The sequence below is a fragment of the Chionomys nivalis genome, chromosome 9, assembly GCF_950005125.1.
Source record: "Chionomys nivalis chromosome 9, mChiNiv1.1, whole genome shotgun sequence".
Classification (NCBI taxonomy): domain Eukaryota; kingdom Metazoa; phylum Chordata; class Mammalia; order Rodentia; family Cricetidae; genus Chionomys; species Chionomys nivalis.
In genome coordinates this window covers 23,634,493-23,777,987 of record NC_080094.1, presented here as the reverse complement: position 1 = coordinate 23,777,987, position 143,495 = coordinate 23,634,493, and the positions used below count along the sequence as shown (strand labels likewise).

The 143,495-nt window shown below is 45.5% G+C and overlaps 4 protein-coding genes and 3 pseudogenes across 7 annotated transcripts in view; 3 read left to right on the top strand and 4 right to left on the bottom strand.

Moving 5' to 3' along the window:
• Positions 1 to 7,107, top strand: part of LOC130882035 (vomeromodulin-like) — a 12,088-nt gene extending 4,981 nt beyond the window's left edge. Inside the window, exons 6-14 of the mRNA XM_057781916.1 lie at positions 364 to 421; positions 1,314 to 1,384; positions 2,512 to 2,658; positions 3,709 to 3,831; positions 3,991 to 4,058; positions 4,323 to 4,353; positions 5,594 to 5,654; positions 6,340 to 6,419; positions 7,084 to 7,107. Of these exons, the coding sequence (XP_057637899.1) occupies positions 364 to 421; positions 1,314 to 1,384; positions 2,512 to 2,658; positions 3,709 to 3,831; positions 3,991 to 4,058; positions 4,323 to 4,353; positions 5,594 to 5,654; positions 6,340 to 6,419; positions 7,084 to 7,107 (663 nt within the window). The remainder of the gene's footprint in view (positions 1 to 363; positions 422 to 1,313; positions 1,385 to 2,511; positions 2,659 to 3,708; positions 3,832 to 3,990; positions 4,059 to 4,322; positions 4,354 to 5,593; positions 5,655 to 6,339; positions 6,420 to 7,083) is intronic.
• A 19,477-nt stretch (positions 7,108 to 26,584) lies between these two features.
• Positions 26,585 to 38,969, top strand: LOC130882036 (vomeromodulin-like). Its single transcript, XM_057781917.1, has 14 exons — positions 26,585 to 26,849; positions 28,949 to 29,438; positions 29,742 to 29,843; positions 30,412 to 30,567; positions 31,321 to 31,405; positions 32,120 to 32,177; positions 33,062 to 33,132; positions 34,262 to 34,408; positions 35,459 to 35,581; positions 35,741 to 35,808; positions 36,074 to 36,104; positions 37,342 to 37,402; positions 38,086 to 38,165; positions 38,946 to 38,969. The coding sequence occupies exons 1-14, from the start codon at positions 26,585 to 26,587 to the stop codon at positions 38,967 to 38,969; spliced, it is 1,761 nt and encodes a 586-aa protein (XP_057637900.1).
• A 10,047-nt stretch (positions 38,970 to 49,016) lies between these two features.
• Cdk5rap1 (CDK5 regulatory subunit associated protein 1) lies at positions 49,017 to 73,593 on the bottom strand. 3 transcript variants are annotated; one of them, XM_057781897.1, is made up of 14 exons: positions 73,522 to 73,593; positions 70,895 to 71,217; positions 70,426 to 70,529; positions 69,792 to 69,826; positions 67,659 to 67,759; positions 65,735 to 65,945; positions 64,238 to 64,358; positions 63,358 to 63,588; positions 60,126 to 60,223; positions 58,973 to 59,028; positions 57,399 to 57,529; positions 56,039 to 56,188; positions 52,202 to 52,342; positions 49,017 to 49,253 (listed from the first exon to the last, which is right to left on the bottom strand). In XM_057781897.1, exons 2-14 carry the CDS (start codon positions 71,196 to 71,198, stop codon positions 49,167 to 49,169), a joined length of 1,770 nt encoding a protein of 589 aa, XP_057637880.1. In that variant the 5' UTR covers positions 71,199 to 71,217; positions 73,522 to 73,593; the 3' UTR covers positions 49,017 to 49,166. The 3 variants fall into 3 exon arrangements, with proteins under 3 accessions (XP_057637880.1, XP_057637882.1, XP_057637881.1); XM_057781899.1 differs by having other exon boundaries at positions 73,531 to 73,579; XM_057781898.1 differs by having other exon boundaries at positions 73,430 to 73,541.
• Positions 60,816 to 61,700, top strand: LOC130882020 (craniofacial development protein 1-like; annotated as a pseudogene).
• Positions 73,594 to 77,697: 4,104 nt separating the features above from the next.
• Snta1 (syntrophin alpha 1) lies at positions 77,698 to 111,660 on the bottom strand. Of its 2 annotated transcripts, none has more exons than XM_057781686.1 (8): positions 111,248 to 111,660; positions 107,104 to 107,289; positions 84,937 to 85,141; positions 82,331 to 82,538; positions 82,110 to 82,240; positions 79,789 to 79,985; positions 78,394 to 78,581; positions 77,698 to 78,296 (listed from the first exon to the last, which is right to left on the bottom strand). In XM_057781686.1, the coding sequence occupies exons 1-8, from the start codon at positions 111,537 to 111,539 to the stop codon at positions 78,204 to 78,206; spliced, it is 1,500 nt and encodes a 499-aa protein (XP_057637669.1). In that variant the 5' UTR covers positions 111,540 to 111,660; the 3' UTR covers positions 77,698 to 78,203. The 2 variants fall into 2 exon arrangements, with proteins under 2 accessions (XP_057637669.1, XP_057637670.1); XM_057781687.1 differs by having other exon boundaries at positions 79,810 to 79,985.
• Positions 94,397 to 94,737, bottom strand: LOC130881429 (adenosine 5'-monophosphoramidase HINT1-like; annotated as a pseudogene).
• Positions 111,661 to 117,474: 5,814 nt separating the features above from the next.
• Positions 117,475 to 118,816, bottom strand: LOC130881979 (ornithine decarboxylase-like; annotated as a pseudogene).
• Between the last annotated feature and the right edge of the window lie 24,679 nt (positions 118,817 to 143,495).

Genomic DNA, 143,495 nt, shown 5'->3' with positions numbered 1-143,495 from the left:
CTCTAGTGCTGGCATTAAAGATGTGCATACGACTGCCCGGTTTCTGTGGCAATAAGTGTGGCTACTGGGAATAAGGGTGTGTGTCAGCACTGCCTGGTCTTTAAGGCTGACCAGGGAAGCAGTTTCACTCTCTGATCTCCAGACGAGCTTTACTTATTAAAATACAAATGAAATATCACTACATATACCAAGCAGCAGAACTAAAGAACACAAGATTTGAGAATAGTGGATAACTTCGGTCCAGTAGAGGTCAGGGAAATGGCACAGGAAAGTGGGAAGCCAAGGGGAGACGGGGAGGAGGTAGGATGATAAGACAGGCGACTGGTGTTCCCTCAGCTAAGCTAACCTGTGGTGACTTCACAGCTGGAGAATTCCAACTCCTGTGCCGTCGTTCTCACGAACTTTAATGAGTGCAAGAACGGTGAGTACTTCCTTGGTGGTATATTGCCAGTACACTGAGGTGCCCCAGGGACCTTGGTGGATTTCACAGGGTGGCATACTACAGAGGATGGGCTCCAGGATACCAGACTCCAAAACTACAAGGGCTCACACAGCCTACTCAGCACACCTAGGAAGGAGAATGGCCCAGCAGACCTTTCTCTTAAAGTACTTTCCTTCTGACACACGGAAGACAAAGGACACAGTGCCTCTGGGGCATCTGCACAGAGCTCCCAACCCAAACAGTTTTCAAAGCAATACTGCAAAGAGTCCAATCAGGAGCAGTCCCAGGTCCTCATCTCTGGAGTCCTGGGATCAGGAAATCTCACAATATCCCTATAAACATGCCAACAGCCAAGTTGGAAAGACATGTTTAGTTGAACCACACAGAGAGGTGAAGTAGGAAAATTAGCTTATTTCTCAAGGCTCAGGGTAGACAAAATGCATGGCCTAGATAGATAGTATTTCCTTCTCCAAGAAGATTTTGATACATCAGGTTAAAAAAAAATCTAAATCCTTGGCCGGGCGGTGGTGGTGCACGCCTTTAATCCCAGCGCTCGGGAGGCAGAGGCAGGTGGATCTCTGTGAGTTTGAGGACAGCCTGGTACAAGAGCTAGTTGCAGGACAGGAACCAAAAGCTACAGAGAAACCCTGTCTCAAAAATCAAAAAAAAAAAAAATTTAAATCCTTTTGGGTAACCACAAGCTAACAGCATCCTTTGGGATGTAGAAGGCATCCAAGACAGCACCTTGTGCATGGAAGGCAGACAGAATCAAATGTCCATCTATGGGGGAGACCAGAGCTGCATTTGAGGTACAGCAGTCGTCAATGGCCGTCTAAACTCTCTCCATTCCTCCCCCTCCTCTCCTCCACAGCTACCGGCTTATTCAAGTACAAGACTCAAAGTGCCAGGATATCTCCCAAAGGACTTTCCATCTTCTACTGTGTAAGTATTTGCTGTCATTGCAATAACTGGAAGAAGGCTGAAAGCCTACCTGAGCCCACAAAAGAGATCAAAAAGTCAGGCTCTTTTCTCAACCCAATGCTTTCCTGGGATCAGTCTCCTGAGTACTCATCAGGGCACGGGCAGGCTAGCGTTCTTCTCCGTTCAAACCCACAGCACATGGCCCGTGAGAACCCCATCAGAGAAAACCAAAACTTCGCCCAGCTCAGGTCTCCATTCTCGGGGGATTATAACACAACAAAACATATGGGCAAGCTCCTTCCAACCACCTGCTAAGCAACTAGGAAGGCAAAAGCAGAACATGGCAAGTGATGAAAAAGGAGACAGAGTTGGCTCAGCTTCTCTTCTGCAAATCCATCAACAACCTTGCTCTCAGATGCTGAAACAAAAATCCATGCACATTCAAGAGGACATTCATCAATGACCTACAACACACAAAGGACACAGCCAACCTGAGGGTCAGATTCCTCTGCACATGTCACGTGGAAACAGAGCCATGGTTTATGAATATAAATAGTATAAAGAGATAGTATGATTCACCATAAAGTCAAAAAAACTAACGGACATATGCACAGGACAATGATGTTAGGTAAAACCCTCTCTTCTCTATGTTCACCTCTGAATGTTTCAATATCCCTTCCAGAAAAAGATTATAGCTCAGAAATAGGAGGGGAGAATGCATACAAAAAGAGAATGAAACAGACAGAAAGACAGAGAAAATACTCAGGAATGGCCTTAATCTAAGAACTTATTCCTCCATATGGGTTTATGCCACATGGGAGGGAGGGAAATGGGGAGGAAAGAAAGGAAGGAGGGAGACATGGAGGGGGATATGGAGGGAGACCAGCCTTCAGTTCTGTAGACTGTGACAAGGACAGGAAGCAACTAGTCAACACACATGTCATCATGAAGTCCATCATAAAAGGGCGACTTGCCCTCAGGTGAGGATTCATGGCCTCTCAGGAAAGCCTGGCCACCCTGAGCCCTGCTGCCCTGTCACTGGAGCAAAGGCCTCTTCACCCTGCCCTGTCAGAGCCGAGTCACAGGCCTTCCCTCTCCTTCTAATCCCCTGAACTCACACAGATAGTTCTCTAATTTCCTCTCCCTAGGTTGAAGCCAACATTGGCAAAAGAACAGTGCCTGTGCCTGGAAGTCGAATGCCTCCAGATCCCAGAAACGCCACCATTTCTGTAACCATGTCCACCTCAATGCTGAAGACACTTCTAGTTTATGTGGCCAAGCAGAGCTCTGTCAAGGTGGGTGTCTTTCATCAGCCACTCTGGACATGAGCTGAGACTGTCACTTCTGAGGGAGAAAGTAGAGATGGGAATGAGATCTAAAGGGGTGTTTCATTTTGTTTTGTTTTAGGGAGGCTGGTTTGGGGGCTTTTTTGTTTCGTTTTGTTTTGGGGGGTTTTTTGTTGTTGTTGTTTCCAAGATAAGGTTTCTTATGTAGCCCTGGCTGTCCTGGAACTAGTTCTGTACACCAGGCTGGCCTCTAACTTACAGAGATCTGACTGCCTCTGCCTCTGAAGTGCTAGGATTAAAAGAATGTGCCACCACTACATGGCAGAGATTTAAAGGCTCTCGCCAAGATGGGTAAGACCAATGCCACAGGACACACATCATCCTTAGTGTACAGAAAGGACCCTTGAAGTCTTCAGTAGGGCATCAAAAGCAGAAAAGGGGGTGGGAAGTTAGCATTATGAATGTGCCATCCACATGCCAAGTACACAGCCAGGTATCTTTAAATGATCAATGGCAAGTAATCCTAAATACAGCTCTATGTAAGTACTCTTCTTTATTTTATTGATACACTCCCAGACTCAGAGACAGCCAAGTCACAGTAGCAGCAAGGGCACCAGGCTTATCTACAGAGGGGTTATTTAAAATAACCCAAACCCTTTTAAAGATGAAGGAAAGTAACCTTAGTTAGAGGAGCTCACAGCTGTATAAACCATGATCAGGTGAAGCAATATACAGGAATCTTCACCACACAGTCCATAAGCCTTCAGCAGAGAGATTCCAGGACACAAGGGCAGAGAAGCACACTGCTACTTTGAAAGACTTGATAGAAAGCACATTTCTCAAGGGTTCCACCTCAACATCCATCCACTGAACTAAACAGAGCAAGGGCTGGGAATGTCTCTGTCATTTCTTCTTCTCAGTTGCACCAGCCCCCAGCAAGGAGACCAAGCTTAGAGGACCAAACTCAGTATCTCAACCAAGACTGAAGAGCACATGCTAGCTCATGATACAGCACCTCCATCCTCTTCCCCAAACTAACTGAAGTCTTCTTCACAACAGATGAATGACCTGGAAGCCAACATCACCAAAATAGCTTACACCTTCCAGAAAGACAAACTCCTCAGAGTCTTTTATGAGGTGAAAATAACAAAGGATGGCGAGGACTTTGCCACTGGGAAAACGGTGAGTGCTGAGAAATGAGGGTTCGTGAGTTGGAAGAAGGCCTGGGACATGGAATGAACGCTTCCCAAAACCCTGAGGCCCATTTAGCCTTGGTGTCCCCACAGAGGAGGGAAAGGGTACGGACTCATGTCTCACTCACGCTCCCTTGTGTCATTTCAGCAATTAATCGTCAGCCATAACAGCAAGATTTCAAAAACCAAACTGGTACCAGACATCAAACTCACAAGGTACTATAAGGTGCAACTGCGCAGACTTCAGAGAATGTAAAGACCCTGTAAACACAGAGACATGATGGGTTCTGGGCAGATATTTGAATCATTACAGGGACTCAGGAATTGTGGCTTCTGTGCTCTTTGTCATCTGTCTGTTCTGCTCAGTTCTCCTGCCTACAGATGACTCATTCCAAACCAACAGAGACAAGACTCAAACTCTAAACATGAGCAGTACTGTTCCCATGAGCCTAACATTTCTCTGTTCTTTGTGGCTGACAGGTCTGATCACAGAGTGGAGCCCCCTGAGGCTGTAAGTTGATGTGTCCTTTTATACTGACCCATGATCGCTGGGAAATCATGTCAATGCCAGACCAGTGACTGAGGAGTGGGGGAAAGAGAGGCCATGGGGATTAGAGCACAAACATACTGTGGAACCGAAACATAGGCTCCCAACTGGCTCTCTGGAGAACTCTTAAACCACAACTGCCCATGCTCACACTGACATGTGTGTGTGGGGCCTGCAAGGAGCATATATGTAAACACATACAACGGAAACAAGATACTGAAAGTCTGGTGCCACATTCAGGATAGAGGCTCACAGTGGGTGCCCAGAGATAGAAATGGAAAATGTGTCCTTTTAACAGACCGAGGTATGGGGAGTCAGTGAAGCAGCAGACTCAGGGAACATTCCAAGGCTAGCAATCCCTACATCTCTACTTAGCAGGGAAGCGACAGGATATTCCTGGCTGTGGGCTCAGTGAAAAACACTGAGTAGGATTGACCCCCAACAAAATAGAGACACCCAAATGCAGTCATTAATGCTAAGAGTTGCCCCCTGGATATGAGAGGGCAGAGTTTAAGGAGTGTTCTCTGAGTGCACACAGTGGGGAACTGTTACAGTGGCACCCCAACCCACTTCTTCAGAAGCCTGACTTCCCACAGAGAAGGGTGAGCAATGAGAAGGAAGCAGAGGTGCAGAGCAATGCATATGATCTCAGAGGAGGGTCACGAGAGAGAGAGAAGGGAGCACCATGACGTAGATGGACCCCATATGATCTAAAAGGAGAGTCACGAGAGAGAGAAGGGAGCACCATGACACAGATGAACGGCATATGATCTCAGAGGAGGGTCACGAGAGAGAGAGAGAAGGGAGCATCATGACAGGGATGGACCTAGAGCTATACATCCTTGAACCACATCACCACAGATGCAGTGGCCAACAACTGCGAGGCCTCCCACCTTTGGCCTCCAAGTTGTTCCTGAAGTTCCAAACCCACCTGCGGTAACAGTAGCAAGGTGGCATTGCACAGGACAACACCTCTGCTCATGGAACCACAAGGGCAACAAACAAAAAAGGGGCCCCCGAACTCCCAAACACAGGAGCCCTAAGGATACCTTGAGATCTATCTCTACACTCAACTTTGACACATGGCAAACCCATGAAATAGAAAAATCCCACAGGAATCTGCAGCCTGAGCTGAGGTCCTAGGCCCTAAGGACAAGCAGAGGCCTGCAAGGCTCTACTGAAAATGTCTTCCCGTGTTTTGCAGAAGGAACAGGCGGAAGGCATTTTGTCTGAAGTCATGAAGAAGTCCTGGTCTGTCTTCAATGGTATGTGGAATTAATAACTCTGTCAGCTGCCATAGATGATACATGTTTGACACTAAATCACCCAGCACAGGGCCATCCTGTCCTCTGCCAGGCTACACATCACCTTCTCTGTCTTACATGACAGCAGCTAACACTATAAAGGGGAAAGAGATCAAATTGCCTCCTCTGCAGCTCCCAGGAAGTCTTGTCCATAGGAGCCTTTGGTCCAAGACCACCAGGGCATACAAATGAACAGTGAACCTGGGTCACCCACCACTATAGACATTAGGGTTCTGACTCTTGAAAGTTATATCATAACCGCTTTGGACAACAATGATGGTGGTGCCACGTGCCAGGTATGCACATTCCTGGTTAGCTCTACTGTGGTTTAAATAGTATACTGGTCATCAAATGCACATACAACCTCCAGCCAGGTCCTGCAGTGAGGCAGAGCATCGCTTCTCATCAGTGTTAGACCACCAGGTCCCCACCTGCTTTGGGGGCCTTCTTCCACTACACCATACCTTGCCTCCATACTACAGGCTGGGGTGGACAGTATCCATGACACCATGCTGAATGTGTGTGGCAGTGACTTTCCTAGGGCCACAAACACGTCAGAGATCCCACGCGTGACTGTGGTCAGAAGAGCCACCCCGGTTACTGTTTCCCTTAACTCTTGTCACAAGGTGATTCTTCCCTATTTCAGAACTATATAAACAAATGAATGTTCCAGAAGGAGTGTCTTCATTTGCCTTATCGAATGCCGATGTCAAACCGCTGAAATCGGTAAGAAACTGAAATACAATTCTTTTCCTTGCTTCTCTGCTTTGCTTTACTTGATTTTGCCTCAAATACAGGACCTTACCTATTTTCTTCCTCTGCCTGTGAAATTTGACCCAAAAAAAATCAGCTTCTCTCATATGACTCAAACTTTAAGCTGCACCTGACCCCATCTCTCCCTGTATCTGGGCCCAAAGCAATTCCTAGAGGGTCCAAATGGCAGAAAGTCAGCCTTTTCTCAGGGTGGTTCTTCATGCTCTCAGTTTTTCGTACTGACTATATCAGGTGTCAGAGAACCTTACACAGTCCAGCCTTGATCAGGCAAACAGATCAGATGGATGTCATCTGAGCCTTAACTACAGGGACAAGAAACACAGCCCACCCCAGGTTATATGTTAACAGTGAAAGTCTAGTTACTGACAGCCAGCATTGTGCCAGGGTCAGTAGGTGCTTCACTCAGAAGCATGTGACCCCAGAGTCTGTACTTTACATCTCGGTGAACCCTGACTACACCTACATGGACCAGCCCCCTTTCCAGGGGCTTCCCCTCCAAATTCCTTCTCTGAAGCAGTGCTATGGGATCTGGTAGGGTGTGGGTCAGCACTCACCATGCTGCAGTCAACTTCTGGGTTAAAGGCTGTCTTTAACTGCTGTCTTTCTCTCCCCTTAGAGTGACCTTCAGGCAGCAAACTGAACCCAGCACTGCTGAAGCCAGGCAAAGTACTGAATGACAGCCAACCCCTCTGTGAATTTTTCCATGCAACTCTGAAGCCCCATCCTTATGATTAAGGACAGTAGCAGTAGTCCCTCAGCCTGCTCAGATCCCCTGCCCTGACTAACAAGGGAAAGAAGAAGAACAGTTCAAGGACCTGGGCGCTTTGTAATCAGCTCCTTAATAAACAGTCTCTTCATGCAAAAGGAAAAGATGACTCATGTCTCAGTCCTGGTACATGTTCACGAGTGTGCAAAGATGTTCTTCCTTGGGGCTGAACAATAATATGAGACCACAAAATCCACCGTTCTCCAGCACTCTGGGGACAATCGCGACAAAGATCAAACCTTTTCCCATCACTTTCGTGTTTTATTTATGATCTGGAGTGTTTCACAAAGGCTCAGGTGATTAAACCTTGCTCCCACCTGGTGCTACTGGGAGGTGGTACCTTTAAAAAGTGGTGGCTAGAAGAAGTTCTTTAAGTCACTATGGGCACACCATTCAAGCCATTGGGGATCCCTGTCTCTTTCTCCCCTTGCTTTTTCTTCCTAGCCATCTCGTGGACGTTTGGCTACTCATGGCCATGTGCTGCTCACCATAGACCTAAAAACCAGTAGAGAAATTAGGTCAGAGCCTGGATCCTCTATGACAGAGCTGACATTAACCTCTTCTCCACTTAAGACGCTTACCTTGTTACATTAGTGAAAGCTAACACTCTCCAACTCTGCATGCTTTCTTATGACTAAAATGAAACAGAGGCTGGAACCCAAATCATCCAAGTTGAAAATGGAGGAACACATTTCAATATAAACAGTGAGATGGATCAAAGCAGGTAAAAGTCAGATATCACTACAAATCTGTCCAGTGTTGGGGAATAATCTTTTTGTATGCTGCAAATATGCATTGCTCTCCTTGTTAATTCAAAGTTGAGTGCCCAAGAGCTAGGCAGTAAGAGATTGGGCAAGACAGCCTGAGACAGACGGACTGCTGGAATGAGGAAGGGTGGAGTCAGAGGACTCACAAGTCAGATGCAGAAAAAGTCAGACACTCAAAACGGGACAGAGATAAAAGCTATGATCCTTGGGGCAGCGCATACATTAATAGAAATCGGTTAAGTTGTAAAAGCTAGTTAGTAATAAGCCTGAGTTTAGTAGAACATTTACAATTAACATTAAGTTTCTGAGTCACTTATTTGAGAAGCAGCTGCTGGGGCAAGAAGACTTTCTCCTACAGTTGGGAGCATAGCAGTAGGTCCTTGTGCCACAGATCTTCAGACAAACCACGAATGTTAAACATACAAGATTGTCTTTCCAATAGGAAAGATGAAAAACCCATTCTTCCATCCATAAGCTGAGAATAGAAATGATTAACAGCCTGATGATCTGTGTTCTGTGTTGGGTCAGGCCATATCAAGTTCTTACAACCAACTCTGGGAGGTGACTAGTAATCTAAATGACCCTGACAGCCAGAGGCTCCCCCAATCTCCTATAACCTGGACCAGAGGTGGCTAACAACCCAAATGACCTCAACATTACCTGTATGACCAAGACCAGGACAGACCCATAGGCCCTTAAGCTGGTACAGGTAGTATATCTCTAGAACCCATCTTCCTGGAAGAAATGACATTGTACCCTGAGTTGGATTTCAATGTAATTCTGCTTCCTCGTGCAACAGGGGTTGCATTACACAAGGACACTTTCTTTTTGAGATTGTCCTAGGCTTAACTCCATCGGGAATGAATGGCCTGTTATTACACCCCTCGAAGTCTGACCCAGGTTGAAGTCAGTCAGTCTGCACTGGTTTCATCCTTCTCTCTTCCTGAGGTTCACTTCTCTGTATGACCTCACAAACCATGCAGAGAGGGTCTCCTATGTCCTAGATCAGTAAGTGTAGTCCTAGCCACGCGACCCTGAGTGAAAAGTCAAGACTGTAGTGGCTACAGCGATTCCTGTTTGTAGCAGTCTGACTTATAGCACACATACTAAAAGAGACCTGGACTTCTTAGTGAAAACTTCTTGGTCCTGGAGAAGCAGTGACAGCTGGATTCCTAGGGATCGTTGGTCAACAATCTAGCTCAATTTCTGAGTGCCAAGCCAGTGAGGAACTATTAAAAAAATAAATAGTGGGAACAACAACCCCCAGATGCCCTTTGACCTACACACACACACATACTCACTCACTCATACAAAGTTGTACCTGGCATACACAGACCCACAATTATATGTACAAGAACATATAAAAACATACACATATATACAAGTCAAAAAAATTAAGAAACTGAATCAATAAAGGTAAACTGAATAAATAAATAATAAAAAATAAATGCTGAAAACCTAGAAGCATAAACAAATTAGTTTCCTAGCTTTGTGTGGTGGTGCGTGCTTTAATCCCAGCAGACAGGGGAGGGAGTGGGTAGGGTTTGTCTCTTAAAGGGACAGGACAGACCATTACATTCCCATCTCTTTTTTATAATAAAAAGGCAGGAGGTTAGGCACAACAGGTTAAAGAAATTGGGGCAGCGTATTCTCAAGACTGCTTCCTGCTTATTTGTCAGTGTTGTCTTTGGGGGGAACCTGAGAAGGCTGAGTGCAGGTCACATTCTGGCATAGCTGGTCTCTTTGCTCCTGTCTGGTGTTTGTGGCATGAAAATGTCTCATGTCTCTTACACCTGTTTAAGGTACTGGCAGAATAGAAGACAAAGTTAAGTTTAGGAGAAAAAAATTTAGGACCAGAGATTTGAGAGGAGTGTATCTGACCTGTTTAAGGTAGATCCTTTAATTCAGCTCCCTGGAACTCACAAGAATTTTTGGGGTTTGTGAAAACATAAGTTTTTGTTTTGGTTTGGTTTGGTTTTGGTTTTTCAAGACAGGGTTTCTCTGTAGTTTTGGTGCCTGTCCTGGAACTAGCTCTTGTAGACCAGGCTGGCCTCAAACTCATAGAGATCCGCCTGCCTCTGCCTCCCGAGTGTTGGGATTAAAGGCGTGTGCCACCACCGCCCAGCTGAAAACATTTATTTTTAAACAGCAGCATATTTATATCAGAATGACTGTCACAGTTATTTTTGCATAATGAAAAGTATCTTTAAGACTATGAAAGGCAGCATGAGAGAGAATTTTGTTAACTTGTATTTGTCCTTACACCTTTATAACTTGCAGGTACACACCTTAATGACTAGTATATGTATTACACTGAAATTTGTTTAGTGAGTTGTCCTTTTAAATTGACAAAGTCTTTCAGCTGTCAAACTGCATCAGAGATCTTTGAGAGGGATAAAATTTTATTTGAGGAGTTATTGACTAAAAAACAACAGAGAACTTACTTGGTTGGCACCTAGAGTTACTCCTCAAAGCCCTCCAAGGTTGCTGAGGGTCGTATTTTGCTGTAAACAGCAAAAGCGCAAGGCCTGCCAGGCTCCAGAAGATCCTGTGGGCTAAGAAATCTGTAGGAAGACAAGCCTACCTTGACCTGAAGAGCAAGGATCATGATTCCAGTAATTCTGTCCACTCCACTGTCTGGTGACAGGGGCTTGTCTCCTAAAAGGACAGGACAGACCGTTACAACATTCCCTGAATCAGAACCTTGAAGGAATAAACAGATAAGCAGATCAGATATATATTACCCAACACCAGCCTATAGCATCTTCACCAAGAGGGATTAAAGAGAATTTTGGTACCCAGATTTTGGCATCATTTTTTATAAAACCCTAGTATGAGCAAGATGCTATTTGAGGCATTCAGGGGATAAAATATTTTTTATGACTTGGAATCTGTGTACATAAACTTGTGGAAATCTGCATGTCTTTCCCGTGTTAGACAGAGGCCTCTCAGCCAGGTGATAGACACACAACTTCAGAGCTATCTCTCTCCTGTGGGGTCTACCTGGTGTCAGCTGCCAGGGAGATCAGAAGTTCATTAGAAAGCAAAGAAGCACAAGAAAGGGGCTCTCTTGGTGGCCCTGAAATGAACAGCACTTGTTCTTGGGTGTCTTAGGACAGGCCTTCAAGCTGACTCCTGAGCAATCCATCACTCCCTCTAGGACAGGCCTTCAAGCTGACTCCTGAGCAATCCATCACTCCCTCTCACCAGCCCTTCCCTCTCTTCCCCAGGCCCATGGTGGCATCCTCTTATACCTATTTCTCATTTTCTTTTTTCCGTTTTGTATGTGTGATACATATGTATACATGCAGAGACCAAAGGAGGTCATTTGGTATCCTCCTCTGTAGGAAGCCCTGACTGAAGAAAGTCCTGAATGAATGTGTACTGTGGGCATCGGCACAGCCATGTTAAGGACTGATGTCTTATTTCCATATGAGTGGGAAAAAAAAAGTCTTCCCTGGGTGACTTAGAGAGATGGTAGAGTCTTCCTCTAGTCTGCATGCAATGTTGATAGTGTAAGAAGAAAATGTCACTATAACACACACACACACACACACCACAAACGGTTATAATCTGAAGACTGCTTTCCTACAGAGACTACCAGGGGTTAGCCTAACCTGTCTCCTTGTTCAGATGTATATAATAACCCACCTCCTTCCTCTGCTGGGTGCAATACCCTGGCTCCTGTGCAACTGTATATAATAAATACACCGAGCTCCAGAGTGCTACAGCTTCTCCACTTGAGAGCCCAAAGACCACCTGATCCCCACTTTTCCGTACATGTGTCTGTCATTTTCTCAGTACCTCTCAGCCCATTAGGTCCTCTCTCACCTGTGGTTCCTAGTTCCAAATCCTCGGATGTGAATAGGCAACATGAGATAACCACAAAAACCAGGCAATTATAAAGAGATCATAGGCCACAACAGTGGTTATATGGGGGGAACAGCAAAGAGAGAAAGTGTCACAATTACAAAAATATTTAAAAATCCATATTGACTTTGACTCCTGGGAAGACAGTGGAGGCTAACAGGGCTGTACTGATGCCCAGCAACTGAAGGCTGCTTTTTACTGGGAAAGATAGCGATTGCACTTTTTGTTTTGTTTTGTCTTGTTTTAATTCTTTTTTTATCTGCTCTGTTACATGATTTAGTTTCTTAAAATAACCAAATCCGAATTACATATTAGGTGCTGCATAGATACAAGTCTTTCTGAACCACCAGAAAAATCAGAGCTACTCTCTAGCGGAGGCTTTCTGCTAAAGAACAAAGGCTCACGTTGTCCCGCCCTTTCAAAGTTCATTCAAATGGGTCTGCCAATCTCAACAGGAAACATTCTTATGGACAGCTATTATGTTCTGGAGACTCTAAGAACTATTTCTACATGTAGGTCAGCACAATGGTCTCTCTGCCCATTGTCTGCTCTCAACTCTCAAGAATATTTTCCTCCACAATGGTCCCTTCAACCATTGCGCGCTCTCTCGCGCTCTCTCTCTCTCTCTCTCTCTCTCTCTCTCTCTCTCACACACACACACACACACACACACACACCCCACCACCACCACCACACCCTTGAGAAAGCCTCATCCTATTCTATAATAAATTCTGCATGTCTTGACATTATGTTCCGCAGGCCTCATTTAAAACAGATGGAAGACCAAGGAGTCAAGAAAGACCGGACGAGATTCGAGGAGCACACTCTCCACAGTAAGCAGGGCAAGAGCACAGAAGAGAAGGAAGGAAACTGAATGGCCTCCTTGACTACCTCAAGAAGACAACGAGATCAGACAGGTTTGACTCAAAGACAAAAGAACAGGTGTTCCTCCAGAAGAATGGGGGACTTCTTCCAGGAGAAGCTATTGCTAAGCCCACAAATGAAGGACCAATTAAATGACAGGCATCAAACAAATGTTCTTCTCAGGCCATCATGGAACAAATTCAGAAAAAAAATCAAAGGAAAAGAGCAAACACCTCTAATCCCAGCACTCAGGAAGCAGAGGTAAGGGGAGCTCTATGAGTTTGGGGCCATCCTGATATACATACTGAGTGAGATCAGGCCATCTATAAGCTACATACTGAGACACCCGTCTGGGAAAGAACTCAGTAAAATAATTCCATAGTCGCTGAAACTACATCATACAGCAAAATAACATCAATGACCTATCACAAGAGAGTTCATGTGGGGTAGAATCCTGACCCACTATACAGAATCCACAGTGCATTGGAAGGAAGCTGGTGCCAGACAGTTCAGTGTGCTGAATAAGACTTGGATACCTAAGTCAACATATAGATGCCCCAGAGAGTGCTCGGCAGAGTCAGGCCTGGAGACCATGGTCCACACTTTTCCTCCCCTAATGTGTGGACAGTACGCAACAAAATTCCTGCACGATAAAACCAAAACATTCACAGCACCAAGCACAATGCAGAGCCTGTTCCCAGAAGTTTACTTAAAAACTGTCTCCCAAGTCAACCTAAATGCTGCACCCCAGGACAGGTCCTTTACCCAGTAGGCTACCTGAACATCAGTATCAGTTCAGGCATAGTACCCAGGGTACCACAAGGAGTCTGCTACTCCAATGGCAGACTCAGTAACTAAGGGGCTGCCAAATCAATACCCACAGGGAAGACTGTTGAACAAAGGGAACAAACCACACACTGATTTCAAGAAAAGCCCAGTACTCAGGAGACAATCCACAAGTGCCCACAGGGCAGGCCCTGTTCCTAAAGGGCAGACGCAGTGCTGAGGGGACCACCCACATAGTTCCCACAAGGTCAACCCAGTATCCTTTGAGCTCACAGCCTTCTATTCTCCAACACTGGGTTGGTACCCAGGAAGTCAACTGCAAGGCAACCTCATGGCAAGGGCAGCATCCCAGATCCAACTTCAACCCTGATACCCATGCAGCACTGGAAAGAAATGAAACCCACAGTGCCCCAGGGTAGGCTTAGTGGCATCTATACACTTTACTCAGTACAGACCCAGTACTAGGGGGCTGTCCCCATGTTGACCTCAGAGAAGAAGCAATATCTTTTAGCCTCGTCACATGGAACCCCAAAAGGTTCAATACCCATGGGAATGCTTACAGGATAAAGTCACTGCAGACTCAGTGCTCAGGATCCCAAATGTAGGCTGTCCCTAGGAACAGTAAGTACCCAGGGGACCATTGCATGCTGACATCAGCGAACACCCAGTACCCATGTGACCACACTCAAGCTAATCAGAGTGAAGGGCGAGTACTCAGGCAATCTTCCACACGATGCTCCCAGGTATCCAGTGTACAGGAGGCTGCCAGGAACTGTTTTCAAGGGCATCCAGTGCCCACAGCGCCACTCCTGTACTTCCGCCAGAAGAAAATCTCCATGGGGCTGCCCGGATGCTGCCCTCCAGTGCAGGCCCAATACCCAGAGGGTCTTCCCTGATGCCAGCATGTAGTTGACTCCTTTTGGCACACTCTTGTCCAGTGTCCCACAGTATCCAGGAGGACACCGCTTGCTGATCTGGATGCAGGAGCTGCCTCTTGGTAGGCGGTAGGGGAAAATGACTTCTGGGGAAGCCGACAAGATGCTCACATACAGTGCAGTGAGGCTGATGTTAAGAGAGAGACTACAAGGTAAGGCAGCAAAGCCTGGAACACTGGGGGAGGTGGAAATGGAGGCTAGTACATGTGTGAGACAAGCAGACTGGCCAGATAAGAGGAGAGACAGGGCTGTGGACCAGGAAAGGTAGGCCGGCCGCCCCTCCCAAACCCTGGAGAAGCATATATAAGGCACTGCTGTCTTTTCCTTGCTTTAAATGCTGCTAATCCTAACAGACTACGTAAGACAGCTTCTACAAAACCTCCACCCAATTTAAGACAGAGTGCCCGTCAGTGCCATAGAGTAACTAAAGCAGTCACCACTACCTTGGTGGACATGAAGCAAAGAGTGCTTACTATAAAGTTAGCCCAAGAGACATGACTAGAGCATGTGCGTCCTCTGCTGGCTTGGCCCATGATAGCAGGGAGAACTAAACAATAAAGTAATTAGCACACTCAGTCTTGGTCCAGTTTCTGCTGTGCAGCATCTGCACAAGCATGCATGAACAATCACATACGCCTGCACGCGTGTGCACACACACACAAGAAGCCTGTCGAGAACAAAGTTCAATAACCTTTTGCCCTTCTCAAAAACCCAAACCCCTCCCACTCTCTGGAGTTTCTCACTTTTCTGTGATTCTGCTTTAATAAAGCTTGCTTCCACTTTGCTTATTCCCACATTAATCTTGACTAGCATGAGATATAAACTTGAAGCCCCTGTCCAAGGACTGTATTTAAGGGTCCTTGGACCAAGCACAACCGGACTAAGAAAAGTCCCTGACATTCAAACCGTCTGTCAGACTCAGAGACGGATCTGTCCACCGAGGACCATGTGCAGCTCTTGAGGCACAGGGCTCAGAAGACCACCTGCACACTGACCTAAGTGCAGCGCTTGACCCAGAGAGACCCACTCTCAAAGCCTTCAGAGCTGTCCCAGGACCTAGAAGACAACACACCCTATAAACTCAGGGCAAGTCCAATGTCCAAAGTGTCACGTCTCTACCACCATCAGAGAAGGCTTAGCACTGAGGGCACACACCATTCTGACCACATGGAGTCCTAGTATTTAAGGGCTAACTGAACTCTTCCCTCAGTGGATTCCTACTATCCAGGATGCAGCTGTAACATGATCCCCATGACAAACCCAGTACTGAAGGAGACAGCCTCTTACCACCTAAAGGACAGACTCGGCTCTAATAGAGCAGTGTGCTGAAAACAAGGTAGGTCCAGGACTCTTGGGAAACCCACATATTGACTCAGTGTAGACCTGGAACCCAGGAGGTTGACTTCCAACTAATCTCAGGGAAGACCTAGCACCAAGGAGACTGTCTAAACCCCAGAGAGCATCCAGAAGATAACCCCACAGTTAGCCTGGGATGAGACCATAACTCAGAGGACCACTTGCACTCTGTACAGGCCCAGTAACTAAGGAGCCAAAATCACACTGCCCCTACATCAGGTCCAGTACTCAGGGACACCCTTACACTGACCAGAGAGTTAAACCCAGATTTGAATAGGTGACCACACGCAAAAAGCAGAGTTTATACAAGGCCATGGAGATGTCCAAACACTGTCTTCAGTATAAACCCAGGACCCAAGTGACCCGTCATGCTGTCCCTAGTGCAGGTCTGATACACAGGCTCTTGTTGCGACTATGCTCCCAGGACATTCTCAGTATCCGGTGGCAGCCTGAGCGCTGACCCCTACGATGAGGCTCACCAATGAGGCAGCCTGCCACATGCCCTCAATTAAGGTGAAATACCGAGGGTCTGCTGGAATGATGACCCAGTACCTAGGGAAACAACTGAATACTACTCCTTGTCCTGTCCATGCCCTATACCCAAGGGAGTGTATACATGTTGACACTGTTGACAGTTCTATTACCCTGTGGTCCAACCACTTGCTGATCTCAAAGCAGGCAAATATTGGGAGTACTTTCTCCTACACTACAAGGCAGGCCAAATTCCTAAGGCCAGACTACACATAGTAGATACAGTAAGCCAAGTACTTCAAAGGCCTCACAATCCCTTAGGGTAGCCCCAGTTCCTAGAGACGCATAGAGAGTCTACTTTGCACCCCTCAGAAGCACTGTTATGTTGACCTGGACCAGCATATTGTTCTTCAGTGACAGGCCCTGAGAGAGGAGACCAGAGGATGACAAAATGTTAAAAATTGGAAAGCTGGGGTCAGAGGATCTTGAACAAGCTATCTCTTAGAACAAGCAAGTTCATTAAGAAGTATAGCATCTTGCTCATGTTCTCACTACTTCTGCTCCTCATTTGGACCTTAAGAGCTCAGTCCGTTGCTCCAAATTGGGTCTCTGTCTCTATCTCGATCCATTGCCAGATGATGGTTCTAAGATGATATGCAAGATATTCAACAGTATAGGATAGGGTCATTTCAGGTTCCCTCTCCTCAGTTGCCCAAGGTACCAGCTGGGGACATCTCCCTGGACACTTGCGAGCCCCTCTAGAGTCAAGTCATTGCCAACCCTAAGATGGCTCCCTTAATTAGGATATATATTTCGCTGCTCCCATATCGAGGGGTGCACCCACCCACTGTGACAGTGGAACCGATCTATTGGGATCCCACCAAGGCCAGCTGAACTGGGACTGAATAAGCATGGGTTGAAACCGGACTCTCTAAACATGGTGGACAATGAAGGCTGATGAGAAGCCAAGGACAATGGCACTAGGTTTCGATCCTAATACATGAACTGGCTTTGTGGGAGCTTAGCCTGTTTGGATGCTCACCTTCCTGGACCTAGATAGAAGTGGGAGGACCTTGGTCTTCCCACAGGGCAGGGAATTTGGACTGCTCTTCAGTATCGAGAGGGAGGGGGAATGGAGTGGGGGGAGGAGAAGAGGAGTGGGGATAGGGGGAGGGGAGTGGGGGGAGGGGGCACTATGTGGGAGGAGGGGGAAGGAAATGGGAAACGGGGAGGAGGCGGAAATTTTAATTTAAAAAGCAAAAAATATAAAAATTAAAAAAAAAGAAGCATAGCATCTTAAGTACAATTTGTAGAGGGAAAATGGGACAGATTCAGCAAAAAGTGATATACAATGGAGCAAAGTCAGTAGGAAGCTAATCTAGCACACAACAGTCTTGGAATTGATAACCACAACCCCTCGGGGAAAAACAGTTGAGTTGCTTGGGGACATCCCTGGCCTAGCCGAGAATGTTCCTGGGTTTAGCCAAGGACTTGCATTCCTTCACCATACACCAGGACCTCAGGAAAAGCTTTGCATTGTCTTGACTCCCAACACCTCATCAAGAGAATGTCACCTCTGCATCAAAACCACACTTTACCTACGAATTAAGGAGGTTCAAAGACACAAAGAACCCGGGAGAGGGACCTGTGGCCTGTGACTCCCAAAGGTCAGAACTGATCAGACCACAGAAGCAATGGCACAAAAGGCCCAACTCAGCCCCTACTTAGAGAAGAGCAGACACAGACAAGCTCAGGAGAAAAGAGAAGTGGAAGTCTGTACACCAGTGTGCACATTGTGTGTGAGCTGAAGGACACAGCTATCAAAGGGGGAATAAAATCTTGATGGCTGTGTCCACGGGGCACCTTTGGCTCAAGCTGGCCCATTGTGATCTCTTCACACTGAGGCCATTAAGAGTTGGCACCGACCTTGCTTTATCACAGGCAATTGTGATCTCAAGCCGGCCCTGGACAGCCTTGAAAGGCTCTCCCTTCGAAGGTACATCAGAAGGTCAAATCACTTAGTGTCTGAGACAAGCTGCTCTTTGTCAGCCCTTTGTCCCCAGTTGGGAAACCTGCCCTGCATAACATATTCCCTGCATCCTGGATTGGCAGAATTCAATGGCTGCCCCACCTCCTAAGAACCAGGAGGCCACCACAGACTGCCTCCTGATGTACTTACTCTCCGGCTCTTCCATAAGTTGTTTGACTCCAAAGGGACATTAAATCAAGAGGTCTAATCACTGAGACGTGGCAAAACTGTCGTCAAAAACATGGCTCAATTTCCCTCAAATGTCCAGAAAAAATAAGACCCAGAACACTTAGGTTCTGTCTTCTACTGAGCATCATGGGTAACGCTCTGAGTTCTGCCATGTGAGAAAAGGTGTCAACTGTTCTTTGCATCTGACATTTCACCAAGACCACACTGGGACCTGGAGGGGGAGCAGCTGCTGAGATTCAGAGCAAGGACCAGTGTGGCTGGGGAGAGCCCTGCAATGAATGGACATGCTGAGGCTGCTGGAAGGGCCATGCAGGCGAGTGCTCTAGTCCAGCATGTGTGCAGTCAGAGCAGGCATTGAATAACCCCATCCTGCTTTGGGTCTCAGATTGTACCAGACCCTGTGATAGAATGTACAGGGGAAACGGCAAACCCTTCAGGGATGGGAGCCCCACAGCTTTCTTTGGAAGTGGAAGGGAAGCCTCACACCAGAAAACAGGCATGGAAGCTTGAGAACCCAAGATGAGAAAAGAGGCAGAAAGGAGTCGGGCTCCGAGCAGAAACTCAGTACAACCAGAACCATCACAGACCACTAACACCATTCATGCCTCATTCTGTTACTGAGCTTAGGGTCACACGCGGTGCCCCATCCAACAAGCCAGGTTTGCACACCCCTCTCAAGGAGACAACTAAAAGCCAAATGAATGTGAAAAGCACAAGAAGGAGACTTAATCAGCATGTCTCCATGGGAAGCAGGACAAAGAGACCAGTGACACACTGTCTCCCTCACTGAGACCCTTTTTAGGGTCCTGACATGAGGTTCAGGCTAAATAGAGACCAGTGTTATGCCATCTCAGCAGTTCCAGTCAGGATGTGCTTGCTCCCATCACTATCCTCCTGCAGGCTCTGCTGCTGGTGGTCTGATGAGCCCCTAGCTGTGAAATCCCTTCCAGGACACACCCCTCCTCTGGCTGGCACTGAGTTCCAGCCTTTCTGTTCCCAAAGTGGGGTACCAGGGGTCATTTCCCATCTACAAGAGTACCGTATTTCCGTCTAAGCAAAGGAACAAATCAGCACCTCTTTAAAACATCCTCATCCTTCTCCTTTCCATTCCATCAGTCAAACGGGCCCAGTTCTTCGCTGCCCCATAGGCTGCAGGGTCCACCAGGATCTCAACTCCCTGTGCTGCCAATAACATCAAGCTTCTCCAGAATCCCACTTTCCTGCCCTGTTGCCCCGCTCCTCCGGTGTCCGGCGTCCCTGTGCTCATTGGTAGACCCATTCCTTCCTACCCATAGGCCACCCAGCTCCTGTGGAAATCACACTAGACTGTACCACCAGGTCAGCCCCACAGTTGTAACCCTCAAAGCCAGTGCCACAAAGGGAGAAAGTGTCTTGACCCTCTCTGTACACTAAACATCCTCCACTGAAAGTAAAACAGTTACTTAAAGAAAAAAAATAAGCCTGGGCGGTGGTGGCACACGCCTTTAATCCCAGCACTCGGGAGGCAGAGGCAAGTGGATCTCTGTGTGTTTGAGGCCAGCCTGGTCTACAAGAGCTGGTTCCAGGACAGCTAGGACTGTTACACAGGGAAACCCTGTCTCTAAAAAACCAAAAAAAAAAAGAAAAGAAAAAGAAAATGACTAAATCAACAAACTACTTCAGATGTGCAAGTCCCATCCAAGAAACACACACACACACATACTCACACAAAAGAGAAAAAATAAAAATAGGAACACCCCCTTCCCAAAAATATTGAACTGTATGGTAATGATCTCAAGTGAGAAAAACATGAAAGAACTTCCAAACAGAGAACTCACAATAATGAATACAGTTGTGTTGATGCACATCACAGAAGCTATGAGTATGCCCAACAAGAAAGGAAACAAAGATCTGAATCAAAGGAGGAAGTCATCCAAGACATGAAAGCAGAATTCACAAAGAAAACCCAAATAAAAACATCAGTGGAAATCCACAACAGAATAGATTATGTAGAAAACAGAGTATCACAAGTGAAAGACGAAATAGAGGAAGTGGATTATTCATTAAAGGTCAATAATCAGCTTCTGAAAGTCTACAAATGGAGCATGGGAAAGCTTTGAGACACCACAGAAGATAGAACCTTTACTTTATAGACATGGGAAAGGAAAAATAACATAGTGAAGGCGTGAATAATATTATTAAATTTTGTTAAAATATTTTGTGGGTTTTTTGCATTTGAGGATGCCTGAGGAGGCCAGAAGAGGGTATCAGATCCCCTGGAACTAACTTACGGATGGCTGTAAGCTGCCTGATGTGGGTGCTCGTGTCTTCTGCAAAAGCAGCAGGTGCTCTTTAACAGCCATCTCTCCAGCCCCAGTGTGGAACATATTTTCAGTAAAAACCTTGAAGAATATGTCCCAAGTCTAGAAAAAAAGAGATGCCCTGCCAGGTAGAAGAGGCTCATTGGACACCAAATAGACAGGACCAGAAAAGAAGCTCCCTCAACATACTGTAATTAAGACACTAAAAAGAGAATTTTTTTTAAAAAAAAAAACATTTAAAGATGTAAAGAAGGTCAACTGACATGTAAAAGCAGGTGGTTCATCAACATAGCAACCAATAATCTTGTAGACACTTTAAGGCAGGAGTGCCTAGGAAGATATATTCAATTTCTGAAAGACCCAGCTGCCTAACCAGACTATTGTACCCAGCAAAATTACCTATTAAACGAAGGAGAAATAAAAACTTTCTACATTAAAAACAGATTGAAGGAATTTATGACCAGTAAGCCAGCTCTACAGAGGATATTGGAGGGAGCTGCTCATATTAAAGAGGAGGATAAGCACATTCAAGGAGCCACACGGTCTACACACTATCAAGCAAGCATGAATGGGGTGAGCAGGGAGAAACTGAGGGAGCGTCACAAGGTTTGGCAAAATGAAAAGTACATGAAAAAAGCTATATGAAAATCTATGATCTTCCAACTCAAGGAAGAAAATGTTACTTAAAGGGGATATAACACAGAACACAGGTGACATGAAAGGAGATTGAAGCGGGGAGGGGAGAAGAGAGGGTGGGGTAAATTAGTCAAAACCAAGAATATATGAAGATATCTTATGGAAATCCACTAGTTGTGAGCTAACCAGAAAACTCTTTTTCTGTTGTTGCTGTCATTTAGTTTTCAAGACAGGGTTTCTCTGTGTTGCCCTGGCTGTCATGGAACTCACTCTGTAGAACAGGCTGTCGTTGAACTCAGAGATCTGCCTGTCTCTGCCTCCCAAGTGCAGGGTTAAAAGCATGTGACACCATGCCCAGCTAGAAAATACATTTTAAAATGACTTTGAAACAGAACTACCCTGCACGGTTAGACAATGCTACTCCCAAAATACGTAAGTTATTACATGAAAAAATCTCAGTGCCAGGCACAGGACACCAACTTACAAGTTATCGGGTGGGGAGAAGTACCCAAAGCAGCACAGGCTGTTGCTCTTAGGGGCTGTATTAGTTGGAGTCTCCATTGCTGTGACAAAAACCATGACCAAAGCATTTTGGGGAGGAAAAGCTTTATTTCAGCTTACATTTCCAGGTGAGAGTCCATCACAGAGGGAAGTCAAGGCAGGAATTCAAACAGGGCAGATACCTGAAGGCAGGAGCTGACTAAGAGGCCAAGGAGGGGCACTGATTACTGGTTTGCTTCCCCATGGCCTTCTCAACCTGCTTTCCTGAGGAACCCAGAACCCTGCCTAGGGATGGCACCACACACAACGAACTGAGCTCTCCCCCATCCCTCACTAATTAAGAAAATGCCTTACAGCCAGATCTTATGGAGGCATTTTCACAATTAAGACTCCCTCCTCTCTGAGGACTAGCCTAGCCTGTGTCAAGTTGACATTAAATTAGACTGTACAGGTGCCTACCCTAACTAAATGATAAGACCCTATTACAAAGTCAGCACTCTAACAAAGATGCAGGATGCAAAGAAATCAAATTCCATTGACCAGGAAAATCTATCCCTGCTGGGTAGCTATTAAAGTGCCAGAAGGTGCTACTCAAGCTTCCTGAGGTCAGGAGAGACATCAATAGTCTCATACTACACTGGATGCTGTATGTAGCACACAGCACACAAGATGTACCCACTGGCACAATCGTGGAATGATGAGCATGGGGATAACCAAGGGCTTTCTGACTGAATATGAGTCCTGCTTCATGTCTGCTGCTGTAAACTGCTGAGAAGCAAATGACTAAGGAGATGGTAGACCGAGGAAGGGGATCTCCTCTTGTTTCACTGCCAGTACATGCTGTCAAACCGCTTTCCAACGTTTATGTATGCACATATAGGTTTTTAGCACTTTGACTTTAGCCAGACACTTCTTTCTGCAGTGGGTAGTAGTTAATACAGCCTCATATCTGGCCCAAGTGTGAAGTATAAGTAACTGTGAGTTCACTGTGAACAAGTAATATACGACAACCTCCCTACACACAAGGCTCAGGAAACATCATGAGAGAGAGAGGGCAGAAAAGATGTTCAGGAGTTGGAAGAACTGTGAACTGCTGACATCTGGACATGGCAACACTATTGCACACATCAACTCCTACCAGCTGTAATCACCTGCAAAGTCGTCTAGGAGATCAAACCAGTCGTGATTCCAGTATGGATGGAGCAGGACCAAGCAAAGACCTACACTTAGTGGATGAGCTATTGGCAGTTGTTGATGGTGGAGGGGGGTTGCTCTCCTCTGTGGATACTACAGGTATGCTGTCCACACAAAGGTAGAGAGCCCTGATTGGACTCAGGGTATAGAAACAACCAAAAGAAGGAAAATGGGAAGCTATGAGGGAGAGGAAGCAAGGGTACCATGGAGAGTTAGGAGGCAGTGGTAGATGAATATCATCAAAATACATTGCATAAATGTGCAACATTTTCAAAGAATAAATAAATATTACTGAAAATATAAATGACACATAGCATCCACATCCCTGACAGGTCTGTTCTACTTTCACAAGAAGAAGAAATAGTAGGGGTCTCACAATTACATAAACAAATATTACTGAAAATATAAATGTACACACATCCCTGCTAGCCCTGTTATACTTTCACAAGAAGACTTAATAGGAGCCTCACACAAAAGTATATAACTCCTCTGCTTAACACACCCAAGATCACTACTATGCTCAGATAGGTTCATTTTGTCACTAGAAATATTCCATCCCTGCACACCCCATTACTCGTGAGTAGGTACAATATTGCAGGATGTTTCATGTCAGTCATACATGAGACAAACGACTTGACAGGAAGCCATCACTGAAATCAATGACCAAAGGGACATCATAGCTGAATCATGGATACCTGCCCTTCTGCTGATCATTAGGTGCTGAGTTTATACATGGGGACATTGTGACACCATAAAAGCTCTTTCAGAGACTTATACTGTCTGCCTTGGGCTCTGTCCATCTGGACATTGCACAAAGTCACCCAACACCCCAAGGACTAAAACAGCAAGACACAAGAGAGCTTGAGAGGATGTACAAAAAGAAAGGGACAGATAAACCACCTTCTAATACACTCCATAAAAATATTGATGAAAGCAATTTATTGGCTGCAACCCATCCCAAAGATAAATACAGAACACAAAGAAACACCAGGCCCCTAGAGCCTTTGCACTCTCTCTGTGACATGCCTGCCTCTGCCATCTCAAAACCAGCTCTGATAGGCTGAGGAACATGCCAACAAAAGCAAGAAGAGCCGCTGCTGATTTTGGAAAGCAGACTGCATCACACCTGTCTTATCAGCACATCTAGATCATACCCTTTCCTCTATGATGACCTTTCTAGGAGACAGTGGATGTCTATAAAAGTGAAGTGCAGCCTTGGGGTGGAAAGTCAGAGGCAGGAGCAGCAGGAGAAGCAGCTTCTGAAGACATTGACACTTCAGAGGGACAAGGTAAGGACTGCCCAGAGGGATGCACTAAGAATGGCAGACTACGTGGGAACGACCATGGGACGGGTCACCTCTGGACAGATGACTAGAGCTTATTCACTGACGATCTAGAATGTTCCTCTGCTGCAGAACTGCGGGACACTGGGCCTAAAATGGGACGGTGGATATCAAGGGCTGATAAGGGGAGTATTTTTAAAAAAACAGGAAACCAACCACTAGAACTCTCAGAGAGGTTCGCCAAGGTAGCATACCCATGAACTCATTAAGAGGCACACATGCCCACTTGTCCTAACAGTGTGTTTAGATGGACGTAATACTGTTTAGATTTCCCAGAGGTCAGAAAAGAAAGGGAGAAGTCTGGTGGAAATGTGGTAAGATTTATTTTCCAAAAATGCAATTTATTCCAGGTAAGGAATTGTCACTGGCTTGAATTACTGGAACCCTTTCTGATGGCAATGGCAATAGAGGGCTTACTTTGGTTAGTGTGTGTGTACACAATGCCAACCTAAACCATCACAACCACTTTCTAAGGTTCATCAGCTTCTCAGACTAAGGCCCCTCGGCTCTGGGAAGACACGGGTACTGGAGACTACTGGAGTATGAAAAGAGGACGGGGCATGGAAAGATTGGAAGGATGAAAGGAGAGGGATTATACATGATATTTTAAATCAACATCAAGTAATTACCAGAGTGGTACCAGTCACAGGTGGAGGAGGCACTTGCTGGGCAGGTATGCCGCAAGAGCCTCCACTGTGCCAGGCAGCAGCAGTGTTTCTGTAAAGCAGGGGCTATACCTGAGGTCTGAGGAATGATCCTTGTTATTATGAACACATGGGCAGGGTCTCCTCTGTCATATACCAAATTGCACTGACTTCTCTTGGGGTCATGATTTGACAGAAGTGACCCAATGATGATCCGGACAACTTTTCCAGAGGTCAAAGCAAAGACCCACACCCACAACTTTACAATCCCTGGCAGATGGAGGAGGGCAAAAGAGAAAAATTGCTATGGCAACTCCTTTCTTAGGGGAAAATAACATGACACATGCCTCAGTCCCATTTTAAATGCTAGAGGGAACCAGGGAAACCACTCAGCTGGTACAGGGACCTGCCACCAAGCCTGATGAGCGCGGTTTGATCCCTGCAGCCCACAAAAGGAAAGAACCAATGCCATCAGTTGTCCTGGGACTTACACACACATGACTTACAACAAACATCACGGCTAACTAAAAACAATGACTAAAAGTAATTCAAAGATTTACAGACAGGCCAGGCATGGAGGGGCACAGCTTTAATCCCAGCACTGGAGGGACAGAGGCAACAGCTCTCGGTGATGTCACGGCCAGGCAGAACCAGAAAGCAAGCTTCAGGAAAGCTGGGACTGTAGATTGAGACCCTGTCTCAAAATGAATAATCAGCTGAATCAAGTAAATGTCAGAGACAAAGCACTTAGAGAATAAGCATAAGAGAGGAATCTGAGAAGGGGAGATGGGAAATAATCTCCAGGAATGACCAGCACAGCTCAGATCCACCATGAATGAGGAAAACCACCCAAGACAGGGAAACCAGGATAAGAATGGGGCCTAATGCCCAGCTTTGCTGGCACAGTTCTATAAGATGTCTCAGGGAAAGTCTAGTACTAGCTACTCACTAAGAAGACACTTGGGGAAGAAACATGAGATTAGAGCTAAGGTCTTGACATAGTCACAGACAGGGACTAGGACACAACCAGGGGCTAGGACATAACTCAGCGTTAGAGCAGTTGTATAACATGGGCAAGTCCTGTGTACAAACTCAGCACTGAGAAACAAAAGAGGGGAGAAATTCATATTGGGGATAATACAAAGATATGTAACTGTACAGTATAGGGGGATGATATATATGAGCCCAGGAAGTCAGAGCTCAGGACAGGGCTCAGACAACATTGACATGATGTAGCCAATCCTGATAGTACAGTTACCCATAGAGGAAGGAGTTGCTTCCACAGGGTGGTAACATGTATCAGACCATATTCCCATGAACATAGGATAACCTGAGGTGTCGATAATGTGAAAAACACACTCTAACAAAGACAGGGAATCCTCTACACAAAGTTGCATGACAGCTCAAAGGCCCATTGTGACTGATATATGTGACCCATTTCTCTTCTTCAGGATTCAGTCACCATGATGTGGGTTCTCTGGGCCTTGGCCATCATGTTGAGCATCCACGCAGGAACACTTGACCTGGTGGAAGCACCCCCAGGGCTGAATACTCTCCCTGCCATTGTGCCCAATGTGAGCACCCTCCCTCTTAACCTGCCAACACCACCACGCCTCAGAGATCCCCCCAACAAGCAAGGCTCAGCTCCCAAAATTAATCCAGCTCTCTCCAAAGGCGGCAAGTGTGCACCTGCAGCCAGATACTTCCTCTCCAGTGGCAAACTCCAAGACTGTAAGTAAGACAAACCTCAGCTGTCATCTTGGCTCCTGTCCACACCTCCCATACCCAGAACATTTCTGAGCTCAGAGCAGGGTGGGTCAACCTTCTGAACAAGTGGTTTTCAAACACGAGGATCCTGGGACATCTTCTTGGTGCCAAGAGAGAGAAGGGAATGTGGTTCAAACCTAGAAATTCTGGAACAGCAAGGGGCTGAATCCAGTTCATGTAAGAGCTCAGGGAGATGGTGAAGCTTCATGTAAGGTTTCAGTACTAGTTTGGAACAGGTCAGCCCTACCCTGGACAAAAATAATATCTGACCCCAAAGGCTGTCTCTCTATTTGCGTTCCACTGGATTCTTACCAACTAGAGATTCGGTCACACCACAAGGTTCCTCCTTACTGTGTCCTAAGCTAGCCTAGACTCCCACAGATGATTAAAACTCAGCCTGGTTTCCAAAAAAAAAGAAACAGAAAATTAAGAATTTTCCGGGAAGTCCTTTACCACATATGCTCTCATGAAACTTCCACTCCATTCTCTATCTGAGATACACATTGGTCCATAAGATGAGGAATTATACTCACTGAGAATCTCAAAGGCTGAGAGTACGGAAACCTGGGTAGTTAAAACCACGACAAAGAAGTGACTCAGTTTGACAAATAGGAAAGGGATAGATTTGAAAGCTAAAGTAACACAAGAAACCCTTGTAGATATTGGAAGTTCCCTGCAGCAATGGTCTAACAAAGGCCTGCATCAGAGCATGACAGGATGGAGATGAAGGCCATTAGCCACTGAACTGTCACAGTGGCCAACTACCACCCCCATAAGTCCAATGTCCTAGGCACAGAACTCAACAAAGAAGGACCAGCAAGGCTGTAAGAGATACTTCAAGGGACTGCTTCAACTGCAGTTCTGCTGAGGCAGATGCCCTTTGTTTCAATCAGTCTCAGCTCTGAAGTTAGCAAGTCTGAACACATTCAACACTTCACCGACATTTATTTCTATACACTTCCTACAAGAGCTAGCAAGACAGGATGTGGAGATAGCACTCTAGCAATTAGACTATTTTGCAGCCTGTTTTCTACTACCCAGAATTCCTTGTCTCCCTTTCTATTTATACCAAATGGAGGGAAGCATATGATAGGCCCCTGACTATCAGTGCCCAAGCCTCGGGCAAATGCAAAGGTTACCCAACATAGCACATCCCAGAAACAATACTCTGCAAAGACTACTGAGGTGGTGAGGTGAATCAAACACCAGAGGCGAATGAGGCAAAATGGCCTAGAAAGAAAGAGTAACTGTGCTTGTCCCTTAACTACATGCCTAACTCTGTAGTCCGTCATATATACAAGATATCAGCAACCATAACCTTTATCCCTCATCTGGAAGCCATGCACCACATCCGAACATAAACCTCGAACAAACACTGAGACTGGGGATCAGGGGACCACGAAGACTCTAAAGAGCAGAGCTGATACTGAGGAGTAGACACAAAGGGAAAAAATAGAGCAGGTCTGATGGCTCAGGCCCTAACAGGACAAGTCCAGGAGGCATCACGTGTGTGTGCATGTGTGAATGTTTGACATATTTTTAAATAAAAGAAGAGAAAGAAACAAGACATATGACAAGTAATATAACAAACATATATGAGGTTCCACCTTGACTCCACACTCAAGTATCTTTGAGGCAAATGATCCCATCAAAATTTAGCTCCATGAGGACTAACAGGAGCTGTGGACAACAGGGAAGGGGGACCTATCTGACAGACAACTATTCTTTTTTTTTTTTTTTTTTTTTTTTTTTTGGTTTTTCGAGACAGGGTTTCTCTGTGGTTATGGAGCCTGTCCTGGAACTAGCTCTTGTAGACCAGGCTGGTCTCGAATTCACAGAGATCCGCCTGCCTCTGCCTCCCGAGTGCTGGGATTAAAGGCGTGCACCACCACCGCCCGGCCAGACAACTATTCTTAACTAGGGCAGGGGAAGCACTCGAATTGGAAGGCAGAATTCAAGTTCCTATGTGCCCCATATTCCAATATGCCATCTTCTAAAAGGAGGTTGCTAGGGATGATCTGAACAGAAATCACACAGCAGGGCTGTATCTTCATCTTTTTCAGATCTCATGGACGCTCTGCCCCCACAGATCGAGGGCATTGTCAAGTGTGATGACGTTAACATAGCAGGTATACTTGGGAGACTGCTAGCCACGGTGGACAATGCTGACCTGCTCTCACTCTTAGATCCCACCTCCCTCCTACAAGGGGCAGGCGGTCTCGGCCTAGATGGTATCCTAGGCAAAGCAGGGAATGAGGATCCCTCAAAGCCCTCTTCAGGGTCCAAGGCTGCTGGAGGCCTCAGCCAGCTACTCCCAGGGGGCGGTGGTGGCCTGGGCAGCTTACTAAACCTCGGTGGAGACAAGGGCCCTGGGAAAGGACTTCTGAATGGAGACGTGCTCTCCGGTATCAAGAAGCCTTTGGATGACATGATTGGAAACGTAGACAACCTGAAAGACTCTGTAGAGGCCAAGGTGAATGAAATACTCCCAGAAAGCGTCAAAGACCCACTTTCAGATCTGCTCAAGGTCAAGGTCCAAGACCTTCTGCTCGAGTAAGTGCTTCCTTCACAATTCTCTGGGTTTCTGGACAAACTACTGCTCACTGGGAACGCTGACACTCACCCTACAGCAACCCCGGGGACAGCCACCCTTTCATACAGGGACATACTTATTCCTGCTGGAATAGCTGCAAAATGTGACCAGGATGTCTTGAGCTTGAACCACTGGGTGGGAAGAGGAGCTCGGCAGACATAAGCACAGCTCAGGTGGTGGTGAACTGGCAGCCTCACAGGGATTTCTCATGAGGGCCAGGCGGTATCCAGGAAAAGAACTGAGTCTGTGTTGTCGTTCTGCAGCTTAAAGGTTGATGACGTAACTGTGGACAGCATGGACATAACCATGGCAGCAGATGAGATCCAAGTCCACTCGGCAGTCACTGCCAACATAGGTGGAAAAGGGTGAGCCTGTTCCCAAGATGATTAAAGTTCACAAAATGATTGCCAGGTCGCCAGGAATTAAGATATGAGGTCCCTATCCTAGAGCCAGATGACAGGGACACAGACAGAAAAAGGACGGTTACCTATTTTCCAGCAAGCCTGGGTTACTGAGTGAGAGCCTGCCTCTGAAAAATACACACACACACACACACACACACACAATTTGCCTTGTCTGGACCTTCTTATGTTAAGAAGCCCAAGCTGTCTCCTGTTAGGCTTTTCTTGTGTATTTCGACACAACTAGAAGACAAAAGTACGACACTCGTGGGTTCTGAAACCAAAAACAGGTGACCTCCTCAAGGCTACATGAGGAAATTATTTGTCAAATATTAACTAACTACTGAAAATGGCCAACCTCTTCATTCTGTGGCATGGGACTGAGGATCTAGGAGCACGTAGACTGGGAACACAGTCCTCCCCTATAGACGACAAGCTTCCCCAAACCGTGAGGCTGATTCCCAAATGCCCGTCCCTCTGCTGGAGCCTCACCTCAGGCAGTATGTCATTCGCCTGCACATCCTCTCCACAGCGTACTTGGACCTGTCATCAGCTTACTGCAGTTTCAATCGGCAATGGAAGTGACGACGAAAGCTGCTATTTCCTCCAACAACACCCAGTGCGTCAACCTTGACATTAAGGACACCCATTTCCAGGTCAACGAAGTCAACATTCAGTTAATAGAGACGTACGTAAAACCTGCTTTCTTTCCACTCAATCAATGCAGAAAGGTACCAGAGGGGCCCAGCTGCTGTCTCAGAGGAGACTGGTCCACCATAGTACACTAGACAGTCAGGAAATGCCAGGAGAGCTGACGACCAGCGTTCCTCTGTTGCTAAGAACAACCTTCTCACACCTATCTTATATCTTTCCTGCTGGCTCTATTTAAGTGACTCATCCTATATATTCCCTAAACAGTACATGGACCTGAGTCAAAATGAAAAAAGGAACCACGAGGCCACACAGTAAAAATCTCTCTACCACTTCTGTGGGACAGCTGCCAATGGCTCTTCTCCTGGAACAGCTACAGGCTCCAGGCCCTTCTGACTAGGCACACACTAGAAAAATAGAAATGCTTCTCACCTGCCCAGACCCTCCTTTGACATTCCTTCCTTCCCTCTGCTATGGCCTAGGCAGGAGTCATTATAGTTTCCTTAACTAGAACATAGAAAGCTGTGAATTCAGATCTACAGCTACACCAAGACAACGGAAAGGTCTGCGGACAAATGTGCTCCAGTGTCTGAAGGGTGAACCCATCCCAGGTGTCCTGTGATTTGCCCAGGTATCTTTGCATTCTCCTTAAACGCTAAAGACCAAGAAAAGAGCTCAGGACTCACGCGTTCATTTAGAAGCCAGACATCATTCATCAGTGAGTCCGTTTGTCTAAGACACAGAAAAACACAGAAACAAAGATCACTTATTTCAGCATTGTATCTTTCAGAGTCACAGGAACTGTGCCTCTCCCTGTGCCTCTGCCCTTGAACGATATCGTCCCAGTACTGCTGACAGCAGAAATGAATGAGAATGTAAGTCCAGGGAAGGGGTGGGGCTTCCGCACAGACATGATCCTTGGGAAGGAGAGGAGAAACTTGCAGCTTTGTAAATGCCCTGCTGCTAGGACAGATTGAGGAACAGTGCCAGGGACCTCTGGAGCACAAGGGCCACCATGGACAAGCAGCTCCTCTGGAACATAAGCCTGAAGTATAATTAATAAAATTCAGAGATAGATACTGGGGTTCAACCTGAACACTAGAAAAAGTAAAACAGCCAGTAACCGGCGCTTACCTCTATCTACATCACACTGCAATAGAGATCCTGCCTCCAGCAGTCTCAGAATGAGACTGACCTGGAGCGGTCTCCTCCTGTTTCATATTCCTCTCTAGTGCTGGCATTAAAGGTGTGCATACGACTGCCCGGTTTCTGTGGCAATAAGTGTGGCTACTGGGAATAAGGGTGTGTGTCAGCACTGCCTGGTCTTTAAGGCTGACCAGGGAAGCAGTTTCACTCTCTGATCTCCAGACGAGCTTTACTTATTAAAATACAAATGAAATATCACTACATATACCAAGCAGCAGAACTAAAGAACACAAGATTTGAGAATAGTGGATAACTTCGGTCCAGTAGAGGTCAGGGAAATGGCACAGGAAAGTGGGAAGCCAAGGGGAGACGGGGAGGAGGTAGGATGATAAGACAGGCGACTGGTGTTCCCTCAGCTAAGCTAACCTGTGGTGACTTCACAGCTGGAGAATTCCAACTCCTGTGCCGTCGTTCTCACGAACTTTAATGAGTGCAAGAACGGTGAGTACTTCCTTGGTGGTATATTGCCAGTACACTGAGGTGCCCCAGGGACCTTGGTGGATTTCACAGGGTGGCATACTACAGAGGATGGGCTCCAGGATACCAGACTCCAAAACTACAAGGGCTCACACAGCCTACTCAGCACACCTAGGAAGGAGAATGGCCCAGCAGACCTTTCTCTTAAAGTACTTTCCTTCTGACACACGGAAGACAAAGGACACAGTGCCTCTGGGGCATCTGCACAGAGCTCCCAACCCAAACAGTTTTCAAAGCAATACTGCAAAGAGTCCAATCAGGAGCAGTCCCAGGTCCTCATCTCTGGAGTCCTGGGATCAGGAAATCTCACAATATCCCTATAAACATGCCAACAGCCAAGTTGGAAAGACATGTTTAGTTGAACCACACAGAGAGGTGAAGTAGGAAAATTAGCTTATTTCTCAAGGCTCAGGGTAGACAAAATGCATGGCCTAGATAGATAGTATTTCCTTCTCCAAGAAGATTTTGATACATCAGGTTAAAAAAAATCTAAATCCTTGGCCGGGCGGTGGTGGTGCACGCCTTTAATCCCAGCCCTCGGGAGGCAGAGGCAGGTGGATCTCTGTGAGTTTGAGGACAGCCTGGTACAAGAGCTAGTTGCAGGACAGGAACCAAAAGCTACAGAGAAACCCTGTCTCAAAAATTAAAAAAAAAAAAAATCTAAATCCTTTTGGGTAACCACAAGCTACCTTTGGGATGTAGAAGGCATCCAAGACAGCACCTTGTGCATGGAAGGCAGACAGAATCAAATGTCCATCTATGGGGGAGACCAGAGCTGCATTTGAGGTACAGCAGTCGTCAATGGCCGTCTAAACTCTCTCCATTCCTCCCCCTCCTCTCCTCCACAGCTACCGGCTTATTCAAGTACAAGACTCAAAGTGCCAGGATATCTCCCAAAGGACTTTCCATCTTCTACTGTGTAAGTATTTGCTGTCATTGCAATAACTGGAAGAAGGCTGAAAGCCTACCTGAGCCCACAAAAGAGATCAAAAAGTCAGGCTCTTTTCTCAACCCAATGCTTTCCTGGGATCAGTCTCCTGAGTACTCATCAGGGCACGGGCAGGCTAGCGTTCTTCTCCGTTCAAACCCACAGCACATGGCCCGTGAGAACCCCATCAGAGAAAACCAAAACTTCGCCCAGCTCAGGTCTCCATTCTCGGCGGATTATAACACAACAAAACATATGGGCAAGCTCCTTCCAACCACCTGCTAAGCAACTAGGAAGGCAAAAGCAGAACATGGCAAGTGATGAAAAAGGAGACAGAGTTGGCTCAGCTTCTCTTCTGCAAATCCATCAACAACCTTGCTCTCAGATGCTGAAACAAAAATCCATGCACATTCAAGAGGACATTCATCAATGACCTACAACACACAAAGGACACAGCCAACCTGAGGGTCAGATTCCTCTGCACATGTCACATGTGGAAACAGAGCCATGGTTTATGAATATAAATAGTATAAAGAGATAGTATGATTCACCATAAAGTCAAAAAAACTAACGGACATATGCACAGGACAATGATGTTAGGTAAAACCCTCTCTTCTCTATGTTCACCTCTGAATGTTTCAATATCCCTTCCAGAAAAAGATTATAGCTCAGAAATAGGAGGGGAGAATGCATACAAAAAGAGAATGAAACAGACAGAAAGACAGAGAAAATACTCAGGAATGGCCTTAATCTAAGAACTTATTCCTCCATATGGGTTTATGCCACATGGGAGGGAGGGAAATGGGGAGGAAAGATAGGAAGGAGGGAGACATGGAGGGAGATATGGAGGGAGACCAGCCTTCAGTTCTGTAGACTGTGACAAGGACAGGAAGCAACTAGTCAACACACATGTCATCATGAAGTCCATCATAAAAGGGCGACTTGCCCTCAGGTGAGGATTCATGGCCTCTCAGGAAAGCCTGGCCACCCTGAGCCCTGCTGCCCTGTCACTGGAGCAAAGGCCTCTTCACCCTGCCCTGTCAGAGCCGAGTCACAGGCCTTCCCTCTCCTTCTAATCCCCTGAACTCACACAGATAGTTCTCTAATTTCCTCTCCCTAGGTTGAAGCCAACATTGGCAAAAGAACAGTGCCTGTGCCTGGAAGTCGAATGCCTCCAGATCCCAGAAACGCCACCATTTCTGTAACCATGTCCACCTCAATGCTGAAGACACTTCTAGTTTATGTGGCCAAGCAGAGCTCTGTCAAGGTGGGTGTCTTTCATCAGCCACTCTGGACATGAGCTGAGACTGTCACTTCTGAGGGAGAAAGTAGAGATGGGAATGAGATCTAAAGGGGTGTTTCATTTTGTTTTGTTTTAGGGAGGCTGGTTTGGGGGCTTTTTTGTTTCGTTTTGTTTTGGGGGGTTTTTTGTTGTTGTTGTTTCCAAGATAAGGTTTCTTATGTAGCCCTGGCTGTCCTGGAACTAGTTCTGTACACCAGGCTGGCCTCTAACTTACAGAGATCTGACTGCCTCTGCCTCTGAAGTGCTAGGATTAAAAGAATGTGCCACCACTACATGGCAGAGATTTAAAGGCTCTCGCCAAGATGGGTAAGACCAATGCCACAGGACACACATCATCCTTAGTGTACAGAAAGGACCCTTGAAGTCTTCAGTAGGGCATCAAAAGCAGAAAGGGGGGTGGGAAGTTAGCATTATGAATGTGCCATCCACATGCCAAGTACACAGCCAGGTATCTTTAAATGATCAATGGCAAGTAATCCTAAATACAGCTCTATGTAAGTACTCTTCTTTATTTTATTGATACACTCCCAGACTCAGAGACAGCCAAGTCACAGTAGCAGCAAGGGCACCAGGCTTATCTACAGAGGGGTTATTTAAAATAACCCAAACCCTTTTAAAGATGAAGGAAAGTAACCTTAGTTAGAGGAGCTCACAGCTGTATAAACCATGATCAGGTGAAGCAATATACAGGAATCTTCACCACACAGTCCATAAGCCTTCAGCAGAGAGATTCCAGGACACAAGGGCAGAGAAGCACACTGCTACTTTGAAAGACTTGATAGAAAGCACATTTCTCAAGGGTTCCACCTCAACATCCATCCACTGAACTAAACAGAGCAAGGGCTGGGAATGTCTCTGTCATTTCTTCTTCTCAGTTGCACCAGCCCCCAGCAAGGAGACCAAGCTTAGAGGACCAAACTCAGTATCTCAACCAAGACTGAAGAGCACATGCTAGCTCATGATACAGCACCTCCATCCTCTTCCCCAAACTAACTGAAGTCTTCTTCACAACAGATGAATGACCTGGAAGCCAACATCACCAAAATAGCCTACACCTTCCAGAAAGACAAACTCCTCAGAGTCTTTTATGAGGTGAAAATAACAAAGGATGGCGAGGACTTTGCCACTGGGAAAACGGTGAGTGCTGAGAAATGAGGGTTCGTGAGTTGGAAGAAGGCCTGGGACATGGAATGAACGCTTCCCAAAACCCTGAGGCCCATTTAGCCTTGGTGTCCCCACAGAGGAGGGAAAGGCTACGGACTCATGTCTCACTCACGCTCCCTTGTGTCATTTCAGCAATTAATCGTCAGCCATAACAGCAAGATTTCAAAAACCAAACTGGTACCAGACATCAAACTCACAAGGTACTATAAGGTGCAACTGCGCAGACTTCAGAGAATGTAAAGACCCTGTAAACACAGAGACATGATGGGTTCTGGGCAGATATTTGAATCATTACAGGGACTCAGGAATTGTGGCTTCTGTGCTCTTTGTCATCTGTCTGTTCTGCTCAGTAGCTCCTGCCTACAGATGACTCAATCCAAACCAACAGAGACAAGACTCAAACTCTAAACATGAGCAGTACTGTTCCCATGAGCCTAACATTTCTCTGTTCTTTGTGGCTGACAGGTCTGATCACAGAGTGGAGCCCCCTGAGGCTGTAAGTTGATGTGTCCTTTTATACTGACCCATGATCGCTGGGAAATCATGTCAATGCCAGACCAGTGACTGAGGAGTGGGGAAAGAGAGGCCATGGGGATTAGAGCACAAACATACTGTGGAACTGAAACATAGGCTCCTAACTGGCTCTCTGGAGAACTCTTAAACCACAACTCCCCATGCTCACACTGACATGTGTGTGGGGCCTGCAAGGAGCATATATGTAAACACATACAACGGAAACAAGATACTGAAAGTCTGGTGCCACATTCAGGATAGAGGCTCACAGTGGGTGCCCAGAGATGGAAATGGAAAATGTGTCCTTTTAGCAGCCGAAGGTATGGGGAGTCAGTGAAGAAGCAGACTCAGGGAACATTCCAAGGCTAGCAATCCCTACGTCTCTACTTAGCAGGGAAGCGACAGGATATTCCTGGCTGTGGGCTCAGTGAAAAACACTGAGTAGGATTGACCCCCAACAAAATAGAGACACCCAAATGCAGTCATTAATGCTAAGAGTTGCCCCCTGGATATGAGAGGACAGAGTTTAAGGAGTGTTCTCTGAGTGCACACAGTGGGGAACTGTTACAGTGGCATCCCAATCCAGTTCTGCAGAAGCCTGACTTCCCACAGAGAAGGGTGAGCAATGAGAAGGAAGCAGAGGTGCAGAGCAATGCATATGATCTCAGAGGAGGGTCACGAGAGAGAGAGAAGGGAGCACCATGACGTAGATGGACCCCATATGATCTAAAAGGAGAGTCACGAGAGAGAGAAGGGAGCACCATGACACATATGAACGGCATATGATCTCAGAGGAGGGTCACGAGAGAGAGAGAGAAGGGAGCATCATGACAGGGATGGACCTAGAGCTATACATCCTTGAACCACATCACCACAGATGCAGTGGCCAACAACTGCCAGGCCTCCCACCTTTGGCCTCCAAGTTGTTCCTGAAGTTCCAAACCCACCTGCGGTAACAGTAGCAAGGTGGCATTGCACAGGACAACACCTCTGCTCATGGAACCACAAGGGCAACAAACAAAAAAGGGGCCCCTGAACTCTCAAACACAGGAGCCCTAAGGATACCTTGAGATCCATCTCTACACTCCACCCTGACACATGGCAAACCCATGAAATAGAGAAATCCCACAGGAATCTGCAGCCTGAGCTGAGGTCCTAGGCCCTAAGGACAAGCAGAGGCCTGCAAGGCTCTACTGAAAATGTCTTCCCGTGTCTTGCAGAAGGAACAGGTGGAAGCCATTTTGTCTGAAGTCATGAAGAAGTCCTGGTCTGTCTTCAATGGTATGTGGAATTAATAACTCTGACAGCTGCCATAGATGACACGTTTGACACTAAATCACCCAGCACAGGGCCATCCTGTCCTCTGCCAGGCACACATCACCTTCTCTGTCTTACATGACAGCAGCTAACACTATAAAGGGGAAAGAGATCAAATTGCCTCCTCTGCAGCTCCCAGGAAGTCTTGTCCACAGGTTCCTTGGAACCAAGACCACCAGGGCATACAAATGAACAGTGAACCTGGGTCACCCACCACTATAGGCATTAGGGTTCTGACTCTTGAAGGTTATATCATAACCGCTTTGGACAACAATGATGGTGGTGCCACGTGCCAGGTATGCACATTCCTGGTTAGCTCTACTGTGGTTTAAATAGTATACTGGTCATCAAATGCACATACAACCTCCAGCCAGGTCCTGCAGTGAGGCAGAGCATCGCTTCTCATCAGTGTTAGACCACCAGGTCCTCACCTGCTTTGGGGGCCTTCTTCCCCCTACACCATACCTTGCCTCCATCCTACAGGCTGGGGTGGACAGTATCCATGACACCATGCTGAATGTGTGTGGCAGTGACTTTCCTAGGGCCACAAACACGTCAGAGATCCCACGCGTGACTGTGGTCAGAAGAGCCACCCCGGTTACTGCTTCCCTTAACTCTTGTCACAAGGTGATTCTTCCCTATTTCAGAACTGTATAAACAAATGAATGTTCCAGAAGGAGTGTCTTCATTTGCCTTATCGAATGCCGATGTCAAACCGCTGAAATCGGTAAGAAACTGAAATACAATTCTTTTCCTTGCTTCTCTGCTTTGCTTTACTTGATTTTGCCTCAAATACAGGACCTTATATATTTTCTTCCTCTGCCTGTGCAATCAGTATGAAATTTGACCCAGAAAACATCAGCAAAAAAAAAAAAAGAAAAGAAAAGAAAACATCAGTTTCTCTCATATGACTCAAACTTTAAGCTGCACCTGACCCCATCCTTCCCTGCATCTGGTCCCAAAGCAATTCCTAGAGGATCCAAAGGACAGAAAGTCAGCATTTTCTCAGGGTGGTTGTTTCATGCCCTCAGTTTTTCGTACTGACTCTATCAGGGGTCAGAGAACCTTCCACAATCCAGTCTTGATCAGGCAAACAGATCAGATGGATGACATCTGAGCCTTAACTACAAGGACAAGAAACACAGCCCACCCCAGGTTATACGTTAACAGTGAAAGTCTAGTTACTGACAGCCAGCATTGTGCCAGGGTCAGCAAGTGCTTCACTCAGAAAACTGTGACCCCAGAATCTGTATCTTACACCTGTTTTCTTGGGTGAACCCCAAATGCATCTGTATGGATTTCCTCATGACACCCTTCCCTCCAGAGGCTTCACCTCCAAATTCCTTCTCTCATAGTCTGAACTCTCTAGGGTGCTCACTCCAGGTGTCTTATCCCATCCCTGAAGCAGTGCTATGGGATCTGGTGGGGTGTGGGTCAGCACTCACCATGCTGCAGTCAACTTCTGGGTTAAAGGCTGTCTTTAACTGCTGTCTTTCTCTCCCCTTAGAGTGACCTTCAGGCAGCAAACTGAACCCAGCACTGCTGAAGCCAGGCAAAGTACTGAATGACAGCCAACCCCTCTGTGAATTTTTCCATGCAACTCTGAAGCCCCATCCTTATGATTAAGGACAGTAGCAGTAGTCCCTCAGCCTGCTCAGATCCCCTGCCCTGACTGACAAGGGAAAGAAGAAGAACAGTTCAAGGACCTGGGCGCTTTGTAATCAGCTCCTTAATAAACAGTCTCTTCATGCAAAAGGAAAAGATGACTCATGTCTCAGTCCTGGTACATGTTCATGAGTGTGCAAAGAAGTTCTTCCTTGGGGCTGAACAATAATATGAGACCGCAAAATCCTCCGTTCTCCAGCACTCTGGAGACAATCGTGACAATGATCAAACTTCTCTCCCCTCACTTTCCTGTTTTACTTTAGATCTGGCGCGCTTCACAAAGACTCAGGTGGGAAAGCCTTGTTCCCACCTACTTCTATTGGGAAGTGGCTGCAATTGGTAAATCTTCCTTCTCCCAGTCGGCATAAATGCTTCCCTGTACCCATGGGAATGACCACTGATCATCCAGCACCCCACTGGTGTCCTTGGAAGTGGAGGAAACCCAGCCACTATCTTCAAGCTACATCTGGCCCCCTTTGCCGACCAGCACCTCTGGCTATTATCCCTGAGGGAGCCCTCATTTCTCCTCAGCCCTCTCTGTCTGATATCAGACAACCCATGCGTCTCTCGGACCCACATGTCCCTAGGGCTCAGAGCCCTGGTGCCTGACCTGTGTTTGATGAATAATTGAGCAACTTGTGCCTTCTCAATTGATTCTCACTTAACTGGAACACTAGAAATTCCAAGCCATGGAATCTTATTTCTCTGCCTCACTCATGGGTAAGCCACCTACCAAAATAAGCTCAACATCTCCTCTGGGGTGTCTTTTAGAAAACCTCAAACCTCCACGTTTAACATCTGATTTAAAGGCTTCTAAATTCATCTGCTTTGTATGCAGACATGGCCCTAATACCCCTTAGATGGCCAGTCAAAATGGCCACCTAATGACAGTTTGAACCCAATATTTTGTGGGCTCGTTCCAACTTCTGTCAGTAGATGGGAAGAAGTGACTTATGTACAAGGCTTCTTCCACCTCAGCCCCAAACCCTCTTCCTGCACTTCCTGTCCACCCACTCACTTCTTCCTAGCTATGCAATCTGAACCAAAAGAACCCTCCACTAATCTGAACCCAGCTAACGAACCCCCACTATTCTGTCCTCAACATGCATCTGCTCCTTCAGCTCCTCTAGCCTCTTCCTCCTCTCCAGCAATGGGCCATTCTAGCCATCTGACTCTCATGCCCACTTTCACTCCTCCTGTTACTCATCCTCATGCCGCCATGGGACCCCATCTACCCCTCTCCACCCATTCCAACCTGCTACCATTCTCCCTTTGTGGGAGGTTGCCGGAGTGGATGAACTGGTTAAGGTCCCCTTCTCATTAAGTAAACTCTCTCAGAGAAAAATCCAGGATCCTATGCATCTAATCCTACATCTTTCATTAAAGAATTTCAATATATAACTCAATTGTATAAGGTCACATCCCATCAGATATATATACACTTCCTGATGAATGCAGGCAAGTTTGGATACAGGCCAGAGAATGTGCAGACGAGATTCATCAAACTAATGTAGGGAGCCCCCGACTGTGGCCCTTGATAGGTCTATAATACCCCAGGGGACACTCTAGCTAGAGATCAGTTTACAACCTGCCTCCTCCTAGCAGGTCTCCATAAGGCTGTACTCAAACCAGTTAACTATGAAAAACTCCAAGAAATCATCCAGGAAAGACAGGAAAATCTGTCTCAGTTCTTAGAACACCTCACAGAGTCCATCTTACAGTATGCAAATCTAGACCCTGAAAACCCAGAAGGCAGACCACTCCTTATGACCTATTTCATCTCTCAGAGCTTCCCTGACATGAGGGCCAAGCTTAAGCATCTGGAGAGAGGGCCCCTACCCCACAGGCAGAAGTCTTAGTGCCAGCTTTCAAAGTGTAACATGGGAGAGATGAGAAAATCCATAAACAAAATTACCAAATGCTGGCCAAGGCCATCCAATTGACCTCGGCAACTGCCAGGGCTCCCTTGCCCCTTGGGGCTAAAGTATCACTGGGTCCCTGCTTCAAAGATGGTCAGGAGAGTCACTGGGCCCGAGCTTGCCCTAATCCCTGCAGGTCACCCAGACCAAAGTGCTACCAAGAGGGGCATTGGTATGTTGACTGTCCCCGTGCACCTTGTGACATAGGAACATCAAACACAGACCACCCTCAAGCCAAACTTTTAGGCCTAGTCATGGACGGCTGAGGTGACCTGGGCTCTCTCGACCCAACCACTCTCATCTCTGACAGGGAGCCTGGGTAATCAGCATGGTATCAAGGTGGTCCATCTCCTTTCTCTTGGACACTGGGGTCACTTACTCTGTCCTGAGGGAATTTTGAGGACCTACCTCTCCTCGTGTCCCTATTTTCAGGGAATAGGGACAGCCTTACCCACCTCATCAGACTCTAGCACTCAATTGTATTTTAGGGGCTTTCTCCTCACTCATTCATTTTTGGTTGTGCCCTTACTGGGAAGGGATCTTTTAGTCCAAGTGGGAGCTTCTATTTCTTTGCTCCCCACATCTGCCTGATCCCAGACTCACCAGCAGCCCCTCTCTGGTTCCAACATGTCATTTTCTCTATCAGCCTCCTAGGTGGACCCCCATGTCTGGGACACCCAAAACCCCTCTATTGCTAGACACCATTTCCCCATTGTCATCCAATTACAGAATCCTGCCCAGTTCATTACCCAAGCCCAGTGCCCCCTCTCACTCCAGAGCCTTAGGGGACTTAAACCTATCATCTCTGACCTTCTAAGAAAAAAACTACTTTGTCCTACCCTTCTTTTAACACCCCTATACTTGCAGTTAAGAAACCTAACAGGACCTACTGCCTGGTTCAAGAGTTCCAGCTTATCAACTCTGCAGTGGTCCCCCTCCATCCTGTGGTGCCTAATCCCTACACCCTTCTTTCCACTATCACTTCAGGGACTCCCCATCTCTCAGTTCTGAATCTCAAATACACTTTCTTCTCTATACCTCTCATACTCAGTCTCAAAATATCTTTGCTTTCACCTGGACTGACTCTGACACTCACCGCTCCATATAGATCACGGGACTGTGTTGTAATCTGCTGGCCTGGTCTGTCACCTGGGTATCCTGTCCCTTTAAGAGACAAGCTCCACCCACTCCCAACTCCCCACTCCCCTTCTGCTGAGGCCTCCTCTCCAGTCCTCTCTCTCTCTCTCTCTCTCTCTCTCTCTCTCTCTCTCTCTCTCTCTCTCCCTCTCCCTCTCCCTCTCCCTCTCCCTCTCCCTCTCCCTCTCTCTGCCCATCTTCTGGAGAGGCAGTTTCTGCCTCTCTCTCTCCTCATCCACTTCTCTCCCTTTCCTTCCCCCTCCATAACCCACTAAATAAACTCTATACCCCATCTATCTGTCTGTCTCCTGTGGGGCTTCAGGCTACCCACCAGAGGACCCACCAAGGTGACCCACCACTGTCCCTCGAGGGACCAGTCTCAGGTCACCAGCATTGATGAATGATAACATTTGATGCTGCGAACTCATCAGGCTATCCCTTTCAGCTGAGGACTGCTATGGATCCTGTAATCTTCTAACTCTTCTTCTATGTGGTCGCTTTTCCAACTTAAAATCACTGGAACATCAAATGGCAGGTTCTTCCCACACATCTGGCCATGCCTCCATGAGTGTGCAATTGCTCGGTAGGATTACTCCACATAAAAAAAGGCCCAGTACTGGTCAAACACTAACCCATTGGGCTTAAAGCCCTCACTTGGGCCTCCGACTCCACGTGACAATGTAGGGGTTTGGTTTGTGCCCATCCATTTTCATGGCCCCCTAGACTTTGAGTGACAGCCCAAAGTCAGCTTGAGTTATGTATGGTCCATTCTCTTTCTTAGTAATGTCTTTCTATGATTTGGGTATCAGGGTAATTGTAGCCTCATAAAGAGTTTGGTGATGTTCCTTCTGTTATTATTGTATGAAATAATTTGAGGAGTATTGGTATTAGTTCTTCTTTGAAAATCTTTTTTTTAAATATTTATTATGTATACAATATTCTGTCTGTGTCTATGCCTGCAGGCCAGAAAAGGGCACCAGACCCCATTACAGATGGTTGTGAGCCATGTGGTTGCTGGGAATTAAACTCAGGACCTTTGGTAGAGCAGGCGATGCTCTTAACCTCTGAGCCATCTCTCCAGCCCCTTCTTTGAAAATCTTGTAGAATTCTGAGCTGAAACCATCTGGTCCTGGGCTTTTTTTTGGTTGGGAGACTTTTTTTTTTAATTTATTTATTAAGCATACAATGTACTGCTGGCAAGGAAGGCACCAGGTCTCATTACAGATGGTTGTGAGCCACCATGTGGTTGCTGGGAATTTCTCCCAGCATTCAGTTTAGTTTTCCCCGCCTAACTCTATTCTGCCCTGCCAGGCCCAAGACAGATTCTTTATTAACCAATGGTAGTCACAGCATACAGAGGGGAATCCCACATCACTGTGCCAATGTGTTCAAGAGTACTTCCCTCTTTGTCTTCTATGAGGTTCAGTGTGGTTGGTTTTATGTTGAGGTCTTTGATCTATTTAGAATTGAGTTTTGTGCATGTCAATAGATATGGATCTATTTTCATTCTTCTACATGTTGATATCCAGTTATGCCAGCACCATTTGTTGAATATGCTTTCTCTTTTCCATTTTATATTTTTAGCTTCTTTGTCAAAAATCAGGTGTTTATAGGTGTGTGGATTGATATCTGGGTCTTCAATGAGGTTCCATTGGTCCTCCTATCTGTTTTTATGCCAATACCAAGCTTTTTTCATTATTGTAGCTCTGTAGTAGAATTTGAAGTCAGGGGTTCTTTTATTGTACAGGATTGTTTTGTCTATCCTGGGATTTTTGTTTTTCCGTATGAAGTTGAGGGGTTTTTTTTGTTTGTTTGTTTGTTTGTTTGTTTTGAGATCTGTGAAGGATTTTGCTGGCATTTTGATGATCATTTCATTGAATATGTAGATTGCTTTTAGCAAGATTGCCATTTTTACTATCTTAATTCTACCTACCCAAGAGCATGAGAGATCTTTCCATTTTCTGGTGTCTTCTTCAATTTCTTTCTTCAAAGACTTAAAGTTCTTGTCATACAGGTCTTCCACATGTTTGGCTAGAGTTACACCAAGATATTTTACCTCTTAGGGTCCTCCTTGTTACCCAGTTTCTCTAGAGCTGTGAATTGTGGTCTTGTTATCCTTTACTTTACATCGAGTACTGACTTATGAGCGAGTACATACCATGTTTGTCTTTCTGGGTCTGGGTTACCTCACTCAGGATGATTTTTTCCAGTTCCATCAATCTGTCGGCAAATTTCATGATGTCACTTTTTTTAACCGCTGAGTAATACTCTATTCTGTAACTATACCACATTTTCTTTATCTTCAGTTGAAAGGCATCTAGGTTGTTTCCAGGTTCTGGCTATTAAAAATAATGCTGCTCTGAACATTGTTGAGCAGGTGTCCTTGTGGTATGATTGAGCATCTTTTGAGTATATGCCCAGAGGGGTATCACTGGGTCTTGAGGTAGATTGATTCCCTACTTTCTGAGAAACCACCATACTTATTCTCAAAGTGGCTGTACCAGCTTGCATTCCCACCAGCAATACAGAAGTGTTCCCTTTTCCCCACAACCACTCCAGCATAAGTTGTCATCAGTGTTTATCTTAGCCATACTGACAGGTGTAAGATGGTATCTCAGAGTAATTTTGATTTGCATTTCCCTGAGGCTAAGGATGTTGAGCAATTCCTTAAATGTCTTCCAGCCATTTGAGATTCTTCCTTTGAGAATTCTGTTTAGATCTGCACCCCATTTTAATTGGATTATTTGGTATTTTGATGTCTAATTTCTTGAGTTCTTTATATATTTTGGAGATCGGCCCTCTGTCAAGTGAGGTTGGTGAAGATCTTTTCCCATTCTGTAGGCTGCCATTTTGTCTTATTGACAGTGTCCTTTGCCTTACAGAGAAGCTTTTCAGTTTCAGAAGGTCCCATTTATTTTCAATCTCAGTGTCTGTGTTATTGGTGTTATATTCATGAAGTGGTCTCCTGTGCCAATGTATTCAAGGCTATTTTCCCCTTTCTCTTCTGTCAGGTTCAATGTAACTGGATTTATGTTGAGGTCTTTGATCCACTTGGACTTGATTTTGTGCAGGGTGATAGATATGGATCTATTTGCATTCTTCTACATGAGGACATCCAGTTATGCCAGCATCATTTGTTATAGATTCATTTTCTCCATTGTACAATTTTGGCTTCTTTGTCAAAAATCAAGTGTTTAGAGGTGTATGGATTTATAAATCTCTATTATATTATATTATTATATTAGGGCCTTCAACTTGATTCCATTGATCTGCATGTTTGTTTTTATGTCAATACCAAGCTGGTTTTATTACTATAGCTCTATAATAGAGCTTGAGGTCAGGAATGGTGATGCCTCCAGAAGGTCCTTTATTGGACAAGATTATTCTGACTATCCTGGGGTGTTTTGTTTTGTTTTTCCATATGAAGTTGAGTATTGTTCTTTTGAGGTCTGTGAAGAGTTATGTTGGGATCTTAACGGGGATTGCACTGAATTTGTAGATTGCTTTTGGTAAGATTGCCATTTTTACTATGTTAATCCTCTCTATCCAAAAGCATGGGACATCTTTCCATTTTCTGATATCTTCTTCCATTTCTTTCTTCCAAGACTTAAAGGTCTTGTCATACATGTCTTTTACTTGTATAAGTTGCCCTGAGATTTTATATTATTTGTTGCTATTGTAAAGGGTGTTGTTCCTCTGATTTCTTTCTCAGCCCATTTATCATTTATGTATAAGGAGGGCAGTTGATTTTTTTTTTGTTAATCTTGTATCCTGCTATATTACTGAAGGTGCTTATCAGCTATAAGAGTTCCCTCAGAACTTTTTGGGTCACTTATGTAAACTATCATATCATCTGAAAATAGCAAAAGTTTAACTTATTCCTTTTCAATTTGTATCCCCTTGATCTCCTTTTGTTGTCTTATTGCTCTAGCTAGAACTTCAAGTACTATATTGAATAGATATGGAGAGAGCTGCAGCCTTGTCTTGTTCCTGATTTTAATGGAATCGCTTTAAGTTTCTCTCCATTCAATTTGATGTTGTCAGCCTACTTTCTTTCAGAACTCAGGACCACCAGCCCAGAGATGGCCCCACCCACAATGGGCTGAGCTGTACCCCATCAATTACTAATTAAGAAAATGCCCTGCAGACTTGCTTACAGCTGGATCTTATGGAGGCCTTTTCTTAATTAAGGTTCCCTCCTCTCAAACTTTAGCTTGCATCAAGCTGACAAGAAACTATCCATCACACTTATTAAGTAGGAGGCAACAAGATGGCTCAGCAAGTTAAGTCACTCGTCACTAAGACTGACAGTTTGAGTTCTATCCCTATGACCTACCTACACCATGGAAGGAGAAAACCAACTCCTGCAAGTTGTTTTCTGGTCTCCTCATGCTCATGCACACACACACACACACACACACACACAGATAAGCAAATGCAAAAAAAAAAAAACTTAAGGTCTAGTGTCACTGGGGCTTTGAGGTTTCATACTAAGCCCAGAGTGTGTGTGTCTGTCTGTCTGTCTCTCTCTGCACCTATAGATCAGAATGTAGTTCTCTGCTACCACTCCAGAATCTGCCTGAATACTGTCATACTTCCTGCCATGGTAATGGACTAACTCTCAGAAACTGTAAGCAAACCTCCAACTAAATGCTTTCTCTTATTACAGCTAGCTGCCTTATTCATGGTGTCTCTTCACAGCAATACAACAGTAACTAAGACAGAGTGCATACTGCTCTTGCAGAGGACCTAAGTTCAGTTCCAAGCACACACATCAGGCAGCTCACAACAACCTGTAACTTCACCTTCGGGAAACCTGTACACACGTGTATATACTCAAACACAGACACACACATGCACATAAAAATCTTTTTTTGAAATATGAAGCAAGAGATAGCAATGTTATATACTAAGTTAATTTTAATTATGAAAGTAAAATACAGAAGTAAAAATTTCCTTAGATTTAAACATACATATAGCAAAAGCCTTAAAGAGAAAGTACTAATAGAGCAAATCTCCCAAACAGCTATTTACTGATGCCTGAAACTGAGCTGTGGACGCAAAATGCCTTCCACTTACACAGCAGTAAATTCCTAAGGGACAGGGAATCATCTTTTAAATTGCAGGGGCTTAAAAGATAGAAAAGAATGCCATCATATCCACACTTAGGCAGAAAGAATACTGTCATATCCACTTTTTTTTTTTTTTTTTGGTTTTTCGAGACAGGGTTTCTCTGTGGTTTTGGAGCCTGTCCTGGAACTAGCTCTTGTAGACCAGGCTGGTCTCGAACTCACAGAGATCCGCCTGCCTCTGCCTCCCAAGTGCTGGGATTAAAGGCGTGCGCCACCACCGCCCAGCATATCCACATTATTTAAACAATGGATGAAACACAATTTTGGGATACTGATACTAAGCAACCAACACTCCTATATAAAGCTGTCAATAGTTTCCTGAGTTGGAGATATCCTTGGGTCATCTTTGAGTTATTCACATTTGTCTGTAGAAGAATCATTTATAGGTTCACATTTGTGCTATAAATTTAGGGTGAAGAAGTCTGTTGTTCTTTCCTTGTAAAACTGCATTCATTATTTCTTTGGCAGAAAAGAAACAAAGTCACTTTGATAGCTGGGGTATAAATCAGGGACAAGAACGATGGAAGGTAGAGAGAGCTGGTCCAGCACTACATCTGACCAAGAGTACATACCACTTCTGATCGGACGTCCCTTGCAGAGTACAATTTCATCTGTGTCTTCTTGTCATTTTCCTTCCGGTAACTATTGTAATGCTTGAATAATTTAAAGAACTGGGAAAAGATCCATAACAGATGTTCTCTTCAGGATAAGATGAACACAAAAGGGCTAGAGAGATGGCTCAGTGGTTAAGAGCACTGACTACTCTTCCAGAAGACCTGGGTTCAATTCCCAGCACATACATGGCAGCTCACAACTGTCTGTAATGTGAGCTTTGACACCGTCACACAGACATACATGCAGGAAACACCAATGCTCATTAAAGTTAAAAAGTAAATAAAAAAGTTGGACACTGAAAATAGAAACCAAGTATCCAGGACTGAACCACACTGAAGAAGGCTCTCATAGGTTGTCATGCTAGTCAGCAGGGTGTCTGAAGAGGATCACAGCCAGACACAATTAACAGCTAGCATGCTCAAATATGCAGTCTGTTTCAGAAGCAAATCTTTCAAGGACTGTTTCCACTTGGTAAGAGCTTACAGTGGGAGAGTGGGTATAGCTCAGTTGGTGGGGAGTACTTGCTAGCATGAAGCTCTAGATTTGATCCCCAGATAGTCACACCTGGTGTGGTGGCTCATGCCTTTAATTCTAGCATTCAGGAGGAGAGAGGACAGCCTCAATTACAAAAGAGGTGGGTTGGAGCACTATAAACACTATTTTTCTTTTTCCACCTATGGCACTGTGAATCTAACCCAGGGCTTTGCTTATTCTAAGCAAACATTATACCACTGAGTTACTCCCACAGTCCTCATATAACAACCACTAAAGGAGTAAGGATCTGATCTGAAATCTAGTCCTAATTATCCTATGTTACCATCTTGGATTTTGATTTTCGTGGTTTTTTGTTTTGTTTTGTTTTTACTTCATGAAGATAACTGCAATGGTAAATAACCCACTTCCTACAGCTAAAGGAAAAGCTGAAAAAGATGGCCATGATGAAAACCCTCAGGCCAAAATAACTAAGTGAGTGAATGAACAAGGAGAGGTGGCTAGCAGCTGAGTCAATGGCAGTAAACAGCAAACACTGCGCTGAGAAGCACTTCCCCATAGAGAGAGGCAAGAACCACACAAATGGCCTAGATGAAAATGAAAAGTAGAGACAAAGGAGTCATTTAATTTATGAAATTTATTGTTGTAAAATCTGTTCAAGTGACAAGGAAATGCACTCTTCCATTTGGTACAAAGGCGCTTCATGACTATTGTCTTGTCTCCAAAGCATGAGGAAAAACTGTCCAAGTCAACCCTTGAGCCACCCACTCATGTCAAGCAATACACTGATGAGTCTTTCATGGTGGTCCTGCGGAGAACGTGTCCTTTGAGAGTCTGAGAACTGGCAGAGGTGATCTGAAAGAAAACCCACCAAAAGAAGACAACATAACCTGACGTAACATGGGCACAGGACATGGCTAGAGATGACAGGAAGCTCACAGTACTTGTGAAAGGAAGACACAGACAGAACAGTAATGCACATGAGGTAAGAAGGCACACAATCCATCAGGCCTGGGAGGTCTGGGAGGGACTGATGGGGAACCTCCTTCAGCCAATGACCTTTGGGAGGCTGGACCAGACTAGAGTGTGCCGTTCCCAACCACAGTGATCAGTATTCTGACAGGGCATACAGTTGCACACCTGATTGGCTAGAGCCATCAGCTCAATGTGAGCTGACCTCCGGTGTGCCCAGCATGGAAGGAAGGGACTAGCCTTCTGCAGGAAGGGAGGACAGAGTCACAGGCCCTGAGGCAGACTGGGCACAGCAGGACACACCTGATTGGAGGTCAGAGAACCTTCAGGAAATGGAGCCTGCAGCAAGCCCTCATTGCCAGGATGGACTGAACCCCTGAGACCATGAGCCAAAACTACTCTCTCCTGTCTAAGTGGTTTCTGACATGTATTTTGGTCACAGTGACAAAAAGAAAAGAAATCCTGATGCACACACTTGCTCGCCATCGCTGAAAGGAGAGAGGCTGCGGTACACCAGACACATCCACGACACATCCACTCTGAGTGGGATATTCTGCAAGTGTCACTCACAGAAGGAGCACAGGGGGGTGGAGGGATAGTGTGGGGTGGGTGGATGGGGTGCGGGGGAGAAGGGGGTGTGGAGGATGGAGGGGATGGAGAGGTGGGAGTGGACAATCCAGCAGTTTTCTGCTAGGAAGCTCTTCCCACCAGAACGACTGTGACCTTGAGACTAACAGAGGTCAGAAGACACTGAGTGGCCAAAACTGCTTTAGCCACAGGGGTCCACATCTCCCTCCCCGCGCTTGGCAGCTGAGGCTAGAGGATTCCAAGTTCCAGGCCAGCCTCTGCGACACAGTGAGACACTGATGCAAAGCAACAAGCAAACCCATTAATCAATCTAATAACAACAAAAACAAACAATTTAGAAGGAAAACCACCTCTTAGCAAGCTGTCACCTGAGGTCACCTGAGGTCACAGCCCTCTACTCCTGGGGTTGCACTGGGAGACCAGGGGGCTGTGGACTCACACATACATTTATTTCTATTTTCATGTGTCACTACATGAAAAAAATCAGTCTTTCATCTGATTGTTGTTTTGTTTGGTTCCAGACAGTTTCTCTGTGTAGCCCTGGCTATTGTGGAACTTACCAGGCTTGACCTTGAACTCAGAGACCCACCGGTACCGCCTCCCTGAGTGCTGGGAAATGTGAACTATAAACTTGCAATGTGTCTGATGAAGCTTGTCCAGAGACTTAACACACACAGTCATACCACCGCTGCCCTAAGTCCACGGAGGAGGTGAACTGCTTCAGACCACATTTTGTTATTTTGTTACTTAAGGCCACTAATAAAGAAGAATATTGTATAAATTTGAGTTTTAATAGCATTTTGATGATTGTTTCAATATTATAAGCCCTGTGTTTTTATGTCTTTTACTTATTTTTATGTGTTCTGATTTGTTTCTTAAGACAGGGTCTCATGTAGCGATGACTGGCCTTGACCTCTCGATCCCCTGGCCTCACACAGCACCATCCAGCGGTCTCTCCACACCTTTTAAACAGTCTCCAAGAAGGTTCATGACAAGAACCAAGCATTGTATTTCCTCCAGTCCGGGCTACAATAACTGGTACCTGTTGCCAGGATGTCCTGGCAACAGTCAACCAGGGCCCTGACCTCCCCCTAGCCAGCCCAAACTCCAGTCCTAGCACAGGCTAGTCAGCGGGGTGGGCAGCCTTAAACCCTCTCCTCTGGGGAGGAGAAAAACACAGACTGTCTCTACAGGCCACTGTTCACTTAAATTATTTACTGCGCCTCTCAGGTCAGAACTGTCTTTAGCCAACACTTAATGGATTCATCATACGGAGACGGAAGGCGGAACATGAAGAACAGAAACGGGAAGAGAACGGGATTCTTGGGCCAAAGTGAGAGACCCCACCCCTTTAATGCATCCCACAGCACTGAAGCTGTGCTTCGCTCTAAGAACGAAGATACCACACTGCAAGGGGCAGGCACGCAGCAGTCCCCAACGTGGAAGGCTGGTTCAAAAGCGGCCTCCCTCTCTCAACAGCTTTGTGCACCTAGATCCTGGAAGGTGTCTCCCAGTCTTGCCACTAAACAGATGAGGGAAACTGAGTCCAGTGAGTAGAAAGTGAAAGAAATCTCTAAATTAGGAACTAGGCTCAGTGGTTAAACACAGGCTTGAGGATCCAAGTTCAGATCAAGTATGCACAGAAAATGCCCCGGGGACTGTAATCCCTGCCTTCTCCAGGGGCCCAGCCTGGGTTTGATTGAGAGACCCTGCCTCACTGCATAAAATGGAAGCGAAAAGTTTGGGTCCCCTGCGCACAAGGACGCACATGCACACATGGTGCAAAGATAAATGCAGGCAAAACATCCATACACATAAAATAAATGAATAAATTTAGAGGGGAAAAAGAAGGGTGCCTATTGCTCTTCCTGAGGACTTGAATTCACTTCCGAGCACCACATTAGGTGGCTCCAGCTTGTATCTCTAGCTCCAGGGAGATCTGAAAGAAACTTCTGGCCTCTGCAAGTACCTACATTCATATGCACATATACACACGTATACACACAACTAAAAATAGTGAGACAAGGTCTGAGAGGTGGCACGCTGGTTAAAAGAACTTTCTGCTCTTCCAGAGGGCCTAAACTTGTTTCCCAGCACCCACACTGGAAAGTCCCAACTTAATTTAAGAGCATTTCTTGGTCCAATGTCAGGGAAGGGAAAGAGGACTAGGAGGCCTGCCAGTAAACTGGTTGTGTTCTGGGTTTTGTCAGACAGACAGAACAAGGAAACTCAAGACGCCTTACCTTCACCAGCACATAGTCCCCAGGCTGAGCTCTGACCTTCTTCCCAGAATTAGTGACATCCTCCACCTCCACATCAGGGAAGACCACCTTAAGGTTTGCATCATTCCGGCCACACAAGTCTGTGGAAGAACGTTTGCTGAACTGCAGAAAACAAAGACAAGAATGTATGCATCTGTCAGTAGTAAGTTTTAGGAGGCAGACATTGCTCCTGTTGTCCGAGGCTCTCCAGGGTCTATCACAGAGCATTTCTTAACCAAGAAATCCAAAGGCTCCGTGTGTATGGCTGCTTCCACAATAGGACAACATGCAGTGCACAACAGAAACAAAGTTCTGCTGACTATTTTAATGAATCGATGAATCTTTACAGACTCGGCTTCTGCAATAATGAACTTTCAACAAGCATGAGATCCAGGTACTCGTGAGTGAGTGGATGTGCTTAACAAATCAATGTTCACGACTCCTGACCTCACACTAAGCACTTAGGATTGGCCCAGAGTTTTTGGCCCGAGTTACTTGCTCCTCTTGAACATGCTAATTTGAACTGGAGACTCCACCAGAGCCTGGGACCAGAAAGAAAGATAAACTTCAATGAGAAGATTAAGTTCTAGAAAAGACACAAGTCTTTCTATTCCTGCCAAGATTCAGTAACAGGAACCAAATTTACCCTCTTCTCTAAAATCAGAAAATAAGACAAAATACAAAAAACAACTGTATTTAGAAATCAGAAAACAAGCCGAGTGGTGGTGGCGCACACCTTTAATCCCAGCAGTCAGGAGGCAGAGGCAGGCGGATCTCTGTGAGTTCGAGGCCAGCCTGGTCTAGAAGAGCTAGTTCCAGGACAGGAACCAAAAGCCATGGAGAAACCCTGTCTCAAAATATCAAAAAAAAAAAAAAAAAAAAAAAAAAATCAGAAAACAAATCACACAAGACCTCAGCCTGACTGAAATGGAAAGCAAATGAAGTGAGTCCTCCCTCCACCCCTGCTTTCAAACAGAAAGGCACCTGTCACTAGAACACGGAAAGCAAGGGAGATCAAAAAGAACAACATCAGGTTCTCTTCCATAACAAGAGAGATGAACCTGAATTCAGGCTGATGGATATCATAGGAAATTAAAGAGCAAATTCTGGAAAGGAGAAGGGTAAGCAGAAAGAAGAGCTCTAGAATTCTCTCTGGGTTTCCTGATTCTTTACTAAGCAGATGTGTGTAAAGGAAAAACTCCAGAGACTCAGGTCAACAAAGTAACCTGGCTGTTGCGGGAGGGCCTTCTGCTCCTCCAGCCAATAGCCGCTGAGATACCAGCCCATTGGGGGGCGTGGTCTCTCTCCCTTTAAAAAAGCAGCCATTTCCCTCCTCGCTCTCTCTTACTTCCTGCTCCGCTTCCGGCGACTAGACTCCCTTCCTGATTGCGCAGAGGGCTGTTGTCTGGGACGGTGATCTGTAAGGTTTTTCCCCTTTAAATAAATAACCATTATATTAATCATAATTCCAAACTAGCGTGGGATTGTTTGTGACTTACGCCTTCGCCTTCACCTGGCAACTATCAGCTAGATGGTTCGGCATTTCATATCTGTTCTTAGAACATATTATAACTTTGCTATCAGGATGATTAGTATGGGAGTGGGGGAGATGACTCGGTGTCTAAGAAGCCCTTGCTCTGCGAGCATGAGGACTTGAGTTTGAGTCCTCAGCGCCCACATAAAAGCCAGGCATGGAAGCATAAGTCTAAAGCCCCAGTGATGGGGAGCAGAGACAAGCAGATCCCAAGAGCTTGAAAGCTAGTCAGTCTAGCAGAGATGAAAGAAGAAACAAGCCCTTCTTATTTGTCCTCCTCTTCCCTAGCTGAGCTGTGGCAAGCATCCTCATACTTACCTTGTGCCATCTGTGAGAACTCTAGGTCCCTACACTTAGCCAAGAAGTCTCCAGAAACAAGCTTTCTAAGAGATTATGACCAAAATAGTACTGAACAAACATAACCAATAAATCTAGTTCTAAAATTACACATCTGTCTTTGCTTCCAGGAAGATAAAGCAGAAATATTTCTCCTAGTCCTCTTGTTAAGAGCAACTAAAAATCACATATATAGTTTGATATGGATATGTATTTTTAATTTTAATAAATTAAAAATATATATAATTTAAATAATTTTTAAAAATCAGTAACAAATAGAAATTTCATAATCTCAAATTTCAAAATCAAAATAGATAAATTCAAGAAAAATAAACAGAGCCTCAGACACTTGTGGGACAATTCAAAAATCTATTACTTGTGTTGCTATTGCATCATGATTGCAGAAAAGTGTTCAATCTAGCAGCAAATATACTAAAATTTTAATAACACAGAATTGAAGAAGAGGAGGAAAGGGAATGAAGAAGTATTCAAAGTTGTGACTAAACACTTCTCAAATGTGGCAGATAACATAAAATCCTAACAGAGGAAATCCACACCAAGATACATCACAGCCAAACTTCTACGAAAAAAACCTTGGAACCAACAGTTGTCTGTCATTTGAGGAGCATGAGGACAGCCACCTGCAAGCAGGAAGTAGACTCTCACGAGAACTGGACTGTGCTCATCTCTGACTTCCAGACACAAAATTAGAAAAAATAATTTCTATTACTTAAGTCAAAAAAAAGAGGAAAGGGAAGAAAACAGGAAAGAAATGGAAGTTAAAAAGAATGGAGAGGAGAGGAAAGGAGAGGAAGTGCAGGAGGAAGGAAGAGGAAGGGGAAACGGAGAAGGGGAAAGAGAAAGGAAAACAGAAAGATCAATTTAAAAAAAGGAAATTCCCAATAAAAACATCCATGATTTCTCATCAGGAACAGGAAGCCAGCAGGAAATGGCACGTTTTTCAAGACCTGAAAGGAAAGCGTTACCAACCCAGAATACAAGGTCCAGCAAAAATATCCCACGGGGGCTGGAGAGACAGCTTAGCAGGTTGGAGCAGTCGCTGCTCTATTACAAGACCAGTCCAGACCCCATCGCATACTCAGAAGGACACCATGGCTCTCACTCCAGCTCCAGGAGATCTGACACCCTCTCCTGGCCTCCTCAAGCACTCAAATATACAATGTACATACATTCACACACATACATACACACATACACACACACACTCACATGCACACACAATAAAAATAAATCTTTAAAGAAAAGATCTTTCAAGAAAACAGAAATGAAGACAACTCAAAATTAAGAAAATTAAGAAAATCTATTACTAGAACCCACAGGAAGTTTTCTAAATATAAAACACTTGGTACATCAGAAAGAAAGAAAAAATATGACATAATTATATACATAAAAGTTTAAAACACCAGCCGGGTGGTGGCCATGCCTTTAATCCCAGCAAAGGCAAGCAGATTTCTGAGTTCAAGGTCAGCCTGGTCTACAAAGTGATTTCCAGGACAGCCAGGGATACTTAGAGAAACACTCTCTTGAAAAACAAAAAGAAAAGAAAATTCAAAACACCAACAAGAAAATAAACCAGAACCACTGCATTCAGCAAGATCACAAAATGCAAGATAAAACATTTTGGACTGGGTCATGGAGTGTTTGTCTAGCATGCAGGGGCCCTGGGTTTGATACAATTACCACACAACCTGGGCAGGACGATGCACTCCTGTAATCCCAGTGCTTAGGAAGATATAGGCAGGAGGTTCAGAAATTCAAGGTCACCCTGGGCTACATAGCAAATTTAAGGTCAACCTAAGTAAGACCAGGTCTCAAAAAAAAATTAAATTAAATTTAAAAAAATCAGAATCAAGTAAGACCTAGATAAAGAAAACACAGTGTTATTTTAAAAAGTAAAAAAAAAAAAAAAAAAATACATGTGACCTTACCCCCTCAACCAATACCAGCTGGGTTTGGCCCACTGAGGTCTCATTGGCTTTTGAAGCCTCTTCTCTGAAGACAGTAATAAGTTCCTCCAAACGCCTTAATTTTACTTCTTCTGGAACATCGTCCTTCAGCCTATGATATGCTCGTGTTTTCTGTTAAAAAGACAAAACAGAACAGAGGTCACTAAGGATTTGTAGAATCCTCAGGGCACAAACGAGAGAATGTGCGCATTCTACTCACAAGTTACAGATGTGTAATCTGGTCCAAAACCCAAACCTGAACCAGACTTATTTCTCTAGTTCTAGGAACAGTCTGTGAGAGAAAATGGTGACTGAAACAGAATCTTTGTAGAGTCATTCTAAATTTAGCAAATGAAAATCACACTCGTGGCTGGCAGGGTGGGTCAGGTGGCAAAGGTGCCTGCCACCAAGCCTGACAACCTGAATTCAACCCTAGAACCCATGTAGTGGAGGAAAGAACCAACTCCAGCAAGTGGTCCTCTGACCTACACACACACTACAGCACATGCACATCCTTACAAATACACACACACGAAACAAACAAGTTTATAAGTAAATACATTTAAAAAGAAGACCACGGACTCAAAGTTCATCTTCATATTTATATTTGGACACAAACTAATAAATAATAATCCATGCTCTAAGCTATTCACCACACTGTCTATAGAGACACAGATGTAAAGCAGCCTAAATACTCACCAACTAGTACCTAGTAGACTATGGCTTATCAACACACTAAGTGCGTTATACACACCATCCTATTCAAGCCTCAAAAACAGCCCTGAGCTGGTATTGTTATTCCCACTCCAGGAAGCAACTAAGGATTTTAGACAAGGTCACTGTTACAAAACAAAGGTACAATTTGAGTGCCATATTTCTACTGTGTATTGAAAGGCCATTTTCCATCTACACCAATCTCATAAATAATTTGTGCATCTGCGATGTCCACGAAAAGGAGGCAATACGGAATGTTACAGGCTCTGGGGAAGTCTCACTTCTGAAATAATTTTGTAAAAGACACTGACCAATTGAAACTGACTACAGAACACTGAGCACTGGGCTTTGGTTTTGTCTTGATTTGCTTGTTTGTGTTTGTTTTTGAGAGTCTCAGTCTACTCCAGACCAGTTTCAAACTTGAGATTCCCCTGCCTCAACCTCCTAAGTGCTGGAATTACAGGCATATATGGTATTTTTTCATATTAATTTGCTGAAGTTTGTGGTGGCTAACACCTATAATGCTAATGATCGGGCAGCTAAGTGAAGTAGAAGGAAAACAGGTTCAAGGCCATCCTGAGTTTTATGGTAAGAGAACAATGCTAATTGTCTCCCATCCAGGACTCACCTGCCTCATGCTGTAAGCAAAGAGAAAACCGGTATTATACTGGACTTCTCGAAGTAAAGACACTGTCTGCAGGTGATCATCCTCTGTCTCTCCACAGAAGCCAGTGATGAAGTCGCTGCTGAGGCTCACACCTGTCAATACACAACAAAGAACAAGGGACCAGTGCTCAGAGTACTGCTTCTGCCTACCTCAGAAGGAATGTGGGCATTTACAGATTCCAGAAGGAAGGAAACTAAATGGGACAGATTTCCAGACTACCCCGCCCACATCTAAGTAAAACAGAAGTCATTACAGAGCAAGGGAGAGAGACTTGCTTTTCTACATCATGCCAGAAGTGGTTTCTCACTCGACATTTCCTTAAGCACTAGAAGATAAATCTTAGTTTCATATGCTGGATTCAGAGATACTACAGAAACGCAGTTTCAAATCAGTCCTGCTTTTGCAGGGGAGGGTGGGAGACAGTGCTAAAGACTGAACCCAGAGCCTAATATATGCTAGACAAGCACTCTACCACTAACAGTCCAGCCCCCAGGTCCGGTTTTTACTAGTCAATCTTTCAGTGCTTCACACAAACATATACATCTATGTATCTTGTTTTGTTGCTATTGTTTGAAGATAGGGGATTGCTTCTCTACTGTGTTAGAGACAGAACCCAGGGCCTCTACCTCTAAGCTAGACTATATCTATGTATTTTAGTCAATTCATAATAACTGCAAATGTATATATGATCAAACATTGAATTTAATTTAGCATTATGTTCATTTCCAATGCAGTAGCAAAAATTACCAGATACTGAATACTTAGAAAGTGCTATATATCACTAGCTATTCAATTGCTCCCAAAATCAGATAACATGAGCACTATTTACTCTATTTCATAAATGACAAATCTTTGTTGTCACATAGCCAGTAACACAGAACTCAATACAAAGCCAGTACATCCAGCGGCCACATCATCCTGCCCCATCAAAACACAAGTATATGTGCATTATACAAGAAGCATGGTGGCACACACCTTTAGTCTCAGCACTCAGGAGACAGAAGCAGGTGGATCTCTGTGAGTTCAGGGCCAACCAAGCTAGTAAGTTCTAGACTCAAAAAGAGAAAAAATAAAATTTGAGGTAAATGTCAGGCAACATCCTCAACCAAATCTAAGTAAAACAAAACAAAAACATTAATTTTATTAGGAGGAAGGGGAAAAGAGAGGGGTAATCTAAAGTCTGCCTAATTATAGTGGAATAAGTGGTAGTGCATATTTATAATCCCAGCAATGGCAATGAAGGTGGAAGAGCAAGTTCAAGGCCACCCTGAGCAACATAACAAGACACTGTCAAAATCTAAATGCTAGAGATGCAGATCAGAGCATATGCCTGTAAGACATGAGGTATGGATTAAATCTCTTGCAAAACACACACAGTCAGAAAGATGGAAAGAGAGAAAAACAGAGAAGCAGAAAATGAACATGAAAGTAGCAAAAACTACAAAATGACACCATAAGGAATTTGCCAAAGAGGCTGGTAATTGAGCAGGATGAATGTGGACAATGGTAATGTGCTCAGCATTTCTTAAATGTACCTGAGATACAGTCTCTGATATGATGAACCAATGCCACATAAGCTTCCCTTGAATATCTGCAGCAAAGAAGAAGAAGAAAGGACCTAAATGAACTATTCATTCTTTTAATTCTTTTATGGGGGGGGGGGGACAGGGTTATAAGGTCTCATGTAACTGAAGTTTTCCTTAAACTTCTGTTCCACTGGCTCTACCTCCCAAGTACTGGGCTCATAGGGGTACACTACCACACTCAACCCAATCTTATTTAAATGAGCACTATAGAGAGATAAAACTATGAATTCCCACATATATTCATTTTTTGATTTTGGACTTCATAACCACAAATCACACTAGAGAAGTATATGAAAGCACCCCTTTGGGCCAATGAGATGTTTCAGCAAGGAACATTCATTTTTTTCATGTTTTACCAAACCTGATGACTTAAATTCAATCCCTGGGACCTACATGGTAGAAGAAGAAAACTAACTCCTTCCAGCTCCTGAGGATCTTTCATTTAATAAATCAAGAAAAAAAAAATTAAACACTGAAGAGGACCTATAGGGGCTGGAGAGATGGCTCAATGGTTAAGAGCACTGGACCTAGGTTGAGTTCCTAGAAACCACACTGTAGCTAACAACCATCTGCCACTCCAGTTTCAGGGGATCTGATGTCCTCTTCTGGCCTCCATGAGCACTGCATGTACATGATGCAGACATATATGCAGGCAAAACACCCATACACATAAAATTTTTAAAAAATGGGATTCCTACATCTTTGCCTCTGTGGAAAATAAGACAAAGTTCCAGTTCATATTAACCCCCAGTCCTACCTGTGCAAATTTATTTCCAAAGCGAGTCAAGTGATCTGCATTTATATTCTAAGACCTAAAAAACATTATTATTCTTGCAAGTTAAAAGACTAAAATTTCAAATATGGCACCCAACAAGCACTTAATTTTAAAAATGTTAAGCAAATAAGAGATTTGATGCATATTCTGCTTAGGGGATGCACAGAAGCAAGTTCAACTGTCCATAGATATATTCAAACAACAACCACTTATTAATTTGCTACTGTGTGTTATATACCATACTAGGTCCTTAGCAATAAATGCAGTGTTTAGTGATTCAAAGAAACTGGAAAGGTAAAGGACATCCTCTCCCCCAGTGAGTCTGACCCTCTCCGCATGGCATCCAGTACACGGTTGCTTCCGCTCTGGGCCGGCAGGTGGATCTGCTTACAGATGTTGTGTCTCTCGTGAATCAGCTGCAAAACCTGACGAAACAGAACACATGGGTTACCTAAGTCTCATCAAGGAATCCTGTAAAAATGAATACTCTCTATATCTGGGAGGGGTTGCTGTTGTTTTGTTTGAGAGAAGATTTCACTGTGTAGGCCAGGGTGGCCTCCAGCTCAGCAATCTGCCTGACTCTGCCTCCTGAGTGGTGGAATTAAAAGTGTCGAACACAGTACTTGGTAGGATACTCCCCTCACTGTTTCTCCTCAAAAACTAATTTTCAAGTAATTAAAAGGTTGACTGGGAACTGAGGACAAAGCTCAGTGCACTGACTGCTTAGCAGGAACGAGGCTCTGGACCCATTCCTCAGCACCACATCAAACTAGGCATGATGGTGCACATCTTTAATCTCAGCACTGGGGAGGAAAGGGGAAGAATCAGGAGTTCAAAGCTAGCCTCAACTACATAGGCAAACATGGGCTGAGTGAGACCTGTCTTAAAAACTAGAAAGAAAGAGCCAGGGCACACCTTTAGGGCTGCCTAGCTGCTGGCCCAATGCCTCTAGAGCTTTGGTATTTGGGGGTAGTGGCCCCGCAGTCATGTGGGTAGCAGGCCCCAAGTGACAGCAGCATGGAGGAATTCGACTCCAAAGACTTCTCCATGTCGGACGAGGATGAGGACTACGTGCCGTCAGGTGGAGAGTACAGTAAAGATGATGTCAACAAGTTAGTGAAGGAGATGAAGTAGATAGTGACGAGCAGCTGAGAAAACCAAAGGGAAAAGAAAGAAGGCACAGAGCATTCCAGCCAGAAAGAGAAAACAAAGTGGCCTCTTGTTAGAAGACGAAGAGGAAGATGGCAAGGAAGAATCTGGAGGTAGTAGCAGTGAAGAAGATGGAGGAGGACCAAGAAGGAGGCCTTGGGACTGAGAATGCAAGGAAGAAGAGAAAGATGGATTATGGGCCAGTTTCCTTAATGATGTGGGACCAAAATCAAAAGCAGCTCCAAGCTCACAAGTTAAGGCAGCAGAGGAGACTGAAGAGACTGTTTCAAATAAATTGTTGGTCAAAACAGATGAACTGGAGAAATCTAAAGAGTCAGAAAAAGTGAAGATCACCAAGGTGTTTGACTTTGCTAGTGAAGAACATGACTAAGGAAGTAGACGCTGCATCTAAGGAAGCCAAATCTTTCCTCAAGCAAAATGAGAAAGAAAAACCTCAGGCTGTTGTCCCTTCAGCAGTACCAGCGCGCCCTGCTGGATCAGGGATAAAAAGATCAAGTGGCATGAGCAGCCTTTTGGGAAAAACTGGAGTCAAAAACCAGAAAATGAGCACCCTTGAGAAGTCCAAACTGGACTGGGAGAACTTCAAGGAGGAGGAAGGGATTGGTGAAGAACTGGCTGTCCATAACGGAGGGAAAGAAGGGTACACTGAACGGAAAGCTTTTCTGAATCAAATGGACCACAGGCAGTTTTGAAATTGAACGAGACCTCAGACTGAGCAAAATGAAACCTTGACATTCTGGGGAGAATTAGTAGCAGTTTATTCCTATTATCAGTGTGAGCTCTTCTGTGTGTCTGTGAACTGTTTCCAGTGTTCATCATGTCTCCAGCAGGGCCCTTTTCTATGTTGCAGTTTGATTTATGTATCTTAATCTTAGCTGGTTTCATTCATTTTACTTTTTAAAATTTGTCTTTAAATAAACAAATAGAGAAGTCCTGAAAAAAATTAAATAAAAAAAATAGAAAGAGCCAGGCAGTGGTGGCACACACCTTTAACCCCAGCACTTGGGAAGCAAGAGGCAGGTGAATCTCTGAGTTCAAGGCCAGCCTGGTCTACAGAGTGAGTTCCAGGACAGCCAGGGCTACACAGGGAAACCCTATCTTCAAAAAACAAAAACCAAACAAGCAAAAAGAAAACAAAGAAAGAACTTTTTATTATTCAATAAGAAAGAAGACAATCCAGTCCAGGTAGAAAAGGTGAATAATTGGATGTCTAGCAAACATGTGTGCTACCTATTCAATGTGTGGCACTGTCCCAAGTTTGAAACATGTGTTCATTCTCAACAACCCACAGAACTAGGTTATTAATGCTCTTTTCCCAGATAAAGACAGCAAACTAAAAAGTATCTTTATATATCTACTAGCAAAAGAGTACAACATCTGGGATTTTACTAGCAAAAGAGTACAACATCTGGAATTTGGATTTTTTTTTCCTTTTTGACATTTATTTTTGTTTTGTTTTTCTGTTCATTTCTTTCTTTTCTTTTTTTTTTTTTTTTTTTTTTTTTTGATTTTTCAAGACAGGGTTTTGTTTCTCTGTAGCTTTGGAGCTGCCCTGGAACTAGCTCTTGTAGACCAGGCTGGCCTCAAACTCACAGAGATCCACCTGCCTCTGCCTCTGCCTCTGCCTCCTGAGTGCTGGGATTAAAGGCATGCGCCACCACCACAGCCATTTGTTTGTTTCTTAAAGCGTAATCACAGCCAGGCAGTGGTGGCACATATATTTAATCCCAGCATTCAGGAAGCAGGGGCAAGTGGATCTAAGTGGGTTCAAGACCAACCTGGTCTACAAAGTGAGTTCCAGAACAGCCAGAACAACCAGGACTGTTACACAGAGAAACCATCTCAAAAAAACGAAAAAACCCTGTCTCGGGGGAAAAAAAAAAAGAATGAAAGACAGTCTTGCTAAGTAGCCCTGACTGACTGACCTGACACTATGTAGCTAAATCTGGCCTGGAACTCACAATCCACCTATGTTAACCTCTGGAAGCTAGGATTATAACCATGTATCATACACTGGACAAGAGCTAGTATCTGAGCCCAAGTGTGTCTCAGGCTACAGTCTGGGCACTTTTCCCATGACATCGCATTGTCTCCCTTCTGTTCTCACTGTATCTCTTCCTCCACCACCACCATGTAACTGCCCACCTTGATAAACTTCTCACTACACAGGTGGTCCCAAGTTCCCATGGAAAACCATCCTATCACCTTCCTGACCTTAGGGGACTTTAAATTCTGCCCAAAGGCCAGCAGTTCTGCAAGGAGATATTGCAATGTAACACAGAATCCCCAAATCAGGACTCAAGGTCTCCGCTGTATGCTACTGGGTCCAGGCAATCATATGCCTCAAGATGCTGATAAGTTTGTCACAACGCTAAATATCAACACTCACCTCATCGGGAAAATCCTTGGGGTGGGGAGAGGTGAAACGGATTCGCATTTCAGGGTCTATTCTTGAAACCTGATCCAGAAGATGAGAAAAACGAAGCCCCCCTTGTTTGGTTTTATAGTTGGTATTAAAACCACGGCTGAGGTTGGTAGACACTGCGTTATTGAACTGGACCTCTGAATTGTCCCGAAAACTATTAACATTCTGGCCAAGAAGTGTCACTTCTTTTACCCCCTAAAAACAGAAAGAACATATTGAAAACTAGTTTAAAAAAAAAATTCTAAAACAACAGATTCATGTCAAACCACTAATTAAAAATTAGCTAAATATACCAAGAACCATATAGAAACCTGTCTTTAATACAATAATTTCACACTGGAGTATTTTATCTAAAGACTGAACAACAGGCAAGACAGTGACGGTACATGCCTTTAATCCCAGTACTTGGAAGGCAGAGACAGTCAGATCTCTGTGAGTTCAAGGCTAGCCTGGTCTACAGAGGGAGTTTTAGGACAGCCAGAACTGTTACAAAGAAAAACCCTGTCTCGGGAGGGAAAAAAAAAAGACTGAAAAGAATAAAACCTTAAATACTAAGAGTGTGCATGATTATAATCTCAACACTCAGGAAGCATAGGCAGGTTTCTGTTAGCATCTCAGTCCTTTGAACAGAATATATCTATCCTAAAGGAGTTTTGTATTGTGGGGGAATTAAAAATGGGGGGAAGGGGATGACTTTAGTATTTAGGCAGGTGAAAACAGATTTCACAAGCTACCAGTGATGGAACTATCTTTGGATAGTAGAGAGGCACAGGCTACAAAATAGAAAGGTTGTCCTCAGCCCGCCCAGAGCATGCTCAGACAAAGAAAGCTTGGAGAACCTTACCTGCTCAGACAGTTTCCTCACTTCATCTAGAATGGAGGCAACCGGCCGACTCCTCTCCCGGCCACGAGTGAAAGGAACGATACAGTAACTGCACATATTGTCACAGCCACGCATGATTGATCTACGGGGACAGCACCAGAGCATGGTTAAGAGAGGAACAGCACTGTCTTAGCAGGTCGCAAACAATGGGTAACAGCTCTACAGCTCTCTTGGGATTTTTCTTTGGCTCTGGATCCTCCTTCCTCTAAGCTCACACTGAACTAATGTGGAATTTCTAAGTATAATCACAGACTGTGAGCCAGACTGTAATTGATAGACATCCTGGTGAGGAAGCACAGTAGTGAGGAGAAGAAGTCAGACTCAGCACTGTGGAGTCTCTACTGTTTTTATAGGTATATTGGCTGGAACTTTTACATAGAGATTAAAAACAAACTCTATTGTCTATCTATGTCATATAAGAGATCCTAAATATAAAATATAGTTTGCATTTCTCATACAATTTTTTTCTTTGAGACAGGGTTTTCTGTGGATGAGACTAGACTTAAACTTGTATGTAGCAAAAACCATGGATGAGGATCTTGAAGTCCGGAAGTTCCTGCCTCCATCGCCCAAGTGTTGTGTTTACAGATAGCATCACTGTATCTGACTCCAGCTTTGATTTTCTGACATAGGGTCTCTCAAAGCAGCTCTCAACTGCCTAGTACATGCTGTGGAGCCCAGACTGCCCTTGAATTCACAGCAATGTTCCTGCCTCCTGCTCCCAACTGTTACAATTATAGGTATGAGCCTCTTCCCAGCTACTGTTTTCTATTTCTAAGAGAAGGGCTTTCCAAATTACACAGACTAGCCTGGAACAATAGAACCCAGAGTGACCACAAACTCATAACAATCCTGCTCCTGTCTTGGCCTCAGATTGTGAGCATATACTATAGCAGTTAAAAAAAAAATATTTCCTTAAGTGAAAATAAACACAGAACAATATTTATGCTTTAAAAGGAGAGTACAGGCTAGAGAGATGGCTCAGAGGTTAAGAGCACTGACTGCTCATCCAGAGGTCCTGAGTTCAATTCCCAGCAACCACATGGTGGCTCACAGCCATCTATAATGAGATCAGGTGCCCTCTTCTGGTGAGCAGACATACATGGAGGCAGAATGTTGTATACATAATAAATAAATCTTTAAAAAAAAATAAAAAAATAAAAGGAGGGTAGAAAAAGTATCCATATGAGCATATGACTGCATATACAAGGGATAGTTCTAGAAGGATTAAATAAGAATGACTGACATGGAAACCTTCGAGAAATGGTCTGAGAGAACAGGGAAGATGGGTGAGAGGGAGTCTTACTGTATCACGTGTTGTTCTCTGCATGTTGTACCATAACTTTCAAACTCATTACTGTCAGGAACCTTCCATTCCTAATAGTAAGACTAAACATACTATTCCAAAAGTAAAAGAGAACGAAGAAGCTCACCCCCAAGTATCACAGAATGACTCACACAAAGGCAGAAGTGGCACTGGGACTCGTTTGGACTGGCATGATATCTGCATAGGTCTCATCCAGAGAGAGAAGCACGTTTGCTGCCTGCTGACCTGACTCCACAACAGCCAACAGTCTGGGGAGGTCTCGATAGGCATCTGGACCAGCCAGGAGATCCACCATTTTCTCCCTGTTGAGGATCTCTCCCTTCAGTCTCTCAGCCATGCAGCCTAGGAAGTAAAAGAAACTTGTACCTCTTCTGCAGTTCATCTGAATTCCTGGCTTTTGCTCAGTGCATGTGATTGATAACTTGCATTGGAGACCAGGGCACAGAAAACTTCTCTGAGAGCTTGGTATTATCCTTCAAACTGGACCCACACCACTGAACCCACATCTTCAAATACAAGGAGACCACAGAAATATTCATAGCAACTCAATTAAATGCCTAGGGTTACAGGGAGACATCCAAAAGCCTCTCCCCATTCTTTTCATCATTGCTGGGGGTGGAGGTCAGAGCCTCCGACATAAATCAAGCATGCCATGAGTGAGCGGCATCCTCTGCCCCGCGAAAGCCCCCCAAACACAAGCTACCTCTTGTCACAGTTAAAAATCCTTATCATTGCCGGGCGGTGGTGGCGCACGCCTTTAATCCCAGCACTTGGGAGGCAGAGGCAGGCGGATCTCTGTGAGTTCGAGACCAGCCTGGTCTACAAGAGCTAGTTCCAGGACAGGCTCCAAAACCACAGAGAAACCCTGTCTCGAAAAACAAAAACAAAAACAAAAAAAAATCCTTATCACTGAGACAAAAGACATCTTATATCAGAAGCCTGTTCATAAATTTACAACTACACTTACACTTTTTTCTCTTTCAGCCCACAATACTTGCTAAACCTATGAGAAATGATAAAATTAATACCCCCAAACCATCATTTTACTATCCAGTCTTTATTTACTAAAATACAACTGAAATGCCACTGCACAGGGCAGCTATAATGACGTGAAAGGATTACTTGTGCAGCGTCTCTCTGTACCAGTACAGCCGCTAGCTGTAGAGATATGCTAGCTGTGTGTATCACCATCAAGAGTGAGGACAATAACTGCACGACACGGACACAGTCCACAATGCGGAAAGTTAAAAATACCAGCCGAATTCTGGGACAGGAAGGATGCAGAGATTTTTCTTTCGATTAGCATATTTTTACACTTATTTATTTATTTAGGGTGTGTAGGTGTGCATTTGCTACAGTACAGATGTGGGTAAGAGGACAAAGCAGTCAGTTCTCCTACCATGTGTGTTCCCAGAATCAAACCCAGGTCAGTAGATCTGAAGGCAAGTGCTTTCCCTGCTGAGCCACTGGCCAAGCCCCCAAGCATTTACTTTTGAAATATGTTTCCTGGCCACCTAGAGCAGAACCGTCCAGCTGAGCTTTCTAACAAGGTGAAGAGAAGTGCTGGATGGAAAAGACTGGAGGGTTGTGTAAGCTGGCAGCCCCGTCAGCTGTGGTCACTGAGAAATGATGGGAGGGGCCGTGGAAGCTGGCGGCCCCATCAGCTGTGGCTACTGAAGCTGAAATGTGTCTGATGCAAAAAAAGGAGAGGATTTTTGAAATTTTATTTTAAATGTGACTACTGACCACCAGACTGGTCAGGGCGGACCTGGATCCTCACTTGGGCATGCTTCAGTAGCTCACATGGCAGATGACTACACTGGGAACTCATGCTGCCCTCCAGACAGCCTGCTATCAGATATTTACATTATGATTCATAATAGTAAAATTACAGTTATAAAGTAGCAACAAAAACAATTTTATGGCTGGGGTCACCACAACATTAGGAACTGTATTAAAGGGTCCCAACATTAGGAAGGTTAAGAATCACTGCTCTAAAGGAAAACTCTAAGAACCCAAATCTCAAAATGGAGAAGTCTGAAAATGAATGGATACCTAGAATCCCAATCCTCAGAGGCACCCGGGAGCGTGGTCGCTTTGTCTTCAGGGCTTTCAGCTGACTTAAACGGTTCCAGATGGTCTGCTCAGCCTTCTCCCTGAGAAGATCCAAAGAGACGAAAATGAGCAAGATAGGCGAACAGGGGGATGAAAGCCATGTGAGTCCTTTCAAAGACATCCACATTTAACTCAGGGAAAGCACCGCTTGCTATCATTTTCTTGCTCCCTAACAATATCCTCCCTACACATCTCAAAATCCAGACAAGCCTGTAAGCCAAACTCAAAAACCACATTCTTCACAAACCCTTCCCAACTCTTCCATGACTCTCCTCCCTTAACTCTACTTCTCCTGAACTTGGAAGGTTGTTTTTATTGTTTCATACATTCTATAGCCCAGGCTAGTCTAAAACATATTACATAGCTTGAACTGTCCTCAAACTCACAGCAACCCATCTCTCTTGACCACCCAAGTACTGGGATTACAGGCATAAATCACCACCTCAGCTTTTATGATGTTTACTTAATATTCTCCATCAGATGTTAGTGGGCTACTTATATACCTGTCTTAGTACCTTTGAAGCCTGGCTTTATAGAAGAAGGTTCATTCCTGAATCTCTCATAACAACTAGCTCAATATCATTCCACAGAGGTCCCATAAAAAAAAAAAAAAAAGTGTCAGATCAACAAATTAACGTTAAAGGCAGTTGTGGAAATAGTAACACCAACATGCCTTCAACAACAGCAACAGCAACAACAAAGAGTGGTATGTTCGCTTTTTTAAAATTCATTTTTAAAATGTGTTACATGTATGGGTATTTTGACTATATGTATGTGCACCTGCCACCCATAAGCCTGGTGCCTGTAGAGGGATCAGTCACCTAGAACTGGATCTACAGATGGTTATGAGCTACCGTGTAGGTGCTAGGGATTGAGCCTAAGTCCTCTAGACAAGCAGTCAGTGCTCTTAACTGTTGACCCAGGAAGCACGATTAATAAAAACAGAAACTAATATTGGGATTCAACCTGAATATTTGAAAAGCAGCCAGCCACTGACTCTTACCTCGACCTCAGATCAAAATGGTGCCCCTGCCTCCAGGAATCTCAGAATGAGACGGAGACTGAGAGCTGTCTCCTCCTGTTTTATAATCCTCTCTAGTTCTAGGCATGTTCCATTACCACCTGTAGCTAACGTGGCTACTGGGATTAAAGGTATGTGTCATTGCTACCTGGTCTATAAGGTTGGCCAATGTTTTACTTTTCTGATCTTCAGGCAAGCTTTATTTATTAAAATACAAGTGAAATGCTACTACAGAGCCATCTCTCCAGTCTATCACTTTAGATGAACTTCCTGTGATCAAGTATTTCCTGGCAACTTCTAAAGATGTCATTCATATTCTTTTAGAATTCTGTTTCCCAACCATTGGCTATACCTCAAATCAGGTATATATATTGTCAGAATATGCCATTAATAGCCAGAAAACTTTAGGAAATTTTGGAGCTCAGCATTTTGAGTTTAAAAATTCTATATAATGGGGCTGGAGAGATGGCTCAGTGGTTAAGAGCATCGCCTGCTTGTCTAAAGGTCCTGAGTTCAATTCCCAGCAACCACATGGTGGCTCACAACCATCTGTAATGAGAGATCTGGTGCCCTCTTCTGGCCTGCAGGCATGCATGTAGGCAGAATGCTATATACACATTAAATAAATAAATCTTTTTTTAAAATTCTATATAATGTACAGAGCTTGGTTTGGGCATTTTTGTGACTATTGTTTGCTTTTTAGACAGTTTCATGTGTAGTCCAGGCTGGTCTAGAACTTACAATCCTCCCAACTTTTACAGCGCTGAGATTACAAGTGTGTACTACCATGCCCAGATAAAATGGGTTAGGAAGAAAAAACAATGTCACACAAAGGCTACTGTTTAAACTTAGAAATCGATGTATACTCTACACACAGAACCCAACACATAGGACATGCTCAGCAAACCAGTCAGTAGTATCAAGACTATCTCTATTACAAAAAACTCTTAACTCTCAGGGATCTGGAGCCATTGGCTCACCTCCATAAACAAGCCTCCTTGACATGATTACACACAGTATATTCACTCCCTATGGAAAGAACAAATTTGTACCTGATAGAACACGTGACAAGAAGGATCACATCAGCCTAAGGAGAACAAGAAAAATAAAGTCATAAACTTTGAAATTAGCTTTGCAGAATCACTACCATTCAGTCCACCTGCTTTTTTCCAATTATTATGGTAAAAACATACATAAATCTTATTTTAGCCATTTTTAAGGACACCGTGCTATCGTAAGAACACTTGAACACTACAGTGCAACCATCACCAGAACGTCCCAGGGGAAGCTCTCTATCCATTATGTACTTACTCCTCAAGCCTCACCACAAGAAATCTTTGTTTTGCTCTGGTTTGGTTGGGTGTGGTTTAGCTGCTCTGGAGACACAGTATGCCTTACAGTCACCATAGCCTCAAATTTGAGATCCTCCTGCCTCCACTTCCCAAGGCTAGGATTACAGTCACATGTGACCACATCAAGTCTGATAACCCCTTTCCTGAAGATGAACAGCATCATTAAAGCTCAAAATAGCTGGAACACCAGTATATGCCAGTCCTACGGTACACGTCACTCAAAGGAACTAACTCAGCAGCCAGCATCCTCTCCCCGAAACTCACTGCATCTAAGAGCCTGCACCAAGGCAGGTAGCCCAGGCCGAGGAAACAGGGAAGCAGGGAATGCAAGCACCTCTTGGAGGTTGCTGGTCCGCAGGTAGCCGCTCTTCTGTAAAATGGACCAGGCTATCTCTGTGTCATTCACATTCATCTGGCAGCCATAGGTCTCGAGATAGACTGCAATGAAAGGTAGATTGAGTAGGCAGAGGGTCACATGCTTTGAGCCTCCTTCCCAAAGCATTCAGAAACACGAGACAACATGTTATCCACAAAGTCCCTTGTTACCTCAACCCTAAAACACCATCGACTGCTAGATGTACCCCCAAATTAATAACAGCCTTTCAGAACAAAGGGACTACAACATCATATACATACACCCACTGTAAACAGGGTATTTAAAATGTAGGGGCGATGTGCCCCTTCAGAAACAAGTAGAACAGGAAAGACTAATGATGACTTTTATCCATCTGAGGGAAAACTAAATTCAGGTCCCCATATTATAGTCCTCCCTCTAAACAAAGGGAGAGTGAAGTAAAGCCAACCTTTTCGCTGCCTTCCTAGAAGTTCATCCCCTGTGACATAGGGGGGTAGGTCCTCCACTTGTGGAGAAGATGGTTTCTCTTGAAGAACCAAAGCACTTCTTAAAAAATGCTGAAAAGTTGGTCCGGCAGCAAGCCTGGAGCTGAAATCCTTTTGAAGATCTTCTGAGCTCTGCCCCTCTGGACTTGACGTGGTGAGGACACTGCTACGTGCCCTGCAGGTCCTGACCAGCAGCCAGGACACAGAGCTCAAAGGCCCCCACTTTAGAGACCTCTGTGCTTGGAGGACACACTGTAATGGATGCATGGCACCTGCAGTTCTAAATCTGCAAAAGAGTGAGACACATCAATGCACATTACTGCGCACTCTATACAGGTATGCACTGGACACTTTCCACAAAAGCAGAAGAGAGTATGTTTTGGGGGAGGGGCATAAGAGGTGTCGCAACATAATCTCAGTATTATCCTGAGCTGGCCTGGAACTCACTCTGTAGTTCAGGTTGGGGGTCAGGGAGGGCATGAGTGGGGGAACAAAACTAGGTTGGTTCTGTTTGCTCTTTTTCTTTTTCTTTTTTTAAGATCTTCTTATATAGCCCAGACTGACCACAAACTCTCCTCATTCCCCCTGCCTCAGTCTCCCAAGTACTAGAATCAGGAGCATAGACAACCATATCCACTTCAAAGGCACTCTTGACAGTCACCTTAACCAAAGCATGGTAAACCTACAGTCTCAGTGACTTGGAAAGCTAAGGCAGGAAGATCACTTGAGCCCAGGAGTTCCAGGCCTACCTGGACAGCCTACCAAGGTCTCTTAAAGCTTACAGTCTCTCACGTTGGGTGTGGTAGCATGCACCTTTAATCACAGCATTTGGGAGGCAGAGGCAAGTGGATCTCTGTGAATCTGAGGCCAACTTGGTCTACAGAGCTACTTCCAGGACAGCCAAATCTGTGCAGAGAAACCCTGTCTCAATAAAACAAAACAAAACAATCTTACAGTATCTCTAATTTATAGGGTTATAGGTGGAAATAACTAAGGTATGGCAGTGAGACGGCTCGGTGGGTAAAGGCGCCTGCCACCAAGCCTGACCTGACCCACACAGTGGAAGAGCTGATTCCCATAGCTTGTCTTCTAATCTACACACACCACACACACACCAGGTGTGGTGGCACACACCTTTAATCCCAACACTCAAGGAGGCAGAGGCAAGCAAATCTCTGTGAGTTTGAGGCCAGCCTGGTTGACAAAGTGAGTTCCAAGACAGCCAGAGCTGTTCATATACAGAACCCCCATGGGGGGGAAGGGGTATAGCAAATGCAAGTAGGACCTAACCACTGGCCAGGAGTTATGAAAATCACACATTAAAAATCTAGTCAGAGGCCGGGCGGTGGTGGCTCACGCCTTTAATCCCAGCACTCGGGAGGCAGAGGCAGGCGGATCTCTTTGAGTTCGAGGCCAGCCTGGTCTACAAGAGCTAGTTCCAGGACAGGCATCAAAAACTACAGAGAAACCCTGTCTCGAAAATAAAAAATAAAAAAAAAAAAAATCTAGTCAGAGTGGTAGCTCACACCTTTAATACCAACACTTGGGAAGTGGATTCTCTGTGAGTTCGAAGCCAGCCTGATCTACAGAACGAGTTCTAGGACAGCCAGTGCCACACAGAGAAACCCTGTCTCAGGAAAAAAAAAAAAAAAAAAAAAAAAAAAAAAAAAAAAAAAAAAACAGCTGGATGCTAGGCACTGGCAGCACACACCTTTAAACCCAGCACTCAGGAGGCTGAGGCTGAGGTAGGGATTTCCTCAAGTTTGGAGTCAGCCTGGACTAGAATGAGACAAACAAACAAACAAAACAACTTTAAAACCTAACTTGGACAAGATGGTTCAGTGGATAAAAATACCTGTGGCTCAAGTCTGAAAACCTCAGTTAGAGCTCCCGAACCCACCGTGAATGGGAAGAACTGACGGTGGGAGGAGGAATGGCTCTGACCACCACACGCTGTGCCCACACTCACACAATTAACACTTTTAACGAGGTGGGGGGGACCCAAATAGGCATACTAAGACTTCAGCAACCATTCATTCCCGGCCCACACCTCTTCTCACAGTATGGACCTTAAGAGTCAAAGTGACTGCTGCCTAGCCGGGCAAGCGCCGGATCAAGGAGCCTTCTTTATGAGCGCTGGGATGGGGCAGCGATCCTCTCTGTGGAACCTGACAGGGGAATCAAAAGCAAACTTACAGGTTTGCACAACACAGCGCAGAGCGAAGCTCTTAATGGCAGTGGAAAGGGGCGGGACCACTTGCCATATCCAAGCACGTGATTGGGTAGATACTGATGCTGGGCGTGGCGGGAGCTCTGCATGCACGCCCACAAGAACCCCTATAGCCATCCAGCAAGGCCGTTCAGACCCCATCTCTGCTTCCCAAGGGGAGACGCTAGGGCTCGGAAGGTGACTTGGCCAAGGACATGCAGAAGTAGACAGCAGGACTGAGCTACAGTCGCAGCGGTCTCTCTCAAGGCCTCGCGCCGCCCAGTGATACCTTCCCCTGGAGCTCCCGGCTCTTCCTGCACGCCGCGAGCCCGCCTGCGCCACGGCGGGTCACCCGCTGCAAACCCGTCTCAGGCCTCTCACCTCCCACACCTGTGAGGTCCGGCGCCCGAACCAGAAGCTCAGTCAGCTGGTGTGCGTCTCTCTCAGGCGTCCTCCGCTGCGCGCCTGGGCGGGCAACTTCTGTTCCGCCGTGACTTCCGTCAGCCGTGTTCTAACGGAAGTGTTTCCTCCCGACCCGGTAGGCTCTGGCCACTGACTTTGAAAAATATTTGGGTGTGAAACCTAGTTCTTTAAATGCTACCCAAATATATATATATAGCTTAAAAACCAGGTTGAGCCGAGCGGTGGTAGCTCACGCCTTCAATCCCAGGCAGAAGCGGGTGGATCTCTGTGTTCGACAGCTAGGGAAACACTGAGAAACCCTGTCACGAAAAACAAACAGGTTGGGCATGTAGGCAGCCTCAGAGTCTGCATCTGCCCATGTCCCGAGAAAATGAGGGATTCTTAAGCGAGTTCTACCCGTGGAAAGTAGGGACTCTGCCTTGTCACCCATTAGCTCCCTCCTGTGACATGCACCCTCCTCTCCTCTCGATCCCAGGTCTTTTAAGAAACGTGACCCATGGGGCTGATATGACGACTCAGAGTGAAAGTCACTTACTGCCAAGCCTGACGACCTGAATTTGAATCCCCAGAACCTACAAGGTGAAAGAGAATTGACTCCTGCAAGTCCTCTGATCTCTACACATACGCTAGGGACATACAATCCTCCCTAACACACACACACACACACACACACACACTGACACACAACATCCCTTGGTGCAGTAATTCTAACACTCAGGAAGCAGAGCCTGACAACCTGAGTTCAAATCCCTAGAATCCACAAGGTGAAGGGAGAGAACTGACTCCCACAAGTCCTCTGATTTCCACAGATAAACCATGGAATATGCAAACCCCCCCCCCCACACACACACACACTAAATGTCTCCTGGCCCAGTAGCATACTTGAGTAATCTCGCACTCAGGAAGCAGAGGCAGGCTGGTCTTTGTAAATTCAAGTCCAGAGAGAGCTACATAGTAAGACTCTGTCTCATAATAAATAGACAGACAGATAAATGGAAAAAGAATTTAGAGAAAAGAGGCTAAGGAGGAATTTCTATGGCTAGCTCTGAACTGCCTCACCTTTCTGAATCTCCCAGTTGTTCCTTGCCACCTCTTTGTTCTGTTCCTGTCACCTGGCAGGACCTTGATGCTCTCTGCCACTCTCCCTTGCCCATGGGTCATGCCTCTAGCCAAGGTGCTTCTTCTCCCCTAGACCTAACCTATAGACCCTACACTCAGGAAAATGCTGAGCACAGGATTCAGACAGACCAGAGCCCTGTGGTCAGAACCACCCTGTGTAGCATAGGTGTTTTACAAGCTCCACCATAGTTTTAAAGTGTGAACATTTGGTTGAAGCACAAATTGCAAGTGGACAGTTCAAATTCCACAAGCATACAGAGTAACAGAGGAGAGGCGCCCCCTCCTGGCCTCTTCCAGTCACTACCCCTAGCAAGAGACTGGATTTGGGTGCCGGGGAGGAGAGGGGGCATTCCCAGCCTTCCTCTGTTTTGCTTTGCTTTGCTTTGTTTTGTTTTGTGTGTTTATGCATCTGTGTGGGAAGTCAGAAGCGCCTCTGTGTGGGAAACCGGAGACCCCCTAGCCTCCAAGTGATGCCAGAGTTACAGACGTTGTGAGCCACTTGACGTGGGTGCCAGGAATCAAAGTACAGTGCTAACAGCACGAACACTCAGTACTATCTCTCTGGCCCTCCATCTGATTTCTTTAACATGCTAACTCTGAAATCTCTGTGTAAGGCATTCTGGGCCTCAATCACCACCGCATTCTCCTATTTCAAAGATATAGATGGTGTTGTGGTCTCGATGTGGGTGTCCCCCTCAAATCCACATATTGAAACTGTGACCTTCAAGAAAATAGTAATAAGAGGTAGGGTCATAATAGCAGAGCCCTCATTGATGTGGTTATCTTAAGAGACCTCAGGCTAGGCACAGTAGCACACACCTTTAATCCCAGCACTCAGAGACAGAGGCAGGCAGATCTCTATGAATTTGAGTTACATCAAGTCTGTACATATCTAGTTCCAAGTCAGCCAAAGTTACATAGTGAGACTTTGTCTGATAAACTTTTTTTTTATTTTGGTTTTACAAGACAGGGTTTCTCTGTGTAGTCTTGGCTTTTCTGTAACTCAGACTGGCCTCGAACTCAGAGATCTGCCTGCCTCTGCCTCTGAGTGCGCCACCACCACCCAGAATAAACAAACTTTTTTTAAAAAGTAAGTCTGTAAAGAGCCAGGTGTGGTATGCATACCTATAATCACAGCATTTTGGAAGGTGGAGGCAGGAGAACCAGGAGCTCAAAGCCAACCTCAGTTACATTAGGAGTTCAAAGGCTATGTGTGATTCTATCTCAAAAATTTATTTAAAAAAATAACCAACAAGGGGATGGAGAGATGGCTCAGTGGTTAAGAGCACTGGCTGCTCTTCCAAAGGACCCGGGTTCAATTCCCAGCACCCACATGACAACTCACAACTGTCTGAAGATCCAGTTGCAGGGGATCTGACACCTTCACACCAATGCACATAAAATAAAGTTAAATAAACCATAAAAAATATTTTAAAAAATAACCAACAAATACATATACATATATAGTCAGTCACAGTTGCTTCCACATGTAAACCAACCAGCACTCAGGAAGCAGAAACAGGAATATAGGAGTTCAAAGCTAGCTCAGACAATATAGTGTGGTCCAGGCCAGCCTGAGCTAAAGAGTGAGGCCTGTCTCAGAAAATTTCTTTTTGACTTCATTAAAAAAAATAAGATCTATGAGATTAACTCATTTTATAATCTTAAAGATGAGAATACAAAAGTAGTCGCACACAAAGGCTCCCACAGCAAGACAGAGCTGTGCAGTGTTTGGGATCCACCCCTAGTTCAGTCTGATCCCAAAGCTCTATTCTTAGCACTAACCCAAGCTCAGACTGGCTGGGTTCCAGCCTATGCTGCTGACAGTTGGATAACCACGGCCAACTCGTCACTGCTGACTCCAATGTCCTTGCCTACAGAGTGACAACCGCGACCTAAGTGAGGGGGAAAGGGATAAGGAGGGGCTGAAGATCAGAAAAGCACTGGGGCTGTGGCAGTATTCCAAAGATCTACTGTGGATTCCTGGGCCAGTGTGGGATTGGGGGCAGTGAAGTTTGAAAAAATAAACGAAACCCACCCTATGGTTCCAGGAGATTGGGACCCTCATATTCTACCTGTTCTAGGACCTGGGTGTTCTGCCCGAGATGATGTGTGAGCGGGGCGTGAGTCCCTCCCCGCTGCTGTCAGACAGAGGACCTGGATGGTCTGTGAGACGGACAGTTCTTTGTCCTTTACTGACTTACCACAGGGCGAGCATGCCCGAGGGAGCCCAACCAGCAGCCGGGAGCAAAAGCGCCCTGCTCAGCCCAGGTTTGCCTAGTAAAACTGTAGTCATGCACAGCTAGGACCATGAAAACAAATGCCCGTTGTTAGAGCCACGGAGACTGAGCGGGTTTGTTGTTGTTGTGCCACCACAGCATCTCAGGAGAAGCTGGTGTACCTGCTTCCGTGCCTCTTCCTACAGAAATGAGACCGGGCGAGCGCCCGCCATCCTCTCTGCTCACTCCCTGTGGCCAACCAATTGGAATCTCACATTTGATTGTGGAAGATTTTGGCAGATTTCTTCACGCTGAGGATAGAGACCTGTTGACTACACGTCACCAAGGCCTAGCACAGAACAGATGTATCCTGGATACTTCTAGATGAACTGTGGGTTGGTGGGTGCATGAGCGAGGTGGATGAGGAAGCAAGACTGGAAAGTCCTCACCTGCCTACATTCCCCCATTTCTTGGTGCCTAATTTCTAACCATGTTAATTAAATAACTTCACGGGACAACTTCCTCATTGGCTCAATGTCCTAAGAGACCTCGGACAGGAATAAATCCAACTCAGCCACTCTTAGTTTTCTGACGTACACACTGGAAGACAAGGCGAGTACTGCTAGACTATAGGAGCACTTATCACAGAACACGGATAAGACCTGTATTCACTTTGAGACCCCAGTTCTCCAGGAAAAGGCTCTCACATCTTGGTCCAGTTCCTCTTGGGACTGCAGAGCCACCTTAGAGTCCAAATGTCAAGACACAAATCACAGACATGGAGCCAGGCAGCCTATGTGCTCAGAGGTTGTTTATTATTCAAGAGGAAGGAGGAGAGAGAGAGGAGAAACCCCCGGACATCCCACGGGGCTCAGGAGAAAGTGAACCGGAAGGCTCCTCTTCTTTCTCTTGCCACTGACCCAGAAGACTCCAGATGCAGAAATCTCAGGGGTGGCTTAGAGGCCTCCAGGAGGCCTGGCAGCTCTGCTGTTGGCTGGGGACAGAATCCCCACAGGGGCAGGTCCCGGGCTCGGAATGGCTTCTGTGTACACAAAATATCTCTCTTCAAAAGGCACTGGTGGAGGTGAGCAGAAGGAAGGCCGTCCCATCACAAGCCAGACCTGTTCTATCAGGTCTGAGTTCTGTTCCCCAAGACCAAGCCAACCTTCCTCAGGCTGGTCTCTGAGGCCCTCGTTCCCCTCCTCTCCCTTCCCTCAGCCCAAAGATGAGCAGGCAGTCGGCAGAAGGACAAGTCAGGCCACGGGGTAAATGATCCTCTCCAGGGCTTGCACCTGACAACTTCTAGGCCAAGAGCCCCAAGCGGGTGACTTTGGCCGAGAGGAAGGAGTGGATGATAAAGACCATAGTTTTGGGACACGAATGCAGGTCCAGCTGCTGCAGAGTGGACAGAGAAAAGGATCAGGGGCTCTCTCCAGCCTGGCCTCCAGGAGAGCATCCCACCCCCAAGATGCAGAGGTGGCCCTCCACTTACGATCTCTCCTTCAGCACCCCCAAAGTCCAGGAAAAGGAGACTCGTGCCATCATCCGATGACATCTGAAGCTTCTCGAAGGGCTGTCGGAGCAGCACGGCTCGGGCTGCTCCAGGCTCAGCTGCCCACAGTGTGAAGCCCTTGTCAATGTGCACAGAGAGGTTACAGGGGCGGCCATTCCATGTGCAGGCTGCGGGAGAGCAGGAAACACAGGCTTCTCTGAGGCTTCTTCAGAGACCACAAGTCCCACTCAACTTCAAAAGCAGCTCCAGAATCCGACTTGACCTCCCCCAGATATAAGAGGCTCTCTCTGTCCACCTGCCCAGTCACCCCATCCTAAAATGCAGAAGGGTGGGCCTTCAGAGAACCTACAGCTGCATCTGTCCCCACTTCTAGCACCTGTGTTGAAGAAGCTTGGGTTGGGAGGTTCTGTGGGAGAGGATTTAGCTATCATGTACAAGGTCTTGGGTTCAATTCTCAGAATAAAATAGAATTAATTTCTGTGATGTACATAGTTTATCCCATTAGAGGCACAGGAGTGTCCAGTTAAATTTAAAATTATGAAATTTAAGTGGATAATTTAGATTGACATATAAAAAAACTATGCATCGTTTGAAATTCAAAGCTATTTTACCTACAGCCTTGCCCCCAAGACAGGATCTCATTGTGTAGCCCTAGCTTGCCTGGAACTTGCTATGTAGACCAGGCTGGCCTCAGACCCACAGAGATCCACCTGCCCTAGCTCCCAAGCACTAAAATGAAAGATGCACGTCACCAGGTATCCTTACCAGCAGAATCGCAAAGAGATCAGAAAAAAAGGCTAAGGAAAAATGTCTCCCTTCCTCCCAGAGTGTTGGGGAATGTTATTTTAAGGTATATTGCTTTTGTCTATGCTGCATTTGTTTAACTCTGTGAAACTGATTCTTTACCTGTCTAAAATGTCTGATAGTCTAGTAAAGAGCTGAACAGCTAATAGCAAGGCAGGAACAAGGATGGGTGGGATTGGCAGGCAGAGAGAATAAATAGGAGAACCAAGAAAGAAGAGAAGCAAGAGAAGAAAGAGAGGAGGACATCAGGGACCAGCAGCCAGCCAGCAAGCCACAGAGAAAGGCGAAAGGTAGTCAGGATATATATATATATATCCACAGCAAGGAAGAAGTCAGGCTGCTAAGGTCTGGAATTTCTAAGACTAAGCCTCTGTGTGAGATTTATTTGGGAGCTGGGTGGTGGTGGGCCCCCCAAAAGCCAAAAGAGTAAAACATCACCCAATGCTAGAGTGCCTGCATACCCCAAACAGGGGCCTCTTAAAAGGCCCAACCTCCATTAGTTATCCCCATCCAGAAAAGTCATAAAGAAACTTGAACGCCTCTAGGCACAAGAGGCTCCACCTGGCACACCTGTAGACACTTCTTGCACACCTTCAGCAGCCCGGTGACAGCCATCCACCAGCTGTCGGGTCCAGGCTGCCAGCTCCTGCGGTGACTCCACACTGAACAGGTGAGTGTCCACCCCGTGACGTGTGCCCGTCCTCAGGGCAAAGGAGAGTTCTGCATCATAGGGCACTGAGCCCTTGGATGGGCCTGAGTGCACCAGCCTGCGTGCAGAGCAGAGGGCCAAGTGGTGAGGCCTTGAGGTGGGGTGGGGTGGGGTCAAGGCACTGACCTGCATCCTTCAGGACAGGAGCTGCAGGGGTGTGTCTCCTCCATCTCACCCTTAGCCTCATTTCAGCCCTAGCGGAGGTCCTCACACATGCTGTTCCCTCTGCCTGGCTACTCCTCCCCATCCCCACGCCGCTCGCTCTTTCACGTCCTGTGGACCTTTGTTTAAATATTCCCTCCTCTGAAATGAGCTGTCTAAAATAGTTCCTCTAGCATTCGCTAGCCTTACTTTTCATCAGCCTTGGCTAGTCTGGAATTCATTGCCCCTGTCTGGCCAGCAGACCTCTAAGTTCTAGCCCTTAGACTCCTCTGTTCCTCACTCCATCCACTCTGCTTCCCTTTAGAGCTTCTACCGAAGCCCCGCTCTCCAGCCCCGAGCCTCTGACCCGACAGTCCCCAAGCTTCTGAGCTATGGTCCCTGTGTTTCCCACATATTCTCTGGACCTGACTCAGCATCTCGTTGAACCTCCTCCATAGGCACGGTCGCTCCAGTCCCACTGCCCCCGCCAACACACACACACACACACACACACACACTCCAAACCTCCTATTCATCCAAGACATCTCCTGCCCTCTCCCATCTGCCAAGCACTGTGCCTGTGAGTTCCCACCCATGCCCCTTTCCTCTGCAAATGCCTCTGCACTTCTCCAGATGCTTCCTCCACCCACGTCTCCAAAGAGATGGCAGCCTCCCAGTTTCTGCCCTCCCTTCCCCAGTGAAAGTTCTCTGTGGCAGGCACAGGGCTTCCTCTAAAACACAGCCCCAGTCTCCTGACTCCCCAACTTACCCCCTCCAGCGATAATGCTGGGACTGGGGAGATGGCTCAGTGGGTAAAGCGTTTACTCCTCAAGCATGAGGACCTGAGTTTGTGTCCCTGGCATCTATGGAAAAGCCAGACATGGCAGCAGATACCTGCAGCCCCAGTGCTAGGGGACGCTGAGACGGGGGCCACTGGTCTGCCAGTCTAGCCCAAACAGCAAGCTCTGAGTTCAATGAGAGACCCTGTCCCAAAAAAATATTGAGTGGGTGTGACAGCACGCGCCTTTAATCCCAGCACTTAGAGGCAGAGGCAGGCAAGTTCAAGGTCATCTTGGTCCGTGGTGCAAGTACCAGACCAGCCAGGGCTACAGAGTAAGCGTCTGTCTCACAAAAATTAATATTAATGTGTACACATACACAATACATATCTACACACAAACATATACGTGCATATGATAAAGTCAAATGTGGCGGTACATATCAGAATCCGCAGGACTGGAGGGGGCAGAGACAGGTGGATTGCATGAACTTAATGGCCAGCCAATCTAGTCAGAAATAGCAACCTCTAGGTTTGGTGAGAGACAAAGTCTCAAAAAATAAGGTAGAGAAAAATAGATAAAGGTATCTGAATACGACCTCTGGTTTCTATATTTGTATACATGAATGCACGCACACACACACATACATATACACACATGCACACAAACACACACAGACATACACACAACCTTGATAACACAATATTCCTTCACCAGACAGTTATCTCTTTCCCCCCTACTTCCCATGTGGATTCTGCATCTGATTCTGCCACATTCACAGGACATGAACATGCTCTAACCCTTCATGCCTCCGTACCTCTGGCCACACCTAAGATGCTCTACCATCCTTCCTCAAAGGCCACACTTCTCATTCATCAATGTCATTAAGTCTTCCCTGACCAAGCCAGACAGCTAGGTGTCTCCTATAGCCTTCAATGTATGGCTGTTCTGCGTCTGTCTCCCGACTCTGGGTTCTCCCTGGGGGCAATGACTGTACCTGTTAACTCTGTGTCCCCTGAACCATGCAGTACAAGATGCAGGTATCAGTAACTGAGGGGCAGTTGGCACTTTACCTTTTTCTGTTCTGAGCCTCAGCTTTAAAAATGAGGGAAAATTGTGGCTAAAGGGAGCAGATCACTGGGGAAATAGCTGGAGGCAGAACAGGGCTGGGGTTTGGGGTGCTGGGGCCCATCTGGAACACCACCCTCCCAAGTCTTGAGTACAACCACTGAGTGCAACCCAGTACCCCTGCTCCTTGGTACCTGGTGGCAATGAGCGGGGCGGTACGGGCTGGCCTGCTCAGGGCCTCTCGAGTCTGGGGGAGAGAGCAGTAGAGAAGCAACTCTTTCTCCGTCAGCAGGGCCAGGGTTGGAGCTGTACCCCCACTGGGCAGCTGCAAGCAAAACGGTAATGAGGAGGCATGGAAGGAAAAGAGGTCAAAGGGCCGGAAGGGCATGGGGTGACAAGGGGTGACAGCAAGCACCTGTTCTGTCAGCCAGCCAATCTGCTTGATGTCCTGGTTCCCAGCTGTACTTGTGGCTGCCAGCAGTGCCAGCAGCTCATCCTTGACCCAAGGTATGAAAGTGCTGATCTGGGCTTGGATGGCACCTGCCCATGACCTTGCACTGGCCTCATCCTTGGCCCTCAAGAAGAGGGTGTCTTGGCCATCTGCTGCCCAGATTTCCAGATACCTGAAGGCACATGGGATTAAAAAATAGGACATGTCACTGGTCAGCATCTGGTCCAAGAAACCCACCCACTGCCAAACTGAAAGAAACCACACAGGGTGTCCATGAGAGGTAAGGACTGAGTTTGTAGATAGAATCCCAGCCATGGGTGTTAGAACCTCACAGGATCTAGGGACAAAAAAGTGACAACACACATATACACAGATTTCTAGATTCCCACTCAAACACGTGCCAAGAGCCACAGTCATGGCCAATACCCTTTTCTCCTGGCTTCTATGAAAGGTTCCTGCTGAATTAGCTTTCCGTGCCTCCCTGTTGCCTAGAATCTAAGGCATTCATCTACTAATAGGGAAAATATATTAAGAATCTTAGAAGACCAAGTTTACTTATATAACAAAGAACTGGGCCAGGTAGTACATATCTGTAATCAAATCAGGCTGAGGCAGGCAAGAACAGACTAAAGAGGGGCTGGAGAGATGGCTCAGAGGTTAAGAGCACTGACTGCTCTTCCAGAGGTCCTGAGTTCAATTCCCAGCAACCGCATGGTGGCTCACAACCATCTGTAATGAGATCTGGTGCCCTCTTCTGACCAGCAAGCATACAAACAGACAGAACACTGTATACATAATAAATAAATAAATCTTTAAAAAAAAAAAAAAAGAAAGAAAGAACAGACTAAAGAGACTCCATCTCAAAAGGAAAGGGAAGGAAGGGAAAAGGAAAGAAAAGGGAAGGGAAGAAAAGAAAAGAAAGGGAAAGGGAAGGGAAATCAGCCAGTATGGTGCTTCCCATCTGCAATGTCAGCACTTGGGAAACTGAGGCAGAAGGATCAGAAGCTCAAAATTATCATCATGGCAATCAAGATGGCTTCCTGTATAAAGATGCTTGCAGCCAAGCTCAACAACCTGATTCCTAACCCACATGGTGGAAGAGAACCAATTCCTAAAAGTTGTCCTCTGACCTCCACACACGCACTGTGGTGTGTGCATATACGGGGGAGGGGGGATAAATACAATTAAAAATTTTTAAAGACTTAAGTACCTAAATTACACAAGACCCTGTCTGAAAGAGAGAGAAGAGAGAAAAGAAACAAAAATCCATGCTGTCAACTATGGAGAGAGAGTTTCAGGGGACAGCAACAGTGGTGCTGGAAAAGTTTTATGTTCCACTAAAGATTGGCTCCCCTTTGGATTTCTGTACTTTGTGGAGTAGGGCAGAAACGGGAGGCTGCTCCCAGCTCCTAGCCCATCCACCCTCACCCCTGCCTTCCTCTGCTGCAGAACTAGGAAACAAAGTACTTGAGTTCATGGCTTCCCTTGCAGTTACGCCTTCCAGTTAGACCCAGGTCTAACCACTCTGAGAATCAAAGGTAAATCTTTCCTAGATGATAATCTCCAAAGACAGATTCCACCAAATCCACCCCTCCCTACACACATGTTGGGAGCTATGGACCCCAGACCCTGAATTTCCTGTAACCCCCTTGCCTGCCGGAGTAAACAACTTCTTACGCTTGCAGCTGCTCCAAGCAAACAAATTGTTTTCCTGTGCTTGCAGCTGCTCTGAGCACAAGACAGGGAGTGGTTTCTGGTGGGCTTGCAGCTGAGAGTTAAGGTGTGGCCATTGGTCAAGGAGACTATATAAGCTGCCCTGGAACACAATAAAATGGGCATTCTTAATTCAAGGGGGCATTCTTGGGGAATTCAAGGATGACCTGTGTCTCTGTCTGTGTTAATGTCAGTCTCCAGCCCCTTGCCCATAGCGTGAACTGTACCGTAGCACAGAGTGCAGAACAGGTGCCGTACACACACATAGTCTACTTCTCCCAGCAGAAGGATGAAATTCAAAACACCAGATATGCAGGGACACCTTTGATCCCAGCACTCAGGAGGCAGAGGCAGGCATATCTCTGTGAGTTTGAGGCTAGCCTGGTCTATATAGAGAGCGAGTTCCAAGGTAGTCAGGGCTACACAGAGAAACCCTGTCTTAGAAAAGAGAGAGAGAGCTGGGCGGTGGTGGCGCACGCCTTTAATCCCAGCACTCGGGAGGCAGAGGCAGGCGGGTCTCTGTGAGTTCGAGACCAGCCTGGTCTACAAGAGCTAGTTCCAGGACAGGCTCCAAAACCACAGAGAAACCCTGTCTTGAAAAACCAAAAAAAAAAAAAAAAAAAAAAAAAAAAAAAAAAAAAGAAAGAAAGAAAAGAGAGAGAGAGAGAGAGAAAGAGAGAGAGAGAGAGAAAGCAATGCATGCCATCACCCTAGAGTTAAATCATGCATCCATTTGACCTAGCTGCAAAGCACCTGCTTCCGTGCCAGCATGGATGCTGATAACATGTTAGTCACTTATATACAGCACAGATACCTTTCATTTGTGTTATCTGAGTGCCTCCCCGCTCCAGCCTCACCTGGGTTCCGGGTCAGTGGGGGTGCACCTCCTTGAAACATATGCCATCTTCAAGGATATGTGTTTAGCCTCACTGAGGTTCCTGGGCTGGGATCCAGGGGAAGAAGGCTGGCGCTGAAGAGGCGAGGCAGGGGGTGAGTCCCAGCCAACCGAGGTCCCGCCAGCGGAATTCTTGAAATATGGTGAGACCTCCTTCATGTATTTAACTGGTAAGGAGAGAGGTCACCTGTTACCACAGCGGCATGAACTCCATGTAGCATATATCACGATTGTCACCAGTTAATTAAAAGCTTAGTTTATGGGGCTGGAGAGAAGGCTCAGTGGCTAAGAGCTCTCACTGCTCTTCCAGAGGACCCAGGTTCAAGTCCCAGCATCCATATGCCAGCTCACAACTGTCTGTAACTCCAAGATCTGACAACCTCACACAGACAAACATGCAGGTAGAACACCAATTCACATAAAATAAAATGAATTGTTTTAAAAAGTTTAATTTAAGTCTAATATTATAATTTTCTAAAGTAAATCGTCTAGCATGGCAGAGGGGTAGAAGATATTCAAAACCTCCCAGTATCCATCTACTTGTTTAGCCTGGCTTATGGACACGGGGCCGTCTAGAACAAAGACTATATTTTCAGCCTCCTTTGCAGCAAGTGTGGCCAAGTAAGTAAGTTCCAAGCAAGGAGTCAAAGAGTTCGGGGCCTTCGGGTGGTCATCCACAAAAAAAGACAAAAGAGGCCGGCCAGGCAATGGTGGCATGGCCTAGGATCCCAGCACTCAGTAGATGGAAGCAGGAGGATCTCAGGGCTACATACTGAGATGAGAAAGAGAGAGGACAGGAGAGGAAAAGGAAAATAGAGACATGGAGGAAAGAGGGGTGGAGCTGGGAGAGAAGAGAGAGAGAAGACCACTGTAGGGAGACAGGCTCAGAGCACCGAGATGGAAGTCAAGCCGTGTGGCTGCTAGCTCTGTCCTGGGGCTTGTTTCCACCTCTTCATACCTCGTATCTGCCAGAAGGAGTTGAATGAGGAGTTCTATGGCATTGCTCATTATCCCCAATATATTAGTAGCCTCTGAAAGACTTCATTTCCCAAGATCCTTTGCATTCATAAATATCCATGTTACTAATTCTGGTCACTAGCATGAGAAAAGAACAGTGGATGCAAATAGCAGGCTTTGACTGATAGGGAAAAGAGGCGTCCTTTCCTTTCCCCTATGTGCTCCTTTCCCTGGTCAGAAGCCAGACTAACAGGATACCATCTTCAACATGAGGATGTGAGCCATGCTCTAAGGAAGACCAATTAAAATAGAGATAGCTGGGTACTGGAGAGAATACTCAATGGTTAAGAGCACTGACTGCTCTTCTAAGAGGACCCAGGTTCTATTTCCTGCACCCACATGACAGTTCACAACTGTCTCTAACTCCATTTCCAGAGGCTCCAAGGCTTTCTTCTGACCTCAGTGGGCCATTCACGTACATGGTACACAGACATATATGCAGGTAAAGTACTCTAAAACATAAAATAATATAATAAAAATAATTTCAAAATATAGATAGTTCAGTCCAGTTCGAATATACATAAACATATGTAATTATCTCAGAATTGCTAACATCAGACTTGCAACCTTTACCTAGAAAAAACATTTGGGCTCTCAAGCACAGGTACACACACACAAATATTTAAAATTTTTAAGAATAATGTTTTCAAAACAAAACATCTTCCAGGCCTGGTGACATCAGCTGCCTTCAATCCTAGCTATGCAGAGGCTAAGGCAGAAGTGTCACGAGTTGAGGCCAGTCTGGGTGATTTAGCTAGACCCCCATCTCAATAATCCCAGTTCAAGAGCAAGCCTGGTCTACAGAACAAGTTCCAGGACACAGAGGAACACTGTCTTTAAAAAAACCTAAATAAATAAGACAGATGTGTAGCACTTGACTGTAAACCAAGCATTTAAGAGGTCAAAAAAAGGAAAATCAGGAGTTTGAGACTAGCCTGGGCCACACAATCCCATCTCACAAAAAAAAAAAAAAAAAAAAACGCAAAATCACCAGGTGGTGGTTGCTCACACCTCTAAAGAAACCCTGTGTTGAAAAAAAAAAAATAGAATCAGGCTGGGAAGATAGCCCTGTGGTAGAATTCTTGGCTAGCATACATGGGCACAAGGTTCCATCTCTAGCACCAAAGAGAGAAGGAGGGAGAGAGTGGGAGAGTTTACAGAGCGGGTGATTCCAGCAGAATTCTTGTCTTGCATACTTAAATCCCTGAATTCAGTCCTTGGTACCACACAAAAAGAAGAAAGCAGTGGAAGGAGATGAGAAGTGGACACAGAGCTGTGTGATGTTCACACCCGTAATCCCAGAACTCAGGCAGCTGGGCGGGAGGACTGCCAAGAACTGGACGCTATGGAGCAGTGGTTCTCAACCTCCTAATGCTGCAACCCTTTTAATACGGTTCCTCATGATGCAGTGACCCCCCAACCATAAAATTATTTCATTGCTACTTCACAACCTTAATTTTGCTACTGTTATGAATTGTAATGCAAATATCTGATATGCAGGATATCTGACCCAGTGATGGATGAGACCCACAGGTTGAGAACCACTGCTATAGCGTATTCCAGGCCAGCCTAGGCTATAGAGTAATATACTCTGTTAAAAAATAAAATAGAAGATGGGCAGAGGTAGTATACACCTTTGCTCCCAGCACTCCAGAGACAGAGAAAGGCAGATCCTCTGTGAGTTCAAGGCCAGAGCAAGTTCCAGGACAACCAAAACTACACAGAGAAATGCTGTCTTGAAAAAAAAAAATAAGTAAATAAATATAAAATAGGATAAAATAAAAAACAGAAAGAATGAAAAAAGAAGACAGAGAGAAGAAAAAAGGAAAAGAAGAAGAGAAGAAGGAAGGGAGAAGAAAAGGAAAGAAAAAAAGAGGAAAAACTTCTATTACACTGTTTGGCCTTCTTTTAATTTTCTTTTTAGATTTATTTATTTTATGTGTAAGAAAGTTTTGCTCAAATGTGTGTCTGTACACACCACATGTATGCCTGGTGTCCTCAGAGGTCCGAAGAGGACACCGTGAGCACCATGTCAGGTCCTCTGCAAGAACAGCAAATGCTCTTAACCACTGAGCCATCTCTCCGCCTCATACTGGCTTCCCAAACACTAGGATTGTAGGCATGTGTGATCATGTCCAGATAACTTATCCTTTTTTTTTCCAGTTTTGATTTTGATTTTTCAAGATAAGATTTCTCTGTATAGACCTGGAACCCACTCTGTAGACCAGGCTGGCCTTGAACTCAGAGATCCTCCTGCCTCTGCAGGATTAAAGAAGTATACCACCACCACTACCTGGCTTACTTTTATTATCTCTAAGGCACCATGGTTCATGGGTTTATTTCTTACAGGGGCAGCTAGCATCTTAACCAGCATATGTGGCCAGGGACCCTGGCATATCCATCCAGTATCACTGAAAGGACCTTTGGTGACGATGGAAATGTGTCACTCTATACAGCAGAGCCACACTGCTGGCTCACACTGCAATGAGCACATGGAATGAGACTAGCACAAGCCAGCAGACACCAAAGTAGAGCCTCAGATTACCTGGAGCTGGTGCTACGGGCCACTGGGGTCCACCTGATGTCAGTGCTGGGAGCCAAACCCAGCCCCTCTACATGAGCAGCAGTGTTCTTAACCACTGAGCCATCTCTGCAGAGCTCACAACTGTCTGTAACTCCAGTTCCAGGAGATCTGTCACCTTCACACCAATGCACATAAAATAAAGTTAAATAAATTATTTTAAAAAGTATTAAACTGCGATTAAAATTCATTTTAAAAACTAGGTGTGGTGGTGCATACCAGTAATCCCAGCATTCAACAGACAGAAAAGGAAGGTCAGAAGTTCAAGGCCATCCTCCACTACAGAAAGAATTCAGAGCCAATCTGGGTTTCATGAGACTGTCTACAACAACAACAACAAAAAGTAACAGGGCCAGCAAGAAGCTCAGCAGGTAAAGATTTGCCACCAAGTCCAAAGACCTGAGTTTGATTCTTAGAACCCATTCTGTAAATGGCGAGAACTCCTAAAAGTTGTCCTCCCAACGGTGATGGCACACACCTTTAATCCTAGGACTTGGGAGGCAGAGGCAAGTGGAACTCTGTGAGTTCGAGGCCAGCCTGGTCTACAAAGCGAGTTCTAGGACAACCCGGGCTATACAAAGAAACTCTGTCTTGAAAACAACAACAACAACAAAAAGTTGTCCTCTGATTTCCATCTGACCTCCACACAAATGCTGTGCCATACCCCTGTCCCTGCTCACTAGTAAACAGTAAACAAAAAAACTAACATAAAACAACTATAAGTAAATTCAAATGGTCACAGTACTAGCTGTGCTAGGACAGGAAAGGACTTCTGAGCCAAAAGCCAAAAAGCTGCCCCGACTGGGGCACACAGAGTCTATACTGGAAGCTGGATGCAGGAGGATCAGAAGGCTAAGATTCTATTCAGTTATAAAGCAAATTCAACAAATTCAATGCAATGCCCATCAAAATCCCAGCAAAATTCTTCAAAGACCTCAAAAGAACGGTACTCAACTTCATATGGAAAAGCAAAAAACCCAGGATAACCAAAACAATCCTGTACAATAAAAGAACTTCTGGAGGCATCACAATCCCTGACTTCAAACTCTACTACAGAGCTACAGTACTGAAAACAGCCTGGTATTGGCATAAGAACAGACAGGAGGACCAATGGAACTGAATAGAAGACCCAGATAGCAATCCACACATCTTCGAACACCTGATTTTTTACAAAGAAACAAAAATATCAAATGGAAAAAAAAGCATATTTAACAAATGATGCTGACATAACTGTATATCAACATGTAGAAGAATGAAAATAGACCCATATCTATTACCATGCACAAAACTCAAGTCCAAATAGATCAAAGACCTCAACATAAAGCCAGGCACACTGAACCTTATAGAAGAGAAAGTGGGAAATACACTTGAATGCATTAGCACAGGAGACCACTTCCTAAATATAACCCCAGCAGCACTGACACTGAGAGAAACAATTAATAAATGGGACCTCCTGAAACTGAAAAGCTTCTGTAAAGCAAAGAACACAGTCAACAAGACAAAATGACAGCCTGTAGAATGGGAAAAGATCTTCACTAACCCCACATCAGACAGAGGTCTGATCTCCAAAATATACAAAGAACTCAAGAAATTGGACACCAAAAGAACACATAATCAAAAAAAATGGATTACAGACCTAAACAGAGAACTCTCAACAGAGGAATCTAAAATGGCTAAAAGACACTTAAAGAAATGTTCAACATCCTTTGTCATCAGAGAAAAGCAAATCAAATCAACTCTGAGATTCCATCTTACACCTGTAAGAATGGCCCAGATCAAAAACACTGATGACAACTTATGCTGGAGAGGTTATGGGGTAAAGGGAACACTTCTGAATTGCTGGTGGGAATGCAAGCTGGTACAACCCCTTTGGATGTCAGTGTGGCAATTTCTCAAAAAATTAGGAAACAACCTTCCTCAAGACCCAGTAATATCACTTTTGGGTGCATATCCAAAGGATGCTCAATCGTGCCACAAGGACATGTGCTCAACTATGTTCATAGCAGCTTTGTTTGTTATAGCCAGAACCTGGAAACAACCTAAATGCCCCTCGACCAAAGAATGAATAAGGAAAATGTGGTACATTTACACACACAATGGAGTACTACACAGCAGAAAAAAGTAACAGCTTGAATTTTGTAGGAAAATAGATGGAGCTAGAAAACATTATTTTGAGTGAGGTAACCCAGACACAGAAAGACAATTATCACATGTACTCACTCATAGGTGGTTTTTAAACATAAAGCAAAGAACGCCAGCCTACAAACCACAATCCCAGAGAACTTAGACAACAATGCAGACACTAAGAGAGACTTACATAGACCTAATCTACATGGGAAGTAGAAAGTAGAAAAAGACAAGATCTCCTGAGTAAACTGGGAGCATGGGGACCTTGAGGGAGGGTTGAAGGGGGAAAGGGAGAGGCAGGGAGCGGAGCAGAGAAAAATGTAGAGCTCAATAAAAATCAATAAAAAAATAAAACAATAAAAAAGAATTTAAAAAAAAAAAGCAAATTCAAACCCAGGACACTTGAGTCTGCTCTCAAAAGAAATAGAAACAAAGTCTGGCAGTGGTAGCACACGCCTTTAATCCCAGCACTCAAGGCAGAGGCAAGCGAATCTCTGTGAGTTCGAGGCCAGCCTGGTGTACAGAGTGAGTTCCAGGACTGTTAGAGAGAAACCCTATATCAAAGAAAGAAAAGGGAGGGAGGAAAAGAGGGATGGATGGATGGAGTGAAGGAGGGAGGGAGGGAGAGAGGGAGAGAGGGAGAGAGGGATGGAGGGAGGGAGAAAGGGAGGGAGGGAGGGAGAAAGGGAGGGAGGGAGGGAGGGAGGGAGGGAGGGAGGGAGGGAGGGAGGGAGAAAGGGAGGGAAAGAAGAGAGAAAGAAAAAGAGTTTGAACATGGCCAGGCATGAGGAATTCAGAGTCATCCTTAACTACATAGGGAGTCTGAGATCAATCTGGCCTATTAGAAGGAGACAGACAGACAGACAGACATATAGAAATCATGAGGCAGCAATGTGGTTCACACCTATAATACTAGACCTTGGGAGATTCTAAGGCAGTTGAATTACCAAGAGTTCTAGGCTACCCTGGGCTACAGAATTAGGCTCTATCTCAAATGACCGAGAGGAAAAGAATGCTAAGGAAGGTGATTAAGCTTTAGTTCATGGGACAGGTGTGACACTAGAGTCTGGGTCTTTCTCTTGGCTTCATCCTCACAGCCACAGGAGGGCTGCCATTGCTTTAGTTCATGGGACAGGTGTGACACTAGAGTCTGGGTCTTTCTCTTGGCTTCATCCTCACAGCCACAGGAGGGCTGCCATAACTCAAGCCAACCATTCCTTATGTCACAAAACACAAAGCAAGGAGAGAGGAGCAAGCTGAAAAACACAGCTCCCTTGCACCTGTGTAACAGGTGCCTGTGGCGGCCGGAGATGTTGGATCCCATACAGCTGAAGCTACAGGCGGTAGCAAGCAGCCTTATGTGGGTGCTGGGAACCCACCTCCAGTCCCCTGAGGTCAGTGTCGTCGTCCCCGCTCTCCACCCAGGAGAGAACACTATAAAGGCAAGAACTTCATGTGACTCATCTATGTCCTCAGGATCCAACAGGCTTCTCATATGCTACATGCTCAGCAAATGAACATTTGTCAACTCTGGAGCCAAAGAAACTGGTAAGAGTCACTGCGCGCCCGGCTGTCCCAGAACCAGGTCACCTTTCTCCATTGCCATAGGAACGTACTATAAATGAGGAGTGTTCCAGCTGGTGCCAGAAACAGGGCTTGGATTTCACAGACCAAGTGGCCTCTCCCTGAATGAGGGTGGAAACCTGGGGGCCCCAGAGTTTGGCCATAAATAGCCTAGCTCCAAGACTGCCTCGCCACTCTGACTTCAGCCTGACTCATTTGAGCAGATAGGGTGGGACTGCCTCCAGACTATGGCCTCCAGAACTGGGGACACGGCCATGGCTGGTGGCCAGGATCATGGAATCTACAAGGATAGGTCCAGCCAGAGTCCACATTCTCCCCAGCCAAGTCTCTGGCCCAGCAGCCTAGTAAAGCTCACACAGGAAGCTGAGGCTAAGGAAGGAAACCAGAGGAAAAGCAGAGGTGAGCCCTGGCCCCAGGACATAGGAAGAGATCCTACTGGAGGCATTCCACTGGATTCTGCAACGAAGCAAGGCCATTCCCCTGCCAGTTCAACTGGAGAACGCAGGGTCTCGTGTACCTTGCTGAGAGGAGTCACATTTGTTTTGGCTCAAGACAGAAATGTTCAGAATGCATCCCAGGGCTCAGTAAGTGCCTGTGACTAAATGTCCTGGCCTGGAACCTTGGGAAATCTGTTGGCTGAGCTCAACCTGTTCCCTGTCTGTTCAGAGTGGGTGGTTACTTCCCTTGTTGAAATTATACCTTGGACTCATCCTTTTACTAATCTAAAGCCTCTATACGCTAACCCAGATGTCAATAGTGTGAACAGAGGACCCCATCTCACCTGCCAGGGCACACCAGCTTCTCCTACAGCTCTTGGCCTACACTAGGTAGCAGGATAAAAACACAAACCAAGTGTGCTAATGCATGACTGCAGTCCCGGCACTGGTGGCTGAGACATAAAGAGCAAGATCAAGAAGCATGCAGGCCAGGCGGTGGTGCTCACACCTTAAATCCCAGCACTCAGGAGGCAGACCCAGGGGGATCTCTGAGGACAACCTGGTCTGCAGAGTGAGTTCCAGGACAGCCAGGGATACACAGAGAAACCCTGTTTCGAAAAACCAAAAAACAAAACCATGTAGGGGCTGGAGAGATGGGTTCAGTGGTTAAGAGCACTTGATGTTTTGGTTAAAGACCCAAGTTTGGTTCCCAACACCCACATGGTGGCTCACAACTCTCCACAACTCCAATTCCTAGGACTGTCCCGCCTTCTAAGGGTGCCGGGCACACACGTAGTATACATACATACATACAAACAAAACACTCATATACATAGAGTAAAAATAAATGTCTGAAAATAAATATTTAGACTGCATGGAAATGCCTAGTATTGAACAAAAACCAAGAAATGTGTTTGATGACATGACTGAAGGCATCGTTCTTTGGTAAAATGCTTGCCTAGCATGCGTAAGAGCCTGGGGGAAGGAAAGAAGAAAAGGAGGAAGAAAGGAGGAGTATGAAAAGGAAGGACATGCCGGGCGGTGGTGGCGCACGCCTTTAATCCCAGCACTCGGGAGGCAGAGGCAGGTGGATCTCTGTGAGTTCGAGTCCAGCCTGCTCTAGAAGAGCTAGTTCCAGGACAGGAAACAAAAAGCTACGGAGAAACCCTGTCTCGAAAAATCCAAAAAAAAAAAAAAAAAAAAAAAAGAAAGAAAGAAAGAAAAGGAAGGACATTTGTCAAAGGAATGGGTATCGAAAGGCATGGAACTTGTGGGACTGGAACAAGAACATAAATGTGGTGTCTGGTAGCTTAGTTTAATGTCCTCGTTTTATGACATAACCACTCTGAGCCTAGATGTCCTGGGTTTTTTTGTTTGTTTGTTTGTTCCTGGGCCTATCTTTCTTCATTTCCTACTTTCTTTGTCTCTTTCCTTTCTCCTTTTGTGACTAAGGTCTCAACTCGGACGTGGCTGAGGATGACCTTGAACTCCTTTTTTTTTTTTTTTTTTTTTTTGCAACAGTATTATTTCATTAGGCACAGAATTTTAAATGATCTCTTCAGTTTCTCCATAAACAGGCAAAATGATGTGTGGCATTTAACATATTTGAGCTTGCCAACTGACTCACTACCTAGAAAGGGGAAATTGTCCCTAACATGTTTAACCAGGAGGTCAGATCATCTGCCAATCACAAGAACATGGAGATGAATATGACAGACAGACTGTTGCCCAACTGCACCTTCATCCACCACAATCCAACAACCCCAGTTTAGGCCCAGATTCCACAGCACGTTTCCTGCCAATGGTTCTTAAATTTCCTAGACTTTTATCATTACCTCCTGCTCCAGAAATCTGGGCTAGAAGCTTCTTGGGTATCACCAGCCAGTGTGTTGGTGCTTGAGGAGAAATATCGTGAATGAAAAGATGATCTCGGCAGGGATTTCTTTGCCGTGATCTTGCTGAAGATCGTGTTGCCGCCAGGTTGGGCCACTTGAGTATTGGCAATCTCGTCAGCCATGAGGGCCCCTGGATGTCCTTCCTGAGCAGTGGCCACTGGGGAGAGCAACCTTGAACTCTGAACTCTTTTTTTTTTTTTTTTTTTTTTTTTTTTTTGGTTTTTCGAGACAGGGTTTCTCTGTGGTTTTGGAGCCTGTCCTGGAACTAGCTCTTGTAGACCAGGCTGGTCTCGAACTCACAAAGATCCGCCTGCCTCTGCCTCCCAAGTGCTGGGAAACCTTGAACTCTTGATCCTCTTGTCTCTACCTCTCACCCGCTGGTGTGCACAACCATTCACCTGGCTCTTTTCTGGTCTTTAAGGCAGGGCCTCGTTAGCATATGTTCATAGTGGCCCAAGTGTGAGGGTTCAGGCATATGCTACCATGCCCAGTTAGTTCCTCATTTTAAAAATAATTTATAGGGGTTGAAGAGTAGGCAAAGAATACATATGAATAAACTTTTCAAAACATAGAATTTTTATTTTATTTTATTTTGGGGGTTCTTTTTAGACAGGAATTCTCTGCATAGCCCAGGCTGTCCTGGAACTCACTCTGTAGACCAGGCTAGACTGGAATTCAATCTGCCTGCCTCTGACTCCCAAGAGCTAGGATTAAAGGTGTGCACCACCACATTGGGCCCTAATAGAATTTTTATTTTTATTAAGACTAGAGAGATGCTTTAGTGGTTAAGAGCATCTGTTGCTCTTGAAGAGGACCCAAGTTCAGTTCCCGGCACCCACACAGCAGCTCACAACCTTAAGTCTACCTGCAGGGAATCCCACACCCTCTTCTGGCCTCTTTTGGTGGCCATGCAAGTGCACTTACAGATATTCAAGCAAAACACACACATAACTTTTTTAACTTTAAATGATTTTTATTTTTATTACTTTGTGGGGAGGGTTTGAGGTAGGGTTTCTCTGTGTGGCTTTGGAGCCTGTCCTGGAACTCGCTCTGCAGACCAGGCTTATTTTTATTACTTTTATGAATGGGGTGGGGCATACATGCACCTAAATATGATGCCCTCAGAGGCTAAGGGCACTGGATCCCTGAAGAGCTGGAGTTGTAAGCAGTGTAAAGTGCCAGTGTGGGTGCTGAGAACTAATTTCAGGTCTTCTACAAGAGCTCAGAATTCAGAGATCTGCCTGCTTCTGAGTACTGAGATTAAAGGAGTGGGTTACTGTCTAGTTTGCAGTACACACTCTTAAATGTGATGATGTCTTTCCGACCCCTACTTTTTACCCTAATCTTTTATTTTATTTTTATTTAGTGTACACATATACACACTGTGTATGCATGGTGCACATGTGGAAGTCAGAGGATAACTTGTGGGAGTTGGTTCTCCCCATCCACCATGTGGGTCCCCAATCTCTGGGCCTAGCAGCAAATATTTTTACTGCTAGACCCATCTCTTCGGCCCTTAGGTCCTCATCTTAAACATGGGCTAATATGCATCTGTCTTGTGGGACGGTGAAGCCACTGATTGCCTGTCTGCCATAGAATAGGTCTTCAATAAAGGCGTGGTAAGACTTCTGCCGCTGGTCTCAGCATGACAGAGTGAGGGAATGAGAGTAGTGGTAATACCCAGAAAAGTGTCTGAGTGCAAACCCTGTCCTTTGCTCTCTAGCCTTTGTATCTCTCTGAGCTGTCACTTTTCCTACTCAGTGGACTCTAATGCTAATTCTCTCAGCAAGGCACTGTGAGGATTCAGTCCCTTCCCTAAAGCTTATGGAATAGAGAAGGCTTAGGATTTCAATGCCTGTGAGGGGCAACCTTTAAGGACCTACTGACTTCACAAAGCTGGACAAAAAAAAATAGTTTTTGGACCCCTGCATGCTGACTGACCAGCAGAGACCCCACACTACTACACCTTGGAAAATAAAATCTCATTTTACTCCACCTGTACTACAGATGTGGAATGGAAGTAGCACTGAGTGAGATTCTACAGGCATATGAAGCCTTTATTCTAATAGTCCCCCAGGAACCATACTCAAATATGTATTCACAGGTTCATGAAAAAGTCATATCAGGGTTATCTAGGATCCAAGAGCCTATGGACAGAGTGCATATCCGTGAACATCAACAGCACAGAACAAGATGTGAGCTCCCTAACTGGCAGACATCATTCTGTGCCCTGATATTTGCATCCAGCCCTGGACCAGAAGGAAGCAGAAAATATTTGCTAAAAGGATGAATGAGCTAAGTAAGCATGGTGGAGATTGCCTGTAATCATGCCAAGGAGGCTACACAAGCACAAACATGACTGAGGGCCCATGAGGAGGCTCAGCAGGAAAACGTGTTTGCTGTCGAGCCCAATACCCGAGTAAATCCCTTGGATCCACAAGCTGGAAGGAGGAAACGGACTCCCACAAGTTGTCCTCTGCCCTCTACATATGCACAGTGATACAAATGCATAAACGTCATGCACACATTAACATACAAAATAATCAGGGTGTAACTTAAAACTTAAAAAACGGGGCTTAGTGGTTAAGGACATGTACTATCTTGCAAGAGGACCTGAGTTTAACTCCCAGAAATCAGAAGCTCACAACTGCCAATAACTCTAGCTCCAGGATTCGATGCCCTGGCCTCGATGGGTGCATGCCCATAACCACATATGCATATAATTAAAATTTTAATTAAGAAGAGAAGGACTAGCACATTTGTTTAGCATGGGCAAGTCCCTAGGTACAAAATACCAAAGCATGCTAGGCACTGTGTTAAGTGCCTTCCCTGGGTCATTTCACTGGCTCCCCAATACCACCCCTTGAGAGAGGCACATGGTTATTACCTTCAGACAAATGAGAACACTGAAACTCAGGTGAGGTTACTTACCTAAGGTCACGATTGCCTAGTCTACACAATGAGATCCAGGTAAGCTAAGGCTACAGAGTGAGACTTTCTCAAAAATAAAAGATAGATAGATAGATAGATAGATAGATAGATAGATAGATAGATAGATAGATAGATGATAGATAGATAGATAAAAATGAACATAAATTTTGAGCTCAGATCTCTCAGAAGCAACGTTCTAAAATATTCCTACTGCATAGCATATGACCTAGATGTCACAAGATACTTGGCACTGTAAAAAATAAAAAGCCAGATATAGTGACACTTGGGAGACTGAGGCAGGAGGATTGCTTAGACTAGCCAAGTATGGTTTACACAGGGATAACCAGGACTGCATAACAAGACCCCCATCTCCAAAGGTTGTAAGTCTTTAACTTACAAGCACAAGCATATAAAGTTCTCTGATGTAAAACTATCAACAGAGGTTATCACTGTACAGTGGGGGTTTTGTTTGGATTTTTAGTTCTCATTGTTGTTGAAACAAAGCCTTGAACTCCTCTTCCTGCCTCCACCTCGCAAGGTCCTATTGTATTTGGGCAAGTTCTCCACTATTGAGTCATATCTCAGCCCTGACTATGAATGACCTTCTTAACTCCTGTTGTTTCATTCTGGGGAATATACGTTGCTTTTTAATTTTTAAAACACCAACTTTAGTTTTCAAAATATACCACTGGGGCCTTGGAGATGGTTCAGCAAATAAAGACGGATGATGGACCTGTCACCTCTCTGCCATGATGAACTGTACACACCCTTCCTTAAACTGACTGACAAGTTAAATTAACTGACAAGTTATCCATCACAGCAATGAGAGAAGCAGTGAAAATACCTAACTTTACCTAGTCAGTGAAAGATTAAAATTCTTTGGTAAATGATTTTGTGCACTAGACCTTAGAGAGTCACCTGACTTGCAGTAGAGATATTTAAAAACATCACTTCTAGCAGGGCAGTGGTGGCACATGCCTTTATCCCAGCACTGGGGAGGCAGAGGCAGGAGGATCTCTGTGAGTTCAAAGCCAGCCTGATTTAGAGTGAGTTCCAGGAGACAGCCAAGGCTATTACACAGAGAAACTCTTTGTATAAAAATAGGAACAAAAACAAAAGCAAAAAAAAATCACTTCTAAGAGATCTGGGCTCAAATTTCCTTCTTCTTCTCCTCTTCCTCCTTCTCCTTCCCTTTCCTCTTTCTCCCTTCTTCTTCTTTTGTCAAAAGAATCTCATTCTATAGCCCTGGCTTGCCTGAAACACACCATTGGATCAGGCGAGTGTGACCTTATGCAAGCATCTAAAGACCTAGCAGTTTCTCGGTTTGTTTGTGGGGAGGTGGTGGTGTTGGGAAGTAACACTGCCACTGTACTACTTCCCAGCCCTAATTATTTTCATTAAATTTAATTATTGTGTGTTTATATGTAAGAAGCACACATGTACAGAGGTCAGAGGACAACCTGCAAGAGTCAGTTCTCTCCCTCCAACATGTGGACTCTGGAGACTGAACTCAAGTCATCAGACTTGGCAACGAGTGCCTCTACCTGCTGAGCCATCTCACTGGCAATAGCCACAAGCATTTCAATTGAGTTCTGCAGATCAGGCCAGGGTTGGATTAGGCCAGGTTTTGTCTGTGGGGAGTCACATGATCCAAAGCTATGCGTGTGCAGCCAAAAGAATGTCTCCTTGAGAACAATTTTCAGAATAATAGGTCTTTGCATTCACAGGAGACCCAGACAGGGGTTCCATTTATGTCTGTTCAAAGCACAGAAGTCTCTCTGGCACCTAAGGGGCACAGAATACTCAGCTCAACTGAATAAGTAACCCCAAATTAACTACATCCACTTTAAAACTGTTAACGCATGCAGTCAAATCACATGGGACACACAGCAGTGTCTGTATCCCACAGGAGGAGCCAGAGTTGGCTGACTTCAGAGTTCCAAGGACCCATAACAGAAAAACTCAAATTTCACAAGCCAGAATGAGCCTGGAGACCTTATTCAGATTTAGGAATGACAACTGCAATCATGAGCGTAATCGGGAAAGTAAAAAAGGTCAGAGGCATAGCCTACTGATGAGTCTCCAAACACTCTCAAGATCCAAGATGTACAGAGCTGAGTGCCAGCCCTAGGGCGAGGGGCAGCAGGGCTCAGAAGTATACAATAGCCAGGCCACCGGTGGTGGCGCACACCTTTAATCCCAGCACTTGGGAGGCAGAGGCAGGCGGATCTCTGTGAGTTTGAGACCAGCCTGGTCTACAAGAGCTAGTTCCAGGACAGGCTCCAAAACCACAGAGAAACCCTGTCTCGAAAAACCAAAAAAAAAAAAAAAAAAAGAAGTATACAATAGCATCTGCTCTCAGAGAGCTTCTAGATTGGAGGAATAGTTCAGTAGTACAGTACTTGCCAGTCATACATGGGACCCTGGGTTTTGTTGTGGTTTGTTTTTGAGATACAGTTTCTCTGTGTATCCCTGGCCCTGTGGCCCTGGATTTGATTCCCAGCACTAGGATTGGAGGAGGGGCATTGAGGTGCACTCTCCCCTTAGCGCTACTGTTTGTTGGCTTTTGTTTGTTTCAGGGAGGGTTTAAGACAAGGCTTCTCTGTGTGGCCCTGGCTGTCCTGGAACTTGCTCTGTAGACCAAGCTAGCCTCAAACTCAGAGATCTGTCTGTCGTGACAGGCTACCCTCCACCCCACCTCATGCTGGGATTATAAACATTTGCCACCACCAACCAGCCTACATGCATTATTCTTTAATCTTGGGGGGGGGGGAGCATGACAGGGAGTATCATCCAAGACTGAGGCAATATTTCTCTCTATAACCAGAGAGAAATCAGTTCAACTGGAGTCAGAATCTTCTTAGCTGCAGGACTTAAGAATCGTTACTTATTCTCAGAGCTGGAGAGATGGCTCAGCAGTTAGGAAAGCTCACTGCTCTTGCAGATGGATGCAATTCAATTTCCAGCACCCACACCAGGTGGCTCACACTGTTGACTACAGCTACAGAAGAGGGGGCCACCCTCTTCTGGCCCCCAAAGGCACATACTCTCACATGTATATATATGCACATATACATAGTTAAAAATAATAGCAATTCCTGTTATTCTAAGCTTTCATCATGAACATTTATTTAAGTGCTAATATATACTTGTACCTTTTATTTCTTGATTGATTGGTTGGTTGGTTGGTTTGGTTGGTTGGTTGGTTAGTTGATTTGCTTGTTTTTTGATTCAGGGTCTTACTTATAGTCTAGGCTGGTCTGAAACTCAGCAGTTCTCCTGCCTTGGCCTCCTGCATGCTCAGGATTAAAATTAGCTTTTTTTCCCCTTCTTTTTGTTTTCTTACTTAAAATAAATATGTATAAATCTATTTGTATTTATGTCTCTGCTTGTGGATGTATGCCTTTGTGTGCAGATGCTCAGAAAGGCCAGAAGAGGGTCTCAGATCCCCTGGAGCTAGTTTCACGGGCAGTTGTGAGGCACCCCATGTGGGTACTTGGAATGGAGCTCAAGTTCTCTGAGCAGTAAGCATACTTAGCTCCCCAGCCATCTCACCAGCTCCTCCCACGCTCATTTTGTACATTTGAGTACATTTTATTTGCAAAAACTAAGAAATAAAATGTATGCATTTCAAGTAGAAGAAACTCTCTAGTAAAGTAGGTCAAAATGTAAGAGATCGGCCTGAGAGCAAAGGTTTGTGTTATGGAGGAAAGGGGCTCCTTCATCATTTAGGGCTCCCCTTTAGTCACTCTCATTAAAAATCTCAGAAGCAGGCCTGGAGAGATGACTCAGTGCTTAAGAGCACTGGCTGTTCTTCCAGAGGACCCGGGTCCAATTCCCAGCACCCACGTGGCAGTTCAGAACTGTCTGTAACTCCAGTTTCAGGGTACCCAAAACCCTTATACAGGCCAAACACCAATGCACATAATTTTTTTTAAAAAGTGGAAAATAATTCAGAGGCAGCTGAGCTGTTATGGTACACACATTAAGCAGATAGATCTCTGTGAGTTCAAGGCCTGCTTGGTCTACAGAGTGAGTTAGTCCACAGAGTGAGTTCCAGGACAGCCAGGACCACACAGAGAAACCCTGTCTCAGAAAGAAAAAGAGAAAAAAAAAAAAAAAAGATAAGGTCTCACTGTGTTGCGCAAGACGGCTCTGAATGCCTGGACTCAAGACAGCCTCTTGTTCAGTCTCATGAATACCTGAGATTACAGGTTTGCTCCATCATGATCATCTTTTTGTTTATCTTTAAAAACAAATAATCTCTGTGTAATGTATAACTTCCCCCCTTCGAATAAAACTTTAGACTTACTTTATGAGTTTTTACTGTGCCTTAGTATTTGATTTTTACCTTTTTATGTATTTTATGTTTGAGTGTTCTACTTACATGTCTGCCTGCATGACAGAAGAGGGCATCAGACCCCATTACAGATGGTTGGGAGCCATCATGTGGTTGCTGGGAATTGAACTCAGAGGACCTCTGGAAGAGCAGCAAGTGCTCTTAACTGCTGAGCCCTCTCTCCAGCCCGCGTAATATTTTTAGTAATATTTTTCAATGCATGACAGATTCACTACTGTCGCTGTCAGTACGTTCCGCCAAATTGGAAAAAGAACAAAAGAAAGAAGGACATTTTCCTTGTGGTATCCCTCCCTCTTCCCCCTGGCCTGGTCTCCTAGGGCCCGAGCGAGTCCTGGCATGAGATCTGCACACACAATGGGCCTCTCTAAGCAGCGGACAGAGGAGTGTTGGCTGCCAGCTTACACCCAGGCTCTAGTCACAAACATATCCCTGTGGCTAAAAACAGGCTCAGAAGATCTGTACAAATCCCTGGCTTAGCAGGAAGAAAAAAAGATCTAGGAGGCATGCTGGGGTGGCTGAGGCCCAGCTGAACCCCCAACTCAGACCTGAGAAAGAAGGCCTACCTATGAGAAACACCTAGAGATCACTGGTGACACCAGTCCTCACTGGACATTCTCGAGGATTCTAGATCCATCAAGCTGCCTTGCCAAGTTCACATCCAAATGACAGACCAGCCTTCCATGACTCTTCCAAGAAGCCTTAGGAGTTGGTTGGGGAATGGGGAAGTCACAAACAACGTGGCCAGTGACTGGGTTCTCAGGGAACCTAGGCCCTGGCAAGATCCTCAGAGCCCTGTTTCCAAATAGGGAAAATTGAGTGGCTAACTCATACAAACTCCTCGGAGTCTCAAGGAACAAGTACATCCCAGCATCGTTCTGTTCTCCAGACTTTTCCAATCACTGCTGCAGCGCTGACTTGAGCCCAGTTCCCCACCAACACCCCTCCTGCCCAATCAACCTGTGGTGCTGCCTTGTAGGAAACGCCCCCCTTCCAGGAGGCAGCTGGCCAAGAGACCAGGTCAAAACAGACCTCAGGGCTGGAAATAGAGCTCAGTGGTAGAGAACCTGCCTAGCATATGTGAGCCCTAAGTTCAGTTCCAGAACTCCCACCACCACCACAGTACAACAGGGAGCTGGAAAAGTGGGGGAGAGAAAATGAGATTCAAGGAGGAAAACTGAAAAGCAGAACACAGTGATTAAGACATACAGCACACAAGTCAGGCAGTGGTGGCGCACACCTTTAATCCCAGTACTCAGGAAGCAGAGACAGGCAGATCTCTGTGAGCTCGAGGCCAGCCTGGTCTACAGAGCGAGTTCCAGGACAGGCTCAAAAGTTAGAGAAACCCTGACTCGAAAAACAAAACAAAACAGCCAGTTCTGGGGCTGGAGGACTGGAGTGAGTGCTGACAGATCAGAGCTCATACTGCCCTTCCGGAAGACCCAAGTCCAATTCCAAGCACCCACATGGGATGGTAACTCCAGCTCTAGGGAATCTGACACCTCTGGCATCCAAGGGCACCTGCACTCATATACACAAACCCACATACAGACACACACCAACTACAAATAATATGATTGTTTAAAAAGAATCCAGGCCAGGCAGTAATGGTGTGTGCCTTTAATCCCAGCACTCGGGAAACAGAGGTAGGCAGATCTCTGTGAGTTCAAGGCCAGCCTGGTCTAAAGACCTAGTTCCAGGACAGCTAGGGCTGTTACACAGAAAAATCCTGTCTCAGAAAAAAAAAAAAATCCGAGCATGGTGGTACAGTCTGTAATCTCCACACTCAAGAGATGAAGGCAGGAGAATCAGGAGTTCAAAGTCAGCCTGAGATACTAGAAACTACACCAAATAACCAACACATAAAATGAAGGGGGGAGATGTTCCAAGTACTTTTTTGGTTAGTATTCTTTTGTTTGCTTGGTTTGAGTCTCACTGTGTAGTAGGCCTTCGCTGATCTTGGACTATGTGTGCCAGGATTTCCCTCAAACCCATAGAGATTAACCTTTACCTCCAAGTACTGGGATTAAAGATATGCACCTCTATATCAGCTGCTGCTATTCTTTTGATAAGAAGTGTGAGTGGGTAAGTGTGTGTGAGTGAGTGTGTGAGTGTGTGTCTAGGTCTGTGTCTCTATCGGTAAGGATCCCTGGAGCTGGAGTTATGAGCGGTTGTGAACCACTGACCTGGAGGCTGGGAACTGAACTCCGGTCCTCTAAGAGGGCAAGTGCTCTTCACTACTGAGCTGTCTCTCGCTCCCTCCCTACCTTACCAGACCTAGACTGTCCTAGCCAAGGATAACATTGAAGTTCTGATCCTCCTGCTTCCACCTCCCATCAAACGTCAATCATTCATCCTCAGAGCGATGTCTGTGCTATAGATAAATTGCTCTCATCCTAAAGATGAGAAGGTACAATTAGGAATATGGCTCCAGTAAACTTTTGCCATCTATAGACTAAGGTTTCGAACAGCAATCCAGGCACAGTGGCATATGTCTTTTTTGGTTGTTATTTTTGTTTTTGTTTTTCGAGACAAGGTTTCTCTGTGCAGGCTTAACTGTCCTGGAACTCTCTCTGTAGACCAGGCTGGCCTTGAACTCACAGAGATCCCCCTGCCTCTGCTTCCCAAGGAGTGCTGGGATTAAAGGTACACCACTGCCACCACCTGGTTTGTGCATATGTCTTTAATCCCAGCACTTGGAAGCAAGAGGCAAGTAGATTTCTGTGAGTTGAAAGCCAAGCTAGTCTACATATCAAGTTCCAAGACAGCCAAAACTAAAATGAAAAGTTTCAAACAGCATAAACTAAAGAAGCTTTAACATCAGCTGTAATTGATCCATCTAGATGTGAGCAGTCCCAGGGGCAGGTTCCCACTGCCAACAATCAGCCATATCTTTGTGCCATTTTTCGCTTTACCCCTTCAAACCATAAGCTTAATATAAAACCCACCTCCTTTTAAAAATACAATTAAATGTGACATTTCAAGTAATGTCAATTATTTTAAGTCATATTGCTGGCTATAAACATCAAAATAATAAAATGTCCGAAGTGGAAAGTCTCTCCATATCTGTAATATGTATGATCTTATTTGCTGATTGTGCTGTTAAAGTATAATTGATAGGGGCTAGGGATATATCTCACTGGATGAATGTTTCCTGGCAGGCAAGAGGCCCTGGGAATATGACTTTTTTTTTCCTTTTTGTTAGACTTACTCTTTTTTTATTTTTTAATGTATATTTTGCCTGTTTGTAGGTATGTGTACCACTTGCATGTCTGACACCCCCAGAGGTCAAAAGAGGGTGTTGGATCCCCTGGAGCTGGAGTTTCTGGAGTTTCAGGTGGTTGTGAACATGTCGGTGCTGGGAATCAAGCTCAATCCTCTAGAAGAGGAGGAAGTGCTCTTAGTTGCTAAACCACCTCTCCACCCCAACTTCTTTGTCTCTCTCTCTCTCTTTTTCTTGAGACAGGGTCTCATTCTGTAGCTGTAGCTGACCTAGAACTCCCTCTGTAGACCAGGCTGGCCTTGAACTCATGAAGGTCTTCCTGCCTCTGCTTCCTGAGTGCTGGGATTAAAGTAGAGTGCCAGGATTCACTGCCTCAGACTTTGCCTTGATTATACATTTACAGGCCTTGAAATACATGTAAATATTTTATATACTTAAGCCTTTAAGAACTAACATACTACTAGACTGAGAAACAAAACTACTGTGCACAATGAAATAAAATGTATCAATAGGACTGGAGAGATGGCTCAGTGGTTAAGAGTATTGCCTGCGCTTCCAAAGGTCCTGAGTTCAATTCCCAGCAACCACATGATGGCTCACAACCATCTGTAATGAGGTCTGGTGCCCTCTTCTGACCTTCAGGCAAATACACAGACAGAATACTGTATACATGATAAATAAATATTTTTAAAAAATGTATCAATACTAGTTATAGATGTTTATAGATGTGCCTAAAGTATCAAATAAAATAAAACTGAGTGGGAGTTGAGGTCTTGGGCCACAAGAATGACAAAGGTGAGGATCTGGTTAACTCAGAGATTAAGAGTGGATCACTGAGGACCAATGTACATACACATACATAGTACACAAACATACAGGCAGGCAAAACGCCCATTCACATAAGATAAAAACAAATATTTAAAAGTGGCAAGCTGGACAGTGGTGGGGTGCACCTCTAATCCCAACACTCGGGAGGCAGAGGCAGGCAGATCTTTGTGAGTTCAAGGCCAACCTGGTCTACAAGAGCTAGTTCCAGGACAGGCTCCAAAGCTTCAGAGAAACCCTATCTTGGAAAAAAAAAAATTTAAAAAAATAAAAATAGCAAAGGTCACCCAGGGTCCCAAAGCCTCTTTACTTCTATGGCGTCTTGGAAACCCCTTTGGGGAACTTAGCAGGATCCAGGTCTGGGCCTGAGCTCAGCAGGTTTGCTGAGCACGGCCACTGTGCATCAGCCCCACCATCCCTCAGTTCCCATGCTGGGCAAGAAGCCAAAGACACATTCTTCAGGCCCCCACAGGCATGCGGGACTGACAGAGTGGAGTCTGAGGAAAGGGCTGAGAAAGCAGAAATCTCCTGAGAGCGTCAAAAGGCAGATAACAAACAAGCACATCACGGGGCTTATATCCAACAGTGGAGAAACTGAGACCCAGAGAAACTGAGCATCTTCAAGACCTCACATGAACGGCTCGTAGAGAGAGTCACCCAAGTAAGGGTCTCCTCAAAACATCTCTCTGGTCCTCACTAGATGTGATGGGTCACTACATAGTGGACAGATCTCAGGATCTGAGGGCCCCTAGATGATAAAGAGCCTGGGGTTAAAAAGCTCCAGCAGCCCTTTATCTAGAAAGAATCCAGTCTCCACTCTTCCCTTTCCCTCAGGCACTCAACGGGTGGCAAATCCTGCTCACAACCCAGAGAGCCAGGAGTTATGGCCCTGTTTTAAGAGGAAATTAAGGGTTTTGGAAATGAAGTGATTTGTCCAAGACCACACTACTCATGAATGAGAGACAAGAAGTACAAACCAGACCTTCTCAGCTCTGGGCCTTCTCTCCTTCCAGCAGCCCTGGATGACCCCAGGTAAGTTCAGATTCTATTTTCGTGCCCACACCCCATCCCTCAAGGCCAGGCTGGAGCCACTGGGGGAAGCAGAAAAGAAATTAAAACAGCCCTTCTCTGGCTCTGGGCCCTGGTACTTACCCTCCAGTACCACCTCCTTGCCTGTCTTCTTGAGGGCCTGGACCGCTTCATCATGGGTGGCAGAGGACAGATCTTCACCATTCACGGACAGAATGGCATCCCCAACAAAGAGGGCCTCTGTCTGGTCTGCTGCCAGTCCCTTGAAGATCTTGGAAATGAGAATAGGCATCTTGTTTTCCCGGCCCCCTGCACAGGCACAGAAGGAGGAAGAAACTGAGGCAGGTGCTTCAACACATGGGAAACTCATGAAGGCGAAATTGCTTCTGACTCAGTGCTGGGAAAGGGGAGATGGGCAAATAATGAGAAATAAAGAGAGGGAACTTAGAAACACAGCCAGGCTTGGTGGCATGCAGCTGTAATCCCAGCATTCAGGAGGCTTAGACAGGAATGGATTGCCTTGAGTGCAGAGTCACCCAGAGACATACAAGACAGGCTAATGGTATATTTTCTAAATTCATAATGCTATAGTTTGGCTCCTAGATCCTTTGTTTAAATGTTTTGTTTGTTCACTGTTTTACTGGGTTTTTTTTTTTTTTAATGTTTTGGATTTTAAGCATTTCCCACAGTATGAAAATTTACTGATAACCCCAATCTGGAGTTCATGGAAAAGCACTGGTTGCTATGACCTGAAAGCACCTCTTCTACAATCATCAAGTTTTAGAATCCAGAACTGGGTGTGGTACAGAATGCCTGTTATCCCAGTACTGGGGAAGTAGAAGTGGGGAAGGGCAGTGGGGGGGAGGCCATGAGTTCAGATCAGCCTTAGCTATGTAGGGAATTTGAGGCCAGCCTGGTATATATAAATCCATCTCAAAAATAAAGAAATTAACTAAATGGACTTTACTAACCAAGATCCACCCTGGAAAGGAAGGCCTTAAGTTCTAGAAATTTCAAAAGTATATCTGCCAGCCTAGTCTAGTTTCAGGACAGACTCCAAAGCTACACCCTGTCTTGAATGTGTGTGTGTGTGTGTGTGTGTGTGAATTTTTCTGATACAAGAAAATTTTACTAAACTACTTTATTGTTAAAATCTCAAATGCCATTTTAAAGAATTTAACATGTATTCATTCTGTGTCTATATGCATGTATACAAATACACATGTGCGGGGCTGGAGAGATGGCTCAGTGGTTAAGAGCATTGCCTGCTCTTCCAAAGGTCCTGAGTTCAATTCCCAGCAACCACATGGTGGCTCACAACCATCTGTAAGGAGGTCTGGCGCCCTCTTCTGGCCTTCAGGCATACACACAGACAGAATACTGTATACATAATAAATAAATAAATATAAAAAAAAATACACATGTGCATTGTGGGGGTCAGAGGACAACTTGCAGGAGTTGGTTCTCTCCTTCTACCCTCTGGGTACTGGAGATCAATCTGGTCATCAGTTTTGACAGCAGACTCTTTACCCTGAGCCAGTGGTTCTCAATCTGTGGATCAAACCCCTTTGGGGGTCACACAACTCTTTCATAGGGTTTGTGTCGGAATAGCCTTCATAGCAGTATTTATGTTACAATTCCTAACAGTAGCAAAGTTACAGTTATAAAGTAGCAACGAAAATAATTTTACAGTTGGGGGTCACCAGAACATGAGAAACTGTGTTAAAAGGTCGGAGCATTAGGAAGGTTGAGAACCACTGCTTCTGAGCCATCTCACCAGACCTCCAATGTCTTTTGCTTGTTTTGTTTGTGGTTTTGTTTGAGAAAGGACCTCACTATGCAGACCTGACTGGCCTAGAACTCCCTATGTCTAACAGGCTAGTCTGAAACTCGGAGAGATCCACCTGCTTCTGCCCCTGGGGTGCTAAATTAAAGGCATGTGTCACCACGCCCAGACCAAATGCCTCTTTAAAATAAACAGTCAGCGGGGCTTGCCATGGTGGTACATACTTATAATCCCAGCACCTAGGTGGCAAAGGATAAAGGATTACTGCAAATTCAAGAACAGCCTGTTCCACATATGACATTTCATGACAATATGAGCTACATAGCAAAACAGTCTTCAAAATAGAAAAATCAGCACTCAACCCGATATAGATTCAAATCGGACCCTCAGATATCACATTCCTGACCTCAAAGTACTGAAGATGAGAGACTAGTGGCACAGAGCAAGAGGTCATTGTTTCAAGGTTATATAAGTCGGTGACATCTGAGCCTGGAACACCTCTTCCAACCCCACCCCCAGGCCCCACAGTTGCTCATGGCACTGCACAAGGCTTGAGGCCTAGAAGAGGAAGGTGTTTCTATTTATAGCTAGCCTCCTCACCTAAAAGCAAGGACTTCCATTCCATTTGAAGAGATGACCATTCCCAGCTGCCTTGGACTCAGCTGGACCCCAGAAGGGAAGTTACCATGGCAACAGGAGCCCAGTCTTCAATCCAGGAGGAACTGAAAGAAACTGCTACTTTCCCTACCATCCCACCAAAATATCCTTTTGATCACCTGGAAGTACAGATTGTGTAGTATCTCTGTACCTTGGCAAGACCCTGCTCCTCTGAGAGTCAGTTTGTCTGTCTGCAAAGTGGAACTCTATAGGAACTCTAAGTTTCTTCCTGCTCTGATGTATTGGGTGTATTTTTTAATTGCTTTTTCCCCAGCCAGTCTATAATAGAGCTTGGAATTAAAGCTGGTGTCCACTCACTGTTTTCCCATTCCCCCTTTTGACTCTTGGGTTTAACTAACTAGGAATTTACCCTTCCCTGGAAAGAACTGACTCCCTGGGCAGTCGTTAGGGCCATAAAGGCTCTATAATGAAGATTTAAATTATGGTTCTGCTGTTCACAGACTGATTCTGGGGAAATCATTATTCCCTTTTGAGTCTCGACCTCTTCACCTAAAACAGGAGACTGAACTCAATATCTTTCAGCACTGATGGTCAAGAAGAATGAGACCATGAGCTAAGTGTAATGAACACAACACCTAGCACACGGCGGCATTCACCGCCATGACCACTTCCTAATTTGGGTCAAAGTCTAGACAAGGTATCGATGAACACAGTCTGCCAGGAGGCCTGGGAACGTATGGACACTTTCAATTAAAAAAAAAAAAAAGGAGGCCTACAGTCTGTGGAGGGATGAAACTGACAGAGAGATGGACAGGAATGGCGAACCCAGCAGCTAGCGATGCACACGGATTTTAAACACCACATTTAGTTGTTTTGAGAGTACCTCCTGGCCTCTTTTCCTCTCGTCACATGTTGGCAAGCCCTGCTCTCAAAAACATGCTCATCTTATAGTCACCAAAACAGATTCCGAGATCGAAAGTGACTTGTCCAAGTTCACACGGAGAACTCCGGGTGCAGCCTAAACAAGCTGGTTGGTCAGTTGACAAAGTGCTTGCCTAACATGGATAAAGCTCTAGGCTTGATCCCCAGCGCAACATGAACCTATTTTAGCATCACATTGCAGTAATCACGGCACTCTGGGATTCCTTCAGTGTTATCCTTTGCTACATAGTAACTATGAGGCCAGCCCGGGATACATGAGACCCTGTCAAACAGCGGTCAGTCTTGGAGACTAAGAACTCTCAGGAAGGAATGGCAACTCTGGGTTCACCCTTTCATCCTATCCATGGTACAAATGGGCAGGTCAGGAGACTCAAATCCAGCCATGAGGACACCCAGCCTACGCATACAGCCTTCTGGAGTCCAAGATGTCTAGGTTTTTACTGACCCCTTCCCTGGGACCATGTCTGTGTCTCCATCCACATGGAGTTCCTAGACCCCAGGCCTTCACCTGTGCACCCAGGGTGTGTGTGTCTCGGTACACACCCCTCCTTGCCCTAAGTAGTGTCCCAGGCCTCTATCTCCCTTCTCCCCTTCTGCCTTTCTTCGGATTCTCATGTCCTTGATACCCATAGCGACCATTTTGCTTCAACACAGAACTACAAACCCACGTCCTTGGTGCGCCCGCACACACCTATATTTGTGTCTTCTGGGGCCCCCTGTAAGACCTCCAACTCCCCAAGCCTCTTCCGACCTTGGTGCCCTTCCTTCACTCCGTTCCTTCCTCCCCTCAATCTCTGCTCCACCTCAGACAGAAGGCTCTTGGCTCTCTAGTCTCCGTGCTCTGCCAGGCCCCGTGACCACTGAGCACTTCGCAGCAGCATGGACATCACGACCCCATGCCCTCAGTGCCCCCGCACCTACCCTTGATGCTGATGCCCAGCCCACCGGCGTCGGCCTTGCGCACCGTCACGCGGCGCCGCTGGAGCAGCAGCGCCTCTGACATCTGCGGGGGCGCCGTGCCTGGCTCAGCGGCTCCGTTGAACTGCGCGGGCTCGGGCTCCGGGCCGGACTCGCCGTCGGCGGGGCTCACGGTCAGCGCGTCCTCCGCCAAAGTGAGCAACACCCGCTGCCACCGCTCGCCTCCCGCCCCGGAGCCCGCCCCGGCGCGCAGTTCCAGCAGCCCGGTGCGCGGAGCGCGCCTGCCTGACGCCATCTTCGCCCCAAAGTCCTAGTCCGCGGCGCTCGCCCAGTCCCACCGTACCCGGCCGGCTCCGACCCAGCGCCCAGGGCAGAGGGCGGCAGGGCTGCTGAGCCAGCCGCCACCCTACCCCGGGCCTAGGGGGCGGAGCTTCGGGGGGGGACAGGCTGACGGGGGCGGGGCTAACGGGGGCGGGGCCCTGGGAGAGACTGACTAGACGCTGCTGGGTAACCTAAGGATGCTCTGTGTGACCGCGTGGGAGTGGGTCAGAACCACGTCGCCGCGAGACCACAAAGTTAGGGGAAGAGGTTGAGGCTGTGGCGTGTTCGGGGTGGGGGGGTGCATAAAGCGACTGGATTCTGTGGATAGGGCAACCTAAGGATGGGGTTCTGTGCGCCATCGAGGACTGGGGGACAAAAGAAGGAATCACCAAGGATCCCCGGGCGAGACTGTGGACGTCGGAACAGAGCTGCGTGTGGCGGGGATCTAAGCTCCAGGGACTTTGCAGACAGTTAACTCGTAAGCGAGCCAAGAAAGGAGATGGTTTTCCACGTTTTGTGTGCCAATGAAAGAGGGTCCCAGAGGCGGTCTGTGGGCGTGACTTAGCTTGGGGACGCAGCCTCTAAAGAGGTTTGAGGGTTTGGTCCCAGCACTTGTAGAGGCAGAAGGATTTGCAAGTTTAAAACCAGCAAGCTATATGAGACTGTGCCTTAAAAAATGCAAAATAAAAGACACAAGAAGCTAAAGAGATAGAAAGCTCAGTGACTAAGCATGATCAGAATAAAGTTCACAGCATCCATGCTGGGCAGCACACAACCACTTGTAACTCCAGCTCCATGGAGATTTGACTCCACTAGCCTCTTTGGAAATCTATGTTCCCATTGCACAACCCACACACGGCACACAATAAAAATAATAATAATAAAAGAAAAGATATGTCTAAGCCAGGCAGTGATGGTGTACACCTTTAATCCCAGCGCTCAAAAGGAAGAGGCAGGTGGATCTCTGTAAGTTCGAGGCCAGCCTGGTCTATAGAACAAGTTCCATGATAGGCTCCAAAGCTACACAGAAAAACCCTGTCTCGAAAAACAAAACAAAACAAAAGACATGTCTAATAAACACATATACATACATGTATGTCATTTATTCAGTGTTTGCCTGGCACGTCAGCTGGCTGATTTATACTATCATTTGTGCCTCATTTATAAATCCTGCATAACCTATACATTATTACCATTTTATCGATGAGGAAACTGAGACACATGAGTACTAAGAGCAGACCTCTGTTCTTTTTGTTTTTTGGTTTTTTGAGACAGAGTTTCTCTGTGTAACAACCCTGGCTGTCCTGGAACTCACTCTGTAGACCAGGCTGACCTCAAACTCCCAGAGATCCACCTGCCTCTTCCTCCTGAGTGCTGGGGATAACCGTGTGTGCACCACCACGCCTGACTGCAGACCTCTGGTAACCCGGGTCTTTCTGGCTTCCAAGCTCATATCCCTCCTACTCCCCTGTGCTACATGCATAGTGGCAAGGGATAGTTGCACTATTTATTACTAACTGAGCACTAACCAGACCAAGCAACATACCATACACCTGCAATCACAGCACTCTGGAAACTGAAGCAGGAGGCTTATGAATTAATTCTAGGCCAGTTAGGGATTCATAGCAAGTTCCAGGTTATACTTTTTTAAAATTTATTTTAACTTTTATGCAGACTGGTATTTTGCTGATGGATGTCTGTGCACCACATACATATAGTGTCCTCAGAGACTGGAAGAGGGCAGCAGATCCCTGGAACTGGAGCTACAAATGGCTATGAGCTGCCATGTGAGAGCTGGGAATTGGACTTCAGACTTTTTGGTTAAAGACTGAAGGACAAGCTGGGCTGTGCTGACGCACGCCTTTAATCCCAGCACTCGGGAGGCAGAAGCGGGCAGATCTCTGTGAGTTCGAAGCCAGCCTGGTCTACAAGAGCTAGTTCCAGGACAGGCTCCAAAATCTACAGAGAAACTCTGTCTCAAAAACAAAAAGAAAAAATAAAAAACAACAACAACAAAAAAAAAACAACAACAACCAAAAAAAAAAATTGAAGGACAAGCCAGGCCTACTGGGGAAGGTCTGTAATCTCAGATACTCAGGAAGCTGAAGTAAGATGGTCACAAGCTCAGGGCAACTTGCAACTTAATGAGACTCTGTTTTAATTTTTTAAAATACAGAACTAGGGATATATAACTCATTGGTAGAGCCTATCATGTATAAAGCCCTACATTCAATCTCACCACTGTAAAGCACACACACACACACACACAAGGTGGCAAGGATTACAAGTCTCGTGCTTGTAATCACAACACTGGGGAGATGGAGGCAGGAAAATCAAAAGTTCAAAGGCTGAGGCAGGAGAGAAGGTTCAGCAGTTAGGAATACTGGCTGCTCTTGCAAAGGACTTGGGTCTGATTTCCAGCACCCATGTGGTGACTCATGAACATCTATATCTCTAGTTCCAAGGCGTCTTACACCCTCTTCTAGCTCCAACAAGCACCAGGCACACAAATGGTGCACAGGCATATATTACAGGCAAAACACCATACACATAAAAAACATGTTTTAAAGTTAAAAGTCTGCATAGTGAGACCCTGAGTCAAAAAAGAAGAGTCGAGACGGAGGGAGAAAGGGGGAAAGAGAGAGGAGAGAGAGAGAGCATAAGTAAGATTACATAGAGGGGGGCACACATCTACACACCACCAGGAACTGAGGTCCTTTTCCAAGACCAAGTTTGCAATTAGATTCTTAAAAGTCCCACCACGTACTGCCCTGCTTAAAGAAGCCTAATGAATGCTGGGCAAACTTTCTGGGAAGGAACCCTGACAGTGAGCTCCTCCCCTAGGAAATATTCTCTGTAGACAGAACTGAAGAAAGGGGAAATGGACATCTGTATACCAAGCAGCCAGCAGAGAAGGGAGAAAGTGTTGAGCCAGAAAAGTGTGCGTGTCAGGGGTGGGGTTGTCCATGATCGCACAACATGAGCAGTGCCAATCACCGGCTTTGCTGCCAGCTGCCTCATGAACATGTATCGGGAGGAATGTTCTACTCCCCCACTTAGTCAGCTGTGGCCAGAATTGATGACACACAGGAATTAACACCACACACACATACACACACACTCTGGCCTGGCTACCTACCAAATGCCTGGGCAAAGCTCCCAGAGAAAACCAGTTCACTCTGAAGAGATAAGAGGGGGAACCTAGAAAAGGAAGAACACGAGAGAACTGCCCAACCACTGAAGTCCCTACTGGCTCATGCTATGAGAGCAAGTCTGAAGTCCTGGTCAATAATGAATTCCCCCTGCATAGACTCCAGGACAAGAAGCAAGGTTCTTGAATGTCCCTTGCTCCTGATGACAACTGTCATGGCTGACTATATCACATAGTAAGCATTTTCTGTGGACCAAAAGGATCCTCAACACTCAGGAGGCTGGGGGGTCCAAGTTGAAGGACCTTCTACATATGAATGTTCTCAAGTAAAACAGCAACAGCAAAGCAGTGAGCCTGGGTCCCTTCTCTGTGTGAGCTGGAGCGGTGGGAATGGCTATTAACTGTGACATGCTCTCTCTTGATTCTGAGACCTCCAATCCTAGGCTAGAGAGGCAGCTGTCCCAGATTCTACAGAGTGCCACTTTAGTTGCATTAGGTGGCACTCAGGAGGTAGAAGCAAGAAGATCAGGAGTTGGAGATCAGCCTGGACTCTATAAACTCTATCTCAAAAAAATAGGGAGGAATAGAGATCTGACAAAATTGCTCAGCGGTAAAAGTACATGTCTTCAAACCTGATGACCCACCAAGTAGGAAAATACCAACTCTCAAAAGCTGTCCTCTGACCTCCACAAGCCCTCCATGACCCACATATTTACACATGTCAGGTAGAATAGATAGATAGATAGATAGATAGATAGATAGATAGATAGATAGATAGATAGATATTTAAAAGCAGGGTACTTTTGCCCATGGTCAGGTGAAACCAATTGGCCCTGGTAACGTGTGAAGGACCTGCTCTCTAATGCCAGGATTTAGGATGCTAACATTCCTTTATACTAAATTCTAAAGTTTACAGTTCAGATTCTCTATTATCTGAGATGTCCGAATCTAACAAATAACCTAGAGCAGTCCAGGAAAAGGGTTAAAGGCTTTGGACCCAGGAATCTGCTGATTTAGTTAGGCTTGATAACTCATCTCTATAATCACAGCACTCAGAAGGCTGACTAAGAGGATCACTGAGAGTTTGAAGCAAGCCTAGGGTACATAGGAAGGTTTCTTTTTGTTTTTTGAGACAGGATTTCTCTGTGTAACAGCCCTGGCTGTCCTAGAATTCACTTTGTAGACCAGGCTGGTCTCAAACTCACAGAGATTCACCTGCCTCTGCCTCCCAAGTGCTGGTGTTTGCCATTATACCCCACGTGTAAGATCCTGTAAGATCTGGTCTTTAAAACAAATAGGCTGGGCAGTTGTGGCACACCCCTTTAATCCCAGCACTCAGGAGGCAGAGGCAGGCAGATCTCTGTGAGTTCAAGACCAGCCTGGTCTATAGAGCAAGTTTGTGGCAGCCAAGACTAAACAGATAAGCCCTGTTTAGAGGGGGGAAAGGAAAAAAGAAAGAAAGAAAGAAAGAAAGAAAGAAAGAAAGAAAGAAAGAAAGAAAGAAAGAAAGAAAGAAAGAAAGAAAGAGGGAGGGAGGGAGGGAGGGAGGGAGGGAGGGAGGGAGGGAGGGAACAAAGAAAGAGGGCAGGCAAAATTTTTCACTGGAGCCCAGCAGTAGTGGCATGTAGATATCTGAGTTCGAGGCCAGCCTGATCCCAGGACATTCAGGGCTACACAGAGAAACCCTACCATGAAAACAAACAACCCCCCCCCCAAAAAAAATTGCTCAGTGGTTGGAAATGCTTATGTGTAGGCCTGATGAGCTGAGTTCAACCCATCAGATGCCACAAGGTGGCAGAAGAGAACCTACTTTTGAACTCACACAGATACCTGCACACAAAGAAAATTTTAAGTGGTTTGTTTCTTGGGCAGGGGGTTCAAGACAGGATTTCTCTGTGTAACTTTGGAGCCTGTCCTAGAACTTGCTCTGTAGGCCAGGCTGGCCTAAAACTCATAGAGATCCGCCTGCCTCTGCCTCCCAGGTGCTGGGATTCTCATCTTTTTTCCCTCTGTTGTTGAATTTATTACAGGAAGTTGGTTACCAAGTGTTGTATGATACTTACAAATCGTTGCTAGGTGGTGATGCAGGTGAAGTCAAGGGTTGAGAAACATTCAGGGTTTGTGCAGGCAGGGTTCAAAGAGCCTTAGATGCCTTCCCTGGGGTGTGGCCAGAACATCAGGTCACTAGACAGATGAGATTCCTCACCAACAGTCTCTGGGCACCAATTTCACAGCCACGTGCACACACTCAGGGATAGCTAAGCAGATTGATGTTGTATATAGAGGGTGTGGCCTTGTCCCATTAACCCTTTCCTTCTCTGCTGTGCTATGGGTTGGACTCACTGCTGCGACTACAGCAGCCTGTGCAGGAAGTGTGTACCTTCCTTAAGGGACACTTGTAAAACATTCCCTGATGCCCAATTATTTCAAAAGAGAGTTTATTTCCAAAATAGGTCACAACTTTAGCTTTTGGCCCATTCTGCCAAATGTACAAGCTACAAATGCTTGCTCAGCAGCTGAGGGGCACATGTTAGTAGCATGTCTGAAAAGTGATAAAAACCCATATAAAACAAATATTTATTCAAAGTTCCCATAGGAACACAGGTAAGTGTGACCCACCTCCTAGCTTGCCACACTGCATCCGTGCCCACACTACTCTTACAAAGACATTCCAAAACTAGCAGGAATTAGGTTAAATGGTCCCCCCACACCAATTGATTCAAGGTAAACTTGCAGGTAAGAGCTACAAGAATGCCATCTACACACTGATACTAGCAGAAGCACAGGCTGCTGGGTGACGGTCCATCCCGCTCTCCTGGGCACAAGACATGGGCATAGTGCCAACATCCTGCTCCTCCACTTCTGGTGGGAAGCCATGACTCTGGATCTGCTTCGTGAGTTGCCACATCGGCCTTGACATTACATAGTAGACAGAAGGCCTCTGGAACCCACTGAAAGTAGACACAGCGGCAACAGTGTATGCACCCCTGTTCTCAAAGAGCAGCCAATCACCCACATGCATGTCAGGCAGGTTACAGCACTCGATCCGATCAAGACTATTACATATTGGTCCCCAGATGCTGAATGAGTAATATTTCTCATCTGGCTTGGGTCTCTTTGGCAGCAGGGCCTTCACATGTGTGTGATCATAAAGAACGCAGTTAAATGATCCATGCACTCCGTCATTCACGTAATGCATGGAGGTTTGCTCGTCATCAGAGCCAGTCGCTCCTTCCATACCGTCTTTTTGGCAATGATATTGACTGCCAGTGTGAAAGCTGACCCACATAGTATCTGCCTGGCTCGGCTATGGCTCTCACCCCAGAGACTGGTGGGAAGCACTTGTCCAGAGCTGGGTTGATCACACCGGTGATCCCTTCAGTACCCTCAGATCCAGGAAAGCCACCACCAATATCAAGCAGATACATGCTGAAACCAACTTCTGTTCCCATGCCAAAAACACAGCGGTCATCCGACAGGGCCTGGATGAATCTATACATCCACTCCTTACATGGAAGCTGACACCAATGACATCAGTATTTAGTTCTTTCGCCTGTTCCAAGAGAAGCCTGCAGGTTTAGAGTGTGGCACCAAACTTAACACTGAGGTGACAAACTGCTTTGAAATCATCAGTGTCAATTCGCAAAACCCCCTTTGCCTTTGGACATGCCTGGCGACCTTCATCAGCTCAACCTCACTGTCAAAAGTCATCACCTGGACTCCATTACTAGCAGCATCCTTGATCTGAAACACTTGTCTACAAGGATTTGCATAGATAACCCTGTCCAGAGGCACCCGAGCCCCTGCACCAACGGTATTTCAGTCTTGCTTGCACAGCCAAAACCTGTCCCAACAGCAGCTAGGGTGCTCACTATGGCTCTGCTGTCATTACTTTTGACTACATAAAAGGAAGTGGCACGGGGAAAAGCCTTTAGCCTTCTTAGATGGTTCCTCAGAATGTCTCCAAGGTCCGCGACATAGAAAGCGTCCTTGTCATCAGAGGAAGAAACTTCATTAATGTTTTGGTCCAGAATGTCCTTGGCAGTAAAGCCTTCATCGAGGATGTGAAAGTCAAACTCTTCCTTCTGAAAGCTGTTCATGGTTCTCGATGTGCCTACAAAAAAACCTAGAGATGGAATGAAATTATTGCCAGCTCCTCACAAGGCAAGCTATTCAGGAACTCTGAACGCTGTCTCCTGGAAGTGGTGAAAGAATTTCTGCTTCCCAGCCCCATGACATCAGCACACTGGCAGTTATGTTAGCATCTTGGCATCTTTCAACTCTTTTTTTTTTAAAGAAGAAAGAGAGCTGGCAAGATGACTCAGAGGGTAAAGGACCTTGTCATATAATCTTGGTGTCCTTAGCTCCATCTCTCAGAGCCCACATAATGGTGGAAAGAACTCCACAGAGTTGTGGTACATACTTCTGTACACATATATATCATGCACACAATCACACACATACATGCATACGTACACACGATGTGTTTTCTTTAAGGGGGCTGGAGAGATGTCCCAAAGTTAAGAACACTGGTTACTCTTCCAGACAGCCTAGGTTCCCAGCACTCAGGAAGTGGCTAACAACCATGTGACTCCGGGGATCTGATACCCTGTTCTGGCTTTTGTAGGCACCAGGAATGCATGTGGTGCATAGACATCGTGCAGGCAAAAACTCCATACTAATAAATGAATAAATCTAAAAAAAAATGTAAGAATAAAAGGACACTAGCACTTGGGAGGCAGATAGATCTTTCCAAGTTTGAGACCAGCTTGAGTTCCAAGCCAGCGGAAGCTATGTAAGGAGACTCTGTCTCAAGAGGTGGCAGACAGGGGAGAGAGAGAAAGAAGGGAAGGAAAGGAAGGAGGGGGACCTTGTGGACAATTGCTATAATCCCAGCACTCTGAAGGTGGAGAAGGGAAATCAGGAATTCACAATGGGTGCTAGTCTAGACAGTGAGTTGACAGCGTGGAGCACAAGAGACCCTGTTTCCAAATACAAGCATAAGAGCAGGTGTTATGGCATGTGCCTTTATTCCTGTTAAGTTTTTTTTTTTTTTTTTGGTTTTTTGAGACAGGGTTTCTCTGTGGTTTTGGAGCCTGTCCTGGCACTAGCTCTTGTAGACCAGGCTGGTCTCGAACTCACAGAGATCCGCCTGCCTCTGCCTCTCAAGTGCTAGGATTAAAGGCGTGCGCCACCACCTCCCTGCTATCCTCCCTGAGTTCTGATATGGAATTCCAGCCTATACAAGGTAAGTGAATGGCCTAGAGAAAAGGCTCAGAGGGTAAAAGCATTGACTGCTCTTCCAGAGTTCATGAGTTCAATTCCCAGCAACCACGTGGTGACTCACAACCATCTGTAATGAATCTGGTGCCCTCTTCTGGCATGCAGGAAAACATGTAAACAGAACACTATATATAATAAATAAAATAAATTTTATGAAAAAGAAATCACGGTTAGTGAACAACAGTTTGAAGAACAAGTGAAGACAAGAAAGGACTAGGTCAGGCTGATGAGATCTGTGGGACGATTTTAAGCCTACGATGACAATGACAGAAGCTCAATACAGTCGGAAGACTATTCACACAAGCCAACAAAAGAGACTAGCATATTTACTACTGAGTGTTCTCTCAATTTTTTTAAATTTTGTTTTTGTTTTTTGTTTTTGTTTTGAGACAGGGTTTCTCTGTGTAGCCCTAGCTGTCCTGGAACTCACTCTGAAGACCAGGCTGGCCTTGAACTCAAAAGATTTACCTGCCTCAGTCTCCCAAGTGCTAGGACTAAAGGCCTGTGCCACCACCGCCCAGTTATTTTTTTTTTTTTTTTTAGTAATTTATTTTATGTGCATTGGTTTTATTTTTTGGTGTTTTTTGGTTTTTTTTTTTTTTTTTTTTTTTTTGGTTTTTCGAGACAAGGTTTCTCTGTGGTTTTGGAGACTGTCCTGGAACTAGCTCTTGTAGACCAGGCTGGTCTCGAACTCACAGAGATCCGCCTGCCTCTGCCTCCCGAGTGCTGGGACTAAAGGCGTGCGCCACCACCGCCCGGCTGTGCATTGGTGTTTTGCCTGCATGTGTGTCTGTCAGATCTTGGAGTTATAGACAGTTGTGATCTGCCATGGGTGCTGGGAATTGAATCCGGGTCCTCTGCTAGAGCAATCAGTGCTTTTTTTTTTTTTTTTTTTTAGTTTTTCGAGACAAGGTTTTGCTGTAGTTTTGGAGCCTGACCTGGAACTAGCTCTTGTAGACCAGGCTGGCCTCGGAACTCACAGAGCTCCACTTGTCTCTACCTCCCAAGTGCTGGGATTAAAGGCGTGTGTCACCACCGCCCCGGCTGAGCAATCAGTGCTCTTAACCGCAGAACCATCTCTCTAGCCCCTGAGAGTTCTCTGAATAATCACACTACCTATTATATACACAACACCATTACAGTATGCTGATGCTGACGTCTGTAAGGTAGATGGAACACAACCAGATGGGAGGATTAGTGACTGGGCTTTTTCTATTTGTATTTTGTTTGTTTGTTTGTTTGTTTGTTTGTTTGTTTGAGGTAGGGTCTCCTAAAGCCCAAGCTGGCCTGAACTCACTAAGTAGTAGACACTGGCTTTGCACTCCTGATCCTCCTAACCCCACCTCCCCATACCTAGGTGACAGGTGTGTGGTCCACACCCAGTCCTTGACTTTTGGCTTTCACGGGGTGCACAGACATTGAGGCAAGCACTCACACACAAAAAAATTAAAATCTCAAAAAATATTTTAGTGCTTCTGCCTGGTGTGATAATATACACCTTTATTTCCAGGAACCAGAGGCAGAGGCAAGCAGATCTCTGTGAGTCTCAGGCCAACCTGGTCTACAGAGTAAGTTCAAGAACAGCCAGGACTAAGCCGGGCGGTGGTAGCACACGCCTTTAATCCCAGCACTTGGGAGGCAGAGGTAGGCGGATCTCTGTGAGTTCGAGACCAGCCTGGTCTACAAGAGCTAGTTCCAGGACAGGATCCAAAACCACAGCCAGGACTGTCCCGCAGAGAAACCCTGTCTCAAAAAAATAAAAAATAAAAATAAAAAAGTGTGTTGGTCAGTCATACAGTATCATACGAAAGAAGAGACAATAAGAATGAATGAGAAAGAAGTATATGACATTAAAACTTTTGGTGGAACAAGGCAGGTTTCCTTCATGATGATGTGGAGCATTCATAATCTATAAAAGTGTTTATTGTTGGGCATTAGCCAATCAGCCTTCCGAGAACAAAACTCTTGTTAAATATCACCAGTGAATACTCTGGCACTCTTGCCTTCTACTGAAGATAATTAGATTGACAGAGAAGGGAAATACTCTGTGATTCTCAAGAATCTGGTTGGGCATTGTAGATCCGTGTTCACCACTCTGAGACTGTGAGAGCCAGATACTGCACATGTACCGCACTTCACAACTTGTAAGAAAGTTTAGCTGGGCTGAGGCAAAGGCAGGCAGATCTCTTTGTGTTCAAACCCAGCCTGGTTTACAAATCGAGTTTTAGGACAGTCAGGGATACTATATACAAAAACCCTGTCTCAAAAATTAATTATAGCCGAGCGGTGGTGGCGCACACCTTTAATCCCAGCACTCGGGAGGCAGAGGCAGGCGGATCTCTGTGAGTTCGAGACCAGCCTGGTCTACAAGAGCTAGTTCCAGGACAGGCTCAAAAAAAAAGCCACAGAGAAACCCTGTCTCGAAAAACAAAACAAAACAAAAAAATTAATTATAAATTTAATTAATTAATTAATAGGAGAGGTGTGAAGGGGGACTTGGGAGGGAAAGGGCCCTGGTGAGAGCAGGAGTAGGGCAGGAGAGGTGAATGGAGGTAAAATGTGATCAAATTACATCAGACATCCATGAAAACGTCAAGGTGAAATCCAACATTATGTATCTTTAATATGTGCTATTTTAAAAACCATTTAAGACAGGTGTGATGGCACCTGACTTTAACCTTAGTTCTTAGAAGGCAGAGGAGGGGCAGACTGATCTACATAGCAAAGCTCCAGGCCAGCAGAGCTACATAGTGAGACCCTGTCTCAGAAGTAGAGGAAAAGCGTCGGGAGGGCTGGTTCAGCAGTCAAAAGCATTTGCTGTTCTTACAGAGGACCCAGGTTAGGTTCCTAGCACATACATGGCAGCTCATAACCATTCGTAACTGCAATTCTAGGAGAAGAGATGTCCTCTTGTGACCTCCACAACACCAGGAACGCACTTGGTGCAGCGCATACATTCAGGCAGTCACCGTGCCTGGCTCATATCACACTCCTCTAATCACAACACTTGGAAGGTGGAAGCAAGAGAATCAGGAATTCAGAAGCCAGCCTGGGTTGTATGTACCTCACCCTTAAAACATAAACAAATAGACAGGCATTACGGTATGTCTTTAATCCCAGCACTTGGGTGGCAGACTGGGCAGGCAGATTTCTATGAGTCTGGGGAGCCTAATCTACACAGTGATTTCCAGGACAGCCAGGGCTATGTAGAAAGACCCTGTCTCAACAAACAGATGAATGGATGAACTAGGAGAGGTGGTACATGCCTACCATCCCAGCACTTCAGAGGCAAGGGCAGGAAGATGACTACCAGTTTAAAGTAAGCAAGCTCTACATCCTGTGTTCCAGACTAACAAGGGTTTCACATTGAGACCTTGTCTCAAATGGGAAAAGGGGGGACTGGAGAGATGGTGCAGAGATTAAGAGCACTGGGTGTTCTTTTTTTTTTTTTTTTTTTTTTTGGTTTCGAGACAGAGTTTCTCTGTGGTTTTGGAGCCTGTCCTGGAACTAGCTCTTGTAGACCAAGCTGGTCTCGAACTCACAGTGGGTGTTCTTGAGTTCAATTCCCAGCAACCACATGATGGTTCACAACCATCTGTAATGAGATCTGGTGCTCTCTTCTGGCCTGCAGGCACACATGTATTTAAAGGTTTCCTCAAAGGCAACTGTCTTTGACATAACATAGTAGTGCAAAGTTTCAGTGAAGTTTAAGTTGGGTTTTCACAATGCTCGGGTAGCAAGGAACATAAACTTTCAGAGAATGAAGCAGACAAGGCCGACCAGGGCAAAGAATCCATGCTTTTGATGAAGTCACTAGGAGCCAGGAAGGTGTTCATCATTCAGGTTCTCCGTCTAAGCCATTTCAGCTACAGTACGACACTTCAACCAGCCCTGTCCCTCCAGCCCACGAGCAGTCACTGGGGAAAGGCCTTGTTTAGGGCTCCAGATACACTAATGTTGAATTCAGGTCGTACAGATTCTGCCTCCATGCTTCACATCCCAAAATACCAGCTGAGCAGGGCAGCCTGAGTTTCTGTGAACCAATGCTTTGCATATCCCTTTCCTCAACCCTTTTGCTAATTAAAACTTTGTTTGCGGGAATACCAGCAGGGGGCAGCAGACAGCCAGGGCTGCCAGTGCAGGGGCCTGGCCATCTAGTTTAATTCTGGCTGAAGACAAGGGAATAAGTAACAAAGTGGAAAAGAAGTGGGTTTCTCCTTCCTTTTTTTCTCTTTCACCTCTTCCTTGTCTCCCTCACCCCCCCCCCTTTATCTTTTGTTTCTTTCCTACAGGAGTTACCAGCATAGCTCAAGCTAGCCTCAAACTGGAAATCTTCCCTCCTTAGCCTCCTAAGTTTGGGAATCACGGGCCAATGATATCTCACTCGTTTTGTTTGGTTGATTTTTAAACTCTTCTTTTTCTTCTCCTTCTCCTTCTCCTCCTGCTCTTCCTCTTCCTCCTCCTCTTCTTCCTCCTCCTCCTTCTTCTCCTCTTCTTTTTTTCTTCCTCTTCCTCTTCTTTTCCTGAGACAGAGTCTGACTGTATACCTTTGACTATCCTGGAACTCACAGAAATCCACCTGCCTCTGCCTCCCAAGTGCCAGGATTAAAGGTATGTGCCACTAGGCATTGTGGGAGTGATGGTGAGATTGGGTGTGTATGTTATGTTTGTGTGTGTGTGCCCTCAGAGGACAGAAGAGGGTGTCAGATCTGGAGCTGGAGTTACAGGTGGTTGTGAGCCACCTGAATGGGTTCTGGGAACCAAACTTACACCTTCTGGAAGAGCCACCTGGCTCCGATTGTCGCTATTTACCTATCTATTTACTTCCTCATTAATTCAGTATTTATTTAGTGGCACTGAAGTTGAATCCAGAGCCTTGCACATTCTAGGCAAGGGCTATGGAAATAATTGCAATGATATTTCATTTGTATTTTAATAAATAAAGCTTGCCTGAAGATCAGAGAACAAAACCACCACTGCCTTGTCTGTATGGCTGACCAGGGTTACTGTTTTACTCTCTAATCTTCAGACAATCTTTATTTATAAAATACAAATGAAATATCACTACAAAAAATTACTATTTTTTTGTTTGTTTGGGTTTTTGTTTCTTTATTTTATTTTTTGTGTTTGTATGAATGTTTTTCCTGAATTCATATTTGCTTGCCATGTGAGTGCCTGGTGCCTATGAAGGTCAGAAGAGGGCCTAGGATGCCCTGAAACTGGAGTTACAGGTTATTGTGAGCCACCATGTGAGTGCTGGGAATCAAACCTTGATCCTCTGCGAGAGCACCCAGTGTTTTTAATTACTGAGCCATCTCACCAGCCCCTTGTTTGCTTGTTTTGGGTTTTTGTTTGTCTGTTTACTTGCTTTGTTTTTTCGAGACAGGGTTTCTCTGTGTAATAGCCCTAGCTGTCCTGAAACTAGTTCTGTACAGCAGGCTGACCTTGAACTCGCAAAAACCCTCTTGCCTCTGCCTCCCAAGTACTGGGATTAAAGATGTGCTCCACCACCGTCTGGTCCCTTGTTTGTTTTTTGAAGCAGGGTTTCTCTGTATATCCCTGACTTTCCTAGAACTTGCTTTATAGAGCAGGCTGGCCTTGAACTCAGAGATCTGCCTGCCTCTGCCTCTCAATCAAAAGTGCTCTGCTACTGCCCAGCTATTTGTTTTTGAGACAAGGTCTCATTCTTGTAGCCCCAAACTGGGCCCTGAACTAAACTACATCACCCAGCTTAGTCTATATGAGTGAGTTCCAGGACAGCCAAGGCAGTTACACAGAATAACTCTGTCTCAAAAAAACAATCAAAAAAGCAAGGGACTGTGACGTAGCTCAGTTAATGGAGTACTTATGGAGTACTTGCTTAGCATGCAGGAAACCCTGAGTTTGATTCCCCCCAAACTTCATAAACTAGGTGTGACAGCACTTGGGAAGCAGTGCAGCAAGATCAGAAGTTCAAAGTCGTCCTCAGCTACATAATGAATAGGAAGCTAGTCCTGATACATGAGACCTGCTTTAAAAACATATATAATAATGCTAATAATTAATTTAAATTTCTGTTTCTGGTTTGAGCATTGCTTTATTGGAGGTTTTTTTTTGTTTTTGTTTTTTGTTTTTTGTTTTTCGAGACAGGGTTTCTCTGTGGTTTTGGAGCCTGTCCTGGAACTAGCTCTTGTAGACCAGGCTGGTCTCGAACTCACAGAGATCCGCCTACCTCTGCCTCCCGAGTGCTGGGATTAAAGGCGTGCGCCACCACCGCCCGGCGCATTGCTTTATTGGGATTGACATTGTTATTGCTATTTTTAAGAGTTTTTCATTTTACTCAGCAAGCAACTTTCAATACTTTTTAAATTTTATTTATTTATTTATTTATTTTTGGTTTTTTTTTTTTTTTTGAGACAGGGTTTCTCTGTGGTTTTGGAGCCTGTCCTGGAACTAGCTCTTGTAGACCAGGCTGGTCTCGAACTCACAGAGATCCGCCTGCCTCTGCCTCCCAAGTGCTGGGATTAAAGGCGTGCGCCACCACCGCCCGGCTATTTTTGGTTTTTTGAGACAGGGTTTCTCTGTGGCTTTGAAGCCTGTCCTGAAACTAGCTCTGTAGACCAGGCTGGCCTCGAACTCACAGAGATCCGCCTGCCTCTGCCTCCTGAGTGTTGGGATTAAAGGCATGCGCCACCATCGCCCGGTTTAAAATTTATTTATTTTATTGCCTGTGCACTGGTTTCTCGCCAGCATGTATGTCTGTGTGAAGGTGTCAGATTCCATGAAACTGGAGTTACAGGCAGTTGTGAACTGCTATGTAGATGCTGGGAATTGAACCTGGGTCTCCTGAAAGAGCAGCAAGTGCTCATGATCCCTGAACCATCATCTCTCCAGCCCCATTTTGTCCCAGCACTCAGGAGATAGAGTCAGGTGGCTCTCTGTAAATTTGAGATCAGCTTAGTCTACAGAGTCAGTGTCAGGCTGGGCAGAGAGACATAGGGGGACACTGTCTCAGAAAGACTGATGAAGGGAGCGAGGCTAGCTTCAGAGCCTTCTTTTAACACTGGAATCTACGGCTTCGCACCAGTCAAAGTCAGGGTTTCCTAAGGCCTGAGAACCCCTGGTTCCGCGTCCATTCTCCTCTCTGTGGTCCTCCACACAGCACCGGCCTCATCACCCACCTTCCATCAGAACAACTCTTCTTTTCTTTGCGGATGTTTCACACGGCCTCTCTTTCCCTCAGAAATTTCCTCAAAAGCATTCGCCGGTAATTTTTTAACATCACAGTAATTACCTCATTACTTTACTATTAATAGACCTCACTTGGCACCAGGGGGCCAATTTAAAGCACTCAGGCCCTGTGTGAGGGGTGGAGAGGGATTCTGAAGAACGGCCCTCCTGAATGCCGGCCCTGGGACAGCCCTTGTTTGCCTCCCTTCCAAGTCATCCTTCACTTTTGCTCGCAGGGGTTCTGATAGAATCTAGAGAATCCTGGAAGCCCAGGCTCCTGAGACATGGTAGACAGGAAGAAGAAAGCATAAAAGAAATGGTGGAGGCTAAGCCATGGGCTCCTGGCCACCCGTAGCAGCCTTTCCCTTCCCTTCCCTAGCCCCAAGGACTCTCTCTAGTCACTCCTCCCCAGGGCCTCTACTGATGCCCTTACAGTTCTGTAATTCAGGGCGCTCTGTATGCCTCTTGGTCAATAATTTATTTAATCCTCACTACAGTCTTACGTTATGATTTTTTAATAATATATAGGCCTTGGGTTTCAAATGCTTCTTGAATAAAATGAGGCACCTGCTGTCATTTAACCTTTTCAGCTAAGGAAAGAGCCCAAGCTTGTAGTTGCGGAGTACTCAGGTTTCTGGGCCTGAACCTGACAACTACCACGCCCTGGAACCTCTCACCTGGAGGCCTCACACCTCCAGACCTGCACGTTCTCCCTCTGTTTAGGAAGACAGCGAATTTAACCTGCATGTGTTGAGTGCTTCCAGAGGCTGCTTCCATTACATTACACTCTGGGTAATGCCATGAGAACTCCGGTGATTTGTCCCAGAGTGCGCTCAGGTCGCTGATGTGGATTGACCACAGACTCCCAAGCGGGTCCTCTTCACCTCAAGACTCTCCTGTGAGCATCTCCTCTCAAGGTCATCCAGAACAATCTCTGAGATCAATGCTGAAGGCTCACTAAGTGTCAGGTGTTGATTTGTTTGCCACAACCCCTACCTGACCCATTGCACTTCATTTTATCACTGCATTTGAGTCTGCAACCAGTTGTGACCAGATGGCTGGCCACACTACAGTGGCCACATTTGTCCATTCTCAGGTTGACAGATATGTTTTCCAAGTCCAAGGCTCTCCAGGAACGCTTCCTGGGAAGCTTCCTCTGGGAATGGAGTGGGAAGAGTGATAGTCTCTACAGAAATCCAGGATCGAGAGTGATTGGCAGCCAGAGACTAGACTGGCTGAGCTAGGAAGTAGGAGGGGGCAGTATAGAGGATCCTTTGTTAGGCCAGGAGCTACAAAGCTGCCCCATCCCCACCATCTGGCTCCTGCTTCAGCCCAGTGATGCATGATGGGGAATATTGGGGGCGGGTGCTAGGGGCTACCCACCTGCTCTGCCTCCTGGGATAAGCCGATCCAAGACCTCCCAGACCCATCTGGTCAACACATCCCCAGGCCCTGACCACCCCTGGGACTACTTTAGACAGACTGAAATTGGCCGGGAGTGTGGCCAGCCTGTCAGGGTCACAGGTCACCGTTAATCTGCCAGAACAAGGGAAGACAGGCAGGTGGGCAGGCAGGCAGTGTGGGCAAAGCCCTAGGAGTTCCTGCTGTCTTCCTAGTGACCACAGAGGGAGGATTTCCCCTTCTGGGAGCCAGGGAGAAGGTTATTGGACTCCAGGGAAATTGCTCATTCTTGCACCTAGCTCTTCTAGTTCCAGATGGGAACCCTGGAAACTCTCCCTAAATATGCTCAGGGCATCACTGAAACAACACATGAGGCAGAGAAATGCTGGGGGAAATGTAAGTGCCCATCAACAGTAGCTGGGTTAATCTAAAGACTAACTTTAGGGTAACTGAACTTCTTGGACTGAGAACTGAGGTCCCCCTGTCAACCGACTCCTCTAGGATTCTCTTGCCTGGAAAGATAAAACTATAAGTCAACAGATCACCTCACTGTTTCTCTCAAAGAGCTCTTGCAAACCAATTTCTTTGGGCAAGCAGTTTGTTCAACTTTGCCAATACTTCTTTTACCAGCCAACCGTTTAATTTCAATCTTTCAGGAGCATCCTTTTGAAATTCTGACTTCCTAGACATGGGCTTGCTCTCAAATTCCACCTGGCCTCAGGCTTGCGACACCCAGCCTCTTGGTCCCATCCAGTGTCTAGTCCCACCTGTCCTATCGTCTGTGTCCACCCCCCACCGCCCCCACCCTCGGTCTGGTCCAACCTGCAGTCTACAGTTCCAGCACTAAGCTCCTCTCCAAGTTCCTTACCTACCTGAGCATGCGTGGAACCCTTCATCCTGTGGCTCAGTAGCTCAACATCAAACTAGTTTACATCTGAGTCATAGTGTCTCATGGTATGAAAAGCAACTTCACCAGGGACTCGGGGGGCATTCTGTACAATTGCCATGTGCTAGGAGGATATACGATTGCACCTGCCTTTCTCATTTCTTCCCTGGAAACAGTGGAAGTTTCCTCGCTCATTCCTAGGTCATATGGGAGATGAAAGAAATCTGCCCCCCGCCGGGCGGTGGTGGCGCACGCCTTTAATCCCAGCACTCGGGAGGCAGAGGCAGGTGGATCTCTGTGAGTTCGAGACCAGCCTGGTCTACAAAAGCTAGTTCCAGGACAGGCTCCAAAACCACAGAGAAACCCTGTCTCGAAAAAACTAAAAAAAAAAAAAAAAAAAAAAAAAAATGAAAAAAAAGAAATCTGCCCCCCAATTGGAAACAAGATCTATCTATCTATCTATCTATCTATCTATCTATCTATCTATCTATCTATCTATCTGATGGAGTTTTGTTCATTCATTTGTTTGTTTGAGACAGGGTGTTTCTACATAGCCCTGGCTGTCCTGGAACCCACTACGTAGATCAGGCTGGCCTTAAACTCACAGTGATCCACCTGCCTCTGCCTCTAAAGTTCTGGGATTAAAGGTGTGTGACATCACACCTGGCAAAAAGAAAATTTATGATTTTTTTTAAAAGAAGCACTTTTCACTGGACAGTGATTACAGGACACATGCCTATAATCCAGGACTTGGGAGGCAGGCAGATCTTTGTGAGTTCAAGGTCAGCCTGGTCTACAGAGTGAGTTCCATGACAGTCAGAGCAGAAACCCTGTCTTGAAAAATAAAATAAAATAATAAGAGCCACTTCTCAGATGTTTGCTAGCCCTAAACTATTATGTCACAAACCGAGTCTCAATTGCATTTCTGCCTTAAGAAAGACTGCCCAAGGTGGCTCAGCAGTCAAGAAGATGCACTGCTCTTGGAAAGGACCCAGGTTCTAGTACCAGTGCCCACATGTTGGATCAAAACTGTAGCTCTAGTTTCATGGGATCAGACACCTTCTCTGGGCTTCCATGGGCATCAGACACAGGCAGTACACATGCATACATTCAGACAAACACTTGTAAACAAAAACATAAGGAAAAAAAAGCCAGGAATGGTGGTATATACCTTTAATTCTGTCTATGATAGGGACCGGCAAGAGAATCAGGAATTTACGACCAACTTCAACTACATAGCAAATTCCAGGACAACCTGGATTGCAGGGGACTCATTTCATAAAAACAAAAAATAAGACAGGGATAGTGGCTTACATCTGTAATCCTAGACTGGGGAGGGGCCTGAAACAGGATGATTGCTGAGATGATAGCAAGGACGGGTTACACAACTTAAAAAACAGCAACAAAACTCACTAGATCTATAGCTATGGTGGGTTATACAACAAGATCCTGTTCAAAACAGCAACAAAACTCACTGGATCCTCTTCTTTTTTCTTTTCAGTGTTTTGAGACAGGGCTTCTCTGTGTAACAGCCCTAGCTGTCCTGGAACTAGCTCTTGTAGACCAGGTTGGTCTCAAACCCACAGAGTAGATCCTCTTTCTTTCTGAGAATTCTTTGGAGCATTTTGAGGCTCTTCAGAGACTCCCTCAAGAACCTGCACTCCAGTGGGTGCTCATCAGTACAGGGTTCACTGCTGATCCAACTCAGTGTTGTTTAGGTGGATGCTCTACCGGGCCCCACTCCTCCCATTCCAGACCCCAACCCTGAGAAAACTCAGCCAAGAATCAGCTCAAGACAACACCTACAGGGTATTTAAGACCTGACTGCTAGCATTTAAGAAAGGTTTTGATGTAAGACCTGGAGACACCAGCTGTCTCATCCACTAGTGGCATCCATGCATGGGCCTGAAACGTGTTTGCTTCAGCTGAAAAGTGACAGTGAGGGAGTACAATTTTAAAGACCACCAACCTCCAACTCCCAAGTCTGCGGGGCACATACCCCACTACATTGCCACTACTAGAAGACAAAAGTGGACAATTCAAGCCAAATAGGAAAACCATCTCTGGAATTAGTCTGTTACTCATTTAGGAAAGCAACATTTTTGTCAACCTCAAGAATAATTATTTTTGCCGGGCGGTGGTGGCGCACGCCTTTAATCCCAGCACTCGGGAGGCAGAGGCAGGCGAATCTCTGTGAGTTCGAGACCAGCCTGGTCTACAGAGCTAGTTCCAGGACAAGCTCCAAAGCCACAGAGAAACCCTGTCTCGAAAAACAAAAAAAAAAAAACAAAAAAAAATTATTATTTTTAAGAATGTAAATATGTACTGAATCTTATATGGCTTATGGTAATTTTTACATATTGCTAAGAATTATATAAATAATAAAAGATATCCCTGAATTACTGACCATCGGGGAAAAAAAAAAGACCTGATTGCTAGACTTGTCACGTGATTGTCCCTCCAACCCCAGACTACCTAGGAGTTGCTTTGCTCAGATTAAACCTGTCTTATTAATTCAGCCTGATCTGATTTATTGCACTGGTGGGGGAACCCAGTAACTGGGAATCCAATATTTATCAGGTGTATCAGTGAGCTACAGCACCCCTCATTCTCTTTTAAATTAATCTATTGAGACATGGTCTCAAGTAGTATAGGCCTTGTAGCCAAAGACGACTTTGAACTTCTGATCTTCCTTCCTTTATCTCCCAAGTATTAGAGTTACAGTGTGTACCCCCATAGTCAAGGAGGCTTAATTTGATTTTTATATGAGTGTGCATGTGTATGTGTGTGTGTGTGTGTGTGTGTTGGGTGTGCGTGCTCACAGCTACCCACAGAGGCCAGAAGGGGGTGTCAGATTGTCTGGAGCTGGAGTTGCAAGCATGTGAGCTGCTCAGAGCTGCCCATTATAGGGTTGAGAACCAAACTGGAAGAGCAACAGCGGCGCTCACGTAGTTTAGGCTGGCTTTGAACATGCTCTGTACAGCAAAAGTGGCCTAGGACTTCTTTTTTTTTTTTTTTTTTTTTTTTTAAGATTTATTATGTATACAGTGTTCTATCTGCATGTATGCCTACAGGCCAGAAGAGGGCACCAGATCTCACGATGGTGGTTGTGAGCCACCATATGGTTGCTGGGAATTGAATCCAGGTCCTCGAGATGAGCAGCTAGTGCTCTTAACTACTGAGTCATCTTTCCAGGCTCCCAGTTGTTAAATTTTTAAGTGTTTTTCAACAGCATGGAGAAATTAAAGCAGATGGCAAATAGACAGAAATAACCTATATATAGACGTGTGTGTGTGTGTGTGTGTGTGTGTGTGACAACTGCATTTCTTCCTGGCTCCTCTACTACAATGCAAAAAACTCCACTGGGGCAGAAACTTATTCTGGAATTTGTTTTGTTTTTTGAGACTGTGTCTCATGTAACTCACTAGGATGCAAGAAGGAAGACCTTGAGAAACCAATACTTTGGGGGTTCACAACCCCTCTTCTGAAGAAGGTAGCTACATAAGGGTAAACAAACTACTTTTTGTTTTAAAAGTATTTATTCTTTTACATGTATGAATGCTTGCTGCATGTATGCATGTGTACTACGAGTGTGTGAACCTGGTACCCGTGGAGGCCAGAAGGCACTGGATCCCCTGAAGCTGGAATTAGAGAGGGTTATGATTTGCCATGTGGGTGTTAGAAATTGAACCCAGGTCCTCTATAAGAACAAAAATGGCTCTCATTCTTTAAATTCCTTTTATTATTATTATTATGTTTTTTTTTTTTTTTTTTTTTTGGTTTTTCGAGACAGGGTTTCTCTGTGGCTTTGGAGCCTGTCCTGGAACTAGCTCTGTAGACCAGGCTGGTCTCGAACTCACAGAGATCCACCTGCCTCTGCCTCCCGAGTGCTGGGATTAAAGGTGTGCGCCACCATCGCCCGGCTTGTTGTTGTTGTTTTGAGAAAGAGTCTCACTATGTAACTATGGCTGTTCCAGAACTAGCTATGTAGAGCAGGCTGGCCTCGAACTCACAGAGATCCACCTGCCACTGGCATAGCTGTCTTAACTGTAATATAACAAAGCTTGTGATCATGAAGGGCCTCCACGTCCAGGTTAAACTTCTTTTTCTGTCTTTTTTTTTTTTAAATAATGTATTTATTTTTATGTGCATTGGTGTTTTGCCTGCATGTGTCTGTGTGAGGGTGTCAGATCTTGGAGTTACAGACAGTTGTGAGCTGTCATGTGAGTGCTAGGAATTGAACCCCGGGTCCTCTGGAAGAGCAGCCAGTGTGGTCTTAACTGCTGAGCCATCTCTCCAAGCCCTAAACTTCTTTTTTTTATATTCTGGTTGTGAGCCTAGCCTTTAACGGCTGAGCCATCTCTCCAGCCTTAAACTCCTTTTTCTTCAACAAAGTAACACATTAAAAAAAAATAAGCTGTGCCAGCCATGGGGTTTGTGGCCCCTCTGTGTCACAGCTCTCAGGTGTACACAGGAGCCTCAGACAGCAACTGGAACTTGTCCAAGTAAAGTTCTTACACTAAAGTTTGACCTTTACTTAACTCTCCCAGGGACAGAAAGGTCTGGGGGGGGCTCTTCAGTACAGATAAAGCTTTAGGAAGTATGAGGGTCTCAGGTGGACAAGAAACACTTTTTTTCTCCTCCACTTCAGTGATGCTGGGAAGTCCCTTAACCGTTCAGAGCCTGGGGCTTCTCCTTTGCAAAAGGGTAATAATAAAAGACCTTGGCTCCCAAAGCGATCATGAGGATTAACTGAGACAAGCCCTCAACTCCAGCCAGGAGGGCTCTGCATTACACGCGGGATTGCTATTGTTGATAATGATTATTATTACTATGACCAGCGGGACTTTGGGAGTTGCAAAAAGAAGGGCATATGCAAATCCTCCAGGGCAAAGTCTGTTACACTGGAGACCTTCTTAAAGGCTCCTAACCGCCCCTGTTTTACACCCTCATTCCCACCCCCACCCCCGCAGCCCCCACTCACATCCCGGGCCATTTCACTTAGACTTTTCCAGCATCCTTTATGCTTCTTAACAACCCTCCCCCCCCCAACACACACACACTCCCATTGCAAGATCTCGCCCCTCAAGCCTTAGCAGAGACCAGAGAAAGTGCCCACGGCAGCTGGCCAGGGTCCGGGGGAAGACCCGGCGCCAAGGGAGGCAGGTTCCGGCCAGACCCCTGCCCATTGTCTCAGTCCGCCAGCCCGCCAGCCAGCTGATGTCTTGGGTCGCCGACACCAGCTGGTTAGGCCCCACACCACCTCTAAAAGGCCTCCTCCCTGGATCCTCCCTGTCTCTCATCTAGCGAGTAGCCCAGAGAGAATCCTAGTGTGATTACAGGGTCTGGGCTTTTGTCCCTCAAATCAGTTGACTGATTTGCATTCTTCGCAATTTGCATAGCCCATTCTCTTGGGGAGGGCTTGGCTGATGTAGAGCCCTACCAGTCCTTTGGGTTTGTTTATTCCGGTAATTCGATTTTTTAACCTGGGCTAGTTTGGAACTCCCTATGCAACTCCTGCCTCTACCTCCAGCTATCTGTGATAACAGGGCAGGTGTGCTGTCCAAATCTTGGGCCACTAGGCACATTTGGCTATTTAAACTAAAGTTAAGTTTAGTACTTTGGAGCCTCAGCTATAGGCACCAAATGCACATAGAGTGCCTTATTTGCCTTTTTTTTTTTTTTTTTTTTTTATTCCAGGGTCTCAATGTAACCCAGGCTAGCTCCAGAGCTCCATCTCTAGCCTGGCAGCCACATATTAAATGCTCAATAGCCACATGTAAGGGCTGGGAGTGTAGCTGTGTATGTGCATAGTCCCTGAATTCCATTATCACTCACACACACACACACACACACACACACACTAGCAATCTCAGCACTTAGGCAGTGGCAAGAAGACTGTCACAGGTCTCACGTGTCGAGGCCAGAGTGCGTGTTTCCAGGTCATCCAGGACTACATCTGTCTAAAAATAAAAAGAAACCAAACCTATAGGGACTCTCATACTAAGCAGTATGGGTAAAAATTACCCATTTCAGAAAGTTCTGCTGGCTGAGACTGACTCAAACCTTTTAATTCAACTAATTTCTCTTTCTTGAATAGAGATCTTCCTTCTCCAGCCCTCCTCCCTACCCCCCCATCAAGGTAATGACCTTGGTGAGTAGGTGTTCTTTTGTTCTCCGCAAGGCAGGCTTGCACCTGGACAGAGGGTGGAGAACAGGTGTGGAGCCGTGCCCTGGAGCACCAATGGGGTGGGCTCAATTATTGTTCTTATAAAGCAAACAACTGCACCCAACTCTGTCTTTGGCCTCAGCTGGAGCCTCCAGTGCCCAGAGGTGAGTGAGGAAGGAAGGGTTTAGGGAACTGTGTACGAACCCTGTCGTCGCTCCCCCCCCTTCCCCGCCCCCCACTCACAGACAGTTTAAGGTCACCCCTCCCTCTGGGATGAGCGGTTTACAGCCCAGCTGACACCTGGGGAAGGTGTGCCAGATGGAATGCGCTGGGAGGAGAGGGGGTGGGGGAGGATTGGCAATCTGCCAAGGGCTGAGACCCAGCTGCGGCACAAGCTGTGGAAAGTAAGTGTGGGTCTCGTCTAGCCTATTTCAGGTTAGAGGCGCCCACATCCACTGTGGCCCCACCTCACCTCTGGAGAGAAGCAAGGGTCAGCAACCACAACAGTGATGTCTTTATAGCCGTGTGGCCATCTCTTGCCATCCGAAAGTGTATGTCTATGCCTAAACCCTGCTCCTGCTAATCCCCACTCAGCAGGTGGCTACTCCATCCTTCCGGATATTCAGGCTTCAAATCTTTTATTTTGTTTTGCTTGAGATAGGGTCTCACTATAATTTTGGCTAGCCTTAAACATACTGTAATCCTCCTGCCTCAGTCTTTTGAGTGCTGACTGGCCATTATGCCCAGCTACAATTCTGGTGTGTCCCACATAAATCCTTGGCAAACTCGGCTGCCTCCACCTTCAGAGTAGATCTGAAATTCACTTGCTTTTCAAATCTCAACAGCTCTACCCGGCTTTGAGCATTACTCTAGCAATATCCGGCCTTTGCCATCTCTAGTATGCCCTCTCCCATAGGAGAGATCTCAAACTATCTGGTGGCTGCAAAATTGACTTAGAACAAAGCTAAAGTCCTTATTAAGGTGCAACAGATCCCACACTATCTCTAGTTCCCTTCCAAGTCTCTGGCCCTTTACCAGTTTCCTTTGTGTTCTATGAATGGTCCTGCCTCAGGGCCTTCAGTTTCTACTACTCTCTCCAAACTTGGCATCTCTGTTATTATCATCTTTAGGTTTCAGTGTTATAAATGCCAGCTCCTTAGAAAAGAGTCTCTTAGCCTAGTGGTGGTGCACACCTTTAATCCCAGAACTCAGGAAGCAGAGGCAGGTGGATCTCTGAGTTCCAGACCAGCCTGGTTTACAGAGCAACTTCCAGGATAGTTAAGGCTAAACAGAGAAACCCTGTCTTGAAAAAAAAAGATGCCCTGTAGGGAAGGGATTTTGTCTAAGACTGTTGTTTTCCCAATGCTGAGGACAGTCTCTGGTGTTCAGTGACAGGCTGTGTGGAATGGTAATAGAGTGTTTGCCTAGCGTGCTCAAGGCTCTGGGATACCCTAGCATAGCAAATAATGGGGGTAGTTTGTGTAAATGAAAATTTTACCACGTAGGGAGATTTAAAAGATTTACATAAAAGTTTTACAAGGTGGTAGAGAATTATGGAATAATATTGGTCCTTGGAAAGTTAGAAACCTTGCAACCTTTTTTGTTTTGTTTTTTGAAACAGGCTTTCTTCGTGTAACCCAGGCTGGCCTGGAACTCACAGAGATCTGCCTGTCTCTGTCTTTCAAATGTTGGGATTGATTCCCTGCCCCTCATCTGGCAAGGCTAGCTACCTCTGACAGAATAAAAAAATTTCTCTCACTTTGAGCCCATTTTATAAGGCAAGCACCCTGGGAGATTCAGTTGTATAGATGAGGTCTGCTGCGACACCCTGTCCTGCATAAATGAGCCTTTTATACATTCTTTGAGGAGACTCTGACTTTCTGGGTCTTTCTCCTTTAAGAGCATCTGAGCCAGGCAGTGGTGGCGCATGCCTTTAATCCCAGCTCTCGGGAGGCAGAAACAGGTGAATCTCTGTGAGTTCAAGTCTAGTCTGGGACTAGAGAGCAAGCTCCAAAAAATACAGAGAAACCCTGTTTCGGGGAAAAAAAGAAATCTGAGTGTCTGACACATTTGTTTAGAAGGAAGGGGGTGTTGCATGTCTCTGTGTGTATATATGTGTGTGTTCGGGGTGTAAACCAGAGTCCTTTGGGCTGAACTGAAACTTTTTATGTTTTCTTTTGCCTCAGGCTCCAGAAACCATTCTTTGATCTCAAGCATGCAGCAGGGAAGCCTGTCCACCTTGCCCAGTGCCTCCTGGTCCTCTCAGTGTCATAGAGGCATGACCAAGGAAACGAAAAGCTCGTTAGGAGCTGGGAATGTACATTAGTTGGTAGAGAGCGTGTCTAGCACCAAGCCCTGGATTCCATCCCCAGCGTTGCAAAAACCATGGGACATGCCTGCCTGTAATCCCAGTTACTCTCAAGGAGGAGTAAGGAGGATGAATTCAAGGCCAGCCTGACCAACTTAATGAAAACCTGTTCTTGCTTGCTTCGAGGCAGAGTCCCATGTGGTATATATAGGCACCAAACTCAATAGTATCAGAGGATGACTTCGAACTCTTGATCTTCCTGCCTACACCCACATGTACCACCATACCTGGCAAACGCTTTTTCTTTTTGTGGTTTCAAGGATTAAACACAGGTTTTTGTGCTAAGCCAGCTTTCTACCACTAGATATTTCTGCAGCCTCGAATTTGTCTAATAGTCTGGGTTTTCTTTAGTTCTTCTAACCATTGGCAAATATAGGTTTTTTCAATCTTTATTATTATTATTATTATTAGTTTAGTCTCTCTACATAACCCTGGCAGACCTAGAATTCTCTATGTTGACTAGGCTGGCCTTAAATTCACAGATATCTGCCTGCCTCTGCCTAAAAAGTGATGGGCTTAAAGGGCAAAGATAACCACCCCTGGTCCAATCTTAATTATTGATGCTAATTTTCAGATCATATAATACACACAAGGATTATATTACAGAATGGCCAACAATGGGTGAAAGAGGCCACAGGGTTAAGAGGTGCCTTAGGAAAGGCATAAAGCAGGGAGCTGATAGATGCTAGTGGAGTTATTGTAGGTGCTTAGGTTAATATAACAACTAATGTTGCAATAGTTCCAGTATGGGGTGTTGAAGCTCTGGGGTGGTTCCAGATGCTAAACAGAGGGCAGTGGGGGAGTATTTCACATTTGTAATTCCAGTATTTGAGAGGCAGAGGCAAGCGCATTAAATTCTAGGCCAGCCTGCTGGATTATAGTTACTATCTGGCCAGACAGGGCTACACTGGTAGATTCTGTTTATTCAAATTATTCTTTTTTTTTTTTTTTTTTTGATTTTCGAGACAGGGTTTCTCCGTAGCTTTTTGGTTCCTGTCCTGGAACTAGCTCTTGTAGACCAGGCTGTATTCAATTTATTCTTATTTGATGTGCATTTGTGTTTTGCCTGCATATATGTCTGTGTGATGGTGTTGGATCCCTTGGAACTGGAGTTACAGACAGTTGTGAGCAACCACGTGGGTGCTGGGAATTGAACCCAGCTCCTCTGGAAGAACAATCAGTACTCTTAACCGCTGAGCCATCTCTTCAGCCCCGGTAGATTCTGACTTAAAGTATAAGACAGGTGGTAACGTGGTGGTGCGGTTGGTGAGTGAGTTCTAAGATTACTAGGTCTCCAGAAAAGATAACTTGAGTTGGCTTTGTCAAGCAGATCATATAAGCTAAAACCCCTGGAATACTGGAGACAGAATCAGGAAGTTATTGCTTGGGGATAGCTTGATGATGGGTAAAGTCTTAACCAAAGGAGCTCCCCCCCTCCCATTGTATGACCCAGGAAGGAGTTGCATCATTCCTTGGTCTGGTGTGTTTGATAAGTTTTGGGGTCTGGTTTCTCTGATATAGTTCCCATATACCTTTGGGTACATATGCTTCTGATTAAATTTGATAAAGCCTATCAAATTAAGTGGTAGATAAAACAGGACCATCCTGATCTCTATTTCTCATGTGGCATTGCAGCTTTGCAATACCAGCACTAACGTGGCTAAGGCAGTAGGATTAAAAATTTAAGCCTAGGGCTGGAGAGATGGTTCAGCGGTTAAAAGAGCACTATCTGCTCTTCCAGAGGACCTGGGTTCAATTCTAGCACCCACATGTGGCTCACAACTGTCTCTAACTCCAGTTCTAGAGGACCAAAACATCAATCCACATTAAATAAATTATTTTTTTAAAAAGTACAGTTTAAGCCTAGACTGAACTACAAAATTATTCTGAAACCAGCTCTCCAGACTAACGAAACTGTCTTAAAATGAAAAATGTTTTTAAGGTGATTCATTTTCTTCGTAATCTTCTTTTTGTTTTTCGAGACAGGGTTACTCTGTGTAACAGCTCTGGCTGTCCCAGAACTCACTTTGTAGATGAGGCTGGCCTCAAAGGCACAGAGATCCACCTGCTTCTGCCTTCCGAATGGTGGGATTATAGGCGTGCGCCACCACCGACCTTTTGGAGAAAGGGTTTGTTTTTCTGAAGAGTCGCTCTCACAGCAAATATTTCTGTGATAGATAGGCTTTGTGGAGTGTGAAGGAGTTGGGTGCAGTGGAACACACCTGTAATTCTTTAGGAGACTGAAACGGGGATGGCTGTGAATTCCCGATCCTGAGCCACATGGCAAGTAGTAAGCCAGCCAGAGCTATATGGGGAAACAATGATCAAACGTAATAATAATAATGACGAAAATCTGGACCTGATGGTATGTCTACTTCAGAACTTGGGAAGTAGAGCCTAGAGGATAAGGCACTCAAAGGCGTTCTCTTCCTAGGTTACACAGTAAGTGAGTTCTAGCCCAGTGCCAGGCATAGGAAATCCCGTTTCAGGACCAATCCACAAGCCAATCAACCAACCACCACTATCATAAATAAATACATAAGTAAATAAAGTGCCAGCAGTGTTTCAATAAGGAACATTACTTAGAAGAAGTTACTCCACGCGTCTTTAAGTGGTTTCTCTCACTGTCAGCTGGTCTGGCCTTGAGCTTATAACCCATTAGCGGAAGTTGCAGGGCCTGGGCAGATGGCAGGCAGCATTCACTCCTCTCTGCTGCCCATCTTTACTCTTCTTGCCACTGAAGACACTGCGGGGAGTGGGGGAAGGAAGAAGAAAAACATCCAGCTTGTGTGATCAGATCTGGAATCTCAGAATTTGGGAGGCTGACAAGGGACTTGTGAAGAGTTAGTTCCAGGCCAGTCTGGGAAACAGAGTGGTAATCTTACAAAACAAACAAACAAACAAACAAAAAACGACAAACAAACGAATGAACAAGCAATTTCCATTTCCTAGGTCTATCTAAACCTATAACTTTTTGTTTGTTTGAGACAGGGTTTCTCTGTGTATCCCTGGCTGTCCTGGAACTTGCTGTGTAGACCAGGCTGACCTCGAACTCAAACTGCCTGTTTCTGCCTCCTAATTGTTGGGATGGTGTGTGTGTGTGTGTGTGTGTGTGTGTGTGTGTTTGTACGTACCACTTTACCTGGCAAATGTCACTGCAGTTCACCCAGTTGGCCTTGAACTCACTCTATTGGTGAGAATAACCTTGAATCTCCTGCCTCCACTGCTCAAGTGCTGGCGGACAGCTGTGGGCCACCATGTCTGACCTTGTTTTATTGAGACAGGGTTCTCACTACGTGGCCCAGGCTGGTCTTGAATTGGCATTTCTTTTGCTTCAGTTTCTCAAGGGTTGGGATTACAGGTGTGTGCCCACCATGCCAGGCTGGCTTCATTTTTGGTATCTTCTTAAGTTTTTCTTTTATGTGCACTGGTGTGCTATTTTGCCTGTATATACGTCTGTGTGAGGGTGTGGGGTCTCTGGAACTAGAGCTACAGACTATGAGCTGCCATGTGGGTGCTGGAAATTGAACCTGGGTCCTCTGGAAGAGCAGCCAGTGCTCTTAATTGGTGAGTCATAGCTCTAGTCCTTTCATTTTAGTTGTAATTTCTGAATTATAATTTTTGAAACATTGAATAATTCCTGAAATATAATTTTGAGTCTTTGAGAGACAGGATGGCAGAGTGGCTCAAAGTAACATCCTACACTCAGAGTACTTTCTTTGTTTACTATGAGTTTGTTTGCTTGTTTTGATTTTCTTTCTTCTTTTTTTTTGATTTTTGAGATGCCTTTGAAGACTGGCTAGTAGTGCCTATTTTTAATCCCACTTGGGTGGCTGAGGAAGGCAGATTGGTGAGCATTCCATACCATCATGAACTACACGGTGTGTTCCAGGCCAGCTAGAGATACAAAACAGAACCTTTATTGGAAACAAAACAATTTATGAGGCCTGTTGGTGTTGCAATACAGCATTTGGGAGGCAGAGGCAGGTGTATGGCTTACGGGGATAGCCTGGTCTAGGTGAGTGAGTTCAAGCCGGTCAAACGTACGTACACTAAGATCTTGTTTCAACAAAGTGAAACAACAGCACTCGGGAGGCAGAGGCAGGCGGATCTTTGTGAGTTCGAGACCAGCCTGGTCTACAAGAGCTAGTTCCAGAACAGGCTCCAAAACCACAGAGAAACCCTGTCTCGAAAAAACCAAAAAAAAAAACAAAACAAAACAAAAAAAAACCAAAGTGAAACAAGTCAAGGGTGATGCTCGCCTTTGCCTTTAAATCCTAGCAGAGGCAGCGGACCTCTTGAGTTTGAGGCCAGCCTGGTCTACAGAGCAAATTCCAGGAGAGCTGGGGCTACATAGGGAAACCGTCGCGAAAAACCAAAAACAGACCAAAAAAAAAAAAATTACAACATATATATATATACACACACACATATATATACACATATATATCACATATATACAACATATATACACACATATATATGTGCCACTCTTCCCACAAACACACACAAAACCCCACTATACAGAAATCAATTATGACAGCTATTAGTTATATTAAACATTTAGATTCTTTTTTTTTTTTTTTTTTTTTTTTTTTTTTTTTTGAGACAGGGTTTCTCTGTGGTTTTGGAGCCTGTCCTGGAACTAGCTCTTGTAGACCACCAGGCTGGTCTCGAACTCACAGAGATCCGCCTGCCTCTGCCTCCCGAGTGCTGGGATTAAAGGCGTGCGCCACCACCGCCCGGCCAAACATTTAGATTCTTCTTTTTTTTTTTTTTGGTTTTTCGAGACAGGGTTTCTCTGTGGCTTTGGAGCCTGTCCTGGAACTAGTTCTGTAGAACCAGGCTGGTCTCGAACTCACAGAGATCCGCCTGCCTCTGCCTCCCGAGTGCTGGGATTAAAGGCGTGCGCCACCACCGCCCGGCAAACATTTAGATTCTTTTTTTTTTTTTTTTGGTTTTTCGAGACAGGGTTTCTCTGTGGTTTTTTGGAGCCTGTCCTGGAACTAGCTCTTGTAGACCAGGCTGGTCTCGAACTCACAGAGATCCGCCTGCCTCTGCCTCCCGAGTGCTGGGATTAAAGGCGTGCGCCACCACCGCCCGGCAAACATTTAGATTCTTATAGCCTAAAAGGGTTTGCTGCAAGATGGCTCAGCTGGCAAAGATGCTTGCTACAAGCCTGATGCATGAAGTTTGATCAGCTGGACCAATAGGGTGGAACGAGGGCATGCCCCCAACTTGTCCTCTGACAGTCACACGCACACCTTGGAATGCACGCGCCCAAACACATACACGCGCACAAATGCAATAAATCAATGTAAAAACAAACAAGCAAATAAAAGGGGGGAGAAGAACAACTTGTCACCCAATACAACCATAAAGGCATCTAGGCCTGCACCTGAAGACGCCCTCCCCCAAAGCCCCGCCCCAGGACTCCGCCCCCGCCCCTAAGTGGCCGCCCAG

Coding starts and splice junctions, on each gene's coding strand:
- Snta1 (XM_057781686.1), bottom strand. CDS start 111,539: ATGGCGTCAGGCAGGCGCGCTCCGCGCACCGGGCTGCTGGAACTGCGC. Junction 85,142..107,103: donor CAAGGAGGTGGTACTGGAGG/GTAAGTACCAGG, acceptor TCTCCTTACCAG/TTAAATACATGAAGGAGGTC. Junction 82,539..84,936: donor CCCACTGACCCGGAACCCAG/GTGAGGCTGGAG, acceptor ATGTGCCTTCAG/GTATCTGGAAATCTGGGCAG.
- LOC130882036 (XM_057781917.1), top strand. CDS start 26,585: ATGTGGGTTCTCTGGGCCTTGGCCATCATGTTGAGCATCCACGCAGGA. Junction 26,850..28,948: donor CAGTGGCAAACTCCAAGACT/GTAAGTAAGACA, acceptor CATCTTTTTCAG/ATCTCATGGACGCTCTGCCC. Junction 38,166..38,945: donor ATGTCAAACCGCTGAAATCG/GTAAGAAACTGA, acceptor CTCTCCCCTTAG/AGTGACCTTCAGGCAGCAAA.
- Cdk5rap1 (XM_057781897.1), bottom strand. CDS start 71,198: ATGCATCCATTACAGTGTGTCCTCCAAGCACAGAGGTCTCTAAAGTGG. Junction 70,530..70,894: donor TCTAGGAAGGCAGCGAAAAG/GTTGGCTTTACT, acceptor CTTTCATTGCAG/TCTATCTCGAGACCTATGGC. Junction 52,343..56,038: donor AGCTGGTATTGGTTGAGGGG/GTAAGGTCACAT, acceptor TGTTTTCTGCAG/TTCAGCAAACGTTCTTCCAC.